The sequence below is a fragment of the Oncorhynchus mykiss genome, chromosome 13 (genome assembly GCF_013265735.2).
Source record: "Oncorhynchus mykiss isolate Arlee chromosome 13, USDA_OmykA_1.1, whole genome shotgun sequence".
NCBI classification, from domain to species: domain Eukaryota; kingdom Metazoa; phylum Chordata; class Actinopteri; order Salmoniformes; family Salmonidae; genus Oncorhynchus; species Oncorhynchus mykiss.
In genome coordinates, this window is record NC_048577.1 from 29,619,184 (window position 1) to 29,733,541 (window position 114,358).

The window sequence follows — 114,358 nt, forward strand, 5'->3', positions numbered from 1 at the left end:
AGCCATTTCTTAAAGATATCCATAAAAAGTGTTGTTTAAAGTTTGCCACAAGCCACCTGGGAGACACACCAAACATGTGGAAGAAGGTGCTCTGGTCAGATGAAACCAAAATTGAACTTTTTGGCAACAATGCAAAACGTTATGTTTGGCTTAAAAGCAACACAGCTGAACACACCATCCCCACTGTCAAACATGGTGGTGGCAGCATCATGGTTTGGGCCTGCTTTTCTTCAGCAGGGACAGGGAAGATGGTTAAAATTGATGGGAAGATGGATGGAGCCAAATACAGGACCATTCTGGAAGAAAACCTGATGGAGTCCGCAAAAGACCTGAGACTGGGACGGAGATTTGTCTTCCAACAAGACAATGATCCAAAACATAAAGCTAAATCTACAATGGAATGGTTCAAAAATAAACATATCCAGGTGTTAGAATGGCCAAGTCAAAGTCCAGACCTGAATCCAATCGAGAATCTGTGGAAAGAACTGAAAACTGCTGTTCACAAATGCTCTCCATCCAACCTCACTGAGCTCGAGCTGTTTTGCAAGGAGGAATGGGAAAAAAATTCAGTCTCTCGATGTGCAAAACTGATAAGAGACATACCCCAAGCGACTTACAGCTGTAATCGCAGCAAAAGGTGGCGCTACAAAGTATTAACTTAAGGGGGCTGAATAATATTGCACGCCCAATTTTTCCATTTTTGCTTTGTTAAAAACGTTTGAAATATCCAATAAATGTCGTTCCACTTCATGATTGTGTCCCACTTGTTGTTGAATCTTCACAAAAAAATACAGTTTTATATCTTTATGTTTGAAGCCTGAAATGTGGCAAAAGGTCGCAAAGTTCAAGGGGGCCGAATACTTTCGCAAGGCACTGTATTTGCTTTCGTATTTCTGTAAAGTAGAACCATGTGTTTCTGTAGAGTCAGACAGAATGACAAGGCTGTCATTTTGACAAGACTACGGTTGAAACGTGTCAGCTTTTTGAATAAACTAGCACCATTAATTCATAAATATGGTTGTTGTGGTCCATTCGTGTGTGTTGTTACTCTTCCATTATTTTTAAGGCCGGGATTCCATAATGGAGCAGCGTACTAGCTGGTAATGCACCTTTTTAAAGGCAATTTCTTTCTCATAGATCACATACATTTTATTTCGCTTAGTTCGCTGCTCTGTAACGTGCCTCGGATTGAATCCCAGCCTTGTTATTTCAGTATTTACCCAGAAAATCACCCCATTCCCATAGAAATGTATATTAGAGCTTCATACCTGTATCTGAAGTGTCATTTTTTTATTATGCATTGGCATCCCATAATGTTTTTACATGAAAGCTCACATAATGTTGCTTTACCATTAACAGTCATAAGAATAATGACCCGCACACACTGTCATTGTGCTGGTTCATGTCCATCCCACAGTGGTTTCAGATACAGTACGTAGGAAAATGTTACTAAAGATTGTTCCCCGCCAATCTCTATCAAAGACATAGTAGGACAAATAAATGGCATCTCACAACGAGATGTGATGCACATAAGTGTTATGCATGTAAACACAATGTAAGGAAAAAAGCATGTAACAAACTTAAAATAAAACACAGTACTTTGAAACAACACTGCATATAATTCAAGAAGATCTAATGTGTATTCCCATGAAACTTATTGGGATGAAATGGTTGGAATGCAGATTCTGCCATGTCATTTCACTGGTAAATATAATTATCGTTACAATTGACAGTGAGAAATGGGAAGGTAGGGTGACCACAGAAATGGGTGGGTAAAGGTAAAGAAACACATTGCCAGGATGTGATTCGGATCTTCAGCTCGGGGGAAGGGGCTTCCAGGGGAACTGACAGGGCGGAACAGGGCGGTTACCTTCGGATCTGCAGCCTCCGCCTACAAAATATGGAGCCAAACATTATGCATTCATTGATAAATAGCCGTATTGAATGAGAACAGTTTTAATGCAAAAATCAAATGCATATTAACTTTAGCTTTCTGTGAGACCAAATGATCATGCCTTCCCTCATTATACAGTAACTGTCTGTTGTATGCTTAGTTCTCAGTGTGAAGATATGAGAGACATATCTCAAGAGATTCTAAAGATACAGTGGGGCAAAAAAGTATTTAGTCAGCCACCAATTGTGCAAGTTCTCCCACTTATAAGGATGAGAGAGGCCTGTAATGTTCATCATAGGTACACTTCAACTATGACCGACAAAATGAGAAAGAAAATCCAGAAAATCACATTCTAGGATTTTTAATGAATTTATTTGCAAATTATGGTGGAAATTAAGTATTTGGTCAATAACAAAAGTTTATCTCAATACTTTGTTATATACCCTTTGTTGACAATGACAGAGGTCAAACATTTTCACTAAGTCTTCACAAGGTTTTCACACACTGTTGCTGGTATTTTGGCCCATTCCTCCATGCAGATCTCCTCTAGAGCAGTGATGTTTTGGGGCTGTGGCTGGGCAACACGGACTTTCAACTCCCAAAGATTTTCTATGGGGTTGAGATCTGGAGACTAGCTAGGCCACTCCAGGACCTTGAAATGCTTCTTACGAAGCCACTCCTTCGTTGCCCGGGCGGTGTGTTTGGGATCATTGTCATGCTGAAAGACCCAGCCACGTTTCATCTTCAATGCCCTTGCTGACGGAAGGAGGTTTTCACTCAAAATCTCACGATACATGGCCCCATCCATTCTTTCCTTTACACGGATCAGTCGTCCTGGTCCCTTTGCAGAAAAACAGCCGCAAAGCATGATGTTTCCACCCCCATGCTTCACAGTAGGTATGGTGTTCTTTGGATGCAACTCAGATTTCTTTGTCCTCCAAACACGACGAGTTGAGTTTTTACCAAAAAGTTATATTTTGGTTTCATCTGACCATATGACATTCTCCCAATCTTCTTCTGGATCATCCAAATGCTCTCTAGCAAACTTCAGACGGGCCTGGACATGTACTGGCTTAAGCAGGGGGACACGTCTGGCACTGCAGAATTTGTGTCCCTGGCGGCGTAGTGTGTTACTGATGGTAGGCTTTGTTACTTTGGTCCCAGCTCTCTTTGACAGCTCTTTGGTCTTGGCCATAGTGAAGTTTGGAGTGTGACTGTTTGAGGTTGTGGACAGGTGTCTTTTATATTGATAACAAGTTCAAACAGGTGCCATTAATACAGGTAACGAGTGGAGGACGGAGGAGCCTCTTAAAGAAGAAGTTACAGGTCTGTGAGAGCCAGAAATCTTGCTTGTTTGTAGGTGACCAAATACTTATTTTCCACCATAATTTGCAAATAAATTCATTAAAAATCCTACAATGTGATTTTCTGGATTTTTTTTCAAATTTTGTCTGTCATAGTTGAAGTGTACCTATGATGAAAATTACAGGCCTCTCTCATATTTTTAAGTGGGAGAACTTGCACAATTGGTGGCTGACTAAATACTTTTTTGCCCCACTGTAGCTTGCTGTATCTCTGAAAGAGAGCAAAATTAAACAATTAACTTATGGCTAATAATTGGTAACTACTAGGTTTCCAGAATTAGTTAATTTGTCTTGTGCTGAAATACTACTGTTGGGATTCGTGTAGTCCACTAAAAAATATTTACAGTGTTACATATATTTTTCTTGTTGCGCTTAATTAAGTGACATTTTGTTGTACTCATCCCGGAAACATAGGCCGGCATTCAATAGAAGACACGGTATAGAGCAGCACATTGCATTTTACTTTTAAGGTTAATTTACGTTTGAGCCAACATGCACAGTGTTTACCATGAATGGGTTGTGTCGTGGAAAATTCATACTGAGAGAGACTTTGTAATTTCTTCAAACAATCATCTTAATTTAATATTCATTAATTGTTGCAATAATGAGACTAGTCAACCCAACACTCTTGACTGTTGGGCCGAGTAGCCTAACATTTACAGACAATGCAGAGTTTTTATGTAACTGATACTAAGTCATGGCTGGATCCACCCCTCCCATGCAGATTGGGGGCACCATAAGCCACTTTGGGTTTATCCTGTGGTCATCTGCCTCTGGTGTTGTTTCCCAGATGCAAGAAGGACTAGATACAATAAGGGTTTTGTTTTATTCCTCCAGGCTCTCTCTCTTGGTTACACCCACCACATTTATCTATGGAATACCAGCTGTAGGTTTTTAGGCTCCACTCAATTCACACAGACATGTAATAGAACATAAATGTCATACTATTAGTTAAGTATATTAATATCAAACAGATCAGGTAAATATGTCATTTTTCTATCACAGTTGTTGAATTGGCATCTGGACATGACATTTAAGAAAAAACAAACTACACTCTATTTAGACACCCGATCCTCAAATTGTAAAAAAAAAAATACTAAAAAGGGTGTGATTAGCTAATCATTTTCTTTAATATAGACCATATAGACATTACTTTTGTTTACTTTATAGCATTAAAAATAATATGTCACTTAAACTCTACTCATCACTACTTGAACAAGCACATTTGGTTTCCCTAACTACTTTAAACAATGCAAAAACATAATTTCTAAACAAAACGCATTGATGATTGTTATGCATGTACCACAAAATGTAAGGAAAAACACATGTAACAATTCACACCATCAATGATAACACCATAATAACTTTCATGAATAAGCATTCTTACTTTTATAATGTTTACATTTTTAAATAATGTATATAAACCTTCAACGTACATTGGCTTATTCAGTAAAGTTATTACAATTACATCAACTACTTTTTAACAGCTGTCCATTAATCCCTGAGATGTCATCAATTGACAATTAATAGATTGCATGCTCTCTGATTGTAGGACTTTACCACAAAATACAATATCTGTGGGGAGCATTAACACTTGAATCCTCAGTGAACATATACAAGCAGTCTGCAGACAAGGCTAAAGCAATAACATTTTTTAAATACTTCACTGCAATATCTGTATTGCTTTATCGTTTCAATATCTGGGGAAAAATGCATGGATTTGCTGACACTTTCTGTTTGCTAAATTTGGAGTACAGCTGAGGCATTGGCCTGCACTGAGCTTTGAAGCATTAGCTAACTGTTTTTGAAATGATCTCAAACCAGTTCTTTAATTAAGGCCCCTCTACAAGTCCTCCAAACCGCTCGTGTCTACTTTGACCTTAACAAAGAGCGTATCGTCTCTCACGTAGATGGCGTTCTTGGGTGTCTCCAGCTGGGCATGCGAGGCAAAGCACTGGAAACCAGAGGCCACGTTGGTGGTTGCAGCGGCTGAGCCAGGCCGGTGGAAGCTAGTGTTTTCTGGGTCGGGTTTGAAACTCATAGTCAGGTGGTTGTTGGTGCCGCTCTGGTCCAGCACTGACAATGACACAGGCTGTCTGAAGGGCCAGGGCAGGAGGGGGTCGAAGTCGCCCCTCATGAGGACCACGTAGAGAGACAGGTGGGTGTCCCGGCCGGCCCCGTCGCCGTTCAGGTAGGCCCTGGCGGCCATTTTGTAGCCACTGCGGCCCGTGTGGAAGGGCGCGCTGCTCAGGCACGGTCCCTGGCCTTGAGACCCGGCCTCCTTTCTCTTACGGTAGTCGCGGAGCTTCCAGATGAGCTTGCCGTCGTACGAGGTGGACTCGAGCTCTCTGAAGTGCTCCTCGTTGCACTCCAGCTGCGCCGTATGGATGCTGAGGAGGCGCGAGTGGCGCATGTAGGTCTCCTTCAACTCCCCTGGGGGAATTTTTTATACTTTAATTAATCCACAAGTGATTTTAATAAATGTCAGTACAATGTTAATTATTTGCTCATAATCGCTTAAAAGCCTTAGACATAAGATCATTGCCCTAAAAGTCTTGCGTCTTCCAGTAACCCGGGATTGGTAACCACTGAGTTACTTGAATTCTGTGGAATATGCTGCCAAAGACAGAGGCAGTTTTACCATAATTCAAACAACCCAGTGCCAGTTACATTTCACAAGACCCACTTTTCACCATTCATGGGCTTACTGTCAGTGGAAACCATAATAATGATCTCTAATCCACCTTTAGTTCACCCAGACCATTAAGGACCCCCTCCACTCACCCAGGTGGTCTTTGAGCCCCTCCGTGACGGACACCTGCTGTCTGAGGGCGTCCAGGGACGCTCTGATTTGGCCCAGTTCCTCCCGGGCCACACCAGGGCCAAACACATTGGACAACTCCTCGAGCTGGAGCTGGACGCTGGAGATGTGATCCCGCTGCTCCTCCAGAGACCTCTGTACATGGACGACCAGAAAACGGTAACACTTTATTTTCAGTACTGCTAATTACATGGGTAGTGTTCATAATCATTAGGCACCAAACAAAATGTTTTAAAACGTTTTCTGTTGCATGCCCTCATACACAATAATACAGCTAGTCTCTCCTCTTATGAGAATCCTAAAGTTTTGATTTGTATGACCAAAGGATTATATTAATTGCATTGTGTGAATGACTGATTCCTGCTTTGGGTTCCATTAACAGTAACAGCAGTGTTTCTTACCTGTACTGCAGAAAGAGTGCATCATTTCCATAAATATTTGTAAGGTATTTTCAGATTTTTTTTAACAGAGAGAAGATGCAAGTGGGGAAAGGAGAGTGGCTGTGTAAAAGGGCAGTAGGCCAGATTCAAATGTAGAAATGCTGCAACATTACCACTAGACCAGCCAGGCCTCTGGGTGTTATATTGGTTACAATACAGTACTGCTTCTTACCTGTACTGCAGACAGGGTGTTGTCACATCGGCTGACCTGCTGGGCCAGTGGTCGGACCTCTTTCTCCAGACCGCTGACCTGGCGGCTCCTCTCCTGGAGCTCCTTGTGCCTCAGCAGCACCTCCTGCTGGAGGATTGCCATCTGCCGGGTCAGAGGAATGGTCTAAGTCTCCAGGTACAACTTGCCCTTTGGTACATTGATCTAGGCACTATAAGGGCTGAATCCTAATTTGAGAAAGGTTCTGGATAGTGATTGGTCCTACCTGTGTCTCCAGCTTGGTGTTGCTCCCCAGAACCAGGAGGATATGGTCATTGAGAGCAGTTTCCTCATGAACTTGAACTTGGGCTCTCCTTTCCTGTCCACACAGAAAGAAATAACAATTAGTTGTGTGGCAATCATCTGTTGCCATACAACTGCCTGTCATGTTTAGGAATGACATGGCAAACAATGACATACAAATTATAACACTCATTATACATACTGTATTGACATTAACTTGTCATGATGGGTAAAGGCTGATGTTGAACCAAGACAAATTCATATGTGTCTTTTGGTTGTATTGTATAGGACTAGTTCATATAAACACCTATTACCATTACTGAATAAAAATATAAACGTAAAGTGTTGGTCCCATGTTTCATGACCTGAAATAAAAGATACCAGAAATGTTCCATATGCACAAAAAGCTTATTTCTCTAAAATTTTGTGCACAAATGTGTTTACATTCCTGTTAGTGAGTATTTCTCCTTTTCTAAAATAATCCATCCAGGTGTGGCATATCAAGAAGTTGATAAAACAGCATGATCATTACACAAGTGCACTTTGTGCTAGGGACAATAAAAAGCCACTCTAAAATGTGCAGTTTTGTCACACAATACAATGTCACAGATGTCTCAAGTTTTGAGGGAGCGTGCATTTGACAAGCTGACTGCAGGAATGTCCTCCAGAACTGTTGCCAGATAATTTTGTTAATTTCTCTACTGTGAGCCACCTCCAACGTTGTTTAGAGAATTTGGCAGTATGTCCAACTGGCCTCACAACCTCAGACCACGTGTAACCATGCCAGCCCAGTACCTCCACATCGGGCTTCTTCACCTGTGGGATCGTCAGAGACCAGCCACCCGGACAGTATTTCTGTCTGTAATAAAGCCCTTTTGTGTGGATAAACTCATTCTGATTGGCTGGGCCTATGCCCTCCCATGACCACCCATGGCCTAATTTATTTATTTCAATTGATTGATTTCCTTATATGTAACTCAGTAAAATAGTGGATGTTGCATATATATTTTTGTTATTTCTGAAACTCTGGAGACCCTATAGACATTACTTATTGTCGTGAATTGTTACAAGGCCATTGTTTTATCACCACACGACATCTGTGTCAGCCACTACCCATCCAAGAGGGTCGAATAAGGACTTTGACCCATTGAGAATGCAATCATTGCGACTTTGGAGCTTCCAGCCCAACCGATAAATTGAGATTGTCCGACTACAACTAGATTTCCTTTGGCGTGGAATTAGAATCCAAAGCACAGAGAGGGGGAAAATATGTCCACCAACCCGGACAAAGCAGCCATATTTCTTAAAAACACAGTCCGTCTGCACCTCAGGACACTGGTCAGCATGGTCTTCAAGCTGTGTGATAGAGAGAGTACATTAAAAGCAAAGAGGTGTTAATCAGAGAGGTAGAGTGAGGGGGAGGGTATAAAAAGGTGAAAAAGAGGGGAGAAGTCAGAAAAGGATGAAATGTAGAAGCAGGAACCAAATTAGTTCTCCACACTCATACAGTTCTACACACAGCTGTACAGTGTATTATACACCGAGTGTACAGATCATAAGGATCACTTTCTAATATTGACTTTCATCCCCTTTTCCCCCCAGAACAGCCTCAATTCGCTGGGGCATGTACTCCACATGGTGGTGAAAGTTTTCCACAGGGATGCTGGCCCATGTTGGCTCCAATGCTTCACACAGTTATGTCAAGTTGGCTGGATGTCCTTTGGGTGGTGGACCATTCTTGATACAGACAAAGTGTTGAGCGTGAAAAACCCAGCAGCGTTGCAGTTCTTGACACTCAAACCGGTGTGCCTGGCACTTACCCTGTTCAAAGGCACTTAAATATTTTGTCTTGCCCATTTACCCTCTGAATGGCACACATACACAATCCATGTCTTAAAAATACTTATTTAACTTGTCTCCCCCCTTCATCTACACTGATTGAAGTGGATTTTACAAGTGACATCAATTAGGGATCATTGCTTTCACCTGGATTCCCCTGGTCAGTCTGTCATGGAAAGAGCAGGTGTTCCTAATGTTTTGTACAATCAGTGTATGGTGCTTGTGGCAAAATGTCAAGGAATATAGAAAATCCTTCTTCAAACAATAAATGAGCCTCTTCAAACAATATATTCAGCAAATAAAACAAATGTTATGGTCATATCTGAATATTTACCATGCATCTTTTAATCATCTGGGAGCATTTGTTGGGGCACTTGATTTCAACCTCTGGGCATGAATGCCTCTCATGATCCTGGTGGAGTGCGAACAGAAATAATAAGTGATTATTAAGAAGGATGTTCCTTCTTAGTGACTTACAGTATCATATCATAATAGACTGAAAAGAGCTTCGTTCAAGTGTTGTCAAAGGCACTTGTAGTTTTGTGAACTGTTAAGAGACTGCAGTAAGTGTGAGGGATTCAAACATCCATTCAAGTCACTTGCGCCACCTGTTGGGAGAATTACTGTATGTAATTCCCAGACTGTAAAAATAATCTTTGGCTAAATGTAGTACAACCAAGGGTTAGAGGGGGAACACAGTTGAAGGACTTCCTTAATATTACTTGTTATGATATGGGGGGTAGCATAGTGTTAGCAGAGAGTTAGGCAACACATTTCCAGGATACACTTCCACACTCCATCCCCAGGTGGCAGCAATCAGGTCTACATGCTGAGCTAAGCCTTGAGAAACACATCAGGTGCAGCCAATTTAAAGTGATTGTCAGTCAGAGAAAGAGAGGAGGCCAGAAGCCCCCCAGCCACCCTTTTGTTTGTTTCTTGGTGTTAGTTAACCTCTTTGAATGGGCAGGCCTTTTTGTAGTTTGGTACATATTTATTTTGTCACCACCTGAACAAATAATAATAGCTGGGACTGGCTGATCAAAAGATCAAGACGGAGCTGGCCTTGGACCTAAGTTAAGGTAGCTGTGTCCGGGGTACATGCATTCAACACATAGGTGCATACAGTGATTTCTCATGTACTGTATATGCACTTAAATCCGGTTACCTAGGCCTAAGACACCTAGACATAACAGGTGCAGCAAAATCAGTAGGCTAGTTATGGGTTTCATAACAGAGTAAAAATACTATGTTGAGCCTGAGGACCGTTCCACCATCTTAGACAATCCCAAATAAACCACCGGGGACAACAGCAAATCGAAAGTCCTCATATCATAAAACGTAAACCCTGACCATTGCAAGAGTAAGAACATATTAAAACAGTCAATTCCTCTGGCATTCACCTCGAGCTGGCAGCATGTGTAAGGATGCTTGCAGTAGTGACAGGGCTCCATACGGTAGGAGCAGCTGATTCTGAGGTGCTCCTGCAGGTCCTTACGTTGCATGGTCTCACTGCAGCCTGCATTGGAACACTGCAATGACTCAAACTGACATGCCTGTAGATGCTCCTGAGAAAGAGAGAGGGAATGTATATCATGTATCAAATGTTTGGTCATGTTGCTGTCTGAGCATTTGTTAATGATTTATTTTACAGTCCTGTTTTAGCTGGCGTTTTCTCTCGTATTTACTACAGCAACGGGTAACATTTGGTATTTGTGATGTCTTGTGGGATTTACCTGCAACCGACATAATGTCATTCTGTGGGAGCAGTTGGGGGAGTTTGTGCAGTAAACTTCTAAATTTGAGATCTCCCTTTTGCAGCAATTGTCTTGGAAAACCTGCAGGAAACGGTAACAATTGTGTAGTATTGTTTTACATTTCAAGACACTCATGATTGTTTAATTTCTGTCAATAAAATAGTTTTGTCTTACAAATGAAGTAGGTTGGGTGTCTTAAAGTTTCATGAAAAGTAAAACCCCCAAAATATTTTTATGTACCAGTGAAAATACAAAGTAGACATCAGTTGTTATCAGTAAAACTGTACTCTGCGAAAAGTAATTCTGAATAAAGTATGCCTAAAGTATTTCTTCATATATTTAGCTTTCTTCCCAAATGAACCATGGTTTCTTAATCTCACCTCATCAGATTTGATCAAACCTCTGTCCAAAGGACAGGCAGGGGTGGTGGCTGGGGAGTTTTCCCTGCACAAAAGAGAGCATCACATTTCAAAATGATTGCTGACTTTTAACTTATGACATATGCTACCTACAGTATCAAAGAATGGCCCTTTAGCGCAATGGGCTAACACATTATTAAAGAGTAAATTCAGAATTGTGTAACTTGATTATTTCACAAATTTAAAATATATATATTTAAAGGCCGAATCACCTGAAATCAACTACAATCCACTCCATATTTGGTTTGATGTTACTTTGTGGTCATGTGACCATTAAAAAAAACAATGCTCAAATGTTTTCATTTCCAATCTTGTGGTGGCTGAAGTTTGCAGTGGCCGTTTAAAAAAAAAAAAAAAAGATCAATTTCTCCTGGCCCATGGACTACTTTCAGGGTGAGAAACCACCTAACTGACAATTAGATGACACTCTTATCCAGAGCAACTTCTAGTAGTGACTGTGTACATTTTCGTACGGGTCCCCCATGGAAATCGAACCCACAACCCTGGCGTTGTAAGTGCTGTTCTCTACCAACTTCCCCTTTAAATTGTGACAGATCTTGCACAATTGATGGCTGGTAATTGAGGGCTGATTCCAGTTCAATTTCAGTCAGCTTGGAGACATATTTTTTTGCTTAAACAATAATACAATCTTCAGAGGGGAAAGGACCATTTTCAAATCACAAATAGAATTTCGATTCAACTCCTAGACTGACTGGAATTAAAATGGATTTGACCCAAAGTCATACCCTCCCCCATACCCCCCCTCACTGTGTAAATGAACACATAACATGCAGTAAATGGCTGTTTTGTTATCACTACTGTTCTTACAGGAGCCCTTGGATGCAGCGGTAGCAGAAGATGTGTCCACAGCCGGTTTGGTGTGGGTTGAGAACTACTCCTTTACAGGTGGGACAAACATAGTGCTCTTCCAGCTTCTTCACAAACTTCAAACTGTGCTGCACTGCAGTCAAGTCCGATTCCCACGGTCCCGCCACTCCCGAATTCTGCCTGGAGAGTCCTCCGGATCCACTCGGGTCACTCTCCTTTGTTGCCATGGCAATCTGTAGGCTGACAGGTGTGCGGTAGATGTTGGACAATTTGTAGACCTATGCAAATGTACATCTACAAAGACTCTGTTGACATTAACATTTCCTATTCCTGAAGTCCTGCAATTAACTGACTACCTGCATGACTTTAACATTCAAAAAATCCCATTCAAAGCTCTTCATAATGAGATATAGTCCAAACATTTGTGCATGAAAGTGTTTAGTAAATAGGGGGAGGGGTTTATGTAATATCCCCACATTTTAAAACAAACCTATCTTTTTAAGGAGTTTATTCACATGGACTTATAACCAGGGCCGTAGCTACATATGAGGACACCGAGGTCTGGACCTCCTGTAATATTTTTGAATACAAATAAATACATTGTCAGTCACTTAATTAGACCATGACTGTTAACCTTTTTTAGGTTGGTAAATGAGTCGTTAGTCTAGCCAGCTAAACTTTCATGGCTGAATTACCGACCCGGATCGCAAAGCATGTACCCATGGGTCCTGACATCCAAGGGGCCCACATTCGTTCTGGTATTTACTCTTGTATCATACTAACATGGCAAAACATGTAGAATTGCAGGAAATTGTCTGTAAAACTACAACAAATCTGTAAACTTATTTGTTGACCTTTTTGTAAATAAAATACTTTTTCTGCCAACAGATTCCTCTGTACACATACAATTATAGTTTTGAATTCCGGTGCTGAGTTGATGCGAGTTAAAGTGTAGTGGCTAACTGTTTAGCTAATATGCTATAGTTGAATTCAGAAGTTTACATGCACAACCAAGCCAAATACATTTAAACTCAGTTTTTCACAATTCCTGACATTTAATCTTGGTAAAAATTCCCTGTTTTAGGTCATTTAGGATCACCACTTTATTTTAAGAATGTGACATTTCAGAATAATAGTAGAGATTTATTTCAGCTTTTATTTATTTCATCACATTCCCAGTGGGTCAGAAGTTTACATACATTCAATTAGTATTTGGTAGCATTGCCTTTTAAATGGTTTCACTTGGGTCAAATGTTTTGTGTAGCATTCCACAAGCTTCCCACAATAAGTTGGGTGAATTTTGACCCATTCCTCCTGACAGAGCTGGTGTAACTGAGTCCTCCTTGCTCGCACACGCTTTTTCAGTTCTGCCCACAAATATTCTATAGGATTGAGGTCAGGACTTTGTGATGGCCACTCTAATACCTTGACTTTGTTGTCCTTAAGCCATTTTGCCACAACTTTGGAAGTATGCTTGTGGTCATTGTCCATTTGGAAGACCCGTTTGCAACCAAGCTTTAACTTCCTGACTGATGTGTTGAGATGTTGCTTCAATTATCCACATACTTTTCCTACCCCATGATGCCATCTATTTTGTGAAGTGCACCAGTCCCTCCTGCAGCAAAGCACCCCCACAACATGATACTGCCACCCCCCTGCTTCAGGTTTGGGACGGTGTTTTTCGGCTTTCAAGCCTCGCCCGTTTTCCTCCAAACATAACGATGGTTATTATGGCCAAACAGTTCTATTTTTGTTTCATCAGACTAGAGGACATTTCTCCAAAAAGTACTATCTTTGTCCTCATGTGCAGTTGCAAACCGTAGTCTGGCTTTTTTATGGTGGTTTTGGAGCAGTGGATTCTTCCTTGCTGAGCGGCCGTTCAGGTTATGTCGATGAAGGACTCGTTTTACTGTGGATATAGATACTTTTGTACCTGTTTTCTCTAGCATCTTCACAAGGTCCTTTGCGTGTTGTTCTGGGATTGATTTGCACTTTTCGCACCACAGTAGGTTCATCTCTAGGAGACAGAACGCGTCTCCTTCCTTGAGTGGTATGACGGCTGCATGGTCCCATGTTGTTTATACTTGCGTACTATTGTTTGTACAGATGAATGTGGTACCTTCAGGCGTTTGGAAATTGCTCCCAAGGATGAGAAGCTTCTAAAGCCATGACATTATTTTCTGGAGTTTTCAAAGCTGTTTAAAGGCTCAGTCAATTTAGTGAAGGTAAACTTCTGACCCACTGGAATTGTGATACAGTGAATTATAAGCGAAATAATCTCTGTAAACATTACTTGGGTCATCCACAAATTAGATGTCCTAACCGACTTGCCAAAACTATAGTTTGTTAACAAGAAATTTGTGGAGTGGTTGAAAAATGAGTCTTAATGACTCCAGCCTAGGTGTATGTGAACTTCCCGACTTCAACTGTATATGTTTGTAGATCGAGGTGAATGAAGCTACAGCAACCAATGTTATAATGGCAGGGATCATTTTTGCTATTTTTGAGGTTCTCCAAATAGCAACTGAGTGTTTTTAAATTGTATAGAAATGCAGTTAATGAGCTTCAACTGTCTTACCATCTATTGAAATGGTGGCGGGGGTGCTTCCAGACCTCACTAAAACTCAGACCCTAGCTACAGCCCTGCTTGTCGGGATGTTCAGAAAGGCATTAGTGTGTGGTAAAGTTTCCATCTTCTAACATGTTTAATGTTAAATCAAGCAAATATTCCTATGATTCTCAATCGGCACCCATGAAGGACCGTGGATTGTCTCATCAGAATCTCCCTTTCAGAAATCCCCCTAGCCTAGTGGCTTAGTGCTGGTGGAATCAGCGATTCTGTCTTTGGGGTAACCCCCTCGCAGCCCGCGGTAATGGTGCGCGGCAAATCCTTAATGAGACAATGGACAATTAAGCAAAACATGGCTTATGTTGTATTATTACATTAACAGTTCGAGGGTATTCATTGACGTTATATTGAGAAAGACAAAAAGCCGCGACGGAATTATGCGCTCTTTGCAGCACTACAATTTCGGGGAATCCCCACTGCTGAAGAACAGCATAATTAATTATGATTCCAATAGATGAAAACATCATGATTATTATAAAAATATATTATTTTAATGTTAAGACGACATCCAAGGGAGTTCTGTATTTATATTGTTTAGTCAAAAAGGAACACTGAAATTATTTTGCTTTCGTTTTCATAGCCTACATAATTAACAACCGTTGCATTGAAGATCTGAGCAGGCAGATCTTACCGTGTGCGTTCTTACCGTGTCTTTAAAAACGGAATGTGCGACGATGTTCTTGGTTTACTTTTATAATTTACATCCACATTCATATGACAAAAACGTCTGCACAGTACGGAGTGTAGCCCAGGCTATACGTCACAACTCGGCGTGCCGCAAATTCTAAATGAGCGGAAAATGTTTCAGGAAGTGAATGTAACGGCACTGTGTTCTCGGTTCACACCCTTTAAATGATCGTATCCTGAAACGCTGTCAAATAAAATGTATGGTTGGCACCTTGCATAGCCACCCTGAATCGTATCGAGGTAGGGTGCTGAAGAAATGGTCCCTTTTTTATGCATCCACAGGTTTAAAATGGTATTTGCTGGAAATTGAGAGTTGAAAAATTGGGAAGTTTCAAGTTATTTTCAAATACATTGTGATAATTTAACTATAGGCTACAGTTCACGGAGCTAGTAGTTCGATCAAACCCAAACGTCAAGAGTGGTGCTTATAATACTGCTATATTACAGGTTTGAGCATATAGAAATGTAATAAGTGGTCTAAAATAACATGCATACATTTAGAAATGTTGAGCACATTGATACTGCTTTTTAATATAACAGATACATTACAACAGGATCATGTAGGCCCTAGGCCTCGTAAGTCAAGGCCACCAAGAAGCACAGCTGATGTTTTTACATGCATGGCAAAACTGGTTGAATCAACGTTGTTTCCACGTAATTTGAACCAATATAAAACTGATGAATCAACGTGAAACTGAGTGTATTTGCAAAAAGTCAACGTAAGGGCATATTTTTTTCACCCAACATTTAACCTAAATCCAATGGCATGGTAACCAAAAGTAGACCAACTGATGTCTGCCCAGTGTGGCGGTATTATTTACATAAGCCTATGCTATTTAATTGCATTTGTTTAGAATTCTTCCACAGCAGTTACATTGAGGCGTGATGATTTTGGGAAACCATTCAATTGTCAATTAGGCATATGAAATATCAGAAACAACGCTGGATGCTGATAAAATGATTTAGGCTAAAGTAGACAAATCAATTAAAGGTAAACTATGCAACAATTCCAAATGTTTTTTATAAACTTAAGTGCTATTTATAGTTGTATATTTGGGATTGCACCAGTATGCTATTTTTTGGGGGCAATATTCATTTCAATTTAAGCAGGCAGGGAAATGTAATGATTTACTATGACAACATAGGACAAACCAAATAAATGTACTACAATAGACATGGAATTGAAAAATGTTTGAAAGACACTTGATTGAAATGCAAGTGCAACGAGAGACCGAAATAATGGCAAGCGAATAGCATAGTAAACACAATGTCATGTATTTTTAAGGCAAAATGCAAGTCCTCAATGTCCATGATTATACTTACTTCTGGCCACATTATTTCCACAGGAAAGGATTAATGACTCAGTGTATTAGTGGTTCAAAGGTCATTTAAGTTCACATTTCAACAAGCTTGTCACCATGTACAGTAGTGAATTAGCCTATTTCATCCTCCATTCCTTAACAGTGATGAGGCAGAATTTGAGAAACGTTCCAGAAATCTTACTACAACCAGGATTTCTGGAGAACATATAACATTTTACGGAATCTTTCAACCCCGAACATGAAGTGGCACTCATTCATTCCCTAAACTTGGTAAGAAACTATTGATCATAGCTGGACAGACAACATAAAACAAAATGTTAGAAATATTTGAATGGATATGTTAGGGACTATGCCACATCTTACACTGGGAATAACTGATAGGCGACCGTCAAAAACACGCTTTTGGATTTTGTTTTAGTTATGATCATCATGGTTTCAAATTATGCAACCAAATTACACAACTGTACAAAAGTCAAACATTTTGTTCTTCAATATATCTTAAATGAAAATCATTTAAACAAATTCCTGAAAATGTGTCTCACTGACTACAACAATCAATTGACTGACAGTGACACCCTCGAAGCTTAATATTACATTAAACAAGTTCATTTTATTAACCGGTTCATAATTTTTTTCAATCGGTTTCTTCCAGTTTAGATCAATTCAATCACGTAAATACAGTTGTCCTAGACGTGTAAGAGCACTTACACAATGGTTATTATTATACTGGACATAGGCAAAAATCAGTCAAGTCCATAGCACCGAGTAGAAAAATAAATAATGCTTATATAAAAGATACACGTCTATATTCGCTCAAAGAACAAATATGCGTTACAGCAAATCAAAGAATCCAACAGAAATATGGCAACGCCACCTTTTCACTAGTTGTGTGTATTGTCCATCATAGTGTCTTCAATATACCTTTTGTTTATATACTACTTGCAAATTTTGCCAGTTTGTAAAATATACATTAACCAGAAGCCAAGAACACTTTCAAAAAGAACCAATGCTTCTAGTAAATCTTTAACATCACCAACACATAACATCTAAGCAAGTCTGTTAAAGATGAGTGAATAAAAAAAAAAGTGATTTCAAATAAATAAAAAAACTAAGACCTAACCTAATATACATATACTTTAAAAACTTCAACGGTTTTACTTTTCTCATTAATATACATCATTTCCTCATAACAACCAACGATTGACGACCTTCAGGAAAACAACAGCAAACAAACGACCAAGTTAAAAAAAACGACCACGACTTTTCAGTTTTCTTCCTTCGCCATTGCACACACTCAGTGCAGCGTGGAGGAGGACAACGTCTCCGATGGGATACCCACCAGGGTGGGGGGCGGCTGGCTGGAGCCTGGGCACCCTGTGGAGTTAGGGACAAGCGGCCGGGGATTGAGGCGCGGGGGCTGGGGGTTGGAGGGCCGGATGAGTGGGGGGGGCTGGTTGAGCACGGGCCGGGGTTGGAGGAAGCGGGCCTGCTGCTGGAGAGGGGGCGGCTGCCTGTGGAGGGCTGGGGTGGCCGGCAGGGAGGGCCGTAGGAGCGGGGGTGGCTGGTTGAGCGAGGTTGCCGACGACGTCACCAGGGTCTGGAAAGTTGCAGAGGAAGTGGCAGCGGGAGAAGGGCCTGACGAGAGGGTCACCTGGCCCTGGAAGAGAGAGGCGTGAGTTGGGATTTCAGACCAAAACACAGATGGGCAATACATTACAGCTTACAGTGCATTCGGAAAAGTATTGTCGACCCCTTTTACATTACAGCCTTTTTCTAAAAATTTTATTTTTACATTTTTTTATTCTCCCATCGACACACAATACTTATAATGACAAAGCAAAAACAGGTCTTTAGAATTTTTAGCAAATCTATTAAAAACATAAATACCTTGATTTACAGATTATTCAGACCCTTTGCTATGAGAATCGAAATTGAACTCAGGTGCATCCTGTTTCCAATGATCATCCTTGATGTTTTTATAACTTGATTGAGTCCACCTGTGGTAAATTCAATTGATTGTGCCGTTCCAAATCATGTCCACACACACACCTGTCTATATAAGGTCCCACAGTTGACAGTGCATGTCAGAGGAAAAACCAAGCCATGAAGTCGAAATAATTGTCCGTAGAGCTCCGAGACAGGATTGTGTCTAGGCATTGAACGTCCCCAAGAAAACAGTGGCCTCCATTCTTAAATGAAGGACGTTTGGAACCACCAAGACACTTCCTAGAGCTGGCCACCCGGCCAAACTGAACAATCATGGGAGAAGGGCCTTGGTCAGGGAGGTGACCAAGAACCCGATGGTCACTCTGACAGAGCTCCAGAGTTCCTTTGTGGAGATGGGAGAACCTTACAGAAGGACAACCATCTCTGCAGTCCTCCACCAATCACGCCTTTATGGTAGAGTGGCCAGACAGAAGCTACTCCTTAAAAGGCACATGACAGCCCCCTTGGAGTTTGCCAAAAGGCACCTAAAGACTCTGACCATTACAAACAAGATTATCTGGTCTGATGAAACCAAGCTTGAACTCTTTGGCCTGAATGCCAAGCGTCACGTATGGAGGAAACCTGGCACCATCCCTACGGTGAGGCATGGTGGTGGCAGCATCATGCTGTGGGGATGTTTTTGAGCAGAAGGGACTGGGAGACTAGTCAGAATCGAGGGAAAGATGAACGGAGGAAAGTACAGCGCGATCCTTCTCCAGAGTGCTCAGGACCTCAGTCCAACAAGACAATGACCCTAAGCACACAGCCAAGACAACACAGGAGTGGCTTTGGGACAAGTCTCTGAATGTCCTTGAGTGGCCCAGCTAGAGCCCAGACTTGAACCTGATCAAGCATCTCTGGAGAGACATGAAAATAGCTGTGTTGCGACGCTCCCCATCCAACCTGACAGAGCTTGAGAGGATTTCCAGAGAACAATGGGAGAAACTCTCCAAACACGGGTGCCAAGCTTGTAGCGTCATACCCAATGACTCATGGCTGTGCTCGCTGCCAAAGGTGCTTCAACAAAGTACTGAGTAAAGGGTCTGAATACTTATGTAAATGTGATCAGTTTTTTTATTTGTAATAAATTAGCAAACATTTAACAAACCTGTTTTTGCTCTGTCATTGTGGGGTATTGTGTATAGATTGTAGATTTATTTTGTCGAGATTGGTGTGGAAGAACTTGACTGGCCTGCACAGAGCCCTGACCTCAACTCCATCGAACACCTTTGGGATGAATTGGAATGCCAACTGTGAGCCAGGCCTAATCGCCCAACATCAGTGCCCGACCTCACTAATGCTCTGTGGCTTAATGGAAGCAAGTCCCTGTAGCAATGTTCCAACATCTAGTGGAAAGCCTTCCCAGAAAAGTGGAGGCTGTTATAGTAGCAAAGGAGGGACCTACTCCATATCAATGCCCATGATTTTGGAATGAGATGTTCGACGAACAGTTGTCCTTACTGTCCATACTTTTGGTCATGCAGTGTTTTTGTATTATACTATTTTCTATACTGTATAGCATGGCCATCTACCACTGGAAATAATACTTAGCTACACATCATGCAAGGAGTAAAATACCATTAGTCAACCACATTCTGATACTTATACAAGTTATCAAGTCGATGGAAATTTGTAGAATAATAAATTGTGAATTGAAAATGTAGTGTATTGCCCCCCCCCCTCCAAGGTGTGAATGTCCACATGCAACTAACATTGTTAGGAACTTTGGCACAATCATAATTGCTTATGACATCTTATGCCCTGACTATAATGTTAAGACACCTTTTCATGAAGGAATGTTTATGAAACTGCAGTGTTAGAGATTTGTTGGAGCAAAAACCTGCTTGTGGGAGGCCAACTCCCATAGCGAAATCACAGAAGGGGTTTCTGGGAAGGTAAACATTTTTTTGTTTTAGGGGAATAAAGGAACGCTCCACCACCTCCTCCTCCTCTTCGTCCGTACTCTTCCCAGAAAGGGTGTTGGAGCTGTTCTTCCCCTCCTCGCCAGATGTGGCAGTGTCACCGTTGGGGGTGCCAGTTCCCTGCTCCGCCTCCCACTCCTGCAGCACCTCCTCCAGGTTAAACCGCCGGCGGTAGTTCACAAAGAAGTTCTTTACCTGCCCTACCGTCTTATTACCGATAACGTCGGCAATGGCCTGGAAGTCTTTCCCGTACTTCCGGACACCTGGTGAAACAACAAATATTCTGAAATTGCACGAGGTAAACAGACTGGCGGGCCATGGACAAGAAGATGACCTGACTACAAACGCACAAAGAACGTAGGTTTACCTTGAACTGCCAGAAGCTGTTCATCTGTTGTCCAGCGGGCATTAACTTTTTGGTTGCACTAGAACAGACAAAGAATACCTGATATTATACACTGAACAAAAACAAATGTAACAATTGCAAAGATTTTACTGAGTTGCAGCTCATAAGGAAATCAGTTAATTTAAATAAATTAATTAGGGCCTAATCTATGAATTTCACATGACTGGGAATACAGATGTATCTGTTGACTCAGATAGCTTTAAAAAAAAGTAGGGGCTTGGATCAGAAAACCAGTCAGTATCTGGTGTGACCATTTGCCTCATGCAGCACACCATCTCCTTCACTATAGAGTTGATCAGGCTGTTGATTGTGGCCTGTGGAATATTGTCCCACTACTCTTCGGTGGGTGTGCGAAGTTGCTGGATATTGGCAGGAACTGGTCGTGGGTGACATGTCTAGTGAGTATGCAGGTCATGGAAGAACTGGGACATTTTTTTAACTTCCAGGAATTGTTTACAGATCTTTGCGACATGGGGCTGTGCATTGTCATGCTGAAACATGAAGTGATAGTGGCGGGTTGAATGGCAAGACGATGGGCCTCAGGATCTCTTCGCTAACTCTGTGCATTCAAATTGCCATAGGTAAAATGCAGTTGTCCGTAGCTTATGCCTGCCCATACCATAACCCCCCACCATGGGGCACTGTTCACAACATTGACATCAGCGAACCGCTCGCCCACATGACGCCATATATGCTGTCTGCCATCTGGCCGGTACAGTTGAAGCTGGGATTTATCCATAAAGAGCACACTTCTCCAGTGTTCCAGCAGCCATCGAAGGTGAGCATTTCCCCACTGAAGTCCGTTACGACCCCAAACTGCAGTCAGGTCAAGACCCTGGTGAGGACGACGAGTTTCATCAGCTGTCCGGGTGGCTTGTCTCAGACATTTCCGCATGTGAAGAAGTCAGATGTGGCGGTCCTGGCCTGGTTTGCAGTTGAGGCCATTTGGACTTACTATCAAATTATCTAACACAATGTTGGAGGCCACTTATAGTAGAGAAATGAACATTAAATGACCTGGCAACACCTCTGGTGGACATTCCTGCAGTCAGCGTGCCAATTGCACACTCCCTCAAAACTTGAGACATCTGTGGCATTGTTTTGTGACAACTGCACATTTTAGAGTGGCATTTTATTGTCCCCAGCACAAGGTGCACCTGTGTAATGATCATGCCGTTTTAATAAGCTTCTTGATATGCCACACCTGTCAGGTGGATGGATTATTTTGGCAAAGGATAAATGCTCACTTACAAGGATATAAACAAACTTGTGCACACCATTTGAGAAATAAACTTTGTTCTAGGTCCCTTTCTCACTGAAATCTAAACTTTTGGCACATACCTCTGGCAGCCTGAAGTCATCAATGCCCGCTTCCATCCTGTGTTTCAGACCACTGTTCAGTTGCTTTGCATTTTGAACCTGTGGGATAAATTCATAGTGCCTTCAGAAAGTACTCACATCCCTTGACTTTATCGACATTTTGTTGTTACAGCCCAAGCACAATACCCCATAATGTCAAAGTAGAATTATGTTTTTAGAAATGTTTACAAATTAATAATAAAAAAAATGAAAAGCTGAAATGTCTTGAGTCCAAGTATTCAACCCCTTTTATGGCAAGCCTAAATACGTTCAGGAGTAAAAATGTGCTTAACAAGTCACATAAGTTGCATGGACTCACTGTGTGCAATGTGTTTAACATGTTAATTAAATGACTCTGTACCCACACATATACAATTATCTGTAAAGTCGTTCAGTTGAGCAGTGAATTTCAACCACAAAGACCAGAGAGGTTTTCCAACGCCTCAAAGGGCACCTAATGAATATCCCTTAGAAGCATGGTGAAGTTATTAATTACACTTTGGATGGTGTATTAATACACCCAGTCACTACAAAGATACAAGCGTCCTTCCTAACTCTGTTGTCGGAAAGGAAGGAAAGAGGAAGGAAAGAGGAAGGATTTCACCACGAGGCCAATAGTGACTTTAAAACAGTTTAAATGCCTGTGATAGGAGAAAGCTGGAGATGGATGAACAAAATTGTAGTTACTACACAATACTAACCTAAATGTCAAGAATGAGAAGGAAGCCTGTACAGATTTTTTTTTTCTCAAACATGCATCCTGTTTGCCATAGCATTAAAGCAAAACTGCAAAAAAAATGGCAAATTAACTGTCTTGAATACAAAGCGCTATGCTTGGGGCAAATTCAACACATCACTGAGTACCATACTTCATATTTTCAACCATGGTGGTGGCTGCATCATGTTATGAGTATGGTTGTCATCTGCAAATACTTTTTTTGGGGGATGGATAAAAAGAAACGGAATAGATCAAAGCACAGGCAAAATCCTAGATTAAAACCTGGTTCAGCTTTCCAACAGACACTGGGAGACACATTCACCTTTCAGCAGGACAATAACCTAAAACACAAGGCCAAATATACACTGGAGTTGACCAAGACGACATTGAAAGTTCCTGAGTAGTGTAGTTAGTTTTGACTTAAATCAGCTTGAAATTCTATGGCAAGACTTAAATGGATGTCTAGCAATGACCAACTTGACAGAGCTTGAAGAATGTACAATATTTGCATTTTTTTTAAAAAATCTCTTGGATTTACCCAGAAAGACTCACAGCTTTAAAATTGCTGCTAAAGGTGATTAATATGTATTGACTCAGAGGGTTGAATACATGTATTCAAGAGAATTTAAGAAAAATAAAACACTTACATTCTTCCACTTTGACATGTAAATCATTGACAAAAAGTTACAATGTGGGATTAAAATGGATTTGTAACACAAAATATCAAGGGGTGTGTAAGTCAAGGGGTGTGTATCCTTTTTTTTAAGGCACCGTACATATGCTTAGAACACCACAATGCAGTAAGTAGTACAGATACTTTTGGTTCATGTAGTGTATGTGGACAGTTGCTTGAACATTTCATTCCAAAATCATGGGCATAAATATGGAGTTGGTCCCCCTTTGCTGCTATAACAGCCTCCACTCTTCAGGGAAGGCTTTCCAATAGATGTTGGACCATTGCTTCGGGGACTTGCTTCCATCTAGCCACAAGAGCATTAGTGAGGTTGGGCACTGATGTTGGGCGATTAGGCCTGGCATGCAGTCGGCGTTCCAATTCATCCTAAAGGTGTTCGATGGGCTCTGCAGGCCAGTCACGTTCTTCCACACTGATCTTGACAAACCATTTCTGTATGGACCTCGCTTTGCACGGAGGCGTTGTCAAGCTGCAACAGGAAAGGGCCTTCCCAAACTGTTGCTACAAAGTTGGAAACACTATCATCTAGAAGGTAATGGTGTGCTGTAGCATTACGATTTCCTTTTACTGGAACTAAGGGGGCTGGAGCCCGAACCATGAAAAGCTCCACCGTTATTCCTGCACCAAACTTTACAGTTGGCACTATGCATTGGGGCAGGTAGCTCCTGGCATCCGCCAAACACAGATTTGTCCGTCAGACATCGATGGGGAAGCGTGATTAATCACTCCAGAGAACATGTTTCCACTGCTCCAGAGTCCAATGGTGGCGAGCTTTACACCACTCCAGCCCGACGCTTGGCATTGCGCATGGTGATCATAGGTTTGTGTGCGGCTGCTTGGCAATGGAAACCCATTTCATAAAGCTCCTGACAAACAGTTCTTGTGCTGATATTGCTTCCAGAGGCAGTTTGGAACTCTGTAGTGAGTGTTGCAACTGAGGACAGACGAGTTTGACGCGCTTCAGCACTCGGCAGTCTCGTTCTGTGAGCTTGTGTGGCCTACCACTTCGCGGCTGAGCCGTTGTTGCTCCTAGATGTTTCCACTTCACAATAACAGCACTTACAGTTGAGCGGGGCAGCTCTAGCAGGGCAGAAATTTGATTAACTGAATTGTTGGAAAGGTGGCATCCTATGACGATGCCACGTTGAAAGTTACTGAGCTCTTCTGTAAGGCCATTCTACTGCGAATGTTTGTCTATGGAGATTGCATGGCTCTGGTCGATTTTATACACCAGTCAGCAATGGGTGTGGCTGAAATAGCCAAATCTACAAATTTGAAGGGGTGTCCAAATTTGTGTATATATACAGTACCAGTCAAAAGTTTGGACACACCTACTCATTCAAGGGTTCTTCTTCATTTGTACTATTTTCTACATTGTAGAATAGTGAAGACATCAAAACTATTAAATAACATATGGAATCATGTAGTAACCAAAAAAAGTGTTCAACAAATCAAAATAGATTTTAGATTCTTCAAATAGCCACCATTTGCCTTGATGACAGCTTTGCACACTCTTGGCATTCTCTCAACCAGCTTCATGAGGAATGATTTTCAATTAACATGTGTGCCTTGTTAAAGTTAATTCGTGAAATTTCTTTCCTACATGCGTTTGAGCCAATCAGTTGTGTTGTGACAGGGAGCGGTGGTACAGTTCCTTGTGAAAGTATTCACCCCCCTTGGCATTTTTTCCTATTTGTTGCCGTATAACCTGGAATTAAAATCTTTTTTTTTTGTGGGGTTTGTGTCATTTGATTTGCACAACATGCCTACCACTTTGAAGATGCAAAATATGTTTTCTTGTGAAAGAAACGAGACAACAAAATAGAGAGCTTGAGCGTGCATAACTATTCACCCCACCAAAGTCAATACTTTGTAGAGCCACCTTTTGCAGCAATTACAGCTACAAGTCTTTTGGGGTATGTCTCTATAAGCTTGGCACATCTTGCCAGTGGGATTTTCGCCCATTCTTCAAGCAAAACTGCTCCAGCTCCTTCAAGTTGGATGGGTTCCATTGGTGTGCAGCAATCATTAAGTCCTACCACAGACTCAATTGGATTGAGGTCTGGGCTTTGACTAGACCATTCCAAGACATTTAAATGTTTCCCCTTTAAACCACTTGAGTGTTGCTTTAGCAGTACGCTTAGGGTTATTGTCCTGCTGGAAGGTGAATCTCCGTCCCAGTCTCAAATCTCTGGAAGACTGAAACAGGTTTCCCTCAAGAATTTCCCTGTATTTAGCGCCATCCATCATTCCTTCGATTCTGACCATTTTCCCAGTCCCTGCCAATGAAAAACAACCCCACAGCATGATGCTGCCACCACCATGCTTCACTGTGGGGATGGTGTTCTCGGGGTGATGGGAGGTGTTGGGTTTGTACCAGACATAGCGTTTTCCTTGATGGCCAAAAAGCAACATTTTAGTCTCATCTGACCAGAGTTCCTTATTCCATATGTTTGGGGAGTATGCCTTTTGGTGAACAACAAACGTGTTCGCTTATTTTTTTCTTTAAGCAATGGCTTTTTTCTGTCCACTCTTCCGTAAAGCCTAGCTCTGTGGAGTGTACGGCTTAAAGTGGTCCTATGGCCAGATACTCAAATCACTGCTGTGGAGCTTTGCAGCTCCTTCAGGTTTATCTTCGGTCTCTTTGTTGTCTCTCTGATTAATGCCCTCCTTGCCTGGTCTGTGAGTTTTGGTGGGCGGCCCTCTCTTGGCAAGTTAGTCGTGGTGCCATATTCTTTCCATTTTTTAATAATGGATTTTATGGTGCTCTGTGGAAGGTTCAAAGTTTCAGATATTTTTTTATAACCCAACCCTGATCTGTACTTCTCCACAACTTTGTCCCTGACCTGTTGGGAGAGCTCCTTGGTATTCATGGTGCCGCTTGCTTGGTGGTGCCCCTTTCTTAGTGGTGTTGCAGACCCTGGAGCCTTTCAGAACAAGTACAGTGGGGAGAACAAGTATTTGATACACAGCCGATTTTGCAGGTTTTCCTACTTACAAAGCATGTAGAGGTCTGTAATATTTTATCATAGGTACACTTCAACTGTGAGAGACGGAATCTAAAACAAAATCCAGAAAATGACATTGTATGATTTAAGTAATTAATTTGATGGAGTGCTACATTAGATGGCCTCCACAATCAACCGACCTCAACCCAATTGAGATGGTTTGGGATGAGTTGGACTGCAGAGTGAAGGAAAAGCAGTCAACAAGTGCTCAGCATATGTGGGAACTCCTTCAAGACTGTTGGAAAATCATTCCTCAAGAGTGTGCAAAGCTGTCAAGGCAAAGTGTGGCTACTTTGAAGAATCCCAAATATAAAATATATTTAGATTTGTTTAACACCTTTGGATACAACATGATTCCATGTGTTATTTCATAATTTTGATGTCTTCACTATTATTGCACAATGTAGAAAATTGTCAAAATAAAGAAAAACCCTTGAATGAGTAGGTGTGGCCAAACTTTTCACTGGTATTATATATATAAACTAATGACTAAAATGTACTGTGAAAAAGCCTCAACTCAAGCACCTTGAGGACCCAGGTTGCCCTGCATTGAGACCAGAATCCCCAACACTCACCTGTCTTTTGAGGCCCACCAGCTCCATGTCCAGCTGCCGAAGGACGGTGTTGGCAGCGCTGGAGCTGCACGACACTGCCACCACATCCTCCTGGGTCAGATACATGCCCTTGGGTGGCCGGCACTTGGAACGCTGTGAGTGATGCCGGTGCATGAGCGTCAGGTGCTCCCGTCGGCCGAGCCCAATCTTGGAGGAGCTCAGGGGCTGGGGCTCCGTGTGGCTCTGGAGAGGCGTAGGTCAACTTTCTATTAGCTGTCACAACTGTTCCTAACATCTATTGGGTCATTGTTAGGACATATGACATGACACCTGGGAGTATGTTTTAAGAGGTATATTAAAAGGAAATGCTGTTCATGCTCCCAGGTGATTTTATTGATACGTTTCGACTCAGGTGTTCATCAGGCATCAATGAAAAATCACCTGGGAAGATGAACAGCAGTGTGGTGCTCTCATTTTAATTGGTAATGAGTTCACCTACAACTGACACACCTGCAAAAAAGTACCTGGATGTGCGTATGTTCTGAAGCTTTTGCAAGTAAGTGTCATATTAAAGTGAGACTCAGCGATTTGAAGTTGCCATGAGCAGCACCACTGATATTCAGATGAGCACAATGCAAAACTGTGCTCTCACAGTAACAGAGTTTCTGCACATATGCGTGGTAGAGTCCTGCATGGCTCTGTGTTTTGGACCCGAACCCGCCCCCGCCACATCAATTCCGAGCCCCACCGGATATTAAGACAGATATTTTCCCTCAACACGACCCACCAGCATAGAATTGTTCCAAGAACCGATCTATGACACGCCAAATAACATCAATTTATTTAAAAAAAAGTTATGATCAGAGTGTTAGGCCATTTTATGATAAGCTGTAGACCACGCTATCTACCAAGAGAGTTTCTGTATTTTGTGTAGCTGTCTGCATACCACCACAGACAGATGCTGGCACTAAAACCACACTCAATGAACTGTATAAGGCCATAAGCAAACAGGAAAATGCTAATTCAGAGCCAGCACTCCTAGACGAAAGGGACTTTAATGCAGGGAAATTTAAATCAGTTTTACCTCATTTCTATCAGCATGTTAAATGTGCAACTAGAGGAAAAAAAAGTCTAGACCACCTTTACGCCACACACAGAGGTGAGCACAAAGCTCTCCCTTGCCCTCCATTTGGCAGATCTGACCATAATTCTATCCTCCTGATTCCTGCTTACAAGCAAAATGTAAAGCAGGAAGCGCCAGTGACCAGTGAAAGTGGTCAGATGAAGCAGATGCTAAACCACAGGACTGTAGCACAGACTGGAATATGTTCCTGGATTCTTCCGATGGAATTGATGGAGTACACCACATCAGTCACTGGCTTTATCAATAAGTGCATTGAGGACATTGTCCCCACAGTGACTCTACGTACATTCCCCAACCAACATTCGCACTGAGCTAAAAGGGTAGCGCTGCTGCTTTCAAGGAGTGGGACGAACCCGGAAGCTGATCCTCAACACGGGGGCCCCTCAGGGGTGCGTGGTCAGTCCCCTCCTGTACTCCCTGTTCACTCGTGACTGCACGACCAGACACGATTCCAACACTATCATTAAGTTTGCTGATGACCCAACAGTGGTAGGCCTGATCACCAACAACGTTGAGACAGCCTATAGGGAGGAGGTCAGAGACCTGACCGTGTGGTGCAAGGACAACAACGTCAACAACGTTGGTCTCCCCCAACGTGATCAAGACAAAGGAGATGATTGTGGACTACAGGAAAATGAGGACTGAGCACACCACCATTTTCACCAAGTTCCTTGGCGTCCACATCACTAACAAACTAAAATGGTCCAAGCACACCAAGACAGTCATGAAGAGGGCATGACAAAATTACTATTCCCCTTTAGGAGAATGAAAAGATTTGGCATGGGTCCTCAGATCCTCAAATGTTTTACAGCTGCACCATCGAGAACATCTGGCGGGTTGCATCACTGCCTGGTATGGCAACTGCTTGGCCTCCGACCGCAAGGAACTACAGAGGGTAGTGCGTAAGGCCCAGTACATCACCAGGGCCAAACTTCCTGCCATCCAGGACCTCTATACCAGGCAGTGTCAGAGGAAGGCCCAAAAAATTGTCAAAGACTCCAGCCACCCTAGTCATAGACTGTTCTCTCTGCTACCAAACGGCAATTGGTACCGGAGCGCCAAGTCTCGGTCCAAGAGGCTTCAAACAGATTCTACCCCCAAGCCATAACACTCATGAACAGCTAATAAAATGGCTACCCAGACTATTTGCGTTGCCCCCCTCCCCTCTTCTATGCTGCTGCTACTCTGTTATTATCTATGCATAGTCACCTTAATAACTCTACCTACATGTTCATATTACTCAATTACCTTGACTGGGGATTTCAACCCACGGGTTGAAAGACTTTTCATTCCACCTGCCATAAATGTTTTTTTTGCGGGTCAACAGTGGGTATCCATCCCGATGCAGGATTCTAGTCCACGGGTGTGCGTCTCACTGCTACAACGTAATAGCTATGGAACCAAAACTGTGTAAAAGTTTAGTCTCGTGCTTCAAACTCTTTTAGTTGTTGCGGAAATTGGCCCTGTTGCATTTACTTTATGCATCGCTTACTGTACCTTTTTAGTGTGACCTTTGTTACTAACCCAATAACTAGCCTACGGATATTGTTTCACTCGCTGTATCTAGTGGTCCTAGGCCTAGATACATTGTCTGTAACCTGAACGTGTGCATTTGTGAGAACTCTGTGCATTGGAGGACCGTGTCCAGGGAGACAGCAATCTTATCTTGGTCCAGGGCTAGCTCTGTCTCTCTTGACCTCGTTCGTCATCTAAGTGGATTATCATTGGTTCAGATGGTGACAAAAATACATGCATACAAAAAGAAAGCCACAAACAAGTATGACTAAACTAAAGATTCAAAACTAAATGAAAGGCCTCATGGCCACCAAACCAACTAGCAACCTCACTGACCGATGGGACACTGACCGATGATCACCCTTAATTGGCAGCACCTGATGTGCTTATCAAGCAGGCTTAATACCTGGGCAAGGTTACTGCCACCTGGGGATGGAGTGTGGAAGTGTATCCTGGGTAGTGTGTTTGTCTACTGTATATCCTAACACTAACCTCCCCCCCACATCATAACACCTTGCATTTTATTTCACTATTTTCTTTGGCGTCTGTCTACTCTACTACTCATTGTAAGTGAATGCTGGTCACTGATTACTGTTTGATATATCCCAACTACCATTCCATCAGTTTAAATTCTAAAGTTTAGATAACGTACCTCTTTTTTCGTCTCCTTGGTTGGGTCATAATCGCTATCGTTTGCTTCAATGGGGTTGGCCTCCTCCATTTCTTCATCACTAATGTCAAGAAAAGCAAATCGTTATTGGATTCCGACCACTTGGAATTTGACAGACAGTAGTAAAAGGCGAGCTACAACTCTCACCTTTCATCTTGGGCGTTTCGGTTTGCCAGCTTTCTGGCCTGGCGGTCCATCAGGCTGGTCCTGGACCGGGTCTTCTTCCAGGAGTAGTAATACTTCACAAGGCTGGATATGGACTTGTCTGGTAACTACAACAGATGAGAAAATGGTACCAATCGACAGTTTATACTTACATTAAAGCCGGGATTCAATCAAAGGCGCACTGTTGACAAGCCCACTGCACTGTTGACAAGCGCACTGCACTGTTGACAAGCGCACTGCACTGTTGACAAGAATACTGCACTGTTGACAAGAATACTGCACTGTTGACAAGCGCACTGCACTGTTGACAAGCGCACTGCACTGTTGACAAGCGCACTGCACTGTTGACTATGCGTCCTTTTAAAGGCAATCACCCCAACGTTCACACAGGTTGCATTCAAGGTGAATGCAGATGTCGGCTCAAGTGTAAATTACCTTAAATTCAACTGCAATATTCATCCAGACTGCTTGTGTATGTTTGTATAAACAGTATATAGACACACATTCAAGTAAAAGATACTGTATATTAATAATATGTATGTTACCATTTGTTGAATCCTGTGGAAGCTTTTTCCGTGGAAGCTGAAGGCTTGTTCGAACAGCACCTTATCCTCCACGGTCCACTCGTCGGGGAAGGGGGTGAAGTTGGGCAGGTCTGCCAGGGACTTCTCAATGTTGTGTTTGTGCCAGAACAGCATGCCCAATGCCTGTGGGGGACAGCAACGAGTGGAATCTGAGAATGGACACCAGGCAGGTCTATGGGGCATCACAAAGCCAGAAATGCTTGAGCAACAGAACTAGAATAGGTAGAGTAGGTATTCCCCTAAATAACATTTGAATATGTTATTTTTAAGTATGTCGTGGTAGTTTATTAATACATTGTGGGTCAAATGTACTGAGCTTTCACACAATTGTAAATGTTAGGCCTGTCGGGGGGGGGGGGGGGGATTCTCTGCATTGGTGAAAAAGCTTCGTAAAAGTGGCCCTAATTAATCCTAAAAAGCAGACATACCTGCTCAACATTATATCCATGCTTCTCTTTTGCAATGGCAATATATTCATCCACTGTGGGGGAAAAAAATCATAGTTTAATTAAACTACTTGTAAATATTTTTGTAAAATCAACTTTTGGTTGTCTTTAGAAATAAGATGCTTGTGAAAACCAAACTGACTTACATTTTGGGTCGACAATGGTGTGATATGGAGACCACACCAACATTCCCCCACTATCTTTATCACTGTACTTGGTAGAACCTACAGAAAGATATATAGCACATCATTAGAAAAAACACATTTTCATATGGTGTAATTTCATGTAATTTTAACAGCCTAATTAAAGCAATTACATGCAGGACTAAAGAGGCTGCTTTATTGTTGTTAATATTGTTTAGGTAGCAACAAAAAGCCAATTCAGTTGAAGGAGACCAATAGCAAGCCTAGGGTGGGCAAGTATAGCCTCGGGATAGAAATGTTTCAAAACGCTTCTATAAACCAAACATGGACAACATCTTTCAATGGGCCCATAATTCTCTACACATCTGGCTCAATTCTGAAATAAAAGACTACTGACTATGGGTTGTAAAAGTAAGAAGGTTAATTTAAATGTATTGTCATAACCTATACCGAGGCTACCACCAGAATACTGTCAGGTAGATCAAGCATAACCTTACCAGGATCAAATTCTGGTATATTGGCTTGATAATCGGATCCCACACGCATTCCGACATCTGCAATTAGGAAAAATGTGTATAACACATTAATAGACACATTTTCTGTTTTTCGCGTTCAAAATAATACATGTACAGTGTGACATGCAAAATGAGTGTTCGAGGCTATACCGTGTTCGTCGTCACTGCCACTCTCATCAGAAAAATGTCCATTCGATGCATTTGAAGGGCTTTTTGTTCCGTTAGAGCGTCCCTTTCCGAGATACTCCGACCCTTTATCCATCATTCCAGGCATTTCTTACGTATCTTTGTGGGTTCTCCTTGGGATAATACCTAATATAACCATGCAATGTATCTTTTTTCACAGCCAGTCTTTTCAATAACTCCCACAGCTACGCAGCTGTGACACTGTGCCACAGTCCAGTATTCATCCACCATTTTTAGCTAATTATGGTTTTACAAAGATATATATATAAACAAAACATTGTTCAAGCCTGTTCCTGAGTCTGCTATTGGTTGCTTTTGGTGTAATTCACACGACTTGTATTTGTTCAGACATACAGCAATTGATATTCAAAATCAGAAGGAACTAATTCGTCTGGCGGAAGGACTTTTACGCACTTGGTTATATGAAGCCAAACTGCGGCTCTGCGTGCGCCGGTGAAAATGGAGTTGTTTACAGTCACGCTCCGTAGACGAATAGGCTACAACAATAATCATTTGTTACAATTTCTTACACATAATATAGGCTACGTCTGTTTGGACACGTTGGAGGCGTTTTGTAAAGCCAATATAGAACCCGTGGCTCTTTTTTTTAAAGAAGCGTCTTTATTCACAGAAGCTTCTACACAGCTTTTCAACATTTCAACGTAGGCTATTTTTGACTTGATTTTTTTGCAAATATAAACAACTCTACGTTTGCAATGATGGCCCCATATTAGGCTAATGATAAGTAGAGGAATATAGCCCAACTGTACAAAATAAAATAACCTGTCGTTTGGGTAGCCACGTTTTATTCTGAACATTGTCCTTGGTTTACCAGCAGATGGAGACAAAAGACCACTAGCCTATTTCGAGAGATCCCACAATTAATGAATTGTTTATTTGGTTTTCGAGTGTAATTTATTGATTTGGAAGTATAGGCCTATTAAATGTTTACTAGGCCTATGTAATTGACTTATGTCCGTGTTAGTGATGAGCGGTGACTTTGAGAGCGTTTGGAGATGGTTTTTACTATTTAGGTATCCACAATGACTATGGGCCTAATTAAGTGAAAATGTCAGTAGGCTCTCCCTCCCAATCCACATTGGTAGACCTCATTCCATTATCCTCTGTCCAGTCTATGAACTAAACTATGGATACAATGGTTGGTAAATAAAAAACCCACAAAGCCCTTTAGATGGTCAGTGAAGATGGACCCCAGCAGTTTGCCATGGAGGAGGCAAACTGGATATGAATAAAGATTTTTTTAAATATGGATAAAGAATTAAGAAATTAATTAAGAAATGCCTGGTTTGTTGGTACACTGTAGTACACTGTAGTGTACCTAATATGAGCTGCATTTCTGTACAAAACAGTCCTGTTCACATGTAAATTACTGTAATGTAGGCTTACATCTATTCAATGGCAAAAACATAATATTGGGGGGGATAAGTGCACTATATCACTTGGCAGAGGCCATAGTTCAATCACATACCGAGAAACTGTTTACCCAAGATCGGGGGTCTTTTGTCACATAACAATCATTTATGTCATTTTGTCATGATACCTATGCTACAACTCTCTTCAATCTGAATAAGCCCTATAGAATGAGTTAATCGATGGTGCCATATTGAACTCGGGGAAACCACTATTACTATCTGCAACTAACTGAACAAAAAATATTGTAATCAGATTACAAATGCTGTTTAAAAAGCTAGATAATTACTTCTAAATTCAGAAATTACTTTTAAATTCAGAAAGGATGTTTGTGGGGGGGACGACGACACTGACACCTTTCAAATCAAATCAAATGTATTTATATTGCCCTTTGTACATCAGCTGATATCTCAAAGTGCTGTACAGAAACCCAGCCTAAAACCCCAAACAGCAAGCAATGCAGGTGTAGAAGCACGGTGGCTAGGAAAAACTCCCTAGAAAGGCCAAAACCTAGAGAGGAACCAGGCTATGTGGGGTGGCCAGTCCTCTTCTGGCTGTGCCGGGTGGAGATTATAACAGAACATGGCCAAGATGTTCAAATGTTCATAAATGACCAGCATGGTCAAATAATAATAATCACAGGCAGAACAGTTGAGGTGGACTGGGGACAGCAAGGAGTCATCATGTCAGGTAGTCCTGAGGCATGGTCCGAGGGCTCAGGTCCTCCGAGAGAGAGAAAGAAAGAGAGAAAGAGAAAATTAGAGAGAGCATACTTAAATTCCCACAGGACACCGGATAGGACAGGAGAAGTACTCCAGATATAACAAACTAGCCCCCGACACAAACTACTGAGGCATACATACTGGAGGCTGAGACAGGAGGGGTCAGGAGACACTGTGGCCCCATCCGATGACACCCCCGGACAGGGCCAAACAGGAAGGATATAACCCCACCCACTTTGCCAAAGCACAGCCCCCACACCACTAGAGGGATATCCTCAACCACCAACTTACCATCCTGAGACAAGGCCGAGTATAGCCCTCAAAGATCTCCGCCACGGCACAACCCAAAGGGGGGCGCCAACCCAGACAGGAAGATCACATCAGTGACTCAACCCACTCACGTCACGCACCACTCCTAGGGACGGTATGAAAGAGTCCTAGTAAGCCAGTGACTCAGCCCCTGTAATAGGGTTAGAGGCAGAGAATCCTAGTGGAAAGAGGGGAACCGGCCAGGCAGAGACAGCAAGGGCGGTTCGTTGCTCCAGAGCCTTTCCTTTCACCTTCACACTCCTGGGCCAGACTACACTCAATCATATGACCCACTGAAGAGATGAGTCTTCAGTAAAGACTTAAAGGTTGAGACCGAGTTTGCGTCTCTCACATAAGTAGGCAGACCATTCCATAAAAATGGAGCTCTATAGGAGACATTTTTGGACAGAAAGTTTCTGATTTTTGCAATGTTACGTAGATTGAAAAAAGCTGTCCTTGAAACGTCTTGATAAGTTCTTCAAAAGAGAGATCAGGGTCCAGAGTAACGCCGAGGTCCTTCACAGTTTTATTTGAGACGGCTGTACAACCATTAAGATTCATTGTCAGATTCAACAGAAGATCTCTTTGTTTCTTGGGACCTAGAACAAGCATCTCTGTTTTGTCCGAGTTTAAAAGTAGAAAGTTAGCAGCCATTCACTTCCTTATGTCTGAAACACATGCTTCTAGCGAGGGCAATTTTGGGGCTTCACCATGTTTCATTGAAATGTACAGCTGTGTGTCATCCGCATAGCAGTGAAAGTTAACATTATACCTTTCGAATGACATCCCCAAGAGGTAAAATATATAGTGAAAACAATAGTGGTCCTAAAACGGAACCTTGAGGAACACCGACATTTACAGTTGAAATGTACACCTTTGTTGTCTCAATGACATTCAAGGCCATTTTGAAAAACGTTTTTAAACTTGTTCCACATGAGCAAGTCTGACCACAAGTCAGCGACCATTATGATGACACACCAAATGCGATTGATGGATCCTTTTTGTCTTCTTCTAAAACTATTTTGGTATTTATTTCATCAGTCCATTGTTGATATAGTTCCAAAATGTTTTGCATGTTAGCAATCAAGTTTTAAAGATATATAACTTTCTAAATATAGAAATACAGCCAGTACCATGCATTTTGCAAAACATTTTGGGACTATATCAACAATGGACTGATGAAACAAATACCAAAATAGTTTTAGAATAAGTTTTGGGGGGGAGTTTTCCTTTTAAATGGAAAGAAATCCAAGAGTAACTGAAAGTAATCAGATTGCGTTACTGAGCTTGGGTAATCCAAAGGTTACGTCACTGATTACAATTCCTGACATGTAACTAGTAACTTAACTAACGCATTACATTTAGAAAGTAGCTCTCTCTCTCTCTCTCTCTCTCTCTCTCTCTCTCTCTCTCTCTCTCTCTCTCTCTGTGTGTGTTGCGTCCTTGGGATGCTAGTCCTTCCACTTCTGAAGGCGGGCTACCTCCTCAAATTCTCCTCAGTGGCCTATTAGCCTAAAAAAGCGATGAGATCGCACAAACAACCAGTGTCAAGTGCAATATAGCTGTGTTCTTTTCCCGGAATCGACTGCGCAAAAAAAAAAATCGCATTTCTAGTCACTTTTCCATTTTTGGGGTTCCAGTTTAAGGCCTGACGTGTTCTTCATAGCCTTAAACGCAGGGCTGTTAGTTACCTACTCGGTATTCCTTCACACAATTATGGGGGTGGGGTACTCATGTGCAAAGATGTGAGACAAGAGACAGGTGATGCGCTCTCTGCATGCATCCTGTCTTCAACAGGGGGAGCACAGCCACGGAACGAACGGTCGAACAGCATGAGGTGAGGGATTCTTCCACTCATCATATCTAAGCAGAACAGGGACCATGAAAGCAACCGAGTGGAGATTTGAGCAGCTGTATCATCATACGGATAATTCAGGCATCCTTTCACTCTAAAAGCGTTCTCTTTTTACCGACGTTGAATGACGAGGCGGAATGGCAGGTGGACGTCGAGGACTTGTGGCCCCACAAAACACTTTTCTTGAGAACATCGTCCGAAGATCCAATGGTAGGAATGTGTTCGTTTTTATTTTGTAGGAAGAAACACTGTGGATGATAGTCTATTGTCCAATCATTGAAAAACATTGATTTAATTAAAACCAAAACACTCAGGACAACTAACCGATATTTGACACTAGTCATTGTAAAACGTTTTTTTGCTGATTAGCCTATTTGATTTATACATTTATACAGCCAGCATGCTATGCAAAGAATGATTCAACAATTCAAGCAATAATGGCATTAAATGGATATTGTCTTTACAATGAACAACTCGAATAAATAGCTGTGTCTACAATTGGTATTCCTTACCAGTCAACTGTACTGCACCTAAAAATAAACCAAACATCGGACCAAAATTAATGGATTAACATTTTCCTCTTCACATACTTATTCGATTAATGTTTTAAACCCAAATTAAAAGTGTTTTTCAATGTGTTGGTTTGCGGAGGCACCCAGATTTGTTGGGCAAAATGAATCCGTTGATTTATTCTGAAAGTGACATGCTTGCCACGGGAACTTTTGTTTTGTTTAATTACTTTATCTGTTTTTGACACTGTTTTTTTGCCTCTTGCTTTAACCACTTTTCTTTTTAACTTTTCAGTTTGGACATTATCACATAGACAGACAGGTATTAAGGTATTAACAGTGTTTTAAAGTGGTGTCATGTACCGTTTATGTTCCTCCCCCAATCATCCACCATAGACTTGTTTGTGTTCTGTCGACCCATTTTTCTTATCCACTTTTTATCACATAGACCTCACTTATGGTGAATAGCTTCACCCTCAAATATTCTTTGCACTTGCTTCCCAAGTTTTCATTCCTGATACTATCCTATGTGGGATATACTCTAGTAGATAAACTCCCTCCAGTTTCCCTACTGCTCCCCATGTTTTCAAGGCGTTGTGTCAGTCTTGTGAAACATTATGTTTTGACATACCCAATGTCTGTGATGGTCTCGTGACATTCTCATGTCGGTCTGTGTTGTCAATATGTATGAAGAATACATATTTTCTTAAGATAAGAGCGAGATTAAGTATACTGTAAATACAAAATAAATCAGAGTAGGAGTGCGGATTTAGGATCAGTGTTTATTGCCTGTTAGATCACAATGAATAAGATGACGGGGAACGTGATCCTGGATCAGCACTCCTGATCTGAAATGCTTGGATCATACATCCCCTGAGTGTGCTAGACAAGAGAGGAGAACATATTATGCTCTCTCTACCCCCACCCCATTATAGACACATAGGTTATGTATAATGGTGCCAAGACCACTTCACAAATGGAGTAGTCCCCGTCTCAAAGTTTGCTCAGAGAGTTTTGGAATGGGGCAGCTAAGGTCAAAGGGCAAAACACCCAGCTGCTTCAAATGTGCTGGCTCATCACCTAGAACCGGGCCATTTAATGACACTGTAATGAATGTAGTCTTAAACGTGACGCCTGACGTTTAAACACAACACAGCACCTTCTGAGGTCACTGCTACTGCTGCATCACTGCCTACCTAGCCAATGATAGACAATGTTATAATGATTGGCACCACTGACCCAGCCAATGATAATGTTAGTCAGGTTGCACTAAAACAGACAAGACCCCATTTACCAGGTTAAAAGTTGTGGTACAATGGATATCGGCACCTGAATCTGTCCGATACTATACAAGAGGGATATGTGGTGTTGTATCGTAACCTCTTTAAACAATGTTTAAGATTCAACTGGTTCAATGTAGTAGCTTTCTGCAAATGAAAAAGTATGAAATAATCAGGTTAATATTGACCGATAATACTGGCAAATGATGTATTGGTCATATCGGCAACAGTGAAAGTGTTGTATTTTGTGTACAGCATATTGATTTCACTGTCACGTTTTCCCTCTTCTCTCAACCTTGTTGCAGTAGCCTCGGATTCAATTTCCACAACAAGTAAAACATCTTTGCCAATATGCTGTATCATCATGGCAAAGCTTTAGATGCTTTCTTTCCCCTGTTTCTATAGTGGAGTTTGACATGTATTTCATGTCCAATAAACTCTACATTCACATACTATAGTTGGCAGTACATATTTAGAAGTATGGTAGTATATTAAGTATGCTTCAAACTTTATTTTACAATGCGCTAATTTGGCTGTTTGATATTTATCTAGATAGATGTAGATGGTAACAGTTATTACTCAACAATGTGCCGTAATGCTCAGTATTACAGTAATACTTGGTTTTACCTAACTCTAACTTGTTGCTGACTACTAATTTTGATTTTTTTTTTTAAATTGTATTTATAATAGTTTTTTTTTATAGGGTACAGTACACATGAATCAACATCAATATTGCGATAATGCAACATCTATGTAAATGTACTGGGGTTAGTCAAAAGATCATTTGCACCTGTAGTCCCAGGGAAGCTAAGGGCAGTTACACAGCCACAATACAAATACTCACTAAAACAATACAAAACACAAATACATTACATCCAATAATATATCATTCTAACAATAATAACTTATTCGTAATAAAAAAAAACTATCATCAACTGTCGTCTTACATACGAGGAACACAGATAACTTATGTGTACAGGTTTGGATATATTTGAGCCATGTTTTTCAATTTCATTTTAAAAGTACAATAACGATTTCATGAAATAAAGACATGTAGTCCTACATCCAGGTACCTTTATGACTTCCAAGTCAAATAATGAGTTACAGACAGTTAATAGTTCTGTAGTAGTTTCTATCAGTTCTTTCTGAACAGGTTTTTATGTTTTCCCTCCCTGGGCAGATACCAACTTTGTTCTGGGCAATGCCCAGATTGTGAACTGGCCCATTGTGTACAGCAACGACGGCTTCTGCAAGCTCTCCGGTTACCACCGTGCTGAGGTCATGCAGAAGAGTAGCACCTGCAGGTACTCACTTTGCTACTTATGACTGCATTATGGCACCACTGATTTTGTGGGTCAGCATTTTGTTTCACTGACAGCAATACTATACAGTAGAGTATAAATACAGTATATCTACAATAACATATAGACATATCGGGCTGGTTTCCTGGACCCAGATTAAACCTACTCCTGGATTTAAAGGGGCAATCTGCATTTGGGACATCCATTTTTAGACTTAAATTATTATAATATATACCCAATGATTCTTGAATATAACTTATAGATACTGTCATACCCCATCAGAACCCCAAATAAAATCTGGTTTTACGCTTTTGTTTGTAAAGAATATTGTGAACAAACACTTTATAGCCTCAAAACACGGTTAAAACTATCATTTTAATATCACGGATGGTCAATCCTTGTATTCATAGCTCTGTCCATGAATTTGAGAGTGGTAACATTTCTCCAGCACCATCCCACAGCTTGTTAACCAAAAAGAATGGCAGGGTGCCCACTTTATTGTTTGAAATGCAGATTGCCCGATTTAAAGTCATACTCAATGGAAAATATATAATAAAAGTGATTTTTAGTCCAGGAATAGACTTCATCTGGGTTCGAGACACAGTTTATTAACATACAGTATATTCTATACATTAGTAATCCTATTATTACTACATAACAAAAAGACATAAGTTTACAATGTTTTTTCCATGCAAATTCGGGTTATTTCAGTCAACAGCAGTCAAGTGTTTTGGAATGGGAGAAAACAATATAGGCACTAAGGAATTCAAATTTGCCTCTGAAGTAGCACACGCACAGTTGAAGTCGGAAGTTTACATACACTTAGGTTGGATTCATTAAAACTAGTTTTTCAACCACTCCACAAATTTCTTGTTAAAAAACTATATTTTTGGTAAGTCAGTTAGGACATCTACTTTGTGCATGACACAAGTCATTTTCCCAACAATTGTTTACAGACAGATTATTTCACTTATCACTGTATCACAATTCCAGTGGGTCAGAAGTTTACATACACTAAGTTGACTGTGCCTTTAAACAGCTTGGAAAATTCCAGAAAATGATGTCATGGCTATAGAAGCTTCTGATAGGCTAATTTACATAATTTGAGACAATTGGAGGTGTACCTGTGGATGTATTTCAAGGCCTACCTTCAAACTCAGTGAATCTTTGCTTGATATCATGGGAAAATCAAAATAAATCAGCCAAGACATAAGAAAAAAATTGTAGACCTCCACAAATCTGGTTCATCCTTGGGTGCAATTTCCAAATGCCTGAAAGTACCACGTTCATCTGTACAAACAATAATACGCAAGTATAAACACCATGGGACCACGCAGCCGTCATACCGCTTAGGAAGGAGATGTTTTCTGTCTCCTAGAGATGAACGTACTTTGGTGCGGAAAGTGCAACTCAATCCCAGAACAACAGCAAAGGACCTTGTGAAGATGCTGCAGGAAACCGGTACAAACGTATCTATATCCACAGTAAAACAAGTCCTATATCGACATAACCTGAAAGGCTGCTCAGCAAGGAAGAAGCCACTGCTCCAAAACCGCCATAAAAAAGTCAGATTACGGTTTACAACTGCACATGGGGACAAAGATCGTACATTTTTGGAGAAATGTTCTCTGGTCTGATGAAACAAAAATAGAACTGTTTGGCCATAATGACCATCGTTATGTTTGGAGGAAAAAGGGGGAGGCTTGCAGCCTCATGTTGTGGGCGTGCTTTACAAAATACAGTGCCTTGCGAAAGTATTCGGCCCCCTTGAACTTTGCGACCTTTTGCCACATTTCAGGCTTCAAACATAAAGATATAAAACTGTATTTTTTTTGTGAAGAATCAACAACAAGTGGGACACAATCATGAAGTGGAACGACATTTATTGGATATTTCAAACTTTTTTAACAAATCAAAAACTGAAAAATTGGCCGTGCAAAATTATTCAGCCCCCTTAAGTTAACACTTTGTAGCGCCACCTTTTGCTGCGATTACAGCTGTAAGTCGCTTGGGGTATGTCTCTATCAGTTTTGCACATCGAGAGACTGAAATTTTTTCCCATTCCTCCTTGCAAAACAGCTCGAGCTCAGTGAGGTTGGATGGAGATCATTTGTGAACAGCAGTTTTCAGTTCTTTCCACAGATTCTCGATTGGATTCAGGTCTGGACTTTGACTTGGCCATTCTAACACCTGGATATGTTTATTTTTGAACCATTCCATTGTAGATTTTGCTTTATGTTTTGGATCATTGTCTTGTTGGAAGACAAATCTCCGTCCCAGTCTCAGGTCTTTTGCAGACTCCATCAGGTTTTCTTCCAGAATGGTCCTGTATTTGGCTCCATCCATCTTCCCATCAATTTTAACCATCTTCCCTGTCCCTGCTGAAGAAAAGCAGGCCCAAACCATGATGCTGCCACCACCATGTTTGACAGTGGGGATGGTGTGTTCAGGGTGATGAGCTGTGTTGCTTTTACGCCAAACATAACGTTTTGCATTGTTGCCAAAAAGTTCGATTTTGGTTTCATCTGACCAGAGCACCTTCTTCCACATGTTTGGTGTGTCTCCCAGGTGGCTTGTGGCAAACTTTAAACTACACTTTTATGGATATCTTTAAGAAATGGCTTTCTTCTTGCCACTCTTCCATAAAGGCCAGATTTGTGCAATATACGACTGATTGTTGTCCTATGGACAGAGTCTCCCACCTCAGCTGTAGATCTCTGCAGTTCTTCCAGAGTGATCATGGGCATCTTGGCTGCATCTCTGATCAGTCTTCTCCTTGTATGAGCTGAAAGTTTAGAGGGACGGCCAGGTCTTGGTAGATTTGCAGTGGTCTGATACTCCTTCCATTTCAATATTATCGCTTGCACAGTGCTCCTTGGGATGTTTAAAGCTTGGGAAATCTTTTTGTATCCAAATCCGGCTTTAAACTTCTTCACAACAGTATCTCGGACCTGCCTGGTGTGTTCCTTGTTCTTCATGAAGCTCTCTGCGCTTTTGACGGACCTCTGAGACTATCACAGTGCAGGTGCATTTAGACGGAGACTTGATTACACACAGGTGGATTGTATTTATCATCATTAGTCATTTAGGTCAACATTGGATCATTCAGAGATCCTCACTGAACTTCTGGAGAGAGTTTGCTGCACTGAAAGTAAAGGGTCTGAATGATTTTGCACGCCCAATTTTTCAGTTTTTGATTTGTTAAAAAAGTTTGAAATATCCAATAAATGTCGTTCCACTTCATGATTGTGTCCCACTTGTTGTTGATTCTTCACAAAAAAATACAGTTTTATATCTTTATGTTTGAAGCCTGAAATGTGGCAAAAGGTCGCAAAGTTCAAGGGGGCCAAATACTTTCGCAAGGCACTGTACTTCCAAAGTTGTGGCAAAATGGCTTAAGGACAACAAAGTCAAGGTATTGGAGTGGCCATCACAAAGCCCTTACTTCAATCCTATAGAAGATTTGTGGGCAGAACTGAAAAAGCGTGTGTGAGCAAGGAGGCCTACAAACCTGATTCAGTTACACCAGCTCTGTCAGGAGGAATGAGCCAAAATTAATCCAATTAATTGTGGGAAGCTTGTGGAAGGCTACCAGAAAGGTTTGACCCAAGTTAGACAATTTAAAGGCAATGCTACCAAATACTAATTGAGTGTATGTAAACTTCTGACCCACTGGGAATGTGATGAAAGAAATAAAAGCTGAAATAAATCATTCTCTCTACTATTATTCTGACATTTCACATTCTTAAAATAAAGTGGTGATCCTAACTGACCTAAGATAGGGCATTTTTACAAGGATTAAATGTCAGGAATTGTGAAAAACTGAGTTTAAATGTATTTGGATAGGGTGTATGTAAACTACTGAAATCAACTGTATGTCAATTCAACATGACATTCGCTGTGACCAGTGCTGATGCAGAGGCCTAACCATGTTGTTTATGAGCCACAATGTTTTTTGTGAGGCCTTTGTAACTGGGATAATTTGTTTCAAGAACAGTGTCACATCTGCCTAACTTCTGGTAGAATCTGAATGTATTATCCAGTTTAATTTGTTTTGTATGTAAATTAGCACCAACAATGCAATTTTCAGTTTCATGTATGGGGAGCTCACAGACAAGGAGACGGGTGAGAAAGTGCAACAGATCTTTGAGAATTATGAGATGAATTCGTTCGAAATTCTCATGTATAAGAAGAATCGTAAGTGTTTCTTTGCTCTCTGTTGATTGAATCATATCAAATTCAATTGTTACATCAATTACTTATGAGATACATTAGAATATGAACAGATATCATAACGTGATTTTGTGTTTCCTACAGGGATGCCGGTGTGGTTCTTTGTTAAGATCGCTCCTATCAGGAATGAGCAGGACAAGGTGGTGTTGTTTCTGTGCACCTTCAGTGACATCACTGCATTCAAACAGCCCATTGAGGATGACTCTGTGAAAGGTTGGCGTGACACGGAATTTCAGATAATCTAAGGAAGATTCTGTTTTAATGAGGACAGGATCAAGCTGAGAATAGTAGATACAATTGGTTTTAGACAGCTACAAATGTGGGTTGCTGACATTATTGAGAGAAAACACAGTGCATCATTTCATCTTACAACTTAAATTTTTGTCTGATAATTTGAGCTAGTAATGTTGGACTTTCTCAGAATTCCAAATCAACTGCTAGCTAGCCATTGTTTTTAGGCAGTTTATGCAGATCTGAAAGAAATGGATAGGTATAAGAATATGGTATTAGTTCCAGTTGCAATTAAATTTGCTATGAATAATTTCTGTAATATTGAATACACCTAGTAAATCTTTTCAGATTTACAGATATGCCTATGTAGTAGTAGCTTGAAAATTCAGTTTGAATTTAGCTCAGTGTCACATTTGTTTAAATGCAGCATTATTCAGTCTTGATTTCAAGGCTAAAGGGAGTGGATATGGGTTGATTTGGTATTCCACATTTCTTTGACTGTCATTCAGGATGGGGTAAATTCGCTCGGCTCACTCGGGCCCTGACGAGCAGCCGGGGAGTGTTGCAGCAGCTGGCGCCCACCGTCCACAAGGGCGAGAACGTCCACAAGCACTCTCGTCTGGCTGAGGTAGAGTGTGTGCTGCTGTCCCCATTGATAAGCACTCATCTGCCTAAGTGTTTCTGGAAGGAGCACCCATCTCATATTTCCAAGCCCACTTCTGTTTAGCTTCAAATGAAATGCCTAATCCTGTCCCCATACTCGCTCACTACTTCTGAGCTAAATGAAGTGTGTCTTTCCATTCCCAAAGCAGTAGACCGCAAGCCCTTGGCCACCTGGGCAACTGTAACTCTGCAGACAGACACAACTCTAATATGAATGATCACTCTATATATTGTCCTGACCATAAATCCTTATGGCAGAAGTCCCCAATTACATCCAGCAGTGGACTTGAGCGCATGGTCGGGGGGCAGGAATGCATTTATACGCATTTGTCCGCAAGAAGCTGAAACAGATATTGTAGTTGACAAAGAATTTGTCCCGTCGGGGAACTCTGCCCTATGACCTTTGCTGTGGAGATGTGTAACCTAAATGTACATTTACATTACTAGTTTAGCAGACTCTCTCATCCAGAGTGACTTATAACCAGTGCACTCACTTATAATCAGTGCGTAAAAGGGCAGAGATGTCAGCAGGAGCAGAATTCAATTAAATCTGCTTCAGCAATGTTTGACTTGTTTATGGACTTGATTATTACAGGCACACTTACACTTTTTTTACTCGGAATAATGCAGCCCTCTATGCTACAGCCTACAGTGTATATACCATACAACAATACTGGTTTGATTGAATAGTCCTTAGTCCTCTGAAAATCCCTAGGCTAGAAATAAAGTTTAGTCCACTGATATCCCAAGGGGACTGATTGTTTGGGCAGATCATCTTCTGGGACTAGTCCAAGATGTCTTACCACCACCATCTTCTAGCAACATCCTGTTTCTTGAAAAATGGTGGATAAGCTAATTGTGTTTAGATGGTCAGATAAGGTGCTCTGTTTACTAATGGGAAGATGAGCTTGCTACCGTAGCTTAGATAAAACAAAATGGCTACAGTTTGTTTATTTGTTGATCCTGGAAAGTTACATGAATTTATTTACAAAATATATTAAGGGACAGAGGAATTCCACTTTTTGTATGTTATATTGATTGGGATAGAGAGTTATGTCACACTATCCAAGAGATACTGAGAGATGAAATCAAGGCAACACTGAACTGTCTTTGTGCGGTCCAAAAGACTACAGAATGTGGTCATTATATTGTCATGACTTACTATTTTATATTATGAGTGTTATGTCAAAGTTATCGCTAAAATACAATAAGAGACCCTGTCATAACAAACTAAAATGTTGTCATATTTTTATGTACACTAGGTAAAAAAACGCACACCTGAAATGGTGAATAGCAGGAGAAACAGATGACACACTGGTCCAATTCAGTGTCAGCCTTGTGGAATCAGCCTGATCGCGTTCACCATTCTACGCAGCGATCAGGCTGGTTCTACCAGGCTTATTCACGGTAGCTAGCTGCCAAAACACTGACTCATTCATGACTTGTTACCAACTGTTTCTTAACCAAAAACGTAGGTTCTCCAGCTGGGCTCAGACATCCTCCCGCAGTACAAGCAGGAGACGCCTAAAACTCCTCCCCACATCATCCTCCACTACTGCGCCTTCAAGACCACCTGGGACTGGGTCATCCTCATCCTGACCTTCTACACAGCCATCATGGTGCCCTACAACGTCTCATTCAAGGTCTAAACTCTCTTCAACTACCCACTAACCCTAACCCTTACTCTAAACCCCAAACCAAACCTTAGCAAGTTGTTTTGGGGGGATTTTTACTTTGTTTGTGTGTACTTTTATTGACTATGTACCAGCTAAGTAAATTGCCACTCAGGGATAACTTATATTCATTCTCTACTCAACTCCTTAAGTAATAAAGATTCTCTACTCAACTACTTAAGTAACAAAGATTCTCTACTCAACTACTTAAGTAATAAAGATTCTCTACTCAACTACTTAAGTAACAAAGATTCTCTACTCAACTCCTTAAGTAATAAAGATTCTCTACTCAACTACTTAAGTAACAAAGATTCTCTACTCAACTACTTAAGTAATAAAGATTCTCTACTCAACTACTTAAGTAACAAATATTCTCTACTCTACTACTTAAGTAATAAAGATGCTCTACTCTACTACTTAAGTAACACATTCTCTACTCTACTACTTAAGTAATAAATATTCTTTACTCTACTACTTAAGTAACAAATATTCTCTACTCTACTACTTAAGTAACAAATATTCTCTACTCTACTACTTAAGTAATAAAGATTCTCTACTCTACTACTTAAGTAACAAATATTCTCTACTCTACTACTTAAGTAATAAAGATTCTCTACTCTACTACTTAAGTAATAAAGATTCTCTACTCTAGTACTTAAGTAACAAATATTCTCTACTCTACTATTTAAGTAATAAAGATTCTCTACTCTACTACTTAAGTAACAAATATTCTCTACTCTACTACTTAAGTAATAAAGATTCTCTACTCTACTACTTAAGTAACAAAGATTCTCTACTCTAATCCTCCAGACCAAGCAGAATAACGTCACCTGGCTGGTGGTGGACAGCATCGTGGACGTCATCTTTCTGGTGGACATCGTGCTCAACTTCCATACCACGTTTGTGGGGCCAGCCGGAGAGGTCATCTCGGACCCCAAGCTGATCCGGATGAACTACGTCAAGACGTGGTTCGTCATCGACCTGCTCTCCTGCCTGCCGTACGACGTCATCAACGCCTTCGAGAACGTTGATGAGGTCAGTGGTTTGTTTGCTAACTGGGGTCTGTGTGTTTGTGGATGGATGGATATGAATGAAGACACACAGACAGACACACAAATAGACACACACACAGACACACACATTGTTTAGGATCTGGAAAGCTTACCACATCGTTGACTCTTGGAAAGCTCGCCACATCATTATAGCGTAATAGACACCGACTGGACTTCTCAGCAGTAGAAATGTCATCCCCTGCAGTTGCCTAATGGTCGCTGGGGAATACTGTGAATAGAGACTAAAAAGTCAGACAAGATCCCTCTAACATATTAAAAAGAACACAGGAATTGGAGGCTGGTAAAACAGCACATTTTTCTGATGCCTCTTCGAGACATTCTGTAGTATAAAACACTGTAATCAAACTTGGCACACAGGCCTTTGTAGGATGGTCCAGATCGTCTTGATCCACACGCTAGTCTTGATAACCTTAAAGTAATCAACAGATGCTGCAAGTGATACCATTCTAACCTACGCCCAAGTACAGTATTATCAGAATAAAATTATCTGTACTACAGAAGGCACAGATAAAGGTCAATTTTACATTTAAATAATGAATAAACACACGCTTCAAGGGTCAAACAACAAACATTGTTAGCCAATTATAGCTTAATTAACAAGTCAAAACACTGCTTTTGCCCTTTGGGCATTGTAACATTGTAACAAAAGTGCAGAAACCGCCATATTTCCTGGCCACCTCTCCAGTGTTATGTGCTGTTCTGTTGTATGCCTGTTGTTGCACGAATTGTGGTGTGGTGAAAGATTATAGCACACCCACAGTGAGCTCCCACAAAGCCTGTGGGCGCTGCATGTGCCTTTGCTGCACTTGTCAACGCAGGTTATCCTTCCTTTTCATTCGGTGCTGTGCTTCAGATACAAGCATCGTGCAGCTAGCATCCATTCTGCTCCTCTGAAGCAAAGGCTTTCAGCACAGTGACCTTGTTGTATTCAATGACAATTGTAGTGAGACATTCAAGTTGCCACAGGGACACATTTCAGCATTTTGTAGTTGAAAGTAATTGCATTATGAATGTGTCCCTGGTGAACTGAAAATAGCTTGATGCAGTTGGTTCACACACGTCGTGGAGGCGGATGCGAGCAGAGGCTAGTGAGATTACATAAACCTCACTGCATTATGTGCTTGTCTTCAGTACTAAATGTAGATTCACCCTTTCGGGAAGCGCCTGGTACATCTCAGCCTCTCTGTACAGTATGCCATGCTGTCTTAAATGTTTTAGGGAATCTAGATTTGATGAGCCGTTGATTTCACATCACATTTTGACGTTTGAAGAGACCAAGAGCTTGATTCAAATTGAGCAAGCAAAAGAGGATAATGGGATTTTTGATAAAGCCACATACGAGTGACTCATTCAAATGCTGGAATTAAATGTGTCATCTCCAAATGAATCAGAAACCCGTCCTCCCTAGTACTCTTTCACATACCATTATCGGAGTAAGATCCTGGAACATTAATTTTGGGTGCCTGCTCAGTGCCCATCGATGAAAACAAAAGTAACCCCGGGCTAAATTAATTCCAATACTGTACTTTCCAAAGGTTGGTCCAGGACCCAAATAACTGTTATTCTGTCACACGGCAGTGTGGAATTCTTCACTAAACCAGCTTCTGTAGCAAAGTGATGTTTTGTAGAAGTAGCATGTTGTAAAGCATACCCTCCGGCTATTATTTTACTTTATTGCTAATGGCATTGTATTCATTATCACCAACACAACAGGGAACTGCACCATGGTACCAAATCCATATGCAGAATATACTGTACAGTGTTTTAGGGAGTGGAGTTCCACAGGGTTCACTGTTGAGACCCTTCCAGTTTATCTTTAATCAATGAATGAACAGTTACTAAAATAGTTAGAACAATGGATAATGGGCTCCCGAGAGGCGCAGCGGTCTAAGGCACTGCATCTCAGTGCTTGAGGCGTCACTACAGACACCCTGGTTCGACCCTGGTTCGATTCCAGGCTGTATCTCAACAGGCCATGATTGGGAGTCCCATAAGGCGGCACACAATTGGCCCAGCGTCGTCCAGGTTTGGTCGGTGTAGGACGTCATTGTAAATAAGAATTTGTTCTTAACTGACATGCGTAGTTAAATAAAGGTTAAATTAAAAATTAAAAAATAAAATGATTGGCTAGTAAGTAAAGCTCTACTTTTCATTCTCTCTCTAAGCCTAACCATCCCCCTCTTATTTTCTACACATCAGGGCATCAGCAGTCTCTTCAGCTCCCTCAAAGTAGTCCGTCTGCTTCGCTTGGGCCGGGTGGCCCGTAAACTGGACCACTATATTGAATACGGGGCCGCTGTCCTGGTCCTGCTGGTGTGCGTCTTTGGCCTGGCCGCCCACTGGTTGGCCTGCATCTGGTACAGCATCGGCGACTACGAGGTCATCGACGAGAACACCAACAGTGTGAGGATGGACAGCTGGCTCTACATATTGAGCGAATCGGTGGGGACGCCGTACCGCTTCAACGCCAGTGGCTCCGGTAGGTGGGAGGGCGGGCCAAGCAAGGACTCGGTCTACATCACTTCCCTATACTTCACCATGACCAGCCTGACCAGCATCGGCTTCGGCAACATCGCCCCCACCACCGACGGAGAAAAGCTCTTCGCCGTGGCAATGATGATGATCGGATGTGAGTAAGAGCCCTACCCATGACATTTCACACTGTCATCAAAGGAGGCTGGTAGGCTGTAACGGCTGGAATGGAACACATTGAACCTTATCCAAATCATGTTTGATACCTTGTCACCGATTCCATTTCAGTCATTACAATTATATCTCCGCCCACCGCCTCCTCTGACTGCCGTGTTATCTTTATGAAAAACACAATTGACGTTTCATTAAGATATACCATACCAGATGTGTCCACTGCTTCTTCTAGGAGAGGTATTGTTAACAGGCCAGTATGTCTCTGAATCCTTGATGAATTCAGTAGAAGATAGCATGCTGTTTAATGTACTTACTATACAACTCAATCACAGCTAAATGTACCATTAAGTTATTACAGAAAAATGCTTGATTGAAGCATTTATGAACATTGTGATGGTTCATTGTGATGGTTGTGATGGTTCCGAAAAGACAAAGGTTGCAAATTTCACATGGTGCTTAAGGTTTATTATGAGTATGCCAATTTGTTTAATTTTGTGCTGTGAAGATTGTACATATCTAAAGAGGATTTTCAAATGCTTTCATCCATTTTGAGCTGAGTGATTCATCGTGTGCCCATGGTTATTCCTTCTACTGGAGATGCGATTGACACAGTTTTGTCCCGGTCCTATTGTGGAACAAATTGCATTCTCAATTGTAACGCAGGCCTCAAGACTGGGAAATATGATGGATTGCATAAAGGAAGAAGAGTTCTGTTTTGTCTTTTTAGGTCAAGTTGAGACTTTCATTATCTACCTGGAAATAGACATAAAATGTGATAGGACTGGACCAACTGTGGCAGGCATCATCAATTTGCGTGCTAGCGTCTTGCTTGAAGTTTGCCAGTATAAAGAAGTTTGTTTAACATGACTATGGACAGACCAGTAAACTTCAACATTCCTGTGAAATATCACAGTTGCGGAATAATGAAGCAAGCGTGATCTGCACCTTTCAACTACTATTCCATCCTAAAATGCATTGCTGACCATTTAGCATACATTATGATCCATACTGACTTGCTATCATAGTGACTTGGTATCAATTTCTGATTGTGAATCAAAACCACAATCCTGGTGTTCGAAGCATCACACTTCAACCAACAGAACCTCATCTTATTTAGCTTTTAATACATACGGTACACTGTAAGGGTTGTTTTCAACAAGGGGGGAAAGTTATCCGGCTCAGGAGATCAATTTGAGTAAAAAACAACAATGCAATGTTATGTTGTTAAATTATAAGACACATGGTATAACTTGAGTGAAGCAGTTTTGCTATAATGGTATAACTCACAAGTGAAGCAGTTTTTAGATTTTTTTCCCAACACATATATGCAGCATTGTTGTGTTGGTGTTGCAGGTGAGGGGAGTATAAAGAGGTTTGCTTAGCACCTCGGGGAGAGACTGGCACTGCCCAGGGGTGACAGTGATGCAGGGTGGCAGATGATAAGGGAAGCGAGAGTGATGGGGGGCGCGTGGGGGTCATGCTGCTATTCCTCAGTGGTGGGAAGACAGTCTGCCACCCACAGCTTGGAAGCTGGACAGAAGCTTAGTCATGCAATATGTTGCCAGTTGACTTGCCTGCCTGTGTGTGTGTGTGTGTGTGTGTGTGTGTGTGTGTGTGTGTGTGTGTGTGTGTGTGTGTGTGTGTGTGTGTGTGTGTGTGTGTGTGTGTGTGTGTGTGTGTGTGTGTGTGTGTGTGTGTGTGTGTGTGTTATGGGTTGGATTTCGTTTGTGTCTTGGTCTTTTTGTGAGGGAGTATGTACTATATTTTTTGTATGTGTATTTGAATATGTTTGCTTTTTTAGGTCTTGATAAATACATTAGTCACTATTCTGCTAATCTTAGCCCCAACAAGATCAGTCATAATTGTGCAAACTTACGCCGTAAAACACGGAGGTCCACTCAACCCCGTTGCATTTTGGCGGTGTCCAGAGCTTATGACACGACAGTCTCTGTGGCGGTGTTACAAGTTGTTCCTGGCTCTCACAGTGGTCTTGTCTCAGTGCAGCCAGCCGTGTCATACCCTTCTGTGTCCCCATACGCACACCAACCCTCCTCTCCCGCTCCTCTCTCTCCCACAAGGCTTGTTAACTCTTTATATACACTGAGTATACATTTAGAAACACCTGCTCTTTCCATGACAGACTGACCAGGTGATCCAGGTGAAAGCAATGATCCCTTATTGATGTCATTTGCTAAATCCACTTCAGTGTAGATGGAGTGGAGACAGGTTAAACAAGGATTTTTAAGCCAAGAGACAATTGAGACATGGATTGTGTATTCATAGGGTGAGTGGGCAAGGCAACATATTTAAAGGAAAATGCATCATACGGGGATGATTTCTGTATTTAGGTTACATATCTTGAAAACCTGATCGCTGACAAGCAAAACTTTTCAGGACTATGTCAACAATGGATTAATGAAACAAATACCAAAATATAGTTTTTGGGTGGAATTGGTATGGTATGGTAGTAGGTGCCAGGCACACAGATTTGTGTCAAGAACTGCAACGCTGCTGGGCTTTTCACGCTCAACAGTTTCCCGTAGCTATCAAGAATGGTCCACCACCCAAAGGACATCCAGCCAACTTGAAGGTGCCATTTGACGTAAGCTGAGAGTTAGCTAATACTAATAATTTCCCCTTTTCAAATTGAAGTCATGTTCTCTTTTGGGCCAGTAATGGTGACTTAGCAGTTTTCATCCTCAGTGTTGTACCCAATAGACTACATTATGGAAATGTTATGCAGATGCTTCCAGGTATTGCCTTTTCAAAATGTCAACCAATTGCTTTGCATGTGAATAGTAAACTGATTATTTTGTCATAGTACACATTTTCCCTTCTTTGACTCATTGCTCGCTCAGTGGGAGCTGTCACTTCTGTGATGCGCCCAAGGGGAGGGGAGTACAGGACTCAACCCATTCTGAAAAGAAATATGAGCTAAATCAGGGAGACTTGGCTAAAGACCATGGCTATTATGTATCAGCATAATGATGCCAATGTAGTGCATTGAAATACATTTTATTTCAGCCATTTTAAGTCAGTTGAAAAATGGCAAGTAGAATTTTTGTTCTGGCGCTTGGCACCCAGGGCCGGTACAGGATGACAGGGGACCCCTTAGGTAGGTTGACTGACATCCTGCCTACCCCTAAAAAGAAGATTCAATGGAGATTTTGATTCATGCAACTGCCACTATAGGCACTAGTGACAATGTCAAGAGGTTTGGACCTTTTGGTGTAAATTGCAAGGTAGCTGGTTCAAATCAAATCAAATTCTATTGGTCACATACACATATTTAGCAGATGTTATTGCGGGTGTAGCGAGATGCTTGTGTTCCTAGCTCCAACAGTGCAGTAGTATCTAACAAGTCACAAAAATGCACACAAATCTAAAAGTAAAGTCATGGAATTAAGAAATACACTGCTCAAAAAAATAAAGGGAACACTAAAATAACACATCCTAGATCTGAATGAATGAAATATTCTTATTAAATACTTTTTTCTTTACATAGTTGAATGTTCTGACAACAAAATCACACAAAAATTATCAATGGAAATCTAATTTATCAACCCATGGAGGTCTGGATTTGGAGTCACACTCAAAATTAAAGTGGAAAACCACACTACAGGCTGATCCAACTTTGATGTAATGTACTTAAAACAAGTAAAAATGAGGCTCAGTAGTGTGTGTGGCCTCCACGTGCCTGTATGACCTCCCTACAATGCCTGGGCATGCTCCTGATGAGGTGGCGGAGGTGGCATCCGCCAACTCCTGGACAGTCTGTGGTGCAACGTGGCGTTGGTGGATGGAGCGAGACATGATGTGCTCAATTGGATTCAGGTCTGGGGAACGGGCGGGCCAGTCCATAGCATCAATGCCTTCCTCTTGCAGGAACTGCTGACACACTCCAGCCACATGAGGTCTAGCATTGTCTTGCATTAGGAGGAACCCTGGGCCAACAGCATATGGTCTCACAAGGGGTCTGAGGATCTCATCTAGGTACCTAATGGCAGTCAGGCTACCTCTGGCGAGCACATGGAGGGCTGTGCGGCCCCCCAAAGAAATGCCACCCCACACCGTGACTGACCCACCGCCAAACCGGTCATGCTGGAGGATGTTGCAGGCAGCAGAATGTTCTCCACGGCGTCTCCAGACTCCGTCACATCTGTCACATGTGCTCAGTGTGAACCTGCTTTAATCTGTGAAGAGCACAGGGCGCCAGTGGCGAATTTGCCAATCTTGGTGTTCTCTGGCAAATGCCAAACATCCTGCACGGTGTTGGGCTGTAAGCACAACCCCCACCTGTGGACGTCGGGCCCTCATACCACCCTCATGGAGTCTGTTTCTGACCGTTTGAGCAGACACATGCACATTTGTGGCCTACTGGAGGTCATTTTGCAGGGCTCTGGCAGTGCTCCTCCTGCTCCTCCTTGCACAAAGGCGGAGGTAGCGGTTCTGCTGCTGGGTTGTTGCCCTCCTACGGCCTCCTCCACGTCTCCTGATGTACTGGCCTGTCTCCTGGTAGCGCCTCCATGCTCTGGACACTACGCTGACAGACACACACAAACCTTTGTGCCACATCTCGCATTGATGTGCCATCCTGGATGAGCTGCACTACCTGAGCCACTTGTGTGGGTTGTAGACTCCGTCTCATGCTACCACTAGAGTGAAAGCACCGCCAGCATTCAAAATTGACCAAAACATCAGCCAGGAAGCATAGGAACCACTCCTTTATTGGGGGTGTCTTGCTAATTGCTTATCATTTCCACCTGTTGTCTATTCCATTTGCACACCAGCATGTGACATTTATTGTCAATCAGTGTTGCTTCCTAAGTGGACAGTTTGATTTCACAGAAGTGTGATTGACTTGGAGCTACATTGTGTTGTTTAAGTGTTCCCTTTATTTTTTTGAGCAGTGTATATAAATATTAGGACGAGCAATGTCGGAGTGGCGTTGACTAAAATATAGTAGAATAGAAAACAGTACATACATATGAACTGATCAAACCAGTATGTCATTTTTAAAAAAGTGACTAGTGTTCCATTATTAAAGTGACCAGTGATTCCACGTCTATGTATATAGGGCTACAGCTTCTAAGGTGCGGGGTTGAGTAACCGGGTGGTGCTTGGCTAGTGATGGCTATTTAACAGTCAGATAGCCTTGAGCCTTGTTTTTCAGTCTCTTGGTCCCAGGTTTGATGCACCTGTACTGACCTCGCATTCTGGATGATAGCTGGGTGAACAGCCCCTGGCTCGGGTGGTTGATGTCCTTGATTATATTTTTGGCCTTCCTGTGACATCTCGTGCTGTAGGTAACCTGGAGGGCAGGCAGTGTGCCCCCAGTGATGTGTTGGGCAGACCGCACCACCCTCTGGAGAGCCCTGTGGTTGTGGAGTTGCCACACCAGGCGGTGATGCTCTCAATTGTGCATCTGTAAAAACCTAATTTCTTCAGCCTCCACGAAATTGAAGAGGTGCTGTTGCGCCTAATTCACCACACTGTCTGTGTGGGTGGACCATTTAAGATTGTCAGTGAAGTGTACGCCGAGGAACTTGAAGCTTTTCACCTTCTCCATTGCGGTCCCGTCGATGTGGATAGGGGTGTGCTCCCTCTGCTGTTTCCTGAAGGCCATAATTAGCACCTTCGTGCTGAGGTTATTGTCCTGGTATCACTCCGCCAGGACCCTCACCTCACTGTTGGCCGTCTCGTCATTGTTGGTAATCAGACCTACTACTGTTGTGTCTTCTGCAAATGTGATGATTGAGTTGGAGGCGTGCGTGGCCAAGCAGTCATGGGTGAACAGGGAGTACAGGAGGGGGCTGAGCAGACACCCTTTTGGGGCCCCTGTGTTGAGGTTCAGCGAAGGACCCAGTTGCACAGGGCTGGGTTCAGGCGCAGGGCCCCAAGCTTAATGATGAGCTTGGAGGATACTATGGTGTTGAAGGCTGAGCTATAGTCAATGAACAGCATTCTTACATAGATATTCCTCTTGTCCAGATGGGATAGGGCAGTGTGCAGTGCGATGGTTCAAGCCTAACACAGGATCCTAGGGAATATACGATCACAGGGGGTGTTTTGGACTCGTATTGTCTTACGCAACCAGCAGACACATTCAGTGTCAATGATCTAGAACAAAAGCTCAAGGCAACATACAATTCCAACCCTTGCACACACACACACTCCTCACTCTGACAGTTAGCTACCTGCAGCCAAAGCCCAGCTTGCTGCCTTATCCAAGTGTCACCAAAGAGAGACCCTGTGCTTGACGGCAAGCCCTAATGGTGATCACTCCCCATGAGGCAACATTTGGAGTTGAGAAGTAGTGAGAGTTTGTGCCTACAGGGCTCGGCGAATACACTCTTAGGAATGACTGTGTGCGAGCCAGCCTGGACAAAGCCCCAGACATGAGCTAAGTGGCTTGTCAGCTAGCTCTGCGTTTAATTTAGATTTAGGAGTCACACTTAATGTGTGCCACGGACGATCAAACACACTGAGTGTTAGGGCCACTGCATGGTACTAGATTTGTGAGAACTCGTTGCCATAGCAACCAACGTCCAGGTGGACCATATTAGCTCATTAGCGTAGTAATTTGTGTATACTCTAATCTACTGTGCCTTATTACTTGGACTGATCTTTTTATTGATGCACTGAGTACCTGAGACTACTTCATGAGCCGGCTCAAGAATGCAATGGTAAAAATAGATGATCCAGTTCCCTATGAAAGCACCTGGTTCGGCAGACCTCACACAGCATAGTTTCACTACCCCAGTTTCTCCTAGCCTCAAAGCCTGGTTACATTTCGACTCGTTAACGTGACATATATCACATGTAGAGGGTTCCACTACTGTAAAATAAGAACTCGAATCAACCTCAGAATCTCAGATCCTCAGTGAGACCAATTGCTGCTTTAATTTTTCAATATACAGTACCAGTCACAAGTTTGGACACACTGACTCATTCAATGGGTTTTCTTTATTTTTACTATTTTCTACATTGTAGAATAATAGTGAAGACATCAGAACAATGAAATAACACATCATGGAGTAACCAAAAAAGTATATATATTTTAGATTCTTCAAAGTAGCCACACTTTGCCTTGATGACAGCTTTGCACACTCTTGGCATTCTCTCAACCAGCTGCATGAGGTAGTCATCTGAAATGTTTTTCCAACAGTCTTAAATGAGTTTCCACATATGCTGAGCACTTGTTGGCTGCTTTTCCTTCACTCTGCGGTCCAACTCATCCCAAACCACCTAAATTGGGTTGAGGTCGGTGATTGTGGAGGCCAGGTCATCTGGTGCAGCACCATCACTCTCCTTCGTTGTCAAATAGCCCTTACTCAGCCTGGAGGTGTGCTTTGGGTAATTGTCCTGTTGAAAAACAAATAATAGTCCCACGAAGTGCAAAACAGAAGGGATGGAGTATCGCTGCAGAATGCTGTGGTAGCCATGCTGGTTAAGTGTGCCTTGAATTCTAAATAAATCACAGACAGTGTCACCAGCAAAGCACCATCACACCTCCTCCATGCTTCACTGTGGGAACTACACATGCGGAGATCATCCGTTCACCTCATCTGTGTCTCACAAAGACACGGTGGTTAGAGGACAGATTTCCACCAGTCTAATGTCCATTGCTAATTTTTCTTGGCCCAAGCAATTCTCTTCTTCTTCTTGGTTTCCTTTAGTAGTGGTGTCTTTGCAGCTATTTGACCACGAAGGCCTGATTCACGCAGTCTCCTCTGAACAGTTGATATTGAGATGTATGTTACTAAGTAATGGTGCCTGAGAGGATGGCCGCCGTTTTATTTTTTTTCGCATTGTTTGTAACTTATTTTGTACATAAAGTTGCTACTACTGTCTCTTATGACCGAAAAGAGCTTCTGGACATCAGAACAGTGATTACTCACCTTGAACTAGACAGCACATTTTTCTTTAATGAGTCGGACGAGAGGGATTTACTCCAGACACCCGGCGAGGCCCTCATCCCCGTCATTCGCAGGAGAAAAAGACGGAGATATCGCGAGTCGTGGCTGAATGATGACATGAATAACATACAGCTGTCGGGTTACACGTTACACACTGTATCAGCAGGATAGAACAGCAGCCTCTGGTAAGACAAGGGGTGGAGGTCTATGTATATTTGTAAACAACAGCTGGTGCACGATATCTTAAGGAAGCCTCAAGGTTTTGCTCGCCTGAGGTAGAGTATCTCATGATAAGCTGAAGACCACACTATCGACCAAGAGAATGTTCATCTATATTCTTCGTAGCTGTCTATTTACCAGCACAAACCGATTCTGGCACTAAGACCTCACTCAATGAGCTGTATGCGGCCATAAGCAAACAGGAAAACGCTCATCCAGAGGCGGCGCTCCTAGTGGCCGGGGACTTTAATGCGGGGAAACTTAAATCCGTTTTACCTAATTACTACCAGCATGTTAAATGTACGAAGGGGAAAAAACTCTAGACCACCTTTACTCCACACACAGAGATGAGTACTAAGCTCTCCCTCGCCCTCCATTTGGCAAATCTGACCATAATTCTATCCTCCTGATTCCTGATTACAAGCAAAAACTAAAGCAGGATGCCCCAGTGACTCGGTCAATAAAAAAAGAGGTCAGATGAGGCAGATGCTAAGCTACAGGACTGTTTTAATAGCACAGACTGGAATATGTTCCGAGATTCTTCCGGAGTACACGACATCTGTCACTGGCTTCATCAATAAGTGCATCGATGACGTCCCCCCCACAGTGACTCTACATACCCCAACCAGAAGCCATGGATTACAGAGAACATCCACACTGAGCTAAAGGGTAGAGCTGCCGCTTTAAAGGAGCGGGACTCTAACCCGGAAGCTTATAAGAAATCCCGCTATGCCGTCCAATTAACCATCAACAGGCAAAGTGTCAATAAACAGGTCAACATTCACAAGGCCAGACGGATTACCAGGCCATGTACTCCAAGCATGCGCTGACCAACTGGCAAGTGTCTACACTGACATTTTCAACCTCTCTCTGTCTGAGTCAATAATACCAACATGTTTCAAGCAGACCACCATAGTTCCTGTGCCGATGAACACTGCCTAAATGACTACCGACCCATAGCACTCACGTCTGTAGCGATGAAGTACTTTGAAAGGCTGGGCATGGCTCACATCAACACTAATATCCCAGAAACCCTAGACCCACTCCAATTTGCAGATCGCCACAGCAGATCCACAGATGATGCAATCTCTCTTTCAATCCACACTGTCCTTTCACACCTGGACAAAAGGAACACCTATGTGAGAATGCTATTCATTGACAACAGCTCAGCTTTCAACACCATAGTGCCCTCAAAGCTCATCACTAAGCTAAGGACCCTGGGACTAAACACCTCCCTCTGAAACTGGATCCTGGACTTCCTGATGGGCCGCCCCCAGGTGGTAAGGGTAGTTAACAACACATCTGCCATGCTGATCCTCAACACGGGGGCCCCTCATGCACAGTCCCCTGCTGTGCTCCCTGTTCACTCGTGACTGCATGGCCAGGCACAACTCCAACACCATCATTAAGTTTTCTGATGACACAACAGTGGTAGGCCTGATCACCGACAATGACGAGACAGCTTATAGAGAGGAGGTCAGAGACCTGGCCATGTGGTGCCAGGACAACAACCTCTCCCTCAACGTGATCAAGACAAAGGAGATGATTGTGGACTACAGGAAAGGAGGACCGAGCAACGCCCCATTCTCATCGACCAGGCTGTAGTGGAGCAGGTTGAGAGTTTCAAGTTCCTTCGTGTCCATATCACTGCCTGGTATGGCAACTGCTCGGCCTCCGACCGTAAGGCACTACAAGGGGTAGTGCGTACGGCCCAGTACTTCACCAGTACATCATACCAGGTGGTGTCAAAGGAAGGCCCTAAAACTTGTCAAAGACTCCAGCCACCCTAGTCATAGACTGTTCTCTCTGCTATCGCACGGCAACCGGAGCACCAAGTCTAGGTCCAAGATTCTTCTATTTACATTTACGCTGCTGCTACTCTGTTTATTATCTATGCAGTCACTTTAATAACTCTACCTACTTGTACATATTACCCCAATTACCTCGACTAACCAGTGCCCCCGCACATTGACTCTGTACCGGTACCCCCTGTATGTAGCCTCGCTATTGTTAGTTTACTGCTGCTCTTTAATTATTTGTTACTTTTGTTTCTTTGTATTTTTCTTAACTGCATTGTTGGTTAAGGGCTTGTAAGTAAGCATTTCACTGTAAGGTTGTATAGTGCATGTGACTAATACAATTTGATTTGATTTGAACTCTGCAAAGCATTTATTTGGGCTGTAATTTCTGAGGCTGGTAACTCTAATGAACTCTGGGTCTTCCTTTCCTGTGGCTGTCCTCATGAGAGCCACTTTCATCACAGCGCTTGATGGTTTTTGCGACTGCACTTGAAGAAACTTTCGAAGTTCTTCGAATATTGTTGATTGACTGACCATGTCTTAAAGTAATGATGGACTGTCATTTCTCTTTGCTTATTTGAGCTGTTCTTGCCTTAATATGGACTTCGTATTTTACCAAATAGGGCTATCTTCTGTATACCACCCCTACCTTGTCACAACACAACTGATTGGCTCAAACGCATTAAGAAGGAAAGAAATTCCACAAATTAACAAGGCACACCTGTTAATTGAAATGCATTCCAGATGACAACCTCATGAAGCTGGTTGAGAGAATGCCAAGAATGTGCAAAGCTGTCGCCAAGGCAAAGGATGGCTACTTTGAATTATCTCAAATATCAAATATTTTTTTATTTATTTGACACTTTTTTGGTTACTACATGATTCCATATGTGTTATTTCATTGTTTTGATGTCTCACTATTATTCTATAATGTAAAATTGTACAATGGCCAGCATCCCGGAGTCGCCTCTTCACTGTTGACGTTGAGACTGGTGTTTTGCGGGTACTATTTAATGAAGCTGCCAGTTGAGAACTTGTGAGGCATCTGTTTCTCAAACTAGACACTCAAATGTACTTGTCCTCTTGCTCAGTTGTGCACTGGGTCCTCCCACTCCTCTTTTTATTCTGGTTAGAGCCCGTTGGGACAGTTCTGTGAAGGGAGTAGTACCGTTTCTTGGCAATTTCTCGCATGGAATAGCCTTCATTTCACTGAACAAGAATAGACGGACGAGTTTCAAAAGAAAGTCTTTGTTTCTGGACATTTTGAGCCTGTAATCGAACCCACAAATGCTGATGCTCCAGATACTCAACTAGTCTAAAGAAGGCCATTTTTATTGCTTCTTTAATCAGGATAATAGTTTTCAGCTGTGCTAACATAATTGCAAAAGGGTTTTCTAATGATCAATTAGCCTTTTAATATAATACACTTGGGTTAGCTAACACAATGTGACATTGGAACACAGGAGTGATGGTTACTGATAGTGGGCCTCTTTACGCCTGTGTAGATATTCAATTTTAAAAAATCAGCTGTTTCCAGCAACAATAGTCATTTACAACATTAACAATGTCTACACTGTATTTCTGATCAATTTGATGTTATTTTAATGGACAACATTTTACATTTTCTTTCAAAAACAAGGACATTTCTAAGTGACCCCAAACTTTTGAATGGTAGTGTACATTCACACACACACACACACACACACACACACACACACACACACACACACACACGTATATACAAACATACAGTGCATTTGGAACGTATTCAGACCCCTTCCCTTTTTACACATTTTGTTGTGTTACAGCCTTATTCTAAAATGTATTAAATTATATATTTTTTTGCACACAATACCTCATAATGACAAAGCGAAAACAGGTTTTTAGACTTTTTTGCAAATTTATTACAATTAAAAAACATACCTTATTTACATAAGTATTCAGACCCTTTGCTTTGAGATTTGAAATTGAGCTCAGGTGCATCCTATTTCCATTGATTATCCTTGAGGTGTTTCTACAACTTGATTTGAGTCCACCTGTGGTAAATGTAATGTATTGGACATGATTTGGAAAGGTACACACCTGTCTATATAAGATCCCACAGTTGGCAGTGCATGTCAGAGCAAAAATCAAGCCATGAGGTCGAAGGAATTGTCCGTAGAGCTATTAAGAGACAGGAATTGTGTCGAGGCATAGATCTGGAGAAGGGTCCAAAAAAATTTTTGCAGCATCGAAGGTCCCCAAAAACACAGTGGCCTCCATCATTGTCAAATGGAAGAAGTGTGGAACCACAAGAATCTTCCTAGAGCTGGCTCTAGAGAAGGGGGAGAAGGGCCTTGGTCAGGGAGGTGACCAAGAACCCAATGGTAACTCTGACAGAGCTTCAGAACCTTCCAGAAGGACAACCATCTCTGCAGCAGTCCACCAATCAGGCCTTTATGGTAGAGTGGCTAGACTGAAGCCTCTTTGGCCTGAATGCCAAGGGACACGTCTGGATGAAACCAGGTACTGCTCATCACCTGACCAATACTATCCCTACGGTGAAGCATGGCGGTGGCAGAAACATGCTGTGGTGATGTTTTTCAGGGGCAGGGACTGGGAGAATAGTCAGGATCGAGGGAAAGATGAAAGGAGCGAAGTACAGTGAGATCCTTGATGAAAATCTGCTCAAGACCTCAAACTAGGGCGAAGGTTCACCTTCCAACAGGATAACGACCCTAAGCACACAGCCAAGACAACGTAGGAGTGGCTTCGGGACAAGTCTCTGAATCCAGTTACAATTAAATTACACTCTTAAATTGCTTCTGATAACTGAATGATCCAGCCTAGTGTATGTTGTCAGAACAGTCCCAAGCTGTTGCATTTAACAGTAGTCAACAGTATCCTGATGCATTTTTATCACAGGCGGCTACCCTTAGTTCAGTTCTGTGGCTTGATCAGACAGTTCTATTTGGCCCATCACTCATCACTGCAGCGGCTGGAAAAATGACAGACGTTTTTAGCCCAGCCTAATGCCTCTGAGCGTTGCCCCATTGTGTATATGACAGGCCCTCTCTCGTCTCCCTGACTGTTTACCTGTTGTGCTCGCTCGTCGCCTCTGCGAGGATCGATTGCATCAGCAGCAACAATAATATAGTCATGTCATCCACCTTCTAAAACGTCCTTTGGCAAGGTTGCTCAATATCCCCTTCAGTTTAACAATTATGATGACCCTTTGGTTATAATAAAGCCAGTGATTTTTCAGCTTTTAGTGTGCCACCTGAACGATTGAAAACGAGCACTATGTTTCACTTCCCTTGAAAATGAATGCCACCGGTGTCATCACTAATGGCTGACAGGACCTCTATTGATTTCTCTGACCCTGCTGTGGAGGAGTGGGACACTGGAAGGGGAATAGGGCGACACATTCTCAGGCAAAGTGCTGACTTGGGTATGAATTGTGAGAGCCGATATTGATTGGGTAGCTGCGGGATTGAGACAGAATGAGAGATGGCTGATTGGTCAGCAGTCAGTGGGAAGTGAGAGGGAGTGTGACACCATTTTGTCTTGACAGACCATCTCCCAAAGCCCATTATGACCAATGGAGAGATAATGTCCGTGTAGAAGAAGATACGATTAATGTAACGTGCCACTTGTTTTGCTACACACATCGCTGCATTTGCAAGGGCACACAATGATGTTTCCAAGTTATGACTGTGAATATGGGGATATTATTGTGATAGATTTACAGACTGTTGTCTGCCAAAAGAAAACATTACGAATGGTTCCTTTGGGTCTCTAGTGTTCTGTTCTTTCACTATTAATAATACACAGAACAGTCTTGTCAGTGGACAAAATGCTAATAAACTCAAAACCATTATTCTTACCAGCTCATCATTTTAAGGGTCCCATTTGCTAGAATCCTTTAGTGAACACATCTACAGTAGGCCATATTTGCCAGCACATTGACCACACTCTTTATTGGTCTTTTCCAGCACTCCTGTATGCCACCATCTTCGGTAACGTGACCACCATCTTCCAGCAGATGTACGCCAACACCAACCGCTACCACGAGATGCTCAACAGCGTCCGCGACTTCCTCAAGCTCTACCAGGTGCCAAAGGGCCTCAGTGAACGCGTCATGGACTACATTGTCTCTACATGGTCCATGTCTAGAGGCATCGATACAGACAAGGTAACGCAAACATGGCTAACAATTTCCATACCATTTTGTTACCATCTCACAGTATGTGAATATGTATAAGTAACCTTCCTCTCCCGCAGGTGTTGCAGATCTGCCCCAAGGACATGCGGGCGGACATTTGCGTCCATCTTAACAGAAAGGTGTTCAAGGAGCACCCAGCCTTCCGACTAGCGAGCGATGGGTGCCTACGGGCCCTGGCCATGGAGTTCCAGACCACCCACAGTGCCCCTGGAGACCTCATCTACCACGCGGGCGAAAGTGTAGACAGCCTCTGTTTCGTGGTGTCCGGGTCCTTGGAGGTCATCCAGGACGATGAGGTTGTGGCCATATTAGGTGAGGGTTTATTTATTCTTAATTTTTAAACCTTCATTTATCCAGGAAGTGTAATTGAGGCCAGAAGACCAGAGGGAGACATGGTCAAGAGGCCATCTTTGGTATCTGTATGTATAGTCAATATCTGACACTCGAAAACAATTGCATTATAAAATGGTGTGTTTTCATGACCATATTACACTTAGTGACCTTTAAATGCATAGAGCATTGCTGGACCTGGCTTATTGCTCATTTGGTGGAATTGAGGTTAGAGTAAAGTGGATTGCGCTGAAAAACATGTTTCCTGTTTGTGTACACCTGACTGTAAGATATTGCATCACATTAGTATTCAAGACGACAATAGAGACTCCACCCCTCCACAATAGAGATCCACCCCTTGATGTAGGTTCATGTCTGCTGCTTTAAAAGGTAAACCTGCCTCAAAATAGCAAATTACATCTGTGCTTCTTTTTAATGTTAATAAAAAGTGAATTTAAGCGTCCCTATTCTCTATACAATCTGTTCAGGAAGTATGCTCAAGGGCCTACATTGAGCAAACTCAATATTTTGATAGTCGCAATATTTTGATAGTCGATAGTTGCTTTTCACTTTCATACGAGCCGTGACAATATCTGTGCAACCCCTTAGGTCGATTCTCGTGAACCCGTTATTATGCGGAAACGAATGTTGTGAAAATTAGCAGTGAGCATGTCAAAGCAAACAGTAGTAGTCCTAACTCTAGTAAACAAAATCAGCTTTGTGTGGATCTCTGGAGGTGACGTACAGATGTAGGATCTTAATTTGAACCAGTTTGCTACAGCAGGAAAATAATCCTGCAGCAACAGGAAATGTGAATTATTATCTAGATTATGATGGAATATTTTTTTGTAGAGGTTGATACAAATCCAGTCTGAAAATCAAGTCTGGAATTTCAAAGTGGAAATTACAAACTTCAGAAGCCTTTTTTAAACCTCATATACTACAAGTAAAACATATCTGCATTGCAGGGAAGTTCCCTGCAACAGGGTGGTCAATAAAATAATTCATTATAATTAAGATCCTACATCTGTGTTCAACCACATGAGAAGTAACATGAAGACAAACGACACTTTCTGAAATGAAACTTTGAGAGTATACTGAACCTCTGTTGTCTGGGACGTGATGTGAAGAGGTCTACAGCAGGGTTCTCCAACCTTTTCTAGCATGAGAGCATCTTTAAAAAAAAATGAAAGATCAAAAATGTAAATAAATAAACTTAACATCACAATGTTGCGTCACCACAATATTTTGCTATATGGACAAAAATGGATTACATAATAGCTATATTAACCATATTTTCTCATCACTTTAAAATGACTTTCGGCAGGAAAGAAAATAGCCTTGCCGGAGAATTGCTGGATAATTTCTGCACAACACCGGGACCAGAATTGAAACCCCTGCTCTATTACAATTGAGTCAAAGTTTTTCAGTTTAGCCACCCCACTATATAGGAACAAACATGCCATATGTGTGTCAACCTGTAGTGGTTAATATTATTTTAAAATGCTTGTGTGATATAATAGTAAAAAATATAGAAATTGCTTTTGTATGTGTTATGCTGTGTTCATGTAGTGTCTTCCAAATAGACTTACAACACAGAGAACCTTTATCTTAGTTCCTCAAGAGAGAAGAGGCACTCTTGAGTCAGACCTCTGTTAGATGCATGATGGTCTGATAACTCCTCCTCAGAGATTAGCTGTGTCACTGAGACAGAAAAACGCCTGTAGGAAGTGGGATGATGAATTTACAATACTCTAGGGCTGCTCTCTGCATCCTTTCGGTGATTGTTTTTCCCTACAAATCGTCAAGCGAGAAGACTGGTTATCACGATGGAGCTCGTATTTACGCGAGGGATAAATATTTGGATTGCCCTCTCCCTCTAGCAGGGACTTAACCTTTAAGAAATGAGCAGGAGAATATCTCGCACTACTAGGGTCTTCACACTTACTAGGCTTTTTTGCAGTAATACCCTCAGCTACAGATATACTGGAATGTAAACTTGCGAGTTTGTCACGTTTCGACTCATGACACTCTCGAAAGTTGCCCCTCTAAGCACTGTAAACAGAACAACACTCTTACAGTAAAATTGTAATAGCAATGATTTTGAAATGGCTGAAATGTACATACATTTTCCGTATTTAAAAAAAACTTGTTTTATCGATTAAAAAAATTGCTGAAATTGTAGTAACAGCATGTTACATTCTAAAAATGGCCGCTGTAGCTTTACATCTCAACAGTGTTTTGTTGTTTTGCTTGACTGCATGGTGGTCCAGGCAAGAAGCAACTCCCCAGGGAATAATTGTTTTCGCTCGCAATTCGCCTTTGTCGATGTTTGCCTGTACAACTAGCGAACATAAAAAAAAATTAAGTGCAAGAATTGACATGACCTACCAACAGAAATACATATACACAATGTGTAAAAACCACAGCCCTGGGCAGGCCATTTCTGTTGGTAGGTCATGTCAATTCTTGCACTTAATTTTTTTTTATGTTCGCTAGTTGTACAGGCAAACATCGGCAAAGGCGAATTGCGAGCAAAAACAATTATTATACAAATGTTAAATGTTATTCTGTCTCTCACTGTTCAAATAAACCTACCATTAAAATTATAGACTGATCATTTCTTTGTCAGTGGACAAACGTACAAAATCAGCAGGGGATCAAAATCGTTTTTTTTTTTTCCATCATTAAATGTTATTGTTAAATGTTAAATGTTATTCTGTCTCTCACTGTTCAAATAAACCTACCATTAAAATTATAGACTGATCATTTCTTTGTCAGTGGACAAACGTACAAAATCAGCAGGGGATCAAAATCGTTTTTTTTTTTTCCATCATTAAATGTTATTGTTAAATGTTAAATGTTATTCTGTCTCTCACTGTTCAAATAAACCTACCATTAAAATTATAGACTGATAATTTCTTTGTCAGCGGGCAAACGTACAAAATCAACAGGGGAGCAAATACTTTTTCCCCCTCACTGTACATTTATTGTACGGGAGTTCTGATTTGGTTCCAAGTTTAGAATTTCTGCAAATTTGCCTAAGCAGACAGAGTGGTGAAATACAGTTCTTATAAGAAAATGTTCAAGAATTGAAGGTGCCAACAAATCATAAGAATGTTTTACGATCATATAGAAAAAATACAAATACAAAACAACTCGGGGATTGATCAAGTTCAGGTTTTCGGTTCGGCCAACAACCTAATATAATGACTTCCATGAAATTGATCAAATGAAGCCTGGTTTGTTCTAAGGTACCTTTTAATATGGTAGCTAGTGTAAGCCTAAAAGCTCCTATCTAGCTATGGATCAGCTAAACGTCAGCATTCCGCTACATTTGTAAGAATGCAGAAATAATTTTAGTTACATAGCTAATGTTACCTAGTCGTGTATGTTAATTTCCTCTTCCCATTGGGTTAGTATGAGTAACGTGTCATTAAAGCAATTTGTGCCAGATGTGGCTTGAGCGGATAAAATTGGACTTGTACTTCCCATTTTTCACAGATCACCTCAAATATCATCCAAGGGAAGAAAGGGTCTCCCAAAAAGCAAGCCATGGTGACAAAATGACAAGCTGTTTTTCTGTTACTGAATCAAAAAGGGACATTCATTTCCCTTTCAAATCAAAGTTTGTCAAATGTTTTCAGACCTCTAAAGTCATCTAATGTCAAGATGAAACCACATGACAACGTGTAGATCCAGCTGTATACCTCCACAAATAAATAGAAAAGTCAAGCACCGAATGAAACCAGGAAATTAGACAGTGCTTAACTTTTCCATTCATTTGTGGAGGTATCCACACAACATCATACAGTACATTTAATCTTGAAAGTACTGTACTTTTGAGGCCTGAAAACATCTGACAACTTTCATTTATGAGTGAAATGTCCCTTTTAATGGGACAATCAGCAGTTTATACATCAAGTGCTGGACATAAATCAATTATATGTACCCGTTGAGTCTTGAAGAATATAACGTATACATGGCTCATGAGCTTAGTACAACTGTCTTACCCCATCAGAACCCCAAATATAAGCTTGTTTAAGTTCAATGTAAACAAAGTCAATCCAAACAAACACTATGAGCCTCAAAACATGGTTAAAACGAATATCATGGATGGTCAGTCCTTGCATCCTTAGCTTGTCTATGAATTTGAGAGTGGTAACATTTCTCCAGCCCCAGGAGAGGAGTTCACTTTGTTATTGTTATTGTGGTGGAAGGACACATCACGCTCTGACATGCCATATACCACTTGAGAGCTTCTTAGCTTCCGTGTTGTAAGAAAGTATTCCCATATCTCTATGACAAACACAAATTGTTTTATTTCGAGCTTAATTTTAAAAAAAATAATGTTATTTGTAGATGTGAAACATAACCACTTTGTGTTCGTCACAGACAGACTAAATCTTAAAGCTGAAGTTGTAACGTTTCGGCTAGTGTGTGAATGGCGTCACTGAGGACGCAGGGCAGAACATTTTCTGTCACCAGTTCTATGAAATGGTGCCAAATGGTGTAACTAAATATGATCATATCTATTTTACAGTTATAAGGTGAACTCTTAGTAGTCGTTTTCTAAATTGGTTGTTACTATATTAAGAAAGCATGTAAGTCATTTCAAGCCCTATTCATTAAGTATGTTGAATAGGAACTATGTTGAATAGGAACTAAGTCATAATATTTCATATTTTCATGTAATTGAGCTTGTGTCCTCAAAAGTGAGAATCAGCAATGTATTTTTACTAGAAAAGGGGAGATTTTTATCTTTCTTGGAGTATGTGGCATTAAACCTTATTGTTTATGTCCGTCTCATGATGGACATACCCAAACTTAATTATTTATTTAGGCGGAAATCTACATACAGGCATTATGCAACGTTTCCACATGCAAATAACCCTTAATGTCCAAACATCGTTCAAAGCTGTATACAGTTGTTTGTTTGTTTGTGGTGTGACCGGTTGGTCCGAAACAGTAAACTTCAGTCATAAATGTCTTCTTTTTTTTAATGAAGAGTTCTCCCCCTCTATACTGAAAAAATATATAAATGCAACATGCAACAATTTCAATTATTTTTACTGAGTTAGTTAATATAAGGAAATCAGTCATTTATAGTAAATTCATTAGGCCCTAATCTATGGATTTCACATAACTGGGCAGGGGCACAGCCATGGATGGGCCTGAGAGAGCATAGGCCCACCCACTTGGAAGTCAGGCCCAGCCAATCAGAATGAATTTTTCCCCACAAAAGTGCTTTATTACAGACATAAATACTCCTCAGTTTCATCACCTTCATCACCTCCACCTTACCGAGTCCTCCTAGACCCACTTCAGTTTGCATACCGCCCCAACAGGTCCACAGATGACGCAATTGCCTGCACACTGCCCTATCCCATCTGGACAAGAGGAATACCTATGTAAGAATGCTGTTCATTGACTAAAGCTCAGCATTCAACAGTACCCTCCAAGCTCATCATCAAGCTGAAGGCCCTGGGTCTCAACTCGGCCCTGTGCAATTGGGTCCTGGACTTTCTGACGGGCCGTCCCCAGGTGGTGAAGGTAAAAGACAACATCTCCATTTCGCTGACCCTCAACACTAGGGCCCCTGTTCACCCACGACTGCGTGGCCATGCACGCCTCCAACTCAATCATTAAGTTTGCAGACGACACAACGGTAGTGGGCTTGATTACCAACAACGACGAGACAACCTACAGGGAGGAGGTGAGGGCACTCGGAGTGTGGTGTCAGGAAAACAACCTCTCCCTCGACGTCAACTAAACAAAGGAGATGATTGTGGTCTTCAGGAAACAGCAGAGGGAGCACCCCCCTGTCCACATAGACGGGACAGCAGTGGAGAAGGTGGAAAGTTTTAAGTTCCTCGGCGTACACATCACGGACAAACTGAAATGGGTAGTTGTTGTGCAATTGTTAGATTACTGCACTGTCAGATCTAGAAGCACAAGCATTTCGCTACACTCGCATTAACATCTACTAACCATGTGTATGTGACCGATAAAATTGGATTTGATTTTGTACTGTAACTCCAAAAGCTCCCATAAGCTGTCTGATGCATTTCATCAATTCAATTTGGACACGGGAAAAGGACAGATTTGTATTTTCACGTGTGAAAAACAAAAGGTCTGCATATATGTTAATAACCATGGCTTATAGAGTCTTGGCTAATACTTTTTTAGATCTGTTTCCAGAAAAGTAGGAGCTTGGTGGAGTGAGGGATGCAGCTTGACATTAGTAAGAGGTGCAATATGTTGTTTACAGCTCAGTACAGGGTCTGTTTGCCTTGTAGGCGACAAGGCTTCTACAATTGGTATCACAAATGCACTGTGTATCATTTCTCCCCCGTTGGTCTCAAACTAGATATTTTTTAAATGACCTGTTACATAATGCACTCTTTTTCAATGGTAAATTTCTTTGTTTGTTATTAACATTGTACAGGCAGTTTGCAATTAAAGCACATTTCAGCATAGAAGTATGACCTTGGGCTTTTTTACTTTGTATTACCATGAAAGGCTGCAAGATTTGCTTCATGTCAGTTAGATTCATATCATTGTGGATGGATGGGGTTTCCTTTGTTATCATTCACCTCACTATTTATCTCTCCCCTTTCTATCGCCGTTTTTTTATCTTCACAGGAAAGGGAGACGTGTTTGGGGACATCTTCTGGAAGGAGGTGACCCTAGCCCAGGCTTGCGCCAACGTTCGGGCCTTGACTTACTGCGACCTCCACGTCATCAAGCGTGACGCTCTGCAGAAAGTTCTGGAGTTCTACACGGCCTTCTCCAACCACTTCTCCCGCAACCTGCTGCTCACCTATAACCTCAGAAAGAGGGTAAGCTGCCCGGGGGCATTGCTCTCTCTCTGACTGTGTCTCGATGTTCTCCAATAGCTTATTGATTGGCAAAAAGATTGGGTAGACTCCTAAGTTATGTATTTTTCACCTATCCAGTCCTTTCTGAACAGTGGTCTGGAAGGAAACAAGAGCTATTTAAGAATATTGGTACAGAGATCTCTCTGTGTCCCGTAGTTCAAAAAAGCAAAGGTGATGGCATCTCCATCAATGAATGGTGCTCTTATTTATTTAAAAAAGCTGACACTTCAATACAACCTCAATTGATCTTTCTCAAAGCTTGCTTTTTTGGTGGCACCTTCTCTTTATGGGAACTGCTTAAAGATAGACGCAGCAATATTTCATCATCAAACACAGTGGGGCAACTTTTGGCTAGACATCAACAACAGCCCAAAAAATGTACTTCTGCCTTACAGGCATAAACAACAACAATCTGCCAAAACTGATGTCATTGCTGAGTCTACCTTCATCATGCAGAGTCAGTTGTACTGAGTGTCTCACACTTCATTTGTGATTCTGGCCTTGCTGTTTCACCATAGTTAATCTCATTCCCAATGCTCGCAATAACTGGGGACGAGATTCTCTGTGAAATGTCTCTTAAAATAACTTTCTTGGACCAAAAGGAATTGAGATCGAAATAGTGGCCAGTTCCCGGTCTTTGTGTTGCATAGTACAATATTTCCTTTCAGGGTAAAATGCACAAAGTGATATTGGACAAATGTTGAATAATTTCTCAATAATGAATTCACCTTGTCCTCCATTTTCATCAAAATGTCCTTGTCTCTTTTGTTTCTGTCATTTTACCTGTAAAAAGATAAGGCCTCTAAACAAAGTATCAACTCCAGTATGCGCCATCAACCCAGGTCGCTTGTGTTAAACGCATTGCTCCAATAGGATTAACTAATTTAGGGGGAACTGTAAGGTGGGCTTATTAGCGAGGATTGTTACAGTATGACAATCATCATGGTGTTTGAATAGTATATTATAAATGCTTTATTTGACAGATTATTATTGATGCAGATTTATTGATTCTTTTTTAATGTTGCATTTGTTTTTACAAATGGTCCGCAATGTCTTATTGATCTGAATATCAGTGCTGTAATCTTCTAGCCTTTAACCATTGACTTTTTACACCCACTCAAACACTCAAAACTTGTAAACTGAGAACATCACTAAAAATCCACAGCATTTCCTATAAAAGATCAAGTACTGAAATTGATTCAACTTTGCTGAAGAAAACACAGCATAGTAACGAGGAGGACATAGCTTATTCATCAGAAGGTGCTGTTGATTCATCAAGATGCAATCCTCTGTCCTTGTCGTCATCATGCAATTCAAACTTGAGTATATGTTAGGCAATAGAGGTCATGTTGACTAATACGATGACTCACTTTTACAGCATATCCTATTATGGTTCGTCACGATCTGCACCCTTAGCCGTGGTGTATGCGGTTTCTTGCGGTCATCAAGGTTATTGCTTTGTTTAGTCTAGAAAAGCTTTCAGGTGCAGAAGCCTCTTCAGGCAGCCACTAATCCACCATACTTTTCAGGTTAGGTAACCACAGGGGTTGATTTGGCTAAAACCTGCTGTGAGGTATGCTACAGGGCAGTGATCATTAGGCACCAAATTGAAGAACTACCTGGACCTGTCCAATTAGAAACGCTCATTGTTGTTTTCTATCGTGTGCCCTAATGAACACGACCCTGGTTCCGACATAGTGTCGTGGTGCCCCTTTCTGTAGGTTATACCCATGGAATCAGTAACACACCAATTGATGGGCCTATTCTGGAGGCCCATCATAATAGCTTTTGATGTCTGTCGACAACCACAATTTTTCATAGACCTTTGCATTAACGCGAGCTGATTAGGCATTTAGACGGTGAATGTCGATAAGGTCAAATATTGATGAGTATACTAAGTCATATCAATTTCAGAAATACATTGATTGCATAATTGACATAGTAGATACAGTTGAAGTCGGTAGTTTACATACACCTTAGCCAAATACCAAAAAAAAATCCCTGTCTTAGGTCAGTTAGGATCGCCACTTTATTTTAAGAATGTGAAATGTCGGAATAATAGTAGAGAGTGATTTATTTCAGCTTTTATTTCTTTCATTACATTCCCAGTGGGTCAGAAGTTTACATACACTTAATTAGTATTTGGTAGCATTGCCTTTAAATTGTTTAACTTAGGTCAAACGTTTTGGGTAGCATTCTATAAGCTTCCCACAATAAGTTGGGTGAATTTTGGCCCATTCCTCCTGACAGAGCTGGTGTAACTGAGTCAGGTTTGTAGGCCTCCTTGCTCGCACACGCTTTTTCAGTTCTGCCCACACATTCTCTATGGGATTGAAGTCAGGGCTTTGTGATGGCCACTCCAATACCTTGACTTTGTTGTCCTTAAGCCATTTTGCCACAACTTTGGAAGTATGCTTGGGGTCATTGTCCATTTGGAAGACCCATTTGCGACCAAGCTTTAACTTCCTGACTGATGTCTTGAGGTGTTGCTTCAATATATCCATATACCTCATGATGCCATCAATTTTGTGAAGTGCACCAGTCCCTCCTGCAGCAAAGCACCCCCACAACATGATGCTGCCAACCCCTGTCACGTTCTGACCATAGTTCTGTTTTTTATCTTTGTTTTAGTATGGTCAGGGCGTGAGTTGGGTGGGCAGTCTATGTTTGTTTTTCTATGTTGGTTTTTGAGTTTGGCCTAGTATGGTTCTCAATCAGAGGCAGCTGTCAATTGTTGTCCCTGATTGAGAATCATACTTAGGTAGCCTGGGTTTCAGTTTAGGGTGGTGGGTCTTTGTCTTCCGTGTCAGTGTTTGTTGCCACACGGGACTGTTTCGTTCATTTCACGTTTGTTTTGTATTTCGTAGTGTTCAGTTTATGTTTTAAAATAAACATTATGGACACTAACCACGCTGCGTTTTGGTCCTCCGATCCTTCTTGCTGCTACTCCTCGGAAGAAGAGGACGATATCCCTTACACCCCCGTGCTTCATGGTTGGGATGGTGTTCTTCGGCTTGCAAGCATTTTTCCTCCAAATATAACGATGGTCATTATGGCCAAACAGCTCTATTTTTGTTTCATCAGACCAGAGGACATTTCTCCAAAATGTACTATCTTTGTCCCCATGTGCAGTTGCAAACCATAGTCTGGCTTTTTTATGGCGGTTTTGGAGCAGTGGCTTCTTCCTTGCTGAGCAGCCGTTCAGGTTATGTCGATATAGGACTCGTTTTACTGTGGATATAGATACTTTTGTACCTGTTTCCTCCAGCATCTTCACAAGGTCCTTTGCTGTTGTTCTGGGATTGATTTGCACTTTTCGCACCAAAGTACGTTCATCTCTAGGAGACAGAACACGTTCCCTTCCTGAGTGGTAATGACGGATGCGTGGTCCCATGGTGTTTATACTTGTTTGTACAGATGAACGTGGTACCTTCAGATGTTTGGAAATTGCTCCCAAGGATGAACCAGACTTGTGGAGGTCTCCAGTTTTTTTCTGAGGTCTTGGCTGATTTCTTTAGATTTTCCCATGATGTCAAGCAAAGAGGCACTGAGTTTGAAGGTAGGCCTTGAAATACATCCACAGGTACACCTCCAATTGACTCAAATTATGTTAATTAGCCTATCAGAAGTTTCTAAAGCCATGAAATCATTTTCTGGAATTTTCAAAGCTGTTTTAAGGCTCAGTCAACTTAGTGAAGGTAAACTTCTGACCCACTGGAATTGTGATACAGTGAATTAAAAGTGAAATAATCTGTCTGTAAACAATTGTTTGAAAACATTACTTGTGTCATGCACTAAGTTCTCTGCTCAAGGGCACAATGGCTATATGTGGCATATTAGATGGTCTTATAACTGATGTTTCATCAAACAATACCATCCCTTAAAATGTCTTATGGCTGCAGGGGCAGTATTGAGTAACTTGTATGAAAGGTGCCCAGAGTAAACGGCCTGCTCCTCAGTCCCAGTTGCTAATATATGCATATTATTAGTATTGGATAGAAAACACTCTGAAGTTTTTAAAACTGTTTGAATGATGTCTGTGAGTATAACAGAACTCATATGGCAGGCAAAAACCTGAGAAGAAAGCCAAACAGGAAGTAGGAAATCTGAGTTTGGTCGATTTTCAATCCAGCCCCTATTGAATTCACAGTGGGATATGGATAAAGTTGCACTTCCTAGGGCTTCCACTAGATGTCAACCATCTTTAGAAACTTGAATGAGGCTTCTGCTGTGTTTTGGAGCCGGATGGGAGCTCTTTGAGTCAGTGGTCTGGCAGAGAGCCAGGTCCTGGTCACGCGCATTTCACATGATAGTGACCTGCTTTCCATGGCTTCTCTACAGACATAGAAATTCTCCGGTTGGAACTCTATTGACGATTTATGATAACAACATCCTATACTTAGTTTGACAATTTTTTTTATATAAATATGAATTTTATCAAACAAAACATACATGTCTTGTGAAGTCCTATGAGTGTCATCTGATGAAGATCATCAAAGGTTAGTGATTCATTTTATCTCTATTTGTGCTTTTTGTGACTCCTCTCTTTGGCTGGAAAAATGGCTGAATTTTTCTGTGAGTTGGTGGTGACCTAACATAATCATTTGTGGTGCTTTCTCTGTAAAGCCTATTTGAAATCGGACACTGTGGTGGGATTAACAACAAGATTACCTTTAAAACGGTATAAGATACATGTATGTTTGAGGAATTTTAATTATGAGATTTCTGTTTTGAATTTGGCGCCCTGCACTTTCACTGGCTGTTGTCATATCGATCCCGTTAACGGGATTGCAGCCCTAAGAAGTTTTAAAGGCACAGTCAACTTAGTGTATGTAAACTTCTGACCCACTGGAATTGTGATAAATTATAAGTGACTTATCTGTCTGTAAATAATTGTTGGAAAAAGTACTTGTGTCATGCACAAAGTTAATGTCCTAACCGACTTGCCAAAACTATAGTTTGTTAACAAGAAATTTGTGGAGTGGTTGCAAAAACTAGTTTTAATGACAACCTAAGTGTATGTAAACTTCCCGACTTCAACTGTAGGTTTCCATCCAATTGGCGACAGATATTCATGTGAATATTCAAAAATATGCTTAAAGAAAATATGCAAATTTTCCCACCAGTGGCGTTTCCACCAAAGTAATTTTTTTGCGGATAAAAATCTGTGCGTGATGACCTAGTGCACTCAAAATGTACTCTTAGCTTAAGTTTTCATGTAGCGAATAAAAGTATAATCTAATGTGGCTAATGTGCTTCCATCCCATTTAATCATGGTGGGAGGACCACACACCATATCATCGCGACTCCAAGTTTGCTTTGATATGGTTATTATATCAATATTTGCGTATAAAGGCATTTCTACAGCCATTTCTCGCATAATTAATTTTACTGACACAAAAAGATCAAACCGTGTCAAACGAACAAATCTGTCGGCATTTATGCAATTGTACCAAAACTTCCTGTTTCCATCACAGCTGTCGTGTTTTTTTTATTTTTTATACGGTATGACTTTTTTAGTCGCATAAAAACTGTGGTTGGAAACATTTATGGTTTATGTTACGTAAGTTTAATGAACGAACTATACACTGGAGAGACGGGACCAGATTCACCAACAAGGATTGAAGTAGCTTCCTATATGTGTAGTATCTTTTTGTTGAGTGGTTTACTCAGATCGGTTGTGAAAAGTGAATAATTAGGAACACGCCCATTGTGGACATATCTTTACAAAATGAAATGAGCTCTTAGCAGAGATACTGAGATATGCAGTCTGGATTTATTTTGGAAACTTAATTTTCATGCAAGTTTATAAACCAAATTTAATGACACATGATCAAAAGTCTCCAAGGCTGTCAATTTATTAGTTTAAAAAAGTAAATAGCAATGCAACTATTGACATTGCAGCATAATCTGAGGTGAGAGAAGGGAAATGCATAATATACACTACCGGCCAAAAATACCTACTCATTCAAGGGTTTTTCTTTTTTTTTTTATTGTAATTTTCTACATTTTCTACATCTACATTAACCTCTCCTTCCAGACTCACATTAAGCATCTCCAATCCAAAAATACATTTAGATTTGGCTTCCTATTTCGCAACAAAGCATCCTTCACTCATGCAGCCAAACATACCCTCGTAAAACTGACTATCATAACGATCCTTGACTTCGGCAATGTCATTTATATCTCCCTCTATGTCTTATATCTCCCTCTCTAACTTTAAGCATCAGCTGTCAGAGCAGTTTACCGATCACTGTACCTGTACTCAGCCAATCTGTAAATAGCACACCCAACTACCTCATCCCCATATTGTTACTTTTCCTCTTTCTCTTTTGCAAGTGTGTTAATGCTCCAGTGTTAATGCTAAATTGTAATTATTTTGCCTCTATGGCCTATTTATTGCCTTACCTCCCTACTCTTCTGCATTTGCACACACTGTACATAGATTATTCTATTGTGTTATTGAGTGTACGTTTGTTTATGTGTAACTCTGTGTTGTTGTATGTGTCGAACTGCTTTGCTTTATCTTGGCCAGGTCGCAGTTGTAAATGAGAACTTGTTCTCAACTGGCCTACCTGGTTAAATAAAGGTAAAATATATATATTTCAAATGTAGAAAATAGTCAAAATAAGGAAAAAGCTTTGAATGAGTAGGCATTTTAAAAATTTTGACCGGTTGTGGATATAAATATTTAACTTAGTAAACGCTTTTATCCGAAGCAACATACAGTACAGCGAGTGGATACATTTGTTACATTTGACGAGAGAGCTGCTTTCAACTTCTTGTCTTATAGTGCCTGCAAGATGGATGTGCATGAATCTTTAATATCACCTTTATTTAACTGTTACATCATATTCATTAAAGAGTTATGGATGACTCATTCAACCTCAAGCCTCGCCCCTATAACTTTTCGCAGTTCTATCAACTTACCTGGTAAAAGAAGGTTTACAATTCATAAATGCTTTATCTAGATTGTCGGGGCCCCATTCTAAGTATGGAAAAGAATGCATTACTTTCACGTGAATCATTCATTGATGTCAGTGAGAGACTTGCATAAAAATCTTTGTCAAACCCACAGATCTAAGGTTAGAAATACTGCCCCTTAGTGATGTTAATTGTTTCCAAATCATGTTGCACAAACCACGGCCCTTGAGATTTGCATAAAGTAAAAAAAAAAACATGATATTTCAGAAGGGGAAGTAACCTAGGTGGTGAGTGGGGGAACTCCTTCAGGGCGATGGTCAGATCCTCTTCTCTGTTCTGCTTTACCATGAAGATGTTTTTTAAATTTATTCCCTTCTGTACCAGAATTCATAAGGTCAAGGTGAGAAACAGGAAGTGTGAAAGACCTCCAGTATTTCAGTTGAGTGCAGCAGCAAGGGACTTTGCACAAAAAGTGATTAATAGATGAACACAAAAGCTCTGGGAATATATTGTTACAACAGAGAGACATTAGTCACTTGTTTGATCACTGTCCATGCACCAAGAATTGGAATTTGTAATCAGTCATTCAATTAATTTTCATGTGTATATCTTTTTACAAATGAAGTGGTCAAAAAGAAAGCATGGGCCTCAAATCCACAAAGAGCAAAGGTGACTGGAGTAAAAAAAAAAAAGGCCTTAAGAAGAACTAGACCCTTGAGAGGTAAACCCATACCTCTCTGACTGACTGATCAGATAGTTCAGGGTTCATAATATTGACCACCAATGTCAGACAGTTGTCCTTTAAAGGCAAAGTCAAAGCAGAGCCTGGCAATGTTGCCAGCACAGCATGGTGGAAGCCAGCCAACATTGATAAAAAAAACACTACAATCATATTCCCTCACTGTATAGTATTGGGCAATACTTTACTACTACAATACAGTACCTATAGTACTACCACATACCACCACTTCCATGTTGTGCTACAATGACTACTACTGCTACTACAGCTACAAAGTACATAACTATTAAGAAGATAAGTAACACCAACTTTTTGATCAAAAGACAAATCCTATAACAGGAGGTTGGTGACACCTTACCTGGGGAGGACGGGCTCGTGTTATTGGCTGGAGCGGAATCAGTGGAAAAATGGCAAATACATCAAACACATGGTTTGATGCAATTCCATTCGCTCCGTTCCAGCCAATACTATGATCCGTCCTCCCCTCAGCAGCCTCCACTGAATCCTATGTGTACCACCTCTCCACTCTAGGCTGATTAAACACTAGGTGGGTATTGTCTGTCATCATCAGTCTCTCTCTTCTTCCCATGATCTTTTTCTCCTCTTTATTTCCCTTTCGTTGTCTCTATCCCTCTCATGGCCTCTCCCTTCCCCTGATCGATCTGAAACCCAGCCCTGCTGCATGGGACCCGTTCTGCCGCACTGTGCAATAACGATCTCCTGTGTGAGAAATGACCCTGACTCGCTTGAGGAGGCACAGTGCTGGTCTTCCACCTGCAATACCCCATATTGCGTCCTCTGCAGTCGCTTCACAGGACAAATCTTTTGACATTACACACCAGGATTTACAAAAATAATCCCTCTACTCTATAAAGTTCTTATGTCTTTTTCAAAGAAACTCTACAGAGATTTTCCTGGTGAAGTTTCGGCCAATATTACTGATCTTGTGAGAAATGTGGGATACAGGTCTGGGATACAAGTCTAAATCGAATCTAAATCTAATCCAATAATCTGGTGGACAACATTATTTGTGCTGTATTTCCTAATAACACATTGATTTACATGATTTCATGACCAACTGTTTCATAACATTAAACAAGTAGCTACAATAATCCACTCTACAAAGCATTATGTACCAACTACTCTCTTGTTCTTCATATATGTTAATCCATTGTCACGATTCAATTTCACCAGGTGAAATGGCTAAATGAAAACGACTAGGGTAATAAAGATATTGATCACATGGTTAACGTCAAAATGATTCTGGGAAAGCCTCTGCAGTCTGTATGACAACATGTAATCATGATCTGAGAAAGGTCTTACTACTAACACGAGATACTGAGATTGATCTGTCACTACATGGACTATGGACCCATTTTCTCAAATATTTCTTCAAATACTATCATGGTCATGAACAAATTAATATTAACTGAATGAATCTGCCACATTCCCAGAGACAGATAAAAATGGAGACAGGTATGGGCAATGTGGCGACCTTTTGTAGCCATGATTTAGACATATTACAGGTGAGTAATTGTAGCGCTGTAATTTGTTGAAGATGGAACTCTACAGCTGTAGAGCGGGCACGATTACCGTATAAACGAATGGTTATGGATGAAGACCGTCGTGAAAATAAAAGTTACATCTTAATGTCACGTACAAAAGTACAGTGAAATGCCTTTCTAGCAAGCTCTAAAACCCAACAATGCAGTAATCAATATTTAGTACTAAAATAACATTGAAGTACAACAAAATACATACAAAATAAAAAAATAAGAACATGTGCAGGGATACTGGAGAGGTAGATACAATGCCTTCAGAAAGTATTCATACCCCTTGACCTTTTCCAAATTTTGTTGTGTTGCAGGATTAATACAAAAATGTATTACATTGATTTGATTATCACCCATCTACACACAATAACCCACAATGACAAAGTGAAAACATGTTTAGACATTTTAGCAAATGTATTGAAAATGAAATACATAAAAATAATTTACATAAGTATTCACACCCCTGAGTCAATATGTTAGAATCGCCTTTGGCAGAGCTTTGCACACATGGATTGTACAATATTTGCCAATTTATTTTTATCAAATATTGGCCTGTTGGAAACTACAACTCCCTACTACATTGCACAGTTCAGGCTAGATATGATTTATCTCTAGAGAAACTGTGCAATGTGTGCATTGAGCTCACAGAAAAAAAATGAACAAAAGGGAATTCAAATAATTGAACAGACGTTGTTTATTATTTATGATCAGCACTACTTTTTAGCCATTCTGAATCCTTCCTCAGGTCAAGCAGTTATCTCAGCTCTCTGGTCTGCCCAAAATACAAAAGATCTGATTGGCTGTTCAGGGGATTGTGCTTTATGAATACACAAATGTAATTTGCACAGTGGGATAGTCTATGCCTTTTGGAGCAGTCTTTGGAGAAGAGTCTGAATGTGTATTAGACATTGACGACCCTGTTTGAATGGACAGCTAAAGATGCATTTGCAGGCTTTGAGATGGAATGTTATTGGGTTCTGATTGTGACCCGTGCTTCGCCTTAATCTGGCAAGTTTGAATAAAGCGTTGCTTAAAGCATTTAGATAGGCATTGGGTCAATGTTAACCTCACCCACTTCACTCTAAAATATCTGATGCGAAGAGAAAACCAATTCATTTCAGTTACTTGGTTAGACTAATACAATTTCAAGGTTTCAAATAAATGCTCTCAAAACCATACCTGTGCTCATAGCCGCGGGAAGTAGGGGTGTACCCCTTCTTTCTTTTTTTTCTTTTTTTACAAAACTAGTGCACTGGGCCTTTAATAGTCTTGTATTAGCAGACCGATATAAGATTTGTCCTTTTTGATTATGTTTCCTATCCCCAACATTACTTATTTATGTGTTTGTATTGTTTTATGTGTCACCTGCCATGATTTCAACGTGGTACAATATATTCATCCATTTTAAAAGGGGTCACACTTTGCATTTCCACTGCCTTGATAAATAACTATGGTGAGGGGTAGCTGCTTTACTTTTTGCCGCTACTGCTTTGTGTTTGTGCTGAGTGCACCTAAATAAAGACCACTGTGTTACATAAACACAATGCAGACTTCTTGTTCCTGTGAGCTCCCAGCTGGCCATTCAAAATCTAATAAATAAATGAATGAGACAAACAAAACCTGCACTGATATTTTTAGGGCAGTGAGCAGTTGTCCTCGGAGTAGTAGCCTACTAGTCGATGCTAACGTGCCAGTTCCACATGTTTATAGTAATGATGTTGCACAATATTACTTACATTTGATCTAATTAAACATTACCACTTCCAAACTCTCCACGAAAGAGATTTGAATTAGTCAAACCTGGTTAGTCAGTGCCAAATTAACTATTCCCAAATGCCAACACTTTATTGTTCCGACACTTTAGCTTTATGAAATAATTACTGTACATCTTTCTTAGGACATCACCACCATCTGACCCTCCATGTAGGGATATGCCCTTTTAGTTCCCGTAAAAAGAGAAATCTTAACTCTACAGCGTACAATGACTTTTTAGACGATTCTGTGCTTCCATCCTGTTTCAATGCCCCTGTGCACAAAGTGAGGTCCATACAGAAATGGTTTGTCTAGATCGGAGTGGAAGAACTTTACTGGTCTGCACAGAGCCCTGACCTCAACCCCATCGAACACTATCAGAATGAATTGGAACGCCGACTACGAGCCGTGCCTAATCGCCCAACATCAGTGCCCGACCTCAGTAATGCTCTTGTGGCTGAATGGAAGCAAGTCCCAGCAGCAATGTTCCAACATCTAGTGGAAAGCCTTCCCAGAAGAGTGGAGGCTGTTATAGCAGCAAAGGGGGACCAACTCCATATTAATGCCCATGATTTGGAATGAGATGTTTGACGAACAGGTGTCCACATACTTTTGGTCATGTAGTGTATGTTGGAGGCTTAGGGACATTATGCTATTTTCCTTCAGTTTAGAAATGTTTAAGTCATAAGTGTCCAAAGAAATACTTAAAGTCAAAATACTATAAGTGTTGAGTAGATGAGTAGCAAATGTCATTTTGGACCCAATGATTTTAAGATGGGCTTGATCCCAACCTGATGTTCTGATTTCTTGTTACAGATAGTGTTCCGGAAGATCAGTGATGTGAAACGTGAGGAAGAGGAGATGCTCAAGAGGAATAACGAGGCCCCTCTGAACCTTCCTCCGGACCACCCCGTCCGTCGCCTCTTCCAGCGCTTCCGGCAGCAGAGGGAGGCGCGACTGGCAGTGGAGCGAACCTGTCAGGGGGAACCAGCAGACGTGGAGAAGGGCACTGTCCACCTGGAGCAAACCAAGGTCCATGAGGTCCTCGCCTCCACCAGCATCATCATGGTGACCGAGAGCCCTGCTACTCCCACAGCTTCATCCACATCTTTGTCTTTGTCCTGCAGGCCCTCTAGCCGAGTCATGCTTCATGCCCCTGCCATCCAAAACGGCAACCTCATAGGCTGCAAGTCCGCAGAGCCTGCGCCAAAGACCAAAAAGGGCTGGGGTCGTTTCAAGGAGTCTGTTGTGAAAGCAGAGTCGTGGAGCAGCGTTTCTAAGGCCGAGTCCATGGAGACCTTGCCGGACAGGACTAAGTCCCATAATGAGATGTCTCTCAAGAAGACGGACTCTTGTGACAGCGGTATTACTAAGAGCGACCTGCGCTTAGATAACGTGGGTGACGCCCACACTCCGCAGGACCGGAGCCCTGTGCAGTCAGAAGGGAAGCTGGTTGTCTGTCCTATACCCGTACAGACCATGCACGCCTCTTTCCTAGAGCTGAAGCAGGAACTTAGGGGAGACATCGGGTCTCTTAATGGCCGCATGGCGGTGGTAGAGGCACAGCTGGCCGAGATGCTTCAACTACTAAAATCGAAAAAGGCCTCTAGTTCGAGAAAAGCCTCTCACTCATCCAGTTTCTTTGAGATGTCACGACCAGCATCCCCCAATTCCCATAAGGACGACAGCTTCTCACAATCTTGACACTGCATGTTTTGGCAGTCTATGCAGTGTTTCCCAACTCCAGTCCCTGATTACCCCCAACAGTACACATTTTTGTTGTAGCCCAGGACAAGCACTGATTCCTGATTCAACTTGTTAACGATCAAGAGCCCTCGATGAGTTGAATCAGGTGAGTTTGTCCGGAGCTACACCAAAGATGTGTGCTGTTGGTGTTACTCGAAATGGAGTTGTGAAACATTGGTCTATGGAACATGAAGTGAATGCATCCTAGAATTCATCCAGGAGCTGGCTGCGGTGTCGCAAAATTGTGAGAGAGGTTTTGTGAAGACTTGGGCAGTAAGATGTTCCTAAATTAGTACAGATGAGTAGTGAGGGATTTTCTTACCATATTATTATTATTATTAGATATAGGGGTAATCTGGATTCAAGAAAATGCACATCTGGATTATCTCTGCACCTTGAGGTACATTCTGTGCGATATTCCATCAATCTACTTTTGTAGACTGTAAACCGCATAAACAACGCATTTGTTGTCTAATTTCTTTTCAATTGGATTCGTTTTAGTTTTAATTTGGTCACACTTCTCACATGGTAAAATGACTAACACCTTAAGGAGGTTTTCATCAAATCTGTGCACTCAATTGAAATTAGCAATAATATTTTATTGCATTGATGTGGAGCAACAGCGAGGATGCACATATCTGAAATGACAATGTCCAGAGCGAAGATGAACATATTTAAAATGACAATGTCCACAGCGAAGATGCACATATCTAAAATGACAATGTCCACAGCGAAGATGCACATATCTAAAATGACAATGTCCACAGCGAAGATGCACATATCTAAAATGACAATGTCCACAGCGAAGATGCACATATCTAAAATGACAATGTCCATTGTTATTGACACCATTGCTCTCTCCTTGTGGTATTAAAATGAAGGGAAATGAAGGGAAAATCATGATTGTGAACTTTCAATGTATGGTGGAAACCATGGCATCTTTTCAACCAACATCCATCCTAAATTGTTATGGGAAGAAATCAATGTGAATTTGTCTAAACTATGAAACCTTTGTGCATTTTGGGTCATCACTGTTGATATAATATGCAAAGTATTGCCATCTATATTGTGTCTTTAGCATTTGAATTGCAATGTTAAAGGAGTAAAAGGAGATACTTGTACAGACAGGTCCAGAATTATTGGAACCCTTGATAAAGATGGGCAAAAAAAGACTGTATAAAAGAAATAATACAAATACTACAATTGCTCAGAGAAAGAGATTTTGTTTAACAAATAATTGTTTTCTCTAAAAAAAAGATGGGGATCCCCCCTGTTTTTAATATACTTCGGCACCCTCCCCCTTGCGTGGATAACGGCACAGACTTTTTCTGAAATGTTTTATGAGATTGGAGAACACATTGGGAGGGATCTTAGACCATTTCTCCATACAGAATCTGTCCAGAACCTTGATATCCTTTGTCTACACTTCAATTCAATTGATATCCTTTGCCCTCTTCAATTCAAACCATAGGTTTTCATTGGGGTTCAAGTCCGTAGACAGAGAGCCGTTGCAAAATATTGATTTTGTGGTGAATTAACCATTTCTTTGTGTATTTTGATATGTGCTTGGGGCTATTGTCTTGCTGGAAGAGCTACTTGCGGCCAAGTTTCATCCTCCTGGCAGAGGCAACAAGGTTTTTGGGCTAAAATGCCCTAGTGCAGTACTTGGTAAAGTTCATGATGCCGTTGACCTTAACAAGGGCCCCAGGACCAGCGGAAGCAAAATAGCTCATAACATCAAAAGATCCACCACCATATTTTAAAGTAGGTATGAGGTTATTTTCTGCATATGCATTCTTATTTCGAAGCCAAACCCACCACTCCTGTGCGTGGCCAAAGAGCTCTATTTGCACAGGTTCCAATCCAAGTGCCAATGCAAACTCCAAGGGTTTCCATTGTGGGTTGCTCTCAATTAAGTTTTTCTGGCACCCCTTCCAAAGAGCCTATTTGCATGGACGTGGCATCTAATTCTAGATTTAAACACTTACTTGGTGACCTGAAGTTTTCCATAATTTTCCAACTTTGGCCCTTCAATTTTTCTTTACCTCCCAAACCATCTTCCTTACTGTGTGTGGGGAACAAGATACACATGCATCCAATATCAGGCAGGTTTACCACCGTTCCAGTGGTTTTAAACCTCTTAATTGTTGACATAATAGTGGTAAGTGGGATATTATTTTTTAAGCTATTTGTTGTTCCCGTTGTGAGTTTTTCACATTTTCCCATGGCGATTGATGATACATTTACATGTGTGTTACCTCATTTTAGAAGTAATCAGGGAGCCATGGAAGACCACAATACAGTTATTTAAACTGAGATTAATTTAAAAAGTAGAATGTTAATGCAGATTTTGTTTGTTTTTATAAGAATCTTTAGCGGTTCCAATAATTTTGAACTGTATCTTTTTTAAATATATATTTTCTCTGTGCAATTGTATTAGTAGAAAAAGAAATGTAAAAAAATATTTACTGTGCACTTGGGAAGTTTTCTGACCCCTTGACTTTTTCCACATTTTGTTACGTTACAGCCTTATTCTAACATGGATTATATCGTTTTTTCCTCCCCTCTTCAATCTACACACAATACCTCATAATGACAAAGCAAAAACTGTTTTTTAGAAATGTTTGCAAATGTATAAAAAGACTACTGAAATATCACATTTACTTAAGCATTCAGAACCTTTACTCAGTACTTTGTTGAAGCACCTTTTGCACTGATTAAAACTTTGAGTCTTCTTTGGTATGATGCTACAATCTTGGCACACCTGTGTTTAGGGAGTTTCTACAGATGTTTCTCTGCAGATTCTCTCAATCTCTGTCAGGTTGGATGGGGAGCACCGATGCACAGCTATTTTTTATAGCAAAGATACACCCCCTTAGTCTACATGACAAACAACAGATGTGTGGAATGGGTCACATGGTTAGGATTTGTATGAAAGAAATGAATAATTCACAGCAGACTATCTACTGTAAAGACTGTTCTCATTGTGTGGAAACCAGAGTCTGGCCCCCAAAACAAGGTTCCCTTCATCATTATCCATACCCGACCATCTCTCCCTCGTACCTTCCAGTCAGACTTGAGCAATCTTCCTCACATGAATGGAATGTGGCTTGTTAGGTTTATCACCTAAGGCATCGTAAATCTACTATCAGCATTAAACCCCAGAGGCCCACTCTCAGTTCACACAGACACATTAGAGTTCTAAGAACCCTATTCTGTTGCAAAAAACAACCATTTTATGCAATAACAGTATTATAACATAATCTTGTAGTTTTGCTCTCATAACCGTCGCCCCAGTCTGAGGTCCTGAGCACTCTGGAGCAGGTTTTCATTAAGGATCTCTCTGTACTTTGCTCTGTTCATCTTTGCCTCGATCCTGACTAGTCTCCCAGTCCCTGCCGCTAAAAAACATCCCCACAACATGATGCTGGCAACACCATGCTTCACCATAGGGATTGTCACAGGTTTCCTCCAGACGTGACGCTTGGCATTCAGGCCAAAGAGTTGAAGCTTGGTTTCATCATGTTGTCATGATGAATGTCATGTTCCTTTTACTGAGGAGTGGCTTCTGTCTGGCCACTCTACCATAAAGGCCTGATTGGTGGAGTGCTGTAGAGATGGTGTTCCTTCTGGAAGGTTCTCCCATCTCCACAGGGGAACTCGAGCTCTGTCAGAGTGACCATCGGGATCTTGGTCACGAGGTCCAAGGCCCTTCTCCCGAATGCTCAGTTTGGCCGGGTGGCCAGCTCTAGGAAGAGTCTCGGGGGTTCTAAACTTCTTCCATTTAAGAATGATGGAGGCCACTGTGTTCTTGGGGAGCTTCAATGCTGCAGAATTGTTTTTGTAACCTTCCCCAGATCTGTGCCTCGACACAGTCCTGTCTCTGAGCACTACGGACAATTCCTTTGACCTCATGGCTTGGTTTTTGCTCTGACATGCATTGTCAACTGTGGGACCTTATATATAGACAGGTGTGTGCCTTTCCAAATCATGTCCAATCAATTGAAGTGACCACAGGTGGACTCCAAGTTGTAGAAACATCTCAAGGATGATCAATGGAAACAGCATGCACCTGAGCTCAATTTTGAGTCTAATAGCAAAGGGTCTTAATACTTATGTAAATACGTTATTTATGTTTTATATTTTTAATACATTTGCTAAGATTTCTAAAAAACTGTTTTCGCTTTAATTATGGGGTATTTAAACTATTTTCAAATGTTATCCATTGTATAATAAGGAAAAAGTCCTTAAACAAAATGTGGAAAAAGTCAAGGAGTCTGAATAGTTTCCGAATGCACTGTATACAGTCTTTTTTTGCTAATCTTTATCAAGGGTGCTAATAGTTTTGCACCTGAGTGTGTGGCATTTACAGATTTATGTATAAGGAATATAATGAGGACATTCTCACAGTTGCACTTTTGTCAGTTAAAGACACATTGTAGTCAATGCATGAGAACTGCATCTGAATGTATTTTCCTTGAGCAATTCTAAAAGACAGAAAATGAATCAGCATCCCTTTCTATTACTTTTATTAACTGACCAACTTGACCTCGGGTTGCCTTGAGTACACGTTTGTTATTCATGGAATAACACCAATAATTGAAATTAGTAAACAAATTATTGGATTAAATTATTATTTTTTTGCATCTTCTACAGTATATCTTTCCTGCAGCCTTGTTTGTTGTGTGCATGATTACACCACAATGTTTGTACTTGACCTTAAAACTGTAAGATCCTGTGTGCACTGTTCTGGAATTTCAGATTTGAAGGAATACTAATAACGAATTGTAAGGACTAATAATGAATAGTAAGGAAAGTATTCACACCCCTTGCCTTTTTCCATATTTTGTTGTTACAGCCTGAATTTAAAATGTATTAAATGTAGATTTGTTTTGTTACTGGCCTACACACAATACCCCCGTAAAGTGGAATTATGTTTTTAGAAATGTTTACAAAAATGAAAAGCTGAAATGTCTTGAGTCAATAAGTATTCAACCCCTTTGTTATTTCAAGCCTAAATACATTCAGGAGTAAAAATATGCTAAAGTCCCTCTGTGTTCAATAATAGTTTTTAAACATGATTTTTGAAGGACTACCTCCTCTCTGTACCCCACACATACAGATAATTGTAAGGTCCCTCAGTCGAAGCTGTGAATTTCAAACACAGATTAAACCACAAAGAACAGGGAGGTTTTCCAATGCCTCACAAAGAAGTGCACCTATTGGTAGATGGGTAATAAAACAAAAAACAGACAATGAATATCCCTTTGAGCATGGTAAAGTTATTACATTTTGTATGTTGTATCAATACACCCAGTCACAACAAAAATACAGGCGTCCTTTCTAACTCAGTTGCCGGAGAGGAAGGAAACCACTCAGGGATTTCACCATGAGGCCAATGGTGACTTTAAAACAGTTAGAGTTTAATGGCTGTGATAGGAGAAAACAACTGAGGATGGATCAACAACACGTAGTTATTCCACAGTAATAACCTAATTGACAGAATAAAAAAATATTCCAAAACATGCAGTAAAGTAAATATTGTAAAAGTAATACTGCAAAAAATGTGTCAAAACTTTTTGTCCTGAATACAAAGTGTTATGTTTGGGGCAAATCCAATACAACTGCAGGTAGCCTAGAGGTTAAGAGAGTTGGGCCAGTAATTTAAAGGTCGCTGGTTCGAATCCCTGAGCTGACCAGGTGAAAAATGTGCCCTTGAGCAAGGCACTTTAGGCGTCTGCTAAATTTTTTTTCATTTTTTTTTATAACATTACTGAGAACCACTGTCCATATTTTCAAGCATAGTGGTGGCTGCATTATGTTATGGGTATGCTTGTAATCGTTAAGGACTGTGGAGTTTTTCAAAACAAGAAATACATGGAATGGAGCTAAGCACAGGCAAAATCCTAGAGGAAAACCTGGTTCAGTCTGCTTTCCACCAGACACTGGGAGATGAATTCACCTTTCAGCAGGACAATAACCTAAAACTCAAGGCCAAATCTACAGTAGTTGCTTGCCAAGAAGACTGTGAATGTTCCTGAGTGGCAAAGTTACAGTTTTGACTTAAATCTGCGTGAAAATCTATGGCTATACCTGAAAATGGTTGTCTAGCAATAATCAACAACCAATTTGACAAAGCTTGAACATTTTTGAAAATTGTTGCACAATCTAGGTGTGGACAGCTCTGAGACATACCCAGATTGACTCACTGCTGTAATCGCTGCCAAAATTGTGATTCTAACATCAAATTGTATTTGTCACATGCGCCGAATTACAACAGGTGTAGGTAGACCTTACAGTGAAATGTTTACTTACAAGCCCTTTACCAACAATGCAGTTTTAAGAAAATACGTTTTAAGTAAAAAATCAAAATAACAAATAATTGAAGAGCAGCAGTAAAATAACAATAGTGAGGCTCTATACAAGGGGTACCGGTACAGAGTCAATATGTGGCGGCACAGGTTGGTCGAGGTAATTGAGGTAATATGTACATGTAGGTAGAGTTAAAGTGACTATGCATAGATAATACACAGAGAGTAGCAGCAGTGTAAGGGGGGGGGGGGGGGTAACTGCAGATAGTCTGGGTAGCCATTTGATTAGCTGTTCAGGAGTCTTAAGGCCTGGGGGTAGAAGCTGTTAAGGAAGCCTTTCGGACCTAGGCATGGCGCTCGGGTACCGCTTGCCGTGCGGTAGCAGTGAGAACAGTCTATGATTAGGGTGTCTGGAGTCTTTGAACATTTTTAGGGCCTTCCTCTGACACCGCCTGGTATAGAGGTCCTGAATGGCAGGAGGCTTGGCCCCAGTGATGTACCGGGCCATACACACTTCCCTATTTAGTGCCTTGCGGTCGGAGGCAGAGCAGTTGCCATACCAGGCACTGATGCAAGCTCTCGATGGTGCAGATGTATAACTTTTTGAGGATCTGAGGACCCATGCCAAATCTTTTCAGTCTCATGTGGGGGAATAGGCTTTGTCGTGCCCCCTTCACGACTGTCTTGGTGTGTTTGGACCATGTTAGTTTGTTGGTGATGTGGACACCAAGGAACTTGAAGCTCTCAACATTGGAAAACTTATCTAATCAAGATATTAGTGTTTTATTTTTATTTACAAATGGTAAAAAAATTCTTATACTTAATAGTTTGTGTAGATCGTTGAGAAAAAATAACAATTAAATCCATTTGAATCCCACTTTGTAACAACAAAATGTGGAAAAAGTCTAGGGGTATGAATACTTTCTAAAATGCACTGAACATGTTATTCTATTCACATACTGTCAAAAGATTAGTATTTGTAAAATGTGTAAAATGTTCATATTAAATTATTTTGTACTTTGGATTCATTTTTTCCCCCTTTACAGTAACTTCCCTAGATAACCTACATTATCATTTATTTCAAGTCTCATTCATTACTGTGAGCACCAAGGAGGTTTGCTGCTGAAGTTAGCTCTTATAAAGCTCTTATTTGGCCTATACCACCACGCTCAACAGTTTCCTGTGTGAATCTAGAATGGTTCACCACCCAAAGGACATCCAGCCAACATGACACAACTGTGGAAAGCTTTGGAGTCAACATGGGCTAGCATCCCTGTGGAACGCTTGACACCTTGTACAGTCCATGCCCTGACGAATTGAGACTGTTCTGAAGGCAAAATTGGGTGCAACTCAATATTAGGAAGGTGTTCCTGTTTTGTACAATTTTCTTCATCAATCTACATACAATACCCCATAACGACAAAGCAAAAACAGTATTTAGACATTTTGGAAATATCACATTTACAATAAGTATTCAGACCCTTTACTCAGTATTTTGTTGAAGCACCTTTGGCAGTGATCACAGCCTTGAGTGTTCTTGGGTATGACGCTACAAGCTTGGCACACCTGTATTTGGGGAGTTTCTCCCATTCATCTCTGCAGATCGGGATTGGGAGCGTCACTGCATAGCTATTTTCAGGTCTGTCCAGAGATGTTAGATCGGGTTTAAGTCTGGGCTCTGGCTGGGCCACTCAAGGACGTTCAGAGACTTGTCCCGTATCCACTCCTGCGTTGTCTTGGCTGTGTGCTTAGGGTTGGTGTCCTGTTGGTAGGTGAACCGTAGCCCCAGTCTGAGGTCCTGAGCGCTCTGGGGCGATCTGAGTTCTTTTAGATGCCTTTTGGCAAACTCCAAGTGGGCTGTCATGTGCCTTTTACTCAGGAGTGGCTTCCGTCTGGCCACTCTACCATAAAGGCCTTATTGGTGGAGTGCTGCAGAGATGGTTTTCCTTCTGGAAGGTTCTCCCATCTCCACAGAGGAACTCTGGAGCTCTGTCATAGTGACCATCGGGATCTTGGTCACCTCCCTGACCAATGTCCTTTTCCCCGATTGCTCAGTTTGGCCGGGCGGCCAGCTCTAGGAAGAGTCTTGGTGGTTCCAAACGTATTCCATTTAAGAATGATGGAGGCCACTGTGTTCTTGGGGACCTTCAAGGCTGCAGACATGTTTTGGTACCCTTCCCTAGATCTGTGCCTCGACACAATCATGTCTCAGAGCTCTATGGACAATTCCTTCGACCTCATGGCTTGGTTTTTGCTCTGATATGCACTGTCAACTGTGGGGCATTATATAGACAGAGAACCTTTCCAAATCATGTCCAATACATTGAATTTACCACAGGTGGACTCCAATCAAGTTGTAGAAACATCTCAAGGATGATTAATGGGTAGAAGATGCACCTGAGCTCAATTTTGAGTCTCATAGCAAAGGGTCTGAATACTTATTTAAATGTTTTTTATATTTTTATTTATACATTTTAGAATAAGGCTGTAACGTAACAAAATGTGGAAAATGTCAAGGGGTCTGAATACTTTCCGAATTAACTGTATAAAGGCTTCACACTCTACTTAACCATGTGTGAAGTGTTTAAGGATCAGTCAGTCAAGGTTCCATTATAATCAGGATAATTACTCTGGATAATTGAGGGTCAATTATTCAATCAAAGATAACTACAAATAATGATACAATTAATTTCATTGTCATATTAAGACAAATTGAAATTCATACCCTAACACACTAAACTGCAGTGGGTAAGAGGAGCCATTAGACTGGCATATTTGATATTCTGAAGATTTACAACAGGGAATCACACAGTATCCCTCTGGAAATCCCAGCTCTCCCTCCCTCCCTCTCGTTTGATGATCTGCAATGCAGTGCCAGGTCTTCCACCCTCCTCCCCCTTCTTCTTCTTGGGCAATCTTTGCAGTGCCAAAATAGGGGTCTGTCCTGAGCTGTGCAGACTGTCAACTAAGCATGCCATTACAGTCCTACTCCTCCCACTCCTGCCATTTCCTGCATCTCATTAAGTATTGGCTGAAGCCACAGCTCCCTCTAGAGAGCACTATGTAGCCCCTACAATTACAGCGGTTTCTATTACTAAATGCACAAGGTGGACTAACAAAAGGTGTCATAGCTGATAGTGAGTGTAAAATGATACATTTCTGAGCATGGTGGGTTCTAAATATGCTTTGTCTAAGTGTTTGTGTCGCTTTTGAGCCAGTAGAGCACATTTTAGTCAAATATTTCCCCCGGGATAAAGAATGTAGTGAAAGTGCAATAATAACGGTGTTGGAAATTAATGGTCAGATATTCTTCCACCAGAAAAGCAAAGATTCCGATTGTAAGTGAACTTAAGTTAGATGATCCAACTATGTGCCCACTTACTGTGGGGACATGACAGTTTGGCTGACCTCTTTATACATTGTCCAATGGTTGTGCTTTTTATATTGGTCAAGTGCCGGATGTCATGGCAACTGGGCCCATGTGGTCGACCCCGATTGGCTGGCTGGCCGGGATCATCCGTTGCTGTTCGCAGTGAGAATTGCTGAGTGGACCCTCCTTTTTAAAGCCCCCTCCCTGACTCCCCCGTGGAGTTCATGGCCTCCTATTATTTAGCAGATTTGTTTTTGCATCCTGGTTGAACCTTCTAGTTTGAGAGGAAAAAAACTCTATCGGGATCATATATGTGCCTTTGCAGGGACGCGGGGGGCATAACCTAACAAATGTGTGGGGTCAATTGGTAAGGACTGCTTTCCGTTTGTTATTCCTCCAGAGGTAGGAACTTTAGGCGAGTACTGTAAGTCGTGTGCCGAAAGAAGAGTGGAAGTTGACTGTGTGGCTTTAAAGAGGGGTAGCTTGGGTGTGGATATGGTAGCAATTGGAGTGTCTCACCTCCATTTTAATACTTGAACTCTTAACTATTGCTCAGGAGTTAGACCCTCTCAACTCCTCATGTATTTAAGGCAAGTGCTAATAACTTGTAAGAAAGTAATGGTGGTATTTGGGTAGTTTTCATGCCAAACACAGACTATGGTATGTTCTACTTTGAAACGGTATTCTCAATAGATATTTTAGGGCCATCATTTGGCTATAACTGTATTTGAACTCTTATCAGTGTTTTGGAATTGAAAAAAGAAACCACTTGTGTATTAATCATTTTTGGATGAATGGTTCTTTAGCTACCAATGAGGAACATTTTAAATGCTATTGAAGAACATTTGCTAAGAGTGACAGTGACAGCCTGGTTGGTGATTAGGTAAATGCTTTAAGATTTGCACAGACACTAAAGTGAGCTCCTCTTGCTAGTTGCTACAGGGCGGACAGGAGGGAATAACGTCTGTTATCTGGCTTACCTGACTCGGGACTGGTCAGTAACAAAATGGCAAGATTTCAGCTCTCAGGTTGGGGGGTGGAGATGTAAACTGCATAATAGCAATCTCCTCACACTTGCAAGTTGAGAGGGGGCACTATCAGAGCAGAAAGGACAAACTGGATGTATAATGTGGAAATAGAAGGGTGTGGAAATATCCATTATCAACAAGGAATGTTCTAAGTGAAGAAATGAATGGAAGAGGAAAATATTTTTTCGCACTTGTTGGTGAAATGTTTTGGATTTCTGACACTTTGAGCAAGGACTATGACATTTATTGGACAACTACTTGAAACGACCAGAGACACTTACCTAGATGTCATGAAGAGATCAAGAACAGTTCAGAGGGATCGCACATAGGCTTCAATAAAACATGATATCGGAAGAGGCTCCTGAAGCGTTAGGACACTGAAAAATTAAACTCATTTTGAATTGAAGACACCCCATCTCCAAACCTTGTACCACTTGAGAGGACAGAGAAAGGGGAAATATATCCTCTTTCCATAAAGCTAATGAAAAATGGTGATGGTGAGGGGAAGAGGGAGCGGGGATGGGTGCACTGAACAAACAACGTTGCTCTCGGTACATTTAACATCAAGCCCGCAGAGTGACAACAATGGCTTCAACAAGGCCCTACCACATCTAAACATTGCTAGATTTCTCTCTGACCAGTTTAGCCGCGCTCGACCAGCAAAAGTCGAACAATTGAAAGTTGTATATTTTCCATCATGCTCAGCAGTCAGAACTGGGGCTGCGAGGGGTACGACACTCGGCGTAAGAAGGTTGCTATGGTGCTTCGGTGAGGAGTTTTACTAGTTGAGGTACTGTTCTGGTTTCTTTTTCAGGCTTACTTTATGGAAGCCTGCCACAAGTGAGTACAATTTAGATGCCATAGTAACACACTGTGTTTCCTCCAAGTATTCAGGTGTTTAAGCTGTGCATTTTTTAAGGATAAGCAAGAAAATAATATTCTATTAGTCTAAAATTCATACGGAAAAAAAGGCTGGTGACATAGGTTTCAGAGGAGATGAGATTGATGTGTCTGCATAGGCATTCCGTAACTTTACGGTAAACCCAAGAGTGTTGGTCACATAAAGGTCAATAGTTCAGGTTATGTCAGCCACATTGTGCATAGTATGTTCTTTGCATAATCACATGCACAGACAAGTTCATTGGGGGCAACTAAACAAGTACAACACCGAAAGGGACACCCACACTTTGCAGCCTAGCAAATACCTTTTATGGTTATGTAATGTAATATATATGTTAAATCACGCTAACAGTATATTTGGCTTGAGATCACATCTTGATCAAAATTGCAAGTTAGCTGCTTGCTGTATAGTCTCACCTGAAGGGCTGCAGATAATTGACAAAGTGGTATTACTTATCTTCAACATTAGTGAGTTTTCAGGATCACAATATGATTATGTGAAAGGAGATCCAATCATGTTAATTTCAAATCCATTAACTGGCAGCAGGGCCTTTACTCAGGATGAATGATTAAGTAAATATGATTGCAAAATTGGGGGCCAATTTATTATTGACATCTGTACTTATGAATGATTGCGCATTTTATCTGTGCAATGATCTAGGTCAATACTGCCTAAAAGAAAGAAAACAGGCATTTCACCTTCAAACCTCAAGCCTAAAAGAGTATTGACCATCTCTTTCCATGTATTGACCAGATGTTAAATTCGGAACCAGTAATAGTTGGTGAGGTTTGAGTTATTAACATGGTGAGACAAGCTTCAAAGAGAAATCCTCAACAGAGAAATGGCATGCATGACTGTATGAGATAATTTTCTTCTCCTGTATTATGGCATTACTATAACAATGGACAACCTCTAGTGCAGATATAGTCAGTCATGCAGTCAGTTACAGTCAAGAAGTTAGCGGTCATATCATGTACACCGTGCTTATATAATTGTGCTGTATAAACTAGTGGATTAAGCTGTTGCCATTCCCCTAGGTTTCCCAAGGGGACGCTACTGAGAAGCTGGCTCACCAAGTCCCGGCCCAGACTGCTGCTGCTCATTGCGGGGTTGAAAAGGCCTCAGGTGACCCTCATGCGGAGGAAAAGGATGAAGCGCACGAAAGTAGCAAAGGCCACGTAAGCGGTAAATATGGCTAGTGTTGGATGTAAGAATAAACTCCCTCCCCTCCCATCAAAACGGATTATTCTTAATAATTATACCCATCACAAAAGAACACCCAACCCCAACAGTTGAGGTTGAGGAACAGTTTTTGGTCTAAGGAAATGAGAGTGTGTTGTGTGCAGTCTTCTGACATGTAATAGAAACTGTTAATACTAATCATAAATTAATTTCTAAAGGGATACACAGTAACACTTGATTTAAAGATGACAGTGAAAATTCTTTATAACTTGATATAAGCATGTAGGAGCCATTGAGACGTGTTATTATAATGTCTATTTATGTATCAGATCTTCAAGTGACAACATTTTGACAACATTTTGTCAGGATCATTACTAGATTATATAAGACATAAGGAGGCCAAACATGCTTCTGAGAAGTTTTGCATAATGTGTTATACCTGTTGATGTATAGTGTGACTAGATAAAATATTTTTAACTGTACACAAAGTAGTTCATATTCGGCTTAATAATTTAGAGTTCTGTGATGCCTACCTGTCGGGTTTCACAGCCAGTCAAGAAAAGAGAAAGAACTCAAGAGCAATTGCGCACAACACACTTTCCTGTCCTCGAAATTCTGTAGAATGGTTACCCAGCAGAGGTTCCAATCTTGCTCCAACGACAGACCACTGTTTACTGATACTAATATGCCATTCGCTCAGTCTACTGGTGTACCACAGGGGTCAGTCTTGGGGCCAACCCTGTTTTCTATTTATCAGATCATGCATCGGCCACTTGGACACTGAAAAACTGGTCCAAGCTATCATTTTATCTAGGCTGGACTACTGTAAAGTTATCCTCACTGGCTCTCATGATGAAACCATCAACAAACTAAGGTCAGTCCAGAATGCAGCAGCTCATGTCAATTAACAAATGGCACTCAACATGACCATAGGCTATGTTCGGAATGGGGAACTACATGCTAAATACTTGCATACTACATGAGCATGCACATTGTACTAAACATACTACATACGGTAATAAATATGGGGAGGTAGTCCGTGTGGGATTTCAAATGCTAATGTTAGTCCAACACCTAGTTGCTGTTGTTCTAAAATCACTAGAGTGTTATTTTGAATATTGTGATTTCACCTTAGAGTTACCTGGAGTTAGTACCTTGCTAGTAGGCTAGCTTGGGCTACAGCTAGCGTCCCATTCTCATGACTGTTTGATTTCAAACATCAGAATACTATCGCAATCACTCATTAAGTGTTGGCTGCTAAATATGTCAATCAGATTTGAGACAAATAGGGGCATACCTTTGGTGTTAGCCACAATCCCTTCCTCCAGTAATGCCTTCTGGGATAGAAATGGACACTCCTGTGATAGTGTACAGTGATCTCATACAATAAATAGCCACTTTGATTTAGCCATAACATGAAAAAAAAATAGGTTTTGCTCCATACCCCATTCAGTTTTCCAGTCGTTTGATGTGTCTCCCAGAGGCAAGTTTTACAACATACAATGGGGATAGACAGATACATGGCTAAATCTAAACATTGTTACAGTGTCATATTTACATTTGAGGCCCAGTTGTCATAAACAGTTTTACTTTACTTGTAAGCTCTTACAAAAACTTGAATTGGAGAATCTCCATTGATCCCCATATTCAGCTTGTACTCTTGATGTGTGCCCTCTGCTGCTCGAGTCTCTGGTACTGTACTCATCTGTGCGACCGACCTCCGTGGTAGAAAATATATCTAATTTTGAGAGCTGCAATTCTTACATCATCAGATATTCCTTGCTGTTATTACATTTTGGGGCAAATGTTGTATGACATCCTGATCTGTCAACCATACGTAAATAAACATACTACCCAGCATACTTCGTACACTGCAGCCAAACATACTATGTTGTAGTCATAGCGAGTATGTAATTCTGAATACGGATATAGTCTATAGGATAGGATAACACTACACTACAGCATAGTGAAGATAAGATGGGGTGCAGTAGTTAAGTAAATCAATTTGAAGGCTTCAAAAGGTCAGCACCCCCCCCCCAAACCTACATGTCAGATTTTTGGTTGGCTATAAGATCTAATGTACAGGACCAATCAGATAGCCTCTTAAGAACTTAATTCCCACCAGCAGCATAAACTCCAATGCTAGTGGCACACTAATGATCTGGTCTGTTGCCTCTGTAATCATAATTTCCCATTGGAAGCGGTCAGCATATTTCAACCTGGATATATTGTATAATTTACAATTGCCTAACTAACCAAATTGTGTCCTTTGTTTTTTCCATTTCCTTTTTGTATTATCTTGATACATTATGGTTACCGTATCTAAATTAATATTGAACTATATAGGCCTGTTATAGCAATTAGTCAGTTAATTTGTCAAAATACTAATTATGATCAAATTGAAAACACATGTTCTTTGTCTTACAGAACCTGCAATCGAATGCCGCATTTCAGTTGAGGCTTTGGCAAAGAGGATCTCCCCGCCTGAGTTAGATATGAAAGACGAAGACCTGGAAGAATTACGTTTTGAATCTTTGTCAAAGCAACGAACTAAAAGCCAAAGCAAACAGAAAAGGGGTTTAGCGTCTTTTGTGAAAACAAGGGACCTGCAACAGAGATCTAGACCCCCTGATTAATCGAGATCTTCTCCTACACACCCATTTGTATATCTCTTCAAATACAAATTTGTTATGGTTCATTATAGTACAATGAGTGTGACTTGTACATTATTTACATCCAGTGGCATACATTTAGTTTAATAGAACTATCGCTGTGTTCTTAGGATAGATCTTTTCCAGTCAGAGAATGATTTGTTTCACATAAGCAAATTTGTGTTTGAGTGGGTGAATAAGAAAATAGTGCCTCTCCGTGGCTAGCAGGTGCAAATATCTAAACCCACAGTAGGTGCACACCATTAATGCAACTCTGGGCCAATGAAAGGGTCACCATTAATGCAACTCTGGGCCAATGAAAGGGTCACCATTAATGCAACTCTGGGCCAATGAAAGGGTCACCATTAATGCAACTCTGGGCCAATGAAAGGGTCACCATTAACAATCTGACCCTGATCCTTTTTCTTTATTCTACATAAACCATCCAAGTGACTTAAAAGGAAAAAAAGAGGTTAAACCTTGAGGTAAACATTCAAAAATCTAATTGTATTGGTCACATACACATATTTAGAAGATGTATTGCGGGTGTAGCAACATGCTTGTATTCCTTTACAAATAGGTGACAATTCAAGGCAACACTATTACACTCAATTCATAAAGCCTACTTTACAGTGTCATGGACAGGACATTTAAAAACATTTTTTTATTGCCAAACATATTTTCTTACTACATTGCCTATTGTATTTAGGTGAATGACAAGCTTTCACAAATCAGGTCTCATAAAATAAACCGCTTAAAAGATCATATGACACTGCAATGTATTCTTTATTGGAAAGGTTTCAAGTAAAGCAAGTTCATATTTTGGTTTATTTTACCAACCCGAGTGATACTTTTTAAAATCAGATAATTAATGACATAAACATTACAATTACTTAACCTGGCTAGAAAAAAAAAGTTTGCACCATTTGAAAGTTATAGTTAAACACAATTCACAATTTTATAGATTTGTTTGTCTTACTTTTGTAATCATTGTCATTTTTGCTACCATGAGATGGAAAGCACAATGTCTCACCATACAAAAATATAAGTATAATTTTTGACAATGACAGCAATCTTTGAATATTATAAATGATATTGTTAATTTATCATGGTTACACTTTATACTAAGTTAGCCCATTTCACATGTAAATACATTAACTTTCGTTCCACAATCTTCACAAAGGACAAAATTGAAATAGTCAATTATAGCAGAGAATTACTAAACTCGAGTTCAAGCTCAACTTTGATTTGAACCATCCACATTGAAATTCCCCCAACAATGTGTCACTCAGTGGAACATCAGCTTTGTTACTCATGCTGTAACAAATGATGACTCCTTAAAACAATCAACTGACAACTTAATAAAGTGTGACCCGGATACATTCTTATGGATTAATACACAGTAGCTTTGTTTCCATGTGTATTTGTTCTGTAAACTGTACTTACAAAATGCACCTTTTTTAAAAAAAAATACTTTATTTTATGCAAATGATCTACAGGGTGGAAGGGAACTCTGCACCAATCAGTGTTACCCAAAACTTGGTCTAGGAGAACTGTTGAGTATGCTGGTTTTCCATCAACCCCCATTATATTAGTTGTTTTTATTTGAACTGTTGATGGCTTGGCTGGGTCTATTGTTGCTCAAACGAGTCTCTGAATGGTTGGCTTGTAAAAGAAACCAGCATTCAAAACAGTTCAGGTTGTGGAAGCATTGAAAAAAATAAACCACAGATTTGGAACATCCTGTTGAAATGCAAGACTCAGTAAGAGACAACTTTGCAATTAATGGACAACACATATGGCTAGTAACTCCGGTGAGAATAGAGAAACAAAACAGAACAGCAGCATTAGTGTCACTTTGAGAATATAGGAAAGTGATGTCCCAACTTTACTCCCGGAGGACCATGGATATAGTAGTTTTCATTTGAACAACTCATATGCATTTGTTGCTGCCATTAACACTACCAATGTATGAAGCTTAAGCTCAATTCAGAAACTAGTGGTTACAAATATACAGCACTAACCTTACAATGACTGTTCAGATTGACTGTGCAAACTGTACCAATGTGGTCCACATACAATATTGTGCATTAATTAGGTTGTGTACTATTTTGGTCCCTTGTGACACCACTCATTAGTGCAGAGAAAAGGAAGAACTTCACACCCCAGTTTTTTGCAGAGCCAAAACTCTTGAGGAATACACGCTTGTGGTAATGTAGTGCATGCAGAAGAGAATAGTTTAGCCCCATACTTGATGGCACTTGGCTTGGGTGGCTTGGTTATTTTGCAGTGAGTTTCTGCTGAATGAGTTTATTTGAGAAGCTCTTGTTCAGAGACGGACGGTTTGAGGCAATCCAATGCTTGGTTGAAGTCGTCGGCAGAGACCAAAAGAGGGGTATCCTCTGTGTCCAGACCTGAGTGAAAGAGGGAGGGAAAGAAATGGAGGGGCAGGGGAAACAAAAAGGGGAGAGAATATAGGAGAGTGAAAGAGATAAATAAGTCCCTATTGCACTTGTCACTGACGCTTGAGGTTGCCATAGGGCTCTAGGAACTGAGACGGTCATCTCTTAAAATACTATTAACTGTAGATATGATTGGTATTTAGAAAGGATGATATGAAAAAATGGTATTTTATATATTACCCAGTACATCAATTATAATGGTTTAAGTTTTTGTGGACTGAACATTTTGCACTGTAGTAAAAACTTCAACAAAAAAATGACTGAATGATCTTGTAATTTGTGCCCATGTGTTGCCAAAATAAAATACATTCATGTTTGTTTCTACATGAGGGGGTTGTAGGGATAGAACAAATGCAAGAACGCAGCAGATAAAAAATGGTTTCATAGCAATGAGACTGGATTTTATGCACATTATTTGGGTAGATTGTCCACATTGATCTTACAACTCCAAAAGGTTTTCAATAAATGGACAAGATAAAGATACCATTGAAGAGCATGACGGTTGACGGTCAAATCATTTGAAAATACAACAGTTGTTCTTTAATATTTAAATGTAAATCATTCTAAAGAAGAACTGTTGTATTTTCAAATGATTTGACAGTTTGTTTAGCCCACTCATTTAAAAAATATATATATATATATATATATATTTTACCTTTATTTATACAGGTTTTTCTCATTGAGATAATATCTCTTTTCCAAGAGAGACCTGGTCCAATAGCAGCAGGGGGGACAAGGTTTCAGATTTTTAAAAAAGTACATACACTAACGCAACATTAAACAAAACTATAAACACACATACAGTACAACAAAAACATTGTACATTAAAAACACAAACATCTTGACTAAAAACAGCTGGCCTAAAAACAATTACACTCTTCTATGATATATACATCAATCAAGTGTTTAAAACTCCACCAACCAAACTAGATCATCACATTTTCAAATGTTCATGACAGAATTCCAGGACCACGGAGCTAAGTAACTAAAACTATTTCTACCATGTCCTGTTCTAATTTTTGGTACTGTTAGAAGCAAATCAGAATGGGACCATAATTGATATTTATTTACTGACCTGACCAAAAAAGAACAGAGATCAAATGGCATTTTGCCCAATATGGCCTTATAAATCAGTGTATACCAGTGTTTAAGCCTATGCAAGGTCAATGACGACCAGCCAACAGCGCTGTAGAGATCACAATGATGTGTTAGACGTGTCTGTTTTGTAATGAACCTGAGGGCTGCATGATACATTGAATCAAGTGCTCTCAGGGTAGTGGCTGAGGCCTGCATATATATATCATCACTAAAATCTAAAACCGACAGTAATGCACATCGTACCAGCTCCTTCCTGGCCTCAAAAGAAAAACAAGCCTTATGCCGGTAATAAAATTATATTTTCAGCTTGAGCTTCCTTATCAAGTTCTCCACATGCACAGTGAAGCTCAGCTTATCAACCCACACACACAAATATTTGTACTCATTAACTTGCTCTATAGTATGTCCAGCCAATGTAGCAATGACATGATTTGTAACATGCCTAGCATTTGAAAATACCATGCATTTTGTTTTACCTGAATTTAGAAGCAGCTTTAAATCATACAGATTCTGTTGTATGATGTTAAATGCTCTTTGGCATTTTCAAAAGATAAAGATAAACTACTACCACTTGAATAAAGTACAGTATCATCTGCATAAAAATTAACATCAGCTGTTTCAATAAGATCCCCAATGTTGTTGATATACAAAATGAAAAACAGTAGGCCCAAAATAGAACCTTGCGGAACACCTGAGCACACCTCTATGGACTCAGATTTACAAACATCTGCCATTACACATTGTGTATGTTTTGATAGGTAATTTATAAACCAATCTAGAGCATGACCAGTAATTCCACAACATTTTAACCTTTTCACTAGCACAGCATGGTCCACGGTGTCAAAAGCCTTCGGCAAATCAATAAAAACAGACACACAATGTAAGTTCTTATCAAGAGCACAGTGGATGTCATTTAAAGGCAATCATAATCACAGTTATCCATGCTTTTTTTACACCTTAAGGAAGATTTTTTAACAGACATTTACAAGGAAAATGCACACGTCTCCATTTATGAGGGCCAAACGTACCATCAGTGACACGTGCAATCTTCCTCTTAATGGCAGACAATCATGGCGTCGGAGCAGAGAGCATACATTTCCGCCCCTGTGAGCTGAGGAGGGCAGCGTTCCACTACATCCTGGAGACTGACGCTCAGGTCCACCTTGAACCTGAGAGCACAGAAATACACAGACACGCATAGCAATTCACATCAGGCATCACACACGTACTTTCTGACTATGGCCTTCAGAACTTGCAGCTGAGACTCTTCATCTTCATTGATCCCAACATACACCAATTTTTCAAACCTGAAAGTGCAGCAGATAAAACCATAAGGTCACAAACATTATGGAAAAGACAAAAAAAATGCTTTTAGAACAACAAAGTACAGTCATTGGTTGGCTTGTCCAAGATCTAAATGTTGACTTTTTCAGAAGGTACAGATGAAGTCGGAAGTTTACATACACTTGGGTTGGAGTCATTAAAACTTGTTTTTCAACCACTCCAATAATTTCTAGTTAACAAGCTATAGTTTTGACAAGTCGGTTAGGACATCTACTTTGTGCATGACACAAGTAATTTTTACAACAATTGTTTACAGACAGATTATTTCACTGTATCACAATTCCAGTGGGTCAGAAGTTTACATACACTAAGTTGACTGTGCCTTTAAACAGCATGGAAAATTCCAGAAAATTATGTCATGGCTTTAGAAGCTTCTGATAGGCTAATTGACATAATTTGAGTCAATTGGAGGTGTACCTGTGGATGTATTTCAAGGCCTACCTTCAAACTCACTGCCTCTTTGCTTGACATCATGGGAAAATACAAATAAATCAGTCAAAACCTCAGAAAAAAATTGTAGACCTCCACAAGTCTGGTTCATCCTTGGGAGCAATTTCCAAACGCCTGAAGGTACCACGTTCATCTGTACAAACAACAGTATGCACATTTAAACACCATGGGACCACACAGCCGTCATACCGCTCAGGAAGCAGACACATTCTGTCTCCTAGAGATGAACATACTTTGGTGCGAAAGGTGCAAATCAATCCCAGAACAACAGCAAAGGACCTTGTGAAGATGCTGGAGGTAACAGGTACAAAAGTCTCTATATTCACAGTAAAACGAGTCCTATATCGACATAACCTGAAAGGCCGCCCAGCAAGGAAGAAGCCACTGCTCCAAAACCTCCATAAAAAAGCCAGACTACGGTTTGCAACTGCACATGAGGACAAAGATTGTACTTTTTGGAGAAATGTCCTCTGTTCTGATGAAACAAAAATAGATCTGTTTGACAATAATGACCATCATTATGTTTGGAGGAAAAAGGGGGAGGCTTGCAAACCGAAGAACACCATCCCAACTGTGAAGCACGGGTTGACAGCATGATGTTGTGGGGGTGCTTTGCTGCAGGAGGGCCTTGTGCAATTCACAAAATAGATGGCATCATGAGGTAGGAAAATTATGTGGATATATTGAAGCTACATCTCAAGACATCAGTCAGGAAGTTAAAGCTTGGTCGCAAATGGGTCTTCCAAATGGACAATGACCCCAAGAATACTTCCAAAGTTGTGACAAAATGGCTTAAGGACAACAAAGTCAAGGTATTTGAGTGGCCATCACAAAGCCCTGACCTCAAGCCTATAGAAAATTTGTGGGCAGAACAGGAAAAGCGTGTGCGAGCAAGGAGGCCTAAAAACCTGACTCAGTTACATCAGCTCTGTCGGGAGGAATGGGACAAAATTCACCCAACTTATTGTGGGAAGCTTGTGGAAGGCTACCCGAAATGTTTGACCCAAGTTAAACGATTTAAAGGCAATACTACCAAATGCTAATTGAGTGTATGTAAACTTCTGACCCACTGGGAATGTGATGAAAGGAAATAAAGCTGAAATAAATTCTTCTCTCTACTGACATTTCACATTCTTTAAATAAAGTGGTGATCCTAACTGACCTAAGACATGGAATTTTTACTAGGAATAAATATCAGGAATTGTGAAAACTGAGTTTAAATGTATTTGGCTATGTTGTATGTATAAACTTCTGACTTCAACTGTATGTGAGAATGCTATTCATTGACTACAGCTCAGCGTTCAACAACATAGCACCCTCCAAAGCTCATAAATAAGCTAAGGACCCCGGGACTTAACTTCTTATGGCTGCCATCCCGTTAATGCAGGGGTGTCAAAGTCAAATGGACGGAGGGCCAAATAAAAAAATCAGCTACAAGACGAGGGCCGGACTGTTCGAATGTTCATTGAAAAATTTTTAAATGACGCATATAGTCTAGTGAACCTAATTGAACCTACTGAAAACCTAACAAATATATTACAATATGATCAGATAAATAAAGCAATATTTTCTTATGGCTCTGTCAGTAATCTTTAATTTTCAACAGACACAAAAGACAAATTTCCTTTATATAAATATCCCCATAACATGAACATTAAATGAAAGAAACCGGTATTCAAGGCACCATCAGTAGACTATATTTTCTATTTTAGCAAAAGTGGGCTAAATTTACTTCAAAGAAAAAACAATAATAGCAATTTTCTATCATCCACTCAACTGAAATATTTTTAAAATATAATTGGATTGAAATACAAAAAAATAAAGTGCAAAAATCTATTAATCAAAAACAACACTTTGTTTAAGGAGAAGTAACATGCAGTGAAAACAAATATTAAATTTTAACTTTTAAACTTGAACTGAGTAAAAACTCTAAATATGTGATTGCACAGTAATGTTCACTTGTTTGAGGTTGAGGGTGATACTTGGTGGTGTCCCATCTTTTCCACAAGTTCATCAATGTTCGGGGTAAGGCTCTGAGCTGAAGAAATCCTCAGAATTGAGTGGAGGTGTTCAGCAGTAAGTCGACTTCTGTGTGATGTTTTGTTCAGGTTCATCAAAGAAAACAGTTGTTCACACAGGTATGTGCTGCCAAACATAGACAACGTTTGAGCAGCCTGGATGCGCAGCTGGGGCATTGTGCCGGGGAGGAAACGGGCGAACTCCGCAGCACCCACTGCCGCATATTTTGCCCTCAGTGCATCATTGCATTGGAGGTCAATCAACTCCATTTGGAGGTTTGGTGGTGAGCTTTCCACGTCAACAGCAAATGGGTTACCGAGCAGTTCCAACCTGCTTTTTTGTGCTTCAAAGTCAGCAAATCGGCGTCGAAAGTCAGCGGCAAGCATACCTATTTTATCAGCCAACTGTGTGCTCGGGAACGCACTGGTAGAGAGCTTCTCTTTCATGGTCTGGCAGCTGGGAAAGTGGCTCAAATTTTCTTTCCGCATCTGCGTCTCCCACAGAGTCAGTTTGGTTTTAAATGCCTTCACTGTACTGTACATATCAGAGATGACACGATCCCGACCCTGCAGCTGCAAGTTTATTGCATTCAGATGACTCGTAATGTCACACAGAAAAGCCATTTCACACAGAAACATTTCGTCTCGGAGTTGTGTTGTGTCTTTCCCTTTGCTGTCCAAGAACAGACAAATCTCCTCACGAAGCTCGAAACATCTTTGAAGCACCTTTCCCTGGCTTAGCCATCGCACCTCTGTGTGATAAGGCAAATCACCATGCTCCGTTTCTAACTCCGTCAGAAATGCCTTGAACTGGCGGTGATTCAAACCTTTGGCTCTGATAAAGTTAACTGTGCGCGTGATGATGCTCATTACATGCTCCATTTTCAAGGCTTTACCGCACAACGCTTCCTGGTGTATGATACAATGATAAGCTGTCAGCTCACCTGTCGCGTTTTCCTCTTGCATCTTTTCCCGTATCTTCGCCACCAGTCCGCTCCTGTGTCCACACATCGCAGGTGCTCCGTCGGTTGTCAAACCCACGAGTTTTTCCCAAGGCAGCTCCATCTCATTTACACATCTTGACACCTCTTCATACAAATCATGCCCCGTAGTTGTGCCATGCATAGGACGTAAAGCCAAAAACTCCTCTGTCACGCTTAGGTTGGAGTCCACTCCGCGGATGAAAATTGACAACTGGGCAATGTCAGAAATGTCGGTGCTCTCATCCACAGCCAAGGAATATGCAATAAAATCTTTTCCCTTTTTCACAAGCTGCTCTTTTAGATTGATGGACAACTGGTCTACTCTCTCGGCAATGGTGTTTCTGCTCAGACTCACATTTAAAAAGAGTTGCCTTTTTTCTGGGCAAACTTCGTCACAAACTTTAATCATGCAGTTTTTGATGAAATCCCCCTCCGTAAATGGCCGGGCTGATTTAGCGATCTCTTCTGCCAAAATAAAACTGGCCTTGACAGCAGCCTGGCCTTGTGATTTGGCTTTTTTGAACAGAGCCTGTCGAGATTTGAGGCCTCGTTTTAATTCCTCTGCCTTTTGTAGCCTTTGTTCCATGTCCATATTCTTGTTTTTGTCCGCGTGTTTCGTTTCATAATGTCGTCTCAGATTATACTCTTTCAGTACCGCCACACTTTCTCCACACAGAAGACACACAGGTTTTCCAGCTACCTTCGTGAACATATACTCCGACTCCCACCTTGTTTGAAACCCCCGGTTCTCAGTATCCACCTTCCGTTTTGCCATTTTTGATGGGTATCTGAAAGTTAATTTTACTGTGATGCTGACGACTGCTGTGCCAATAAATATTGAAATGAAGCAGCCTACTGCTCGGTGCGTCACCTTTGCATTGTGGGAAATGTAGTATTGGTGCGTGTAAAAGATCTGCGGGCTGCCGGCTTGCTGCGGGCCGGTTCTAATAATAAATCAAGATCATCCCAGGGGCCGTAAAAAACCTTCTTGCGGGCCGGATGTGGCCCGCGGGCCTTGACTCTGACATATGTGCGTTAATGGGATAATTGTCATCAACAACCGTTGAATTACATAGCGCCACATTCAAATAATATTACTAAAAATATTTATATTCATGAAATCACAAGTGCAATATAGCAATGCAGGTGTTAATCCACCTGTCGTGTCAGATTTTGAAAATATGCTTTACAGCGAAAGCAATCTAAGCGTTTGTGTAAGTTGATCGATCGCTCGACAAAACATTATGTACACCTAGCATCAAGTAGCTTGGTCACGAAAACCAGAAAAGCAATCAAATGAATCATTTACCTTTGGATGTTTTCACTCACGAGACTCCCAGTTACACAATAAATGTTCCTTTTGTTCCATAAAGATTATTTTCATATCCAAAATACCTCTGTTTGTTTGGCGCGTTTTCAGAAATCCACAGGAAAGAGCGATCACAACAACGCAGACAAATTCCAAATAGTATCCGTAATGTCCACAGAAACATGTCAAACGTTTTTTATAATCAATCCTCAGGTTGTTTTTAAAATATATAATCGATAATATATCAACCGCAACTGTCTTTTTCATTCGGAAAGGGAAAGGCAATGGCTGCACAAACTCTGTTATGCATACAAAACGCTGCTGGTACCTGGCCATACAATGACGCGATGTTATCCTTCTCACTAATTTTTCAAAATAAAAGCCTGAAACAATGTCTAATGACTGTTGACACCTTGAGGAAGCAATAGGAACAGAAACCTGGTTGATATCGCTTTAAATTGAGCAAAGGCAGACTATGGAACATGGAGTTTTCAAAATATAAGCCTTCCTGGTTTCGCCTGCAGTATCAGTTCTGTTATACTCACAGACAATATTTTGACAGTTTTGGAAACTATAGAGTGTTTTCTATCCAATATTTATAATAATATGTACAGTGCCTTGCGAAAGTATTCGGCCCCCTTGAACTTTGCGACCTTTTGCCACATTTCAGGCTTCAAACATAAAGATATAAAACGGTATTTTTTTGTGAAGAATCAACAACAAGTGGGACACAATCATGAAGTGGAACGACATTTATTGGATATTTCAAACTTTAACAAATCAAAAACTGAAAAATTGGGCGTGCAAAATTATTCAGCCCCTTTACTTTCAGTGCAGCAAACTCTCTCCAGAAGTTCAGTGAGGATCTCTGAATGATCCAATGTTGGCCTAAATGACTAATGATGATAAATACAATCCACCTGTGTGTAATCAAGTCTCCGTATAAATGCACCTGCACTGTGATAGTCTCAGAGGTCCGTTAAAAGCGCAGAGAGCTTCATTAAGAACAAGGAACACACCAGGCAGGTCCGAGATACTGTTGTGAAGAAGTTTAAAGCCGGATTTGGATACAAAAAGATTTCCCAAGCTTTAAACATCCCAAGGAGCACTGTGCAAGCGATAATATTGAAATGGAAGGAGTATCAGACCACTGCAAATCTACCAAGACCTGGCCGTCCCTCTAAACTTTCAGCTCATACAAGGAGAAGACTGATCAGAGATGCAGCCAAGAGGCCCATGATCACTCTGGATGAACTGCAGAGATCTACAGCTGAGGTGGGAGACTCTGTCCATAGGACAACAATCAGTCGTATATTGCACAAATCTGGCCTTTATGGAAGAAGAAAGCCATTTCTTAAAGATATCCATAAAAAGTGTTGTTTAAAGTTTGCCACAAGCCACCTGGGAGACACACCAAACATGTGGAAGAAGGTGCTCTGGTCAGATGAAACCAAAATTGAACTTTTTGGCAACAATGCAAAACATTATGTTTGGCGTAAAAGCAACACAGCTGAACACACCATCCCCACTGTCAAACATGGTGGTGGCAGCATCATGGTTTGGGCCTGCTTTTCTTCAGCAGGGACAGGGAAGATGGTTAAAATTGATGGGAAGATGGATGGAGCCAAATACAGGACCATTCTGGAAGAAAACCTGATGCAGTCTGCAAAAGACCTGAGACTGGGACGGAGATTTGTCTTCCAACAAGACAATGATCCAAAACATAAAGCAAAATCTACAATGGAATGGTTCAAAAATAAACATATCCAGGTGTTAGAATGGCCAAGTCAAAGTTCAGACCTGAATCCAATCGAGAATCTGTGGAAAGAACTGAAAACTGCTGTTCACAAATGCTCTCCATCCAACCTCACTGAGCTCGAGCTGTTTTGCAAGGAGGAATGGGAAAAAATTTCAGTCTCTCGATGTGCAAAACTAATAGATACATACCCCAAGCGACTTACAGCTGTAATCGCAGCAAAAGGTGGCGCTACAAAGTATTAACTTAAGGGGGCTGAATAATTTTGCACGCCCAATTTTTCAGTTTTTGATTTGTTAAAAAAGTTTGAAATATCCAATAAATGTTGTTCCACTTCATGATTGTGTCCCACTTGTTGTTGATTCTTCACAAAAAAATACAGTTTTATATCTTTATGTTTGAAGCCTGAAATGTGGCAAAAGGTCGCAAAGTTCAAGAGGGCCGAATACTTTCGCAAGGCACTGTACATATTAGCAACTGAGACTGAGGAGCAGCCCGTTTAGTTTGGACAACTTATTCATCCAAGCTACTCAATACTGCCCCCCAGCCATAAGAAGTTAACACCTCCTTCTGCAACTAGATCCTGGACTTCCTTATGGGCCGCCCCCAGGTGGTAAGGGTAGGTAACAACACATCTGCCACGCTGTTTCTCAACACAGGGTCCCTCAAGGGTGCGTGCTCAGTCCCCTCCTGTTCACTCATGACTGCACGGCCAGGCACGACTCCAACACCATCAATAAATTTGCCAATGACACAACAGCGGTAGTCCTGATCACCGAAAATGACAAGACAGCCTACAGGGAGGAGGTCAGAGACCAAGCTGTGTGGTGCCAGGACAACAACCTCTCCCACAACGTGATCAAGACAAAGGAGATGATTGTGGACTACAGGAAAAGGAGGACTGAGCACGCCCCCATTCTCATCGACGGGGCTGCAGTGGAGTAGGTTGAGAGCTTCAAGTTCCTTGGTGTCCACATCACCAACAAACTAACATGGTCCAAGCACACCAAGACAGTCGTGAAGAGGGCACGACAAAACTTATTCCCCCTCAGGTGTCGGAATAGATTTGGCATGGGTCCTCAGATCCTCAAAAGGTTCTACAGTTACACCATCGAGAGCATTCTGAGTGGTTGCATCACTGCCTGGTATGGCAACTGCTTGGCCTCCGACCGCAAGGCACTACAGTGGGTAGTGCGAAAAGCCCAGTACATCACTGGGGCCAAGCTTCCTGCCATCCAGGACCTTTATACCAGGCGGTGTCAGAGGAAGGCCCTAAAAATTGTCAAAGACTCCAGCCACCCTAGTCATAGACTGTTCTCTCTGCTACCGCACGGCAAGCGGTACCGGAGCGCCAAGTCTAGGTCCAAGCTTCTAAACAGCTTCTACCCCCAAGCCATAAGACTCCTGAACCTCTAATCAAAGGGCTACCCAGACTATTTGCATCCCCCCCCCCCCTTTTACACTGCTGCTACTCTCTGATGTTATCGTCTATATACAGTAATTTTAATAACTCTACCTACATGTCCAAATTACCTCAATTACCTCGACTAAACTGTGCCCCCGCACATTGACTTTGCACCAGTAACCCTAATGTATGTAGTCTCGCTATTGTTATTTTACTGCTGCTCTTTAATTACTTGTTACTTTAATTTTTTATTCTTGTGTATTTTTTTTATTTTAAACGGCATTGTTGGTTAGGGGCTCGTAAGTAAACATTTCACAGTAAGGTCTACAACTGATGTATTCAAATAAAATAAAATGTCATTGGTCACATACGCATGGTTAGCAGATGTTAATGTGAGTGTAGCGAAATGCTTGTGCCTCTAGTTCCGACCATGCAGTAATATCTAACTAGTAATCTAACAATTTCACAACAACTAACTTATACACACAAGTGTAAAGGAATGAATAAGAATATGTACATATGGATGAGCGATGGCCGAACGGCATAGGCAAGATACAGTAGATGGTGTAGAGTACAGTATATACTTATGAGATGAGTAATGTAGGGTATGTAAACATTATATAAAGTGGCATTTTTTAAAGTGACTAGTGATACATTTATTACATACAATTTTTTATTATTAAAGTGGCTAGAGATTTGAGTCAGTATGTTGACACCAGCCAGTCAATGTTAGTGATAGCTGTTTAACAGACAGATGGCCTTGAGATAGAAGCTGTTTTTCAGTCTCTTGGTCCCAGCTTTGATGCACCTGTACTGACCTCGCCTCCTGGAAGATAGCGGAGTGAACAGGCAGTGGCTCGGGTGGTTGTTGTCCTTGATGATCTTTTTGACCTTCCTGTGACATCAGGTGGTGGAGGTGTCCTGGAGCAGGTAGTTTGCAGGTAGTTTGCCCCCGGTGATGCGTTGTGCAGACCTCACTACCCTCTGGAGAGCCTTGCGGTTGTGGGCATAGCAGTTGCCATACCAGGCGGTGATACAGCCCGACAGGATGCTCTTGAATTTGCACCTGTAAAAGTTTGAGTGTTTTTGGTGACAAGCCAAATTTCTTCAGTCTCCTGAGGTTGAAGAGGCGCTGTTGTGCCTTCTTCACCACCATGTCTGTGTGGGTGGACCATTTCAGTTTGTCCGTGATGTGTACGCCGAGGAACTTGAAACTTTCCACCTTCTCTTCCTCTGTCCCGTCGATGTGGATAGGGGGGTGCTCCCTCTGCTGTTTACTGAAGTCCACGATCATCTCCTTTGTTTTGTTGACGTTGAGTGTGAGGTTATTTTCCTGACACCACACTCCGAGGGCCCTCACCTCCTCGTTGTTGGTAATCAAGCCTACCACATTAGTGTCGTCTGCAAACTTGATGAATGAGTTGGAGGCGTGCATGGCCACGCAGTCATGGGTGAACAGGGAGTACAGGAGAGGGCTGAGAACACACCCTTGTGTGGCCCCAGTGTTGAGGATCAGAGGGTTGGAGATGTTGTTCCCTACCCTCACCACCTTGGGGCGGCCCGTCAGAAAGTCCAGGACCCAGTTGCACAGGTTGGGGTCGAGACCCAGGGTCTAGAGCTTCATGATGAGTTTGG

The 114,358-nt window shown here is 41.2% G+C and overlaps 3 protein-coding genes across 6 annotated transcripts; 1 reads left to right on the forward strand and 2 right to left on the reverse strand.

Moving 5' to 3' along the window:
* Positions 1-4,366: 4,366 nt before the first annotated feature.
* LOC110486074 (TNF receptor-associated factor 5) lies at positions 4,367-15,236 on the reverse strand. Of its 2 annotated transcripts, none has more exons than XM_021557403.2 (11): positions 15,086-15,236; positions 11,811-12,050; positions 10,944-11,007; positions 10,543-10,644; positions 10,210-10,374; positions 9,144-9,221; positions 8,252-8,326; positions 6,954-7,046; positions 6,692-6,832; positions 6,043-6,214; positions 4,367-5,691 (listed from the first exon to the last, which is right to left on the reverse strand). In XM_021557403.2, the coding sequence occupies exons 1-11, from the start codon at positions 15,151-15,153 to the stop codon at positions 5,102-5,104; spliced, it is 1,788 nt and encodes a 595-aa protein (XP_021413078.1). In that variant the 5' UTR covers positions 15,154-15,236; the 3' UTR covers positions 4,367-5,101. The 2 variants fall into 2 exon arrangements, with proteins under 2 accessions (XP_021413078.1, XP_021413079.1); XM_021557404.2 differs by having other exon boundaries at positions 11,811-12,043; positions 15,086-15,198.
* Positions 15,237-15,892: 656 nt separating this feature from the next.
* rcor3 (REST corepressor 3) lies at positions 15,893-32,777 on the reverse strand. Of its 2 annotated transcripts, none has more exons than XM_036940726.1 (12): positions 32,428-32,777; positions 32,260-32,316; positions 31,766-31,843; positions 31,602-31,654; positions 31,135-31,296; positions 30,572-30,696; positions 30,407-30,485; positions 27,117-27,338; positions 22,104-22,181; positions 20,724-20,781; positions 20,275-20,619; positions 15,893-18,105 (listed from the first exon to the last, which is right to left on the reverse strand). In XM_036940726.1, exons 1-12 carry the CDS (start codon positions 32,549-32,551, stop codon positions 17,831-17,833), a joined length of 1,656 nt encoding a protein of 551 aa, XP_036796621.1. In that variant the 5' UTR covers positions 32,552-32,777; the 3' UTR covers positions 15,893-17,830. The 2 variants fall into 2 exon arrangements, with proteins under 2 accessions (XP_036796621.1, XP_021413081.2); XM_021557406.2 differs by having other exon boundaries at positions 20,375-20,619; positions 32,428-32,770.
* Positions 32,778-36,372: 3,595 nt separating this feature from the next.
* Positions 36,373-86,965, forward strand: LOC110486077 (potassium voltage-gated channel subfamily H member 1). Of its 2 annotated transcripts, XM_021557413.2 has the most exons (12): positions 36,373-36,990; positions 39,750-39,873; positions 43,961-44,067; positions 44,188-44,316; positions 44,844-44,962; positions 46,473-46,640; positions 47,481-47,705; positions 49,943-50,372; positions 64,301-64,500; positions 64,590-64,842; positions 71,506-71,702; positions 83,526-86,965. In XM_021557413.2, exons 1-12 carry the CDS (start codon positions 36,918-36,920, stop codon positions 84,411-84,413), a joined length of 2,913 nt encoding a protein of 970 aa, XP_021413088.1. In that variant the 5' UTR covers positions 36,373-36,917; the 3' UTR covers positions 84,414-86,965. The 2 variants fall into 2 exon arrangements, with proteins under 2 accessions (XP_021413088.1, XP_036796622.1); XM_036940727.1 differs by lacking the exons at positions 71,506-71,702; positions 83,526-86,965 and adding an exon at positions 66,188-67,311 and having other exon boundaries at positions 36,377-36,990.
* The last annotated feature ends 27,393 nt before the right edge of the window (positions 86,966-114,358 follow it).

Excerpts from the sequence above, each read along its gene's own strand:
- LOC110486077 (XM_021557413.2), top strand. The coding sequence starts at position 36,918 with ATGGCAGGTGGACGTCGAGGACTTGTGGCCCCACAAAACACTTTTCTT. Across the intron at positions 39,874-43,960 it reads CAGAAGAGTAGCACCTGCAG|TTTCATGTATGGGGAGCTCA; the intron begins GTACTCACTTTG and ends TGCAATTTTCAG. Across the intron at positions 71,703-83,525 it reads CCTATAACCTCAGAAAGAGG|ATAGTGTTCCGGAAGATCAG; the intron begins GTAAGCTGCCCG and ends TTCTTGTTACAG.
- LOC110486074 (XM_021557403.2), bottom strand. The coding sequence starts at position 15,153 with ATGAATGTGGATGTAAATTATAAAAGTAAACCAAGAACATCGTCGCAC. Across the intron at positions 9,222-10,209 it reads ACACATGCTGCCAGCTCGAG|GATCATGAGAGGCATTCATG; the intron begins GTGAATGCCAGA and ends GCACTCCACCAG. Across the intron at positions 5,692-6,042 it reads GGGGCTCAAAGACCACCTGG|GGGAGTTGAAGGAGACCTAC; the intron begins GTGAGTGGAGGG and ends AAATTCCCCCAG.
- rcor3 (XM_036940726.1), bottom strand. The coding sequence starts at position 32,551 with ATGCCTGGAATGATGGATAAAGGGTCGGAGTATCTCGGAAAGGGACGC. Across the intron at positions 31,844-32,259 it reads TATACCAGAATTTGATCCTG|GTTCTACCAAGTACAGTGAT; the intron begins GTAAGGTTATGC and ends ATCTTTCTGTAG. Across the intron at positions 31,297-31,601 it reads ATGGATATAATGTTGAGCAG|GCATTGGGCATGCTGTTCTG; the intron begins GTATGTCTGCTT and ends TGTCCCCCACAG.